General features: G+C 38.6%; 1 long non-coding RNA gene across 1 annotated transcript; it reads left to right on the top strand.

Annotated features, from left to right (window-relative positions):
- The first annotated feature begins 40796 nt into the window (after positions 1-40796).
- On the top strand, positions 40797-131433 carry LOC112668898 (uncharacterized). Its single transcript, XR_003141934.3, has 4 exons — positions 40797-40925; positions 45049-45289; positions 99266-99370; positions 130639-131433. It is a non-coding gene; the product is annotated as an uncharacterized LOC112668898 (long non-coding RNA).
- Positions 131434-144179: the final 12746 nt, after the last annotated feature.

The raw sequence follows: 144179 nt of genomic DNA, 5'->3' as shown, positions 1-144179 counted from the left end.
AGAAATCAGAAGGAAAATATTGATGCATTTGATTATATTGAAGCCTTAACAGTATGTGTGACAAAGATAACATAAACAATTTAAAAGCAAAACTAGAGTAGCATATATATATATATATATATATATATATATATATATGAAGAGCATATATATCTGAGAAAGAAAACATTTTCAGAATATATAAAGAACTCCAAGGATAAGAAAAAAACTTACTAAAAGATGTGAATCTTACAAACAAATTTCAAAAACTTGGTTTTGAACAAAAAGAGCAAGGTACAGAAGTACAACATGTAATGTTAATTATATAAAATTAAAATAATCCCCCCAAACTTATATATCATTTATGATTCACATATGAATTGAAAGCATAAACACATGGACTTAATAGCTACTCATCTACTTCAGAAGAGTAGTGTTTTGGAGGAAAGGAGCTAGTGGCATAAATCTAGGTAGAGTCACAAGGAATAATTCAACTGAATTCATAAATTTTAATCTGGAAAAGATAAAAGATCTGAAGGAAAAAAATGAAAATTGAAAACTGGCACTGCTTCTGAATTAATGAAATGTTAATATATGGCTACATTTGAAAAGCAACAATACAGAGGCATCTCTCAAATCTTTGATTCTGAAATTTTATCTGAAGCCACATCTTAAAACTAGCCAGGCAACTTGTAACCTACAGGACATGTATTGCTTATTTCCCTTGGCTTAGACCTCTACTTCTGAGAACTATGTCTCAACGTTTCTTTGTTGGGGCTAACCCAGCTTATACAGTTCTCATGAAACCAGGGCAAAAGGTGGGAGTGCCTCTTACTAGTAGTCATGAGTGTGTGAAGCCAGAAAATCTTTATCAATAGTTTTAAAAGACAACTGTATAAATGGCATTGTGGAATTGGACAGTGCACAGTCTGTGCAACTGTACACTATATCATTCTATGAGAGTGATGAAGGGTAAAAGTTGAAAGAGAATGTGCAAGCCTATTATATACCAAACAGGGAAAGCCTGGGATGGGTATAGAGAGCCAAAGAAATTCTCCAGTAGCAAGAAGCAACAGCTAAACAGCTGGAGGTGGGAGTTTGATTTAGAGATCCCAAATACTATTGGATTTCAGCTCTGTCTCTATCTAGTGGCATGGTGCCAAGGTACTGGATCCAGTTACAGGGTCTGGAGTAGGATGAATACCTTTTCCTCCTGGCCCTCCATCCTCTGAGGTGGGAGCAGGGCTGAAATTTTTCCAAGTTTGCTTAGTGATAGGACTTAAAGGATTTAAATCATTCTCGCATGTTCTGGAGGCAGAAGGCAGGTTTCCTTTCTGGTCCTTCCAGCTGACATCCTCTCTGGAACTAGCGATGATGTTTGGAAGACTAGTATTTCTTTCATGACTTTCTCAGAGGTATCATCTAATGTGGACAGAGCCAAATGCTAGCCTGAGGGGTAGAGGCTTTTGTTGGGTAGAGGCAGGTGCAGCAGAGTCTAGTGAAAGATGAAAGTGGAACAAGTGAAGTGGTCATTTGAGTTGGAAAGCTGTGGATTTGCCAACTTAAGCTACCTGAAACAGCTACAGCCGAGGAAGTGATGTGACTGTCTCATTTGGATATGAACTCTTAGCCCTGCTTGTCAGATCCCTTAAATTATCAGTAGAGTGTCCACAGTGCAGTATTCTGGCCATCACCAGTCATTGGTGTGGTCCTCTTTGGGGGTATACAACCAGATGTGCTTTTTTGGTTAGAAATGATTTTATCTTGCTTGGTTATGATGGAAAAGGATTGGCCAGGATAGTTGTTGGGTTGTGATGGGGAAGGTCTGCCTTGAGGATACCCTTTGTCTTTCATTCTCAGGAGAAGCCTTGGGTGGAATCAGTCTCTGAAGAAGTGCATGCAGAATTGTTGACTGCCCCACCAACTCCCCACTCTGGTCAGGCCTAGACCTCTAAGATGATAGAAATGTAGGGAGAACAATCTTAGTCCTGGCTTTAGGCACCAACTGAATGAGTATCTGCTCTTTCTAGATCTTGCTCTTGGTGGTAAGGATCTCCTTTTAATCATTGAGGCTTGAAAGAGAACTAGTGAAGCAATGAGAGTATATCACTACATGACTTATTTCTTGATCCTGACACCAATCAGATTCAGCAGGAACAAGGCATATCCAGAACCTGGAAGCCCTTCTTAGCCCCAGAAGCAAGGGAACCTTTCTGTATTTAGGTCAGAATCCTTCTCCACTTTGACATCATTCTTTGTTTGGTAACATAAACTCCTCCAGACCTCCCTCCAAAGGGAAGTTGTCTTGTCATTGAAGTGATGCTCCTTTCTTCCTCCATTTTGTCTCTTCTACCACCAGGCCTGGCTCACTTAAAAAATTTCACCTTAATTTAGTAACTCCTACTTCTTCTAGCTAGACTTATACCCTTTCACATATTCTCTTTTGGATCCAAATTTCACCCTTACAACATCTACCCACTTTTTATAAGTGTTTTTCTAAATTTTATTGTATGAAAAGGATCCTATTTGTAATTTTTCCCCATCTGTTTTTCTTGTTTCATTTTTCTTTTGTATTGCTTAGCTGCTTGAATACATTACTATCACAGGAATAGCCTTATCCCCTATTAGTAAAACTCCCCACACTGAACCATATGAACTTGCAACCAATCATCCTTTCTTTTCAGGGTAATCTCCTCTTAACCAGGCCCAGGTGTTGAATTCAGAAATAACATTGTCCCACTGCCAGAGAGAGCTGTGACCTATTTCCTCATCCCATTGTTCCAAGGGTTGCCATGTTACCATGGTCCTTTGTGATTCATTGGTTCCTCTAATTATAACTTTATGCTATTCTTATAATAGGCACCAGAGCTCAGGGTAGTTCTCCATATGCCACATCCTGGGTATTTCTTCCATTAGGAACCACTTCACTTCTGTGGAAACACAGATGTGGGGACACACAGATTCCAAAGAGACCTATCCTTTTTTTTCTTTTTTTAAGATTTTATTTATTTGAGAGAGAAAGAGAGAGGGAGAGGGAGAGGGAGAGAGAGAGGGAGAGAGAGAGGGAGAGAGAAAACAAGCAGGACAAGTGGCAGAGGGAGAGTGAGAAGCAGGCTCCCTACTGAGCAGGGGGCCCAATGTGGGGCTTGATCTCAGGACCCTGGAATCACAACCCGAGCTGAAGGCAGATGCATAACCAACTGAGCCACCCAGGTGCTCCAAGGAGGCCTGTTCTAAGTATCCCTGTGTACACCGAGAGAATTTCATGTGTGGGTTTCAAATATGTCCTTCCTGGGATAATTTAAGAGCTAGTATTCAAAATCATTATTCTATTTTTAAAAATATTACTATTTTTCCTACCGGAGGACTTCTTTTCCTCTCCAATGTAAGTCATATTATAACACATTCCTGGTTGTTGGTCTTATAACCAGATTGTATTTTATCCCATTTGATTTCTTGCCAGTTCTCTATAGCTCTGGGTTTGGTTCCAGACAACTCAGCATGTGATCTTTATGAACATGACCCTGAAGTCCTATAGATATCAATCCCTAATGGCTCTTTCACAATTTTGCAGACCAAACAGCCAAAGTACAATTCATTTTAACAATCAGGAGCAGCCTGGGCTACCTGGTTCTCTTACACAAAAAGCCAAACATGTGCCCCGCTCTGAGATTCTCTTTACCTTAGATGTCACCACCATGGGCAGGGGAATCAGATTTCAATTTTAATTCCTCAGCAGAATCAAAGTTCTGCCAAAACCAGAGGAGAAGTTAATAGATTTTTTTTAAAGTATTAATTTCACATCTAATCCGGAATATATTTTTCTATATAAGGTTAAATTCCCCTTTAACCTCCATCCCTTATTCTAGTCCTCCACTAGCTCCCCAGTTTTGATCATCAATTTTTTTACTTTCTGCTGTATAGTTCCAGACTTTCATCTATACATTTTCATACATAAACATATTACCTATAAATAATATCATTCTGCATTTTGCCACTTTTTTCTTGAACTTAATAGCATGTTGTCTTAGTTCGCAAGGGCTGCCATAACAAGTGGGTGGCTTAGACAGCAGAAATTTATTTTCTCACAGTTCTGGAGGCCAGAGATCCAGAGGCATCTGCAGGGTTTTTTTATCCTTTTGAGGCTTCTCCCCTTGCCTTGCAGATGGCTACCTTCTTGCTGTGTCCTCACATGGCCCTTCCTTTGTGCATACATATCCCTGGGGTCTCTGCGTGCCCTAATTCTTATTAGGACACCAGTCAGATTGGATTAGGACCCACCCTAACAGCCTCATTTTAAATGAATCATGTCTTTAAAGTCTCTATCTGCAAATACACTGACATTCTGATGTACGAGGTGTTAAGGCTTCAACATATGAATTTGGGTGGGTGTTAGTGGCACAATTTAACCCTTAACACATACCTTTGCTGATCTTTCCATGTTAGTTTATATAGATTATGTTAGTTATAATGAGATTTAGGTAACAGAAATCACCAAATATTTGTGGCTTAAGAATATAAAAATATATCTCTGTCACCTATTTTTTTTCTCTGTCACCTATTTAAAAAGGAGAGAGATAGTCAAGTGAGGACTGGCTTAGTGTTGCATGAAGTCAGAAATTCAACCTCCTTCCAGCTTGCTGCTCCACCATACATGTCATTCCTTCTCAGTGTTAACTCATGAGGCTTTCCAGATGGCTCCTGGAAAGCCAGGCATTTTGCCTGAATTTGCAGTCAGCTGGAAGGAGGAACCTTAAGAACAAGTCCCTGAAGTATGGACATCATTTGCACTTATGCACCATTGGCTAGAAGTCAGTCACATTACATATAAAACTGCATGTGAGATGGGAAATATCTTGTAGGTGAGATGGCCACATTTCCAGGTAAGATTGAGGAGTTCTACTACTGATAAAGAAGGTAAGAACAGTCAGTATGGGAACACTACTAATAAAATATATCTTTTTTAAATAAAATATATCTTTAAAAAATTTTGAATAGGGGGTGGTTTCAGGGATCCCTTCTTTTTTTTTTAAGATTTTATTTATTTATTAATGATAGATACAGAGAGGCAGATACATAGGCAGAGGGAGAAGCAGGTTCCATGCAGGAACCCAATGTGGGACTCGATCCCAGGACTCCGGGATCACGCCCCGAGCCAAAGGCAGACACCCAACCACTGAGGCACCCAGGCATCTCTCAGGGATCCCTTCTTGAGAAGAAAATAGTAGTTGGAGCACAGAAGAGGGGAATGAATTCCTAGTATTTATTGTGAATTCCAGTAATTTCTGGCCACTTTTGATTTTATACTGTATCAGAAATCTCCCATTTGCCCTTCTAAATTTACTCTGTCCTTCTCACTCCTCACTCAGCCTGGGGAGGGTGCCTGTATGAATTGTACATGAGATTCTTTATTTTCTGGCTTTCATTTGGGTTGACCTAAAAGAAGTCCTAACAAAATCAAAGAGATGGTGGAGAGTGAGGTCAGGGATTTTTGGCTCTTGGATCCTTCCTGTTTGGTGGCCTCAGGCTGTCTGTGTCCCATGAATCAAGATCACCACACTTTTCAAGGCTGCCTTTTATACATAGTTCTTCCCTCCCCCTCCCCTCCAGTGTCCCCCACCCCTACACCAGCCCTTTGCCCCTTTAGGCCTGTGAGTGGAATATGCTCTTCTGTTGTTTCTAGTTTGAGGTGCTTGTTCTCCAGAATCCCAACACCAACTTCAGTGTGTGTTGTGTGAGATTTCTACCTCATTCTTGTCATCCATTGGGCAACTTGTTTCACCTCTATGGGTTTCAGATTGTTCACTTTCAAAGTAAGAAACTGTCTAGACCAGGAGTTCTCAAACTTAGGTGAGCACCAAGATCACCTGGAAGACATGTTAAAACACAGATGGATTGTACCTCCAAAAGTATCTGAGTCATTTGGTCTAGGGTAGGGTCAAGAATTTGTATTTCTTACCAGTTCCCCTGTAATACTGCTGCTGCTGGTGGTATAAGGACCTTACTTTGTGGAACAGTGGTCTAGAAGATGATCTTTAAGACTCAACTTGTGTCATTATTCAGTGACTTAATATCAACATGCCATTTTGGCACAGCTCCATTTTATTGTTCTTGTGGATGAAATAATCCTACTGGTGGTCTATTGGAAGAATCCTTCTGGTAATAGTTACCACAGATATTGGACTATGGCCATCTAAATAAAATGGGCATCATGTGGAATTATTCAGTGAATAATAGAAACCAGGTCAAGGGTCCATACTTGAAGAAATAGTTGTTCAATTCCAGGTCTGGTTTTAAAGCACATGTTCAAGGGTTTCCTATGTATGTAGTTCCTCAGTAGATTTCAATATGCAAGAATTTTCTTTTGTCTCTCATTCTTACATTTGTGTTGCCTCTGAATTCTATTGTTGGTCAAAAGAATCAGAGATTAGAAGAATATGCTTCCTAAACATTTATTTTGTTAAACTTTGTTAGACTATTGGAGCCTTTATAAGACAATGTGTCTTCATTTGTAGGTGAAAAGTTAGGAGAAGGTTTTAGGAATAGGATCCAGAAGAGAAAAGGAACAATGAAATATAATTGTAGTTTCTCTCTTTCTCACTGGTAATTCAGTGGAATGAAATAGGAAGAAATATTTTGGGATTATAAGTGTATAAGGAGGAGATTAATAAATATGGAGCAGACACATAATAAACACAGTTATTTTTTCCTCCACAGTACTGATCAGCACAAAGGATGTTCAACAACATAAGCTGTATATGTTTAACACATGTTTATACATCCATAGAAAGTACATAGATAATTGATATACACATATACACATACATATGTTGTCTAACTGGCAGTCTACTCTTTTAGAATTTTGTGTAAACAAATCCAAAAAGCTCATGTAATTCAGCTGATGAGAATTGTTGCAGTGTCCATTCATGATTCATTCTACCTTATATTAAGATTTATGTAGGTGCCAGTAATGTTTATGGCTAGGATATGCTAAATAAATGATCTTGGAGATGGTAATGCACCTAAGAGCAGCCTGCACAGGGCAGGTTACTTAGTAGCCAAGTGGCTACATTATGGGCCAGTATATATTGTTTATAGAAGTCATGAGGAGGTAAGCAAAAAGAAAATGTCAAAAGCCACAGGTAGACCAGGCATAGGAGGTGATGGTCAAGGTAGCATGAGAGAGAGTTGAAAAGTAGCTGTTTCCTCAACAGTTGATGCAACCCTTACTATAACATTTTTCTCACCTGACACTCTTCATCATGGCTGGATCCCATGTGGGTTGACTTCTGTCCTGGATTGGCTGCACCTGACAATTAAACATGTCTTAGAGCAGCCCGGATGGCTCAGGAGTTTAGCGCTGCCTTCCGCCCAGGGTGTGATCCTGAAGACTCAGGATCGAGTCCCACGTTGGGCTCCCTGCATGGAGCCTGCTTCTCCCCCTGCCTGTGTCTCTGCTTCTCTCTCTCTCTCTCTCTCTCTCTGTGTGTCTCTCATGAATAAATAAATAAAATCTTAAAAAAAAAAAACATGTTTTAGCCATATGCTAGAGTCAGGCTATAGACCAAGATCTGTATCTACTTTTTCTTTTCTGCTCGACAACTCCTATTAATGTTTCCAGTATATATTAGGCAGTTAATAGGTGTTAAAGAGAGGCAATCTTTTATTTTGCTTTAATTTACAGTTGCTACAACTTGTCACACACATTGAGTTATATTGTGCAGCTTTTCAATAATGATGTGATTCTTAGTAAGCTGTGTGTTTCGGGTCTGCTGGAGATGTTTGCAAGCTATTCAATCCATGGGCGTTACATCAAACCACTGCCAATCTGAGCTCCTTAATGTGAATTTCCTATTGATAATGAGCTCATTGCCAGCAGCTTAGACTTTTTCCAGTCTTTAACTGCCTGGCTAGTTATTTATATCTTACCTATTGGTCATGGGAAGAAACAAAAAAGACACAAATAAGAGGGATGGAAGCAGTCACATGATGGACTGTGTCTTGATTTCTATATTCCAGAGTCTGCAATTTTGGAAACCAAGTAGACAAGCCTGTATTTTATTAAATGAGACTGAATCCTACATGACAAGTTTTAATAACTCAGACTCAAAATACCTCTAGGTTTGTGGTGAACGAAAGAGATTGGCAGCACTCTGATAGGGAGTAGTGTGTAGAGCTACTATCCTAGTGGTCCAGGAAAAAATATTTGGATGTTATATTCCCTTACTCCTTGCATCCCTTCCTCACTTTCCTTCTGAAGTAGGATTGTAAAAAATTCTACTTTACCAGGAATAATTCTGGATTTGGTTATAAGGAGAGAATAAATTTTAACTCATTTAGAAAAAAAATAGGATTATATTACAGGATATTATTCATTCATTCATTTATTCATTCATTCTTCAGGAAATATGTAGTGGATGTCTACTATGTGCCAGACACTGTTCTAGATGCTAGGGATACATTAGTAATAAAAAGATATAGAAATCCTTGATCTCATAGAACTAATGCTATGCCATGTCATTACCAAAAGGCAGATTTGAGACTGGGCTTCCAGAACCAAGGACTCAGATCCCAACATGTCTGTCTGTGTTTTTGCCTCTACTCATTTAACTATGTTTCTTTATTTTTTCAGACTGGAGTCACTCAAATATTTAGAGACTTGGCTGTAATTACACCCAAGCCTCCCACCTCATGCCTTTGCCATTAGAAAAGTTCCACCCTCTTCCCTCCATTCTTAATGTAAAAAATTCTCTGACTTTCCTGGCTTGGATCACATGACTAAATCACATGCACATTTCCTGACCTACCAACTGTGGCCAGTCAGGCCAGTGGCTTCTATAATTGGCTATCTTCACATCAGTGTTGGATTGGAGGAGAAATAGTTCTTCCAAAGAAGGATGCTATTCCCTGAAGAAAGAAGTAATGCTGGGCAGATAAAGTAATAGTAGTTTATTATGACATCTGTTATGTTACAATATTCTTGTTTTTTTTAAAGATTTTATTTATTTATTAATGAGAGACAGAGACAGAGAGAGAGAGGCAGAGACACAGGCAGAGGGAGAAGCAGACTCCATGCAGGGAGCCCGATGTGGGACTCGATCCCGGGTCTCCAGGATCAGGCCCTGGGCTGAAGGTGGCACTAAAACGCTAAGCCACCCGGGGCCGCCCATTCTTGTTTTTTTTATTAAGGTTATTTGGGACATGATTTATATTCCCAGGTGTATTCCCAAGATTCTTGAGGGCAGATATTATTTTATTCATCTGTGATTTCCTCAACTCAGGTAGCATAAAGCATTGCTAATAATAGTTGCTTAGTAAGTGACTGACAAACTAATAAATGGCCTTGGGTTTTGAAATTCCTCCACCGTCTTGGGACAGATCAAAAATTATAATGGGAACAAATATCTATTGAGCACTTATTCTGTGTCATGTGGTATACTAAGTGCTTAGCAAATATTCAGTCATTTAATTTGTGCTCTAGAAATTAACGTATGCTGTAAAATTGTTATTTCCACATTTTGATGGGAAACTAAAGCTTGGCAAAGAAGTAAATTTTTAAAAGTTACACTCTTCTATGTTAATGTATCTGCCTTGTTTAAAAAAATCAACTGTATAGTATTCCTTAGGTAGTATGTGTTTTGCCATTCCCATAAAAGGACACTTAGGTTATTTTCAGGTTGGAACTGGGACTAGGATTTGAATCTAGGAGTCTGTGACTTTTAAGAATCTGTTCCTAACCAACCTGTTGTAGCTTTCTCGTTTTCTTTGGAAAAGTTCTAACTTTCTTTATTTCAGTCTGACAGGTGCATTTTACTTATTTATTTTTATTTAAATTCAATTAGCCAACATATAGTACTGCCTTAGTTTATATAGAGAGTTCAGTAGTTCATCAGTTGCACATAACACTGAGTGCTCATCATATCATGTGTCCTCCTAAACACCCATCACCCAAATACTACATCCCCCCACCCACTTGCCCTCCAGCAACCACCTCAGTTTGTTTCCCATAGTTAAGGTTTTTCTCACTCTCTGATGACTTCCCATTCAGTTTTCCCTCCCTTCCCCTATGATCCTCTGTGCTGTTTTCTTATATTCCACATATGAGTGAAACCATATAATAATTGTCTTTCTCTGATTGACATATTTCACTCAGCATAATACATTCCAGTTCCGTCCATGTCGACAGAAATGGTAAGTATTCATCCTTTCTGGTAGCTGAGTAATATTCCATTGTAAATATATACTACATCTTTATTCATCTGTCAATGGACATCTGGGCTCTTTCCATAGTTTGGCTATTGTGGACATTGCTACTGTAAACAATGGGGTACAGATGCCCCTTCAGATCAGCATGTTAGTATCTTTAGGGTAAATACCTAGTAGTGCAATTGCTGGGTCATAGTGTAGCTCTATTTTTAACTTCTTGAGGAACTTCCATACTGTTTTCCTGAGAGGCTACTCTGGAAAAACCAGCTTGCATTCCCACCAGCAGTGTAAGAGAGTTCCCCTTTCTCCACATCCTCACCAACATCTGTTGTTTCCTGGCTTGTTAATTTTAGCCATTCTGACTGGTGTGTAACAGGTGCATTTTATTCCATTCTTTATTCCCTATTATTTTAGCACACCACTTAAAAAACTCAAGACATTTCTCTTGTCTTTTACTCTGAAAAAACATGTTGAGGAGTATCCAAGGATGTATTATGAAAAGATGCTCATTGAAGAGTTTTTATAAAAGCAAATAATTAGGGGCAGCCCCGGTGGCTTAGCGGTTTAGTGCCGCCTTCAGCCCGGGGCGTGATCCTGGAGACCCAGGATCAAATCCCATGTCAGGTTCCCTGCATGGAGCCTGCTTCTCCCTCTGCCTCTGTCTCTGCCTCTCTCTCTCTCTGTGTCTCTCATGAATAAATAAATAAATAAATCTTAAACAATAAAAAAAAGCAAATAATTAAAAACAACCTAGTTATCAATGGAGAATGGCAAGACACATACTAAAATTCTCAAGGAATACTATGCAGCTGATCAAAAAGATTAAGGCAGGTCTATTTTTACTACCATAAACAGTTCCATATCTCATTGATCAATGAACAAAACCAAGAAAGATATGTATAATATGATTCAATATCTGGAACAGAAACACTACAAAATATATGTGCTCTAATGTGTATATTCTAGAGACAGGGGTTGGAGAAAGTAGGGCAAACCAGAGATGTTTAGGCATTTTTATAATGTTCTAATTTTTTAACAAAGAAAATATTTTCAAATGTTACTGGTATTTATTTAAAATAGTATAGAAGAACAGACAAGCTTTGTCAAAGTTTTGTTAATGAGCATGTTTACCAGGGAGACATTAGGGCCCGTATTAAGCAGGAATTAATTAAGGCAGATATTGACTGAGTCAGTTTCCCTTCTGAATCAGGTAAACGATCCCAATCTTACATTCTTAAGTTAATATAGCCAATCAAAAGAAGTGAAAGAAAAGGAAGTTTTCCTTTGGCAAACAATACAGATTTGTCATTCATAAGCATATATTCCTCTCCTTGGAGACTTTGTAACCCAACAGAACAGATGAGTGTTATTAGGAAACTCAGAATATTCATTTGTGATATTTTCTCTGGCCAGTGTCCCAGTTTTACCATTTGGACAGACTCATGCTAGAGAGGTGTTTTTTTGTTTTGTTTTGTTTTAAATAAAAAGAAATATATTATTTTAAGAATACATTTGTTATAATTATCAGATGAATTTACTGGTTATGTGGTGGCTTCTCTCTTTGGCTGGGATCTGTCATGTTCTGCAGTGCTTCTGGGAGTTTTTATCTAATTTTTCATCTGCTCCAATTTACATTTCCCAAAGCTTATTTCTCTAATTGATTTTTGGTGTGATTTTTGCACCTCTGTGATTTTTGTACTAGTTTTTCCTGGTGTGCCTGTTAGGGATATTGGCAAAGATGCCTCACAAAGAATTAAATAAAAAACAAACACATTTATTGACTTAGCACAGCCTTTTATCACTTCAGCCCAAATGTCCAGCAGTCCCACTTGGCATTTAGAACCACCTGATGATTCAAAGCCCCTTTGAGGTGAGCTGAAATCATTAAAACAAATATAAAAATCTTTTGGCATTTTCCACCGTGATTTTCTGAACTGCAGTGTACAGTTCCAATTCTCGCTTAAGACCTCAGCTCTAGATGCAATTTTTCCGACAAAATCTAACTTAAAATTGCCTTTGTTTGAGAAGAAGAAGGATGCTGAGGTTGGAAGACTCTTTCTGCACAGCCTCTGTGGTGCCATCTCCAGCTGTGAATTTTTGCAAGTGTTCCACGTTTCTCTTTGCAACACTATCCTTCATTTCATGTTAGCTCTGCTGTGTGAAAATCGAAGCAGGCAAACACCACAGGATTCTAATAAGTTTCTCAGTTTTGCAAGCAGTGTGACTTTTCTTACTGTGGAACAATATAACAAAACGAAACTCCAAACCACAAACACACTTCCAGCAACAAAATCTGTAAAACTATGCAATATAAACTTCAGCTCCAGAAGACTCCAGAACCTAGCCCACTTGAATGCTTCATCTCCTGCTTCTTTATTTTGGAGAAGATTAATGTATTCCTTCTTGTTATTCAGTCTTCCGTGATAAGAAGGCTACTGAGTTTCACGTAGAGAGAATATTTTGGTAGCATATGATGGAAGATTGACTTTACCTGTATGCATGTTCAGAGAAAACAAGGGGCTCCTATCACAAATACAATAAACTGAGGAGCTGAACATAGATATTCACAGAAGGACTTTGAACCCTTTCTTTTTAGGATTCACATGACTTATGGGTTTAGGCAGATGAATCAACAAAATGAAGGTAGAATAAAATATGTTTTATAATGATATATGTGCTTGGAGAGTTTTCCTTCAAAAACAAGACTCATGCAACTATTTTAACTTATAAAAGAGGTAGATTCAATGATCACTGAATTAGCTGAAGTTTTAAAAAAATGCTATTTTTTAATGAATGAAAAGAGATGCAAAAATACCTAATGGATCCAGGTATGTGGATGCTGGGAGTTCATGCAGAATGTATAAAATAGCTAAAAACATACAGACAAGAATATCACAATTGAGAAAAACAATGAACTCATGGTAAGCAATCTCAGCTGGTACTTACATGAAAATGATAGAAATTGATTTTGGGTGGGTGCCTGGGTGACTCAGTTAAGCATCTGCCTTCCGCTCAGGTCATGATCCTGGGGTCCTGGGATCGATTCCGACATTGGTCTCCCTGCTCAGCTGCTTTTCTCTCTCCCTCTCCCCCATTCCTGCTCACGCTCTCTTTCTCTGCTCTCTCTCAAATAAATAAATAAAGTCTTAAAAATTATTTTGGAGATAGAAGTGACTAAAAGAGTTTGCTAAATGTCACCTTCTTTGGGAATTTTTCTTCTCTAATTCTCTACAGTCACAGCATCTTTCAAGCACCTTTGGTGTTTTGCACTTATTTCTTTACTACCTGTATTAGCTCAGGCTGCCATCACAGAATATCGCAGATTGGATGACTTAACCCATAGACCTTTATTTCCCATGGTTCTGAACTAGGAAGACCAAGATCAAGGTGCCAGCTGATTCAGTTCCTGATGAGGCGTCTGCCCTTCTCCTTGCTCATTCTTCTCCAGGATCATTACTCCATGGTCTCCTTATTATTCCTTGAATACTCCAAACCAGTTTTGCCCCAGAGACTTTGCACTTGCTCTTCTCTCTGTCTGGATGCTGTGTCTGGAGCACTGCTTGCTTTCTCATTTTGTTCAAATTTCCATTCAAATGCCATCTCTTCACTCCTCCTTGATCATTCTGTCTCTTCATTCTTCTATTATTCTCTTGCTCTTTTCCCTAATTTATTTTTTTCTGTATAGTGTAGATCACATTCTGATAATTATTACTTATTAATACATGTATTGTTTATTTCTCCTATTAGGATGTCAGCTCCATGAAGGTGGGGTTTTTGTACTATTCAGCACAGTATTCTCAGAATTTAGGACAGTATGTGGCACTGTTGTATGAAAGAAAGGAAGCAGGAAAGAGAAAGGAAGGAAGAATGAAAGGAGGAAAGAAAGAGAAAGGAATGAAGAAAGGAAGAAAAAGAAAGAAAAAAGAAAAAAGGGGGATGCCTGGGTGGCTCAGCGGTTGAGCGTTTGCCTTCGGCTCAGGGCATGATCCCGGGGTTTGGGATTGAGTCCCACATTGGGTTCCTTGCAGGGAGCCTGCTTCTCTCTCTGCCTCTGTCTCTGCCTCTTTCTCTCTGTATCTCTCATGAATAAATAAAAATATTTATAACAAAAAAAAAAAGAAAAGAAAAAGAAAGAAGGAAAGGAAAACAGGCAGCTTCCTTAGAATGATCTGATCTGATAAAAGCTTCTGGTTGAAATTATGATAATTTGGTGACTAAGGAAGAGGGAATTTTATGTTAAGAGACTCTTTCTTGGATTTTGTGAAAGACTTGAGAAAATAATCTTTCCCCAAATGGAGTTTCTTGCTACGTAAAATTAGCAGCGTGAATTTAATTGGCAAAGTATTTTGGATGTAATTACATATTTCTTTCAAATAATAAAAGAAAATTCTTTGAACCTTTTGTTCTGTAGTTTGTGTCTTGCCATATATCTCTGCAAAAAGTCCTGTGTTCAGTGGTGATTACTAGGAAGGTTTGGTGGCATGGCATGGTGCTACCACTGCAGAGGGTATGAAGACATCCAAGGAGAGTGCATGTCATCAAGTTTATGATCTGGCTGGGGAGACAAGACTTTCACTTGCAACACCTTAGACTGTGCATGTGCGAATTAAGAATGAAGATGAATCCCATAGTTTAAAAATACTGTAGAGATTTAGAGAAAGTGATGCATGAAGCCCAGAAAGGAAAGGAAGCCTTGTAAAGAAGACAAGATTTGCCCCATTTCATGAAGGAAAGATAAGATTCTGCTGGCACCGAGAACTAGGGAAGATGGACAGCACGATTCAGTTGCAAAGGTGGAAATGCCTGATGTGTCTGAGGGATCAGGAGAGCAAGGAATTCTGTCTTTGGCTGCAGCAACAGAGTGGAAGCAATTGCTTCTCTGTGCCCTTTAGAAATACCACTTTTCATGGTGGACTTTGCCATCTCATTTCCTTTTCAACTTTTGTTGTCAAGTTGGACCTTTTCTTGTCTCAGACACTGTTTGCCCTTGAGCAAAAGCATTGTCGGTAAATCACAGGACCCTCCCTTTTCAACCTGTAGGCTGAGCACTTTCTTGTCTCAGGGATGTGACAATGACCTGCATCATCCATATTTATTTTGGAACTTTAATGCCAGTGGTGGAAAAGATGGAAGATAACAGTTTTCTTAATCCCTGTCTTTAGAGGGGTGGTGTGGGAAACTAGCTCAGCCAGGGATGTCACCCGGCATGGTTTGGGGCAATGGCATGTCTCAAAAATAAAGTTGTAGGGAGCACTGACATTAAGGACATCTCAGGAGCACCTGTCATTCTGTGATTCAGGGCCTCATAAAGGGCTGAAGCCAGCTGGGTAACAGATGCTCCCTGAATTAAAAAATAGTATCTGCTGCCTATTTGCTGTTTCATCTTTTCAAGGAAGTATGGAGAACAATTATTTATTTATTTTAAAAGCAAAATCACTAAGCTTGCAGGCTGTCATCTGGGACCCCAGTTGGGTGATTTAGGAGTAATTTTGGCTTCAGTGATGATGTTGGAACCCATACAGTGGCTTCGAGTCCAGATTTACGGCCGGGATGAGGAGGTTCGTGATACTCTGTTATGTATCCTGATTTCAGCTCTATCTCTTCACCCAGGGAAGGGTTTCTGCTTATTGTGGCATCTTTGTGCTCACAGCTCAATTCCCAGCTGCCTGGGAAGAGAGAGAGTGATGCCCAGGAAAACCTGGCTCCTTTGGGGAGTTCCAGATGTCTCCAAAGAAGGCAGCAGATAGGGATTTGAGAGATCACATGAAAGACATGGTCTCTCCAGCATCTGCACACATCAGGGACAAGTTGGTGGTTGAAAACATCACTTTGTATATTAATCCTGATGTAGGTATGGGGCCTTGCCCTGAGGCAAAAGGAAATGTGAGAAAGATCCAAGAACAGATGGAATTCCTTTTACCTTGACTGTAAAAAGCTATTGCAGAAATCATCGATTTTGAGAGAAAGGTATTTTAATTAAATGAGTGTTTGAGAAGGGGACAGAAGTGAACAGGGAGTTCCATACTAGAGATCATTTTCTCTTTCTCGAATATTTTTCCTTCTCTATTTCTCGTGACACTGTATCACCTCAGTTCACTTCCTGCTTCCACATCCCTGTCTCAGCCTCTGCTTTCTCGTCCGGCCCCCAGGGAACAGGCGCTCCTTAAAGCCCCACTGCGCGGTGCTTCCATCCTCTTCCCATCCTCTGGTTTTCTTCCTTGACTCTCTTACCTTCATCCATAGTCTCAACTGTCATCAGCACATGGATGATCCCTGAACTTCATGATCCCCAATCCTGAGATTCTATCATTTATCCATCAATTTGCAAGTCAAAACTCATGCCTTTTGCTCTCTCCTCATCTTCAGACATGTGTTTACCCTGGCCTGGTGGATATCTCTCCTGGGTGGACTACCTGTAACCATGCCTTTTCATGTCTGTTAACTAATTTCAAGGCTTGTGGTGGGCAGCTCACTGATTCTGTTGCATTGACATGTTTTGCTTGATGGGCAAACTACTTGCTTTTCTTGTTTTTTGAGTTTATAAATTGATTTTGTGGGTTTTTAAAAAAGATTTTATTAATTTTATTTAACAGAGAGAGAGAGAGAGAGAAAAGGGAGAGAGAGATGAGAGCATAGGCAGGGGGAGCGGCAGGTTCCCTGCTGGACAGGGAGCCTGATATGGGGCTCAATCCCAGGACTCCGAGATCATGACTTGAGCTGAAGGCAGATGCTTAACTGACTGAGCCACCCAGATCCTCCTATAAATTGATTTGGAATGTGCATTCCCCAGTTCACCAAAGTCTGCACCAATCCTTGACACTTATCCCTGCCATTTAGCTGCTTTCTGTTACATGACTGTACCTGAAGACATTTGAGCTTGGGACTCCAGCCATAGAGGCATTTTCATTTTTCTTTCTCCCTGTCAGCTTTGTTCTTTCCCTGTCACTCTATCTAAGCAGTAACCAAGCCTGATTTGTACCATCTCCTCAGTGTCCACCAGGCCTGTGCCATCTTTTCCTTTCCTTCTGTACCAGAATATCCACAGAGAATCATAGCTCTGCTCTGCTCACCTGTGATTAATCAGATTGAAAGCTACCTCAGATGGTGGCAGTTCCCTGACCTAACATTCTGAATTGGCTTCACATTCTGACCAAATTAAGTCTGTTTGCTTCATCCTGGCATTAGAAAAAGTACATGGAATTCCCCCTCACTTGTCCCAGCCACTATTGTACCTCTGTTCTGATCTTTCCTGGATAGCTGTGTATGCTGCTATTCTGTCTTTAAGGCAGACAGGAGCATATGGGATCAGAGCAGGCAAAAAGAAGGAATGCAGCAGGCCAGAGACCAAATAGCAGATTCTAGTAAAGTGAGGAATTATTTTCTGGGCTGGACTTGGACCCAGAATTTTCAGATCATCTTATTTTGCAAGAGAAGTCAGGATTCCAGGTATTTATAAGCAATATTCCAAAGTTATGCAGCAAATTTACATAAAATAGTTTTTAAAATATCACATGAGCTGAGCAGACCCCATGAACCCCATTTAGCCAGCAGGTGTCCACTGGCCACGCAGAATCCAGCCATATCTGAAGCATTCATGGATTCTCTCTTGTCCTGTGTCCTACCTTCTTCCTTTGAGACCACAAAACCCTTTGCCTATCTTGTACCAGGCACTTACCTGCTTTGTATGTGGGGGACTGCTTACTATGCCACCTCTTTGAAAACTGAGTCTGTATCTTGCTCAAGTCTATCTCAGCCAGAAATTGGAATAACGTTTTGCATATATTAGGCATGTGTTAGTAGGTACATTTTTAAATGGACTCTATGTAGTGGTAACCTTGCATTATATACTTCTGATAATTAGGACCCAGTAATGGGACAGACTGTACATATTAGGTGATGGAAGTGCATATGAAATTCCTAATCCTTGCCCCCACCCCACCACCAATATTTTGTACTTGTTTTTATTTTGTTTTATTTTATTTTATTATTATGTTATGTTATGTTATTTATTTATTTTTTTGTTCTTGGTTTTTGACACTCCAGGAATGCCCCCTTACTCTAGGTAGGAATGCTACTCAGGAAAATACTTCACATTCATTTTTTTCCCCCACGTCTATTTTTTTCTAGTTCATCTAGATTCTGGTCCTCTGTATCAAGAAAAGCAAGTTTGAAATTTCCCATTGTTAAGCTTTACCATTGTAGAGAGGGCAAAACTTTCTTTCATAGTACAGGTTTCCCCCACTTTTTGAAAGTTTACTATATGTACTTTTGCTTTTATGAATGATCTATGTCAGTACCTGTTTTCACTAATGGAGAGAAATCCAAGAGGATTTTTGCTTATGACAGTGAGGTATGATAGAGGCAAGCAAGAGTTGCTTCGCCGATTCCTCCCCTGGGAACTACACTCAGCATCTCAGCATCAAGCCACCATAGCCTGAGCTGTGTATGTGAGCATCTGTGCTTTATCTGGATTAATTTTGTGCATCTGTTGGCAAGATGTGTCTAACGTATCAGAAAGGCCAACAGAGGTAATTTTTTGGGGTCTGGGAAATGCTCAAAAGTGTTTCCACATAAATGAATGGTAATTGCATCTTTGCTTTACGCCATTTCTGCTTAGGGAAGGTTTTACAGGAATGCTCTACCTTTTGGATAGTGGTGGTGGGGAGGGGAACCTGTATGATTTCCTGTGGGGAAGAAAAAGGTTTAAGGACAGTGTCTTACAAAACAGTCTTAATATATGTTTCTTATTATGGAGTTAGGTTTGGGATCTTTTCTCCCTGTTAGCTTTGGATATTTAATGCACTTTATGATCCCAAAACCCAGAACTGGAGATATTTTGAGGCAAAACTAGTAAGAATCCATTTTCTGCTTCTTTTGCTCTACTTTTCACGAAATGAAAAATGAGAATATAAGGTCAAACTTGAGTGCTTTGTATTAACATTAAGATTCGGTAAAATCTCATGTCTTGTACAGATAAATAAAAGGGAAGGTTTCTGTGGCAAAGGGAAAAAAAAGCAACAGATGAAGGATGCTGTCTCTGCTGGATGAATGACTGCATGCAGCCACTGAACCCCATTTTCTGCAGCCTGCCAAAATTGAGAAATGGAAATGCCACACAAGCCAACGAGCTTACTTGGGCTGTGAAATTCCACATGGTTACCCCAATGAGAAGGCTAACAGCTGAGAGAAACCTGAAAATAATGAATGTGATTGATTACACTTGGGAAACATAACAAGGCTTGTTGAAACTAGTATAAAAATAACATAACATATAACAGTCCCAGAAATAATCACAGTGTCGAACCCAGGTCACATTGTGTGAAATAACTCAGGTATTTCTGATTAATGTGGTCTCCGGGCTGCATTTGCTAGGAAGTCTTGCTGTGTGTATGTGTGTGTGTGTGTATTATGTATGCATGCACGTACTGTGTGTACTTATTAGAGATTCAGTTGTTTTGGTTGGCAAGCAGAGAGCTAGAGTCTGTAACTGATTTATAGAGTATTTCTTTCTCCTAATTGACGCAGCATGGTACAAATCCCATTTTGCGAACGTGGAGGCTTTTGCATAAATATCAAGCACAATGGATCTTTTGGTGAAGGTCAAATTGTGTTTCTTTTACATTTTACAGCCCCACCCCCATCTCCCAGGGTATTTTACAAAGGTCAAATTTTTAACATACAGTTCTTTTTTTCTCCCCCCACTCCCCTAGTTGCCTCCTGCGGAACTAGGCTATTTTGCTTCAAGAGGATTAGCTGTAGACTTATTTCAATGTACAGTTTTGTTCCAAGTATCCCTAGTCCTGTTACTTTCATTGTGTAAAGCCAGAATAACCAGGTATCAGAAACTTTGAGGTTTTTCTGGGAATCTAGGTAGTGAAAACAAACATTCTTTTTAGGGTACAGGGAAAATGAACTCTAACAGTCTTTTGCTGTTAGGTTATACCACTTGAGGTAAATTCACAGTACTGGTAGAGTTACAAGGAAACGTGAGAACAAGTGGTGCTGTTTAAAACATCAGCTCAGACCAGTATACCTTCATTTGCCAGAGCAAATCACACAGCTGATTCCAGCACCCATGAGGCTGGGAAATATGTCTTGCCACTAGCAGGAAGAAAAACATAGTCACATGACAAAGGGAATGGACACAGGGAGGGGCAAATAATTGTGGCCAATCATTCTATCTACCAAAAAGAGAAATAAAGTAATGATATCAAGAAGGAGAAGTAATGCAAGGGAAGCAACAGTCTTCAATGAAATAGTGGCACCATTTATAATCAGTCTTGGATATTGAGAGTGTTTGAAAAGGTCTTTTTATAGATGAGATTGTGGATATCAAAAGAAGTTATGGCTAACTTTTGGAGAACAGGGTTTCCAGTGCACGCATCTATATGTGGAGAGCTGCTTCTCAGGTTGAACAGTGGGATGTAGTCCTAGAGTTGCCCTTTCTGTCTTTGGAAAATGGAAGACTGAGGTTGTTCTTCTGACCATCACATCTGCTATTGCAGAAGGCAGAGGCTCAGCATCAAGCATGCAACCAGCTCTTAGAAATGTGCTCACGCCATCTGGATGCTCATTTGATGCAGTTTTCACCCTTCAAGGTTGCTTTTGTAATCATTTTAGCTCTTATTTGCAAAATGATGTTGGAATTATAAGGAGGATTACATCATGGGCACCCACATCCTTCACGGATGTTCGGGTTATCTATTACTGTGTAACAAATTACCCCAAAATGTATTGTGAAAAACAGCTATTTATTATGCGCATGGATTCTGTGGGCCAGAAATTTAGATGGGAACACAAGGACAGTTTGCTTCCATTCCATGGTGTCTGGTACCTCAGATGGAAGATTCCAGAATAGGATGATTGGCAGCTGCGGGCTCAAATCATCTGAAAGTTGTCACTCCCAGGCTGGATTGTTGATGATGGCTATTGGCTGAGACATTAGCCCTTGAGAGCATTGGCTGGAATATCTACACATTCCATCTCCATGTAATCTGGACATTCATTCCACATCGTGGTTGGATGTCCAGGGCGAGTGTCCCAAGTCAGAGAGCCAGGGGGAAGCCATATTGCTTTTGTAAACCTACCCTCCAAAGTTGACTTGTATGGTGTCACTTCCATAGCATTCTTCACCAAAAGATCCATTGTGCTTGATATTTATGCAAATTTCAAGGGGAGTGGAATAGATTTGAACTCTTGATGTCAAAATAATGGAAGAATCCAGATATACATGTAGCTGTTTTTAAACAATATAGTTTGCCACAGTCTTACTGTCTGAACACAATAATACAAATCCCTTCCACATACTTATCTTTCCCTCAAAGGGCAGGGTAAGGTAGGAAGGGTACCCTTCCTTTGAATTTCCCTGAAGTTTCACCTGCTTCTGGCATCAGACTCAGTCTGAGGGTCAGGGTTGGGCAGGGCATGATGCTGGAGTAGCAGTCTTGGACCATGTTTACTTTAGATCCATATCCAGGGAGCTTCACTGAGGTTCTTGCATTGATTAGTCAGCATTTGGGGAGACACAGCTAGCCTGTACAAAATCAAGAGTGGCAATCTGTCAAAATTCAACACAGATTCCATGTGAGCTCAAGATCCAGACTCCTTCAGCAGAGAACAGGAGTAAAAACTCGGCACAGGGCAGAAACCAGCCAGGGGCAGGACTCATATGTTAGGAGATAGTTAGAGAGGCTTAGGTCATATGTTTTCATGGTTGCCCCAGGGATGTAGTAGAGCACTGGGCCTGTCAGATGCATGAGTGGTACAGAATGTTTTCTGAAGCGAAGACAGATCTGGCTGGGAATGCTCGTGACCAACTGCTTATGGGATAGAGGACAAGGCCCGAGCAAACAGGGCTGATGATCCACTTATATTACTATCAATGATAATTCTATTCTGCTATGTGGGCCTTTAAATAGGTCTGCTGGCTGTGTCATTACTCCAGTCTTTTAATAGAAATTATTAGGTGAAAGTATATCTCTAAAAGGCATTTAAGTATTTCTCCGACTCAGGCCCCCCAACAATAAAGATACTACTTCCCCTTCAAATAGAATACTCTGCTATCAATTTTTCTTGATCCCAACAACCTCTCCTAACATATTGGTAATTAAATATTCTCCAAATCAAAGCATCTCAGTGTTGGTAGGGACCTCAGTGATCATTGAGCTCAACAAAAGGATTGATCATAAAAGCTGCAGCGTTGTTCCTCAAGAAAACATGAGGGTTTACAGGTCTGTGTGCAGATACAAGATTTAGGATGATTTAAAAAATATACTTCAATCCCATTATATTTCTTATATCTGGAGGAAGGCCAGCTGCTTTCTCCTTCCCTTTTGGTATGTCCCATCAGCCTGGGAGTGGCTGGGAATCAAGAGAGGCAAAGCCACATTAGCCTTGGTGAGGTCAAAAGCACATCATTAGGCAAAATCACAATATAGTTATACTTTTTCTTTGGTCTTTAAGCCACCTGGTTCTATTCTTTGTTCTGTTCCGTACTGACCTATTTCAGGAACCCTAGACACTCAGACTTTTATTTCATCAAGATTCAACCCTCTTGTCACACAGACAAGAGAATGTCATTATTCTTGACTGTCATTAGCAGTATTTATACTTGAAAGTTCACAAACGGGGTAATGCGTAAGAATCTGGCATATCTGTTAATGATGCAATTATAGGCAACAGGAGGAAAATAGTTTGCAGTGTCTTTCTGCTCTTCCTCAAATTGTAATCTATAGGTAACTGGTACTAGATTATAGTGCTCTGATTGTAGTGTTTGCTTTTCCATGTTTTTCCTTCTCTGCATCCCAACCCCCGCTTTTTTTGTCTTTTTTTTGGGGGGGGGGCTATTGGGAAGGGAAAAAGATATTACAGTTTTCTGATACTATTTTTTATTAGCTCTTATGAAGCTTTGAAAATATTTTCATTAAAAAGATTACAGGAATAGCAGTATGATTCTCAATCCATGAATGCAAGTAGACAAGAAATATCACATCTCCTTCCTTTCAATCAACACAATACTCATCTTCTTGGCTGGCAGGAAATTTAGTCTTATCCTTCATGAGACTCTTCCTCTCCCTAGGGTCATGTTAAAGCTTCAAGATCTTAGGTGGTGCCAACCCATTGGGAGATTTCATCCTCTTGAATGTTTTGTCCCTGTTCTCATGGTCCCCTAAGGTCTTGTGGCTCTGCCACCCTTCCATTTTGTGGACAGAGGAATTTTGACAATGCTGTGAACCTCAAAGCTTGGGATATGGTCTTCCTGGGAGCATCAGAGATATATCTCTGAGGCTTAGCTGTATTCTGCCACATATCAAGAGGATTACTCTTCCCCACTGCTCAGGAGACCCTCCTCTGAGTCCATCTCACTCTTGCTTTTCCTTTCTCATTGGACTTGAAATCACCTCCTCCTTAGACTTTTGAAACCAAAAGCCAAGGAAGGAAGTGTGTCACAAAATCTCTTCTTTCCAAGTGACTACATTCTTCTTCCTGCTTGACTTTGGAAAGGGAAAGGGGACAAGGCAAGAGGAGATAAAGTACTAATATATTTTTAAAAATTAATGACTCCAGGGGGCACCTGGGTGGCTCAGCGGTTGAGTGCCTGCCTTTGGCTCAGGTCGTGATCCTGGGGTCCTGGGACTGAGTCTCACATCAGGCTCCCTGTAGGGAGCCTGCTTTTCTCCCTATGCCTATGTTTCTGCCTCTCTCTGTGTGTCTCTCATGAATAAAAAATAAAATCTTTTAAAAAAAATAATGACTCCAAAGAAGAATCTAAGAATTGCTCTGTCAAGAGTGTCCTTCCTACCATCAACTCAGACAATGACAAAGTTGTCCTCCATGATAGCAAGAACATTTTGTCTGAGATCTGCTGTAGCCATGTCTTCTTGAGGCCAAAGGAAATGTTTGCATGTATAGATTTGCATCTATAGGGAATTTCACGACTGCCTCTATCATAGAAGGGAGGTAGGATGAGGGTAGATGGACATTTTCAATTGCCTCGTACTAACCTATGGTTGCTAGAGCTGGACAGTTGCCTGAAAAGGTAGTTTTACTTTATTTTATTTAGATCTTCATGGCTGGTCAAATTCTACTCCTTTTGGCTTAGCTCACTTTCTTTCTTTTAGAGAAGAAAATTATAGTCTTGGGATGCCTGGGTGGCTCAGTGGTTGAGGTTCTACCTTTGATTCAAGGTGTGATCCCTGAGTCCCAGGATTGAGTCCTACATGGGGCTTCCTGCATGGAACCTGCTTCCCCCGCCCTGCTTATGTCTCTGCCCCCCTCTCTCTCTGTGTCTTTCATGACTAAATAAATAAGTAAGTCTTTTTTAAAAAAAGAAATCATAGTCTTATTTTGCTTCCATGGGAAATAGATGTATAACATTATCTTATAACTCCTCTCTCTCTCTCTCTCTCTCTCTCTCTATATATATATATATAAAATTTAAGCTTCCATTTAAATATAATCTTACATTTGTATATATATAAATTTTTAAATTAAATGTTTTATATATAAATATAATAAATAAATATAATAAATATAATATTTTACATATACAAAATTTAATCTTGCTCTTAAATATAATCTTAAATTATAATTTTTAATCTTAAATATATAATTTAGTCTTCTATTATATATTATATATTACTTCTATAATAGGATTTACTTATAAATAAGCATATAATTATTTATAAACTTCTATATAAAAATTTTAAAATCGTATACAATTTTGTAGGCTCAATAACATTTCTCAGATAGATTTCTCAAGGTGGCTTCTCAAGAACAGCATTATCTCTTTCCATTCCACTTTCTAGTGCAAAGAGAGGCTGTATGGTACAATGATCTGAGCCAATCTGCCCAGGTTTTAATCCTCACTCTGCCACTTGCTAGCTCTGTGGTTTTGAATAATTTGCTCAGTCTCTGTGCTTCAAATTTCTTTTCTACAAAATGGAAACCACAATAATAATCCCTATCCCATTGGGAAGTGGTGATGGTAGACTGAGTTCATGCACACATCATACTTAAAATGGTGCCTGGCACATTTAGGAGGTGATAACTACTATTATTTGAATATATCTATTGTTTGATTTATATTTTAAAATATATAAATTTAAAAAATAAAATAAAATATATAAATATAACACAATGCTGGGGAAAATGTATAAATAATTTTTAAATTTTCACTCTTCTGCTGAAAACAAACCTCAAGGATCTCTCCCATACCCAGCATACAAAGTCCTCAGTCATGATTAGGATACTCAGAGCACTCCAGGGCCTCAGGCCAGGCTCCTGCTCATCTCCACCTCCTCAACCCTAGCTTCAACTCCATGTACACTCAGCTTGTGTTTGCCATTCCTGAAACACATCACATATGTGATATCTTCCTGCCTTTCTGAAATGCTATCTCTCTGTAGGACTGTACTTCTCACCTGCCTATTGAAGTTTTTTCATTTTTTAAGGATATATATAGCAATTCCTTTGTTAAATCTTCTGCTTCCCCCATGTCAGAGGTAATCACTATTATCTTTAGCCCTGGTAATACTGCACTGAACAAGCAGAAATCCAAAGTTGTGTTTTGACACTTATTTCCTCTATCTTGTTTTATAATTAGTTGTCTATTTGTCCTTCTCATTCAGTTGGAGGCCACAAAGTCATTTTTCTATTGCAGTTTTCCCACTATTTTAGTACGGGAATTTTCCTTTTTTTTTTTTTTTCTTTTTTTTTAATTTTTATTTATTTATGATAGTCACAGAGAGAGAGAGAGAGAGAGGCAGAGACACAGGCAGAGGGAGAAGCAGGCTCCATGCACCGGGAGCCTGACGTGGGATTCAAATCCGGGTCTCCAGGATCGCGCCCTGGGCCAAAGGCAGGCGCTAAACCACTGCGCCACCCAGGGATCCCATAGTACGGGAATTTTCAAACAGAGAGAGAGGTCAAAGGGATAGAATGCAACCCACAAACCTTTTATTCAACATATGTTATCATGTGGTCATATTTACTGTATTGACATTTATTTCCACTGATCCATTTAAATGTAAATGTCAGATGTCATGACCCTTTACCCCTAACTACAGCACACAGCTCTCAAAAACAAGGACAAATGCTCTCATAACCAGCATGCCAGATAACACGTAAGAAAGTCAATGGTGATTCTCTAATGTCACTTAATACACAGTCCACTTCAGTTGCCCCAATGGAGAGAAGACTGTGTCTTCATTCCTATTTATATCATAATGGAGAATACCATTTTCTGTTGATCTGAACAATCCAAGTACTGCTGATGTCACTAGGAATCATTTTCTTGCAGAAAGTAGCTGCTTCTATTATACTTTGAGACTTGTTTCTCCAGGCCTTCTTAGCCTTGGCTTTGATCCTCCCTCTTTCTGTTTCTCTCTCTCTGTTTCTGTCTTTCTCTGTAACAATCTGGTGCTATGGAAATGAGACTAAATGGTTTCATTTAGAATTGGGGATTTTAGGAAGACTGCATTGCATTTTCGTTCTACTGGCATAGCAATCCAATTCACTTTTCAGAAAGTTCTAGTGTTTTTGTAAAGTAATATTCCTAAAACAGTACAATCAACTCTAATCTGGGGATTGGTTATTCAGCCTGTGGATTATACAGAGATTTTTCTTCTCTTGTTTTCTCCTGTCTGCCTCCAGGCCATTTCACTGCCTGGAGAATTTTCATGACAGTGTAAATCAAAGGAAAGGAAACAGTGGGTATGCATTCCTTAAAAAGCAATTCTAGTTGAAGAGTCTCAGGGCCAGTTGGGTTTGTGGATTATGACTGTATTTTGCTTTCCAGAATTTCCTTGCTGCCAGTAGTAAGAATAATTAAGAGTTACTTTTCATCAGTAAAGTGCATTAAGGAATTTGAAGGATTTATATTAATTAGAAGAAATGATTTTGATAAGAACTGCCAATCAGGAGCTGATATTGTCACTAAGGGAATGAAATGGAGTCTGTCATAACTCATAGATTCCCTTTATATTTGATGTGTCCAAAGCTAAATCCAATTCTTTAGTTAGGATTATAATTCATTTCTCTGCCACTATTTTGCTTTTTCATTTTCACAATTTTTTTTTTTTTTTTTTTTTTTATTTTTTTTTTATTTATTTTTTTTTTTTTTCATTTTCACAATTTTGTGATTTTGTATGAAGTGCTTTAAGCAGAATATCCAAAATATATTAGAATTATTGAAAACATGTATCTACCCAGGTCACATACTGAAAATGGGTATTTTTTCTTGTGTTGTATTATTTGTGAAAGCAAAGCTTGCAATCAAGCTTCTATATCACAGAATCATTGACTCTAAAACTCTTGTCTTAGTTTACTAAAACATAGACCCTGAAATAAAAAGTACCAAAGTGCTTTGAGATCAGTTTAGAGTCAGATAGTCCATCCCAGAGAAATACAGTCATTGTTGATGATTATTCAGCTTAGAAAAGCAAAATGAAGGGCTAAAATGACAGGCAAGGGAAATGGGAGTGGAAAGCAGCATGAAAAATAAAGCCAAGATTTATTTCATCAAAGTATAGATGCTAAATATGCATGCATCAATGGATGTATGCTTTATCGTAATAATCTGTTTTATTTTCTTTAGCACTCTTTTCAAGACAGGAAAGGTAACATGTCCATCGTCTGTCTTCCCCCCTGGATTGGAAGTTCATGAAGGCGGAGAGTGTCTTTTTTATCATGATGTCCCCAGTGCCTATGGCAAGGGCCTGGCTCATAGCATGTGTTCACCAAGTGTCTATTGAATAAACGGATTCCTGAATCTTGTGTAGCTAGATTTTTTTTTTTTTAAATCTTAGCTCAATGACTCTTAAATGAGTCTATGTTAGATTAGTTAAGGTAGTTCTTAAATACAACTCAGTTTTTGTTATTGCTATTTGAAACTTACATTATTTTCCCTATTTCAGAGGTAATTTAGCAAGATGTTATTATGTTCAAAGCTCCCAGAGTTAGGTACAAAATAGAAAGCAGGCATCTGAGAACACAGCCCAAGATTCCTTTTTTTTTTTTTAAAGTTATTTATTTGAGAGAGAGAGAGAGGGAGAGAGAGAGAGAGAGAGAGAGAGAGAAAGCATGCATAAGCAGCAGGGGGAAGGGCAGAAGGAGAGGGAGAAGCAGACTCCCTGAAGAGCAGGGAGCCCTATGCGAGGCTTGATCCCAGGATTCTGGGATCATGACCTGAGCTGAAGTCAGATGCTTAACCAACCAAGTGAGCCACCCAAGTGTCCCCCAAGGTTCTTTGTAGATGAAAACTGCCCATGAATATCTCTGTCATACCAAACTTTGAAAGAAAGAGTTGAAGCTCAAGACAGAGGCATTTCTGCCCAAGTGTATGCTTTGAATTACTCTGAGTCATGATATTATCTGTGTCTGCCATGTAGGAAGAGGGGGTAAGAAGTTGAGCATCTCCTGAACCATGGAACAGTGAGAAGTTCTTTCGTTTTTCCCTAATTGGACCATAATGGGGCTTAATTATTGTGTCTATGGCACTTATTCTATCGGCACAGCCCTTGTGCTGTGATCGTATTTTAAAGCAGGCTGCTGAAAAAACAGTAATGATCTTTGGATCATCCAAGTGATAGATTCTCCCTACCTATAGTTCTCATTATTAGAAAACAGCTGGGGAACTTGCAATGTGTCTGAGGCTGAAGGAGGTGTATTTCAAGCACTACATTATGGAGCACTGTTGTCTTTTCTCTGTTCCGTGAGCCATCATAATATATTTTTTAATTCACAAGAAAAAGGAAGTCGAGATTGTTTCTTCTAAGCCCTGTGTTAAGGACTCAAAACAAGTGTATTAAGCTTTGAATGGTAGTTATAAAAACAAAATATTTCATATGAGTTTTGCTTTGAGTTTCTTCTTACAAGAATGCGGTTGGCCCTTCAAAAAAAAATCTGTTTTCACCTAGGGAAACATTCAGCTTCTTTGACAGGGGCTAGTGATTTCTGGGGTCTCCCTCATCTTTGTTCATTTTAGGAGCTTCTTTATTCTTTCAGCAACGAACTATTTTGGGCTCTCACTGGTGAAACTTGACCTTGCAAATGACAGAAATGAACTTGGTTCATTGGTTTTCTCAGTCTCTCAATCTCCTAGCTGAGGTCTTATTTTGAACCTAAAGGAACATCAAATTGCTCTAACTCCAGTGATGTATGGTCCTGTGGATGCCACTGGTCACAGGATCAATGAGGTCAACAGAAGAGGTATGGCTCCCCAGTGTTGACTTTTTTTTTTTTTTTACATTAAGCCCAAGTAGTTCTTTAGAGATAAAAAGTCCCCTCCTAGATCTCCAGAGCCAAGGAAGCTCCAACAGAGAAAACTGGCATCTTGAGAAGGTATTCTCCTCCTGACCCCCAATTATATGATCTTCCTTTCTTCTCTGTTTCACTAAAACAGCACATCCCTTTAGATCTGAGTCTTTCAGGCTCTGAGATTTTGAATTAGGAAGAGAGTATACCATGCGGGCTTCACAGTCCTTTCTTCTAAGAAACATCCAGCTTCCTCTGAAAGCAGGGAGGCAGTATGTGGGCACTGTGGTTTACCTTCCTTTCCTCCATCAAAGAAGATTCCTTTGTGTGTGTCTGCCTGGATGCACATATATCAGACAGGGGCTTGCTGTCTAGTTCCATGGAGGCTAGGCTGATGATGTCTTGGTTTCATAAAGAAAAGAAGGGCTCAGGTTTCTAATTCCACTCAGAGCCTTGATCAATGAATGTTTCAGATAGATAAGTTTTAAGGATGATGAAAGAGAGTGGTCTAGTTTCATTCTTCTGCATGTGGATGTCCAATTTTCCCAGCACCATTTATTGAAGAGACTGTCTTTCTTCCAATGGATAGTCTTTCCTCCTTTATCGAATATTAGTTGCCCATAAAGTTCAGGGTCCACTTCTGGATTCTCTATTCTGTTCCACTGATCTATGTGTCTGTTTTTGTGCCAGTACCACACTGTCTTGATGACCACAGCTTTGTAGTACAACCTGAAATCTGGCATTGTGATGCCCCCAGATATGGTTTTCTTTTTTAAAATTCCCCTGGCTATTCGGGGTCTTTTCTGATTCCACACAAATCTTAAAATAATTTGTTCTAACTCTCTGAAGAAAGTCCATGGTATTTTGATAGGGATTGCATTAAACGTGTATATTGCCCTGGGTAACATTGACATTTTCACAATATTAATTCTGCCAATCCATGAGCATGGAATATTTTTCCATCTCTTTGTGTCTTCCTCAATTTCTTTCAGAAGTGTTCTATAGTTTTGAGGGTATAGATCCTTTACATCTTTGGTTAGGTTTATTCCTAGGTATCTTATGCTTTTGGGTGCAATTGTAAATGGGATTGACTCCTTAATTTCTCTTTCTTCAGTCTCATTGTTAGTGTATAGAAATGCCACTGACTTCTGGGCATTGATTTTGTATCCTGCTACGCTACCGAATTGCTGTATGAGTTCTAGCAATCTTGGGGTGGAGACTTTTGGGTTTTCTATGTAGAGTATCATGTCATCGGCGAAGAGGGAGAGTTTGACTTCTTCTTTGCCAATTTGAATGCCTTTAATGTCTTTTTGTTGTCTGATTGCTGAGGCTAGGACTTCCAGTACTATGTTGAACAGCAGTGGTGAGAGTGGACATCCCTGTCTTGTTCCTGATCTTAGGGGAAAGGCTCCTAGTGCTTCCCCATTGAGAATGATATTTGCTGTGGGCTTTTCATAGATGGCTTTTAAGATGTCGAGGAATGTTCCCTCTATCCCTACACTCTGAAGAGTTTTGATCAGGAATGGATGCTGTATTTTGTCAAATGCTTTCTCTGCATCCAATGAGAGGATCATATGGTTCTTGGTTTTTCTCTTGCTGATATGATGAATCACATTGATTGTTTATGTTCTCATTCATTTGGGGAATATAAATAATAGTGAAAGGGAATATAAGGGAAGGGAGAAGAAATGTGTGGGAAATATCAGAAAGGGAGACAGAACGTAAAGACTGCTAACTCTGGGAAACGAACTAGGGGTGGTAGAAGGGGAGGAGGGCGGGGGGTGGGAGTGAATGGGTGACGGGCACTGGGTGTTATTCTGTATGTTAGTAAATTGAACACCAATAAAAAATAAATTAAAAAAAAAAAAAAAAAAAAAGGATGACAAACAGGTGCCGATTCCCCCAAGGGTGGGAAGTAGGGGAATGAGAATCAGAACGTCAGCTTCCCTGGCTCTCTTATGCATCTTTTTGGTTTATTTATGCAGCAAGAACTTATCAAGCTCCTCCTCTGTGTCCAGCACTGGGCTGTGGTCCTTGTCAGTTTAGTTAAAGATGTTGAACCCCAAGCCACTCTTATCAGCTATCTTAACCCACCTCCCATCTCCTCCACAAACATCGAGAAAAGTGCTCTGACTTTCCTATCAGAAGCACCTGGGTTTCAATCCTGTTTCTGCCACTTTGGAATATCAAAGATATGGATTGTATTTTTTTCCATATCCTCCTTATCTTTCCCTCTTTGCAATATCTCTTGATGGGAATATAAACCTAGGTGTGCTGCCCATTCCTAGCCGTGCTAGGACCATGATTCTCCTAGCATCTGAGTCTTGGGTAAGGCCTGACAAAAATGGTAGAGCTCATTTATCCACTGGCAATATTGAACGAGACGTTTGTGTAATTCCTGATGCTGAGAGTTGTCTTGTTTCCTGGGTCTTTGAGTGCAAGGAGTTACTAACATCCTGTCAACAGAGCCCCCTTTCTGCTTATTGGCCAAAGTGGTTTCTGTGGCCTACATTCAAAGAAATCTTGGCTAACACACCCTTGGGCCAATTACTTACATCTCTTTTATTCTCAGCTTTTGCATTTCTAAAATGAGGGAAATAACACTACCTGACAGGATGGGGGTGGTGGGTCGCTGAGATGTGATGGCACAGTAAAAAGCGTGGTCCAGCCTCCCGCACATGGGATGCACACAGTAAGTGATAGATACGTTCATGCTTCACGCATTTACTCTCTCTGTGTAGAAGCTCTGCCTGGGGGACCTCCATTCCCAGCCTCTGCAAGTGCATGTGCATCCCTCAGAGGTGACCTGGGGCCTGGATTCATTAGGGAAAAGAGACGCTCAGAAATAGAAAATGTAGCAGCAAGTTGGAATGTCAAAGCAGTGAGGAAATGGAAAGGGAGGGGAGGTGTGACTCAGGAGACTGGAGCTGTCCTCCAGGAGTGAGGGGTGAATATGGTGTGGAGGTGAAGATGCAGCTTATGTTCTTACCTGCTTTCTGTTTTCACTGCCATAAAGGGAATGTTAACCTCCTATTCTTTCGGGTGCATTCCCTGTGCTTCTGCTAGTGGAAAGCTGGCTGCATTTAATTTCTGCTTGAATGATGTCTGTGGACCTGGATATTTTCACTTATCTGAAAAGCACTGGTCTCGTTCTTATTTTTGTTTTTTAAGCAATGGAAATAACATCTTTTCAGCCTTGCTTAAGTGAGATGTGGAATGGCATTCTTGTCTTGATTGTTTTCATTTCCCCTGTCGTTCTAGGCATAGTAAGTGCTAAAACTGCTTTTTTGCCCAGACACAATTTCTAAAGGGGTGCGACCTGGGAACTTATCATTTGCCCATTTGAACTAGTCTACCTGGGTTCAAGTACAGCTTTTACACCAATTAGCTCTGTGACTTTAGGAGAGTAACATAGAGATGAGCACTGGGTGTTATACCATATGTTGGCAAATTGAATTCAAATAAAATATTAAAAAAAGAAGGAAAGTAACATAACTTCCCTCTGCCTTGGTTTTCCTATCTATAAAATGGTTGGTTAAATAGTGTTATGTTGTGGAAATGAAGAGATTAGAAGAACGGTGAGACTTACACCAAGTGCTCAATGAATATACTTGTTAACATTATGTTTGTTGCTACCAAGAGAAATGAACATTGTTTAAACTTAAGAAAAGGAATGGATTGGAAAGATGCTGGGACATTCTCAGAATTTAAGACAGAACTGATCCCTCTGAGTTAAGAAATAGGGAGAGAGCATGGGTGGGGCCAGACCCTCCGCAGCAAGAGTTGTTGGACACTTTGTCTGGGGCTCTGGCATCCAAGTGACACCTGCTCCCACAGGTCTGCCGGGCATTGCCCCTCCCTTCACATATATAACCTCCTAAATACCAAGCCATGAGAAAACTGCTGAAACCCCAGATAGTTATGACAGAGGAAGACCACTTCAGGCCCAGATGTGGGTTTAGCCTTTTTGTTTGTTTTTTTCTGGTTTAGGCTTTTGTAAAAACATGAACTTTGCATCTCTTTTCCTGCTTATCAAAAATGAAATCAGTGTTCATAAAGGGCAAACAGGTTGAGCTATGCAAAGCCCCAGTGCCTTTTAAATCTTTACTCAAGGCACAATCCCCACAGAAAGAAATGATTTTATTAGCCCTGAGATTATGGTAGGAGAATTCAGAAATCTGCAGATTGTCTTTGATCTTGAAGGTATTGACCAAACAGAAAGTTTTCCCATTTTCTCCATGACACTGCTAAGCATTAGTGTCAAAATACCTTTGTTTTATATTGTGTTGTTTTATTTTTTATTTTTTTAAAGATTTTATTTATTTATTCATGAGAGACACACACAGAGAGAGGCAGAGACACAGGCAGAGGAAGAAGCAGGCTACATGCAGGGAGCCCGACGTGGGACTCGATCCCAGGTCTCCAGGATCACGCCCTGGACCAAAGGCAGGCACTGAACCACTGAGCCACCCAGGGATCCCCTGTTTTATTTTTTTAATAACTTATTTTTAAAGATTTTATTTATTTATTCATGAGAGGCACAGAAAGAGAGGCAGAGACATAAGCAGAGGGAGAAGCAGGCTCCCTGTGAGGAACTCAATGTAGGACTCGATCCCAGAACCCCAGGATCATGCCCTGAGCTGAAAGCAGACGTTCAACCACCGAGCCACCCAGGCATCCCTATTGTGTTGTTTTAAACACAGTCTGTACTCTGGGGGTTGGAAATTTGAATGAAGGGGACGGATTTGTAAAAAATGTCCTGAATTGCTTTGGAGTTTATAAATAGTCAAGTATATTCTTTCAATGGGTAGTTAGTTTACAACTCTAATTTAAAATCTTTTGTGGGGGGAGGGGGAATTTTTGAAATAAAGGTCCACTGAAGCAATAGTTTATTAAATATCACAGTAGTGGTCTATTGAGCTAAATGCAATTTTCAAAAGTATAAAAAGGTTCAATCTGGAAGTGATGATGACGATGGTGATGATAGCTAATACTTACTAATGTACTTGTTTGTGCTGTGCTAAGTGCATTACACATACTAATTCATTGACTTCTTTTAACAATAGTAGTTACTATTATTTCTCTAATTTCCAGGTCAAGGAACTGAAGCAAAGAGAGGTGAGTTAACTTATCCAAAACCACACAGCAAGAAAGGGGCAGAAATGGATGTAAGGGTCACTCAAGGTCATGGCCCAGGCTCTTAGCCAGCACATTCCTCAGTAGTCTGTAGGCTGGGGACATCAGGTTGCAAACCAACGAAAGAAAAGGACTCAGAAACAAAATAAACAAACATACGTAGTGCACACCATATGCCAATATATAGCATATATTCACTGTCTTATATGTTCCTTCCAGGAAGCCTTTGATGAAGATAATACTTATTCCATTGAGGGTGTTAAAAGATAAACTGAGGCATATTAACAATTTTAAGAGTTTATTTGAGCAAAAATCTCCTTGAATTGGGCGGCATCCATTCCAATAGATACAAAAAGGGCTATGAGGAGCTATATACAAAATGAAGTTTTATAGGCAGAAGTCAGCAGGAACAAGGAAGTTATACTGGCAAAAAAGGCAGGTTGGTTTTTGCAAAGTTATTTTCCTTTAGGGAATAGTGGGGCCTCTCAGTCAGATGGCCTACCTAGTGCTGATCAGGTGATTTCTGATTGACATGATTCCATTTGTGGTGTGGGGGGTGCCTGAATAGCTCAGTCAGTTAAGCATCTGACTTGATTTTGGCCTAGGTCATGAACTCAGGGTTGTGAGATGGAGCCCCAGGTCAGACTCTGCGCTCAGCTCAGAGTCTACTTGAGATGCTCTCTCTCACTCTTCTCCCTCTGCCCCTCCCCCCCCGCCTTTCCTCCTCCTTCCTACTCTCTCTTGAGATAAACAAAAAGAAAAATAAATCTTAAAAAAAAAAGATTACATTCGTGGGAAAGCTGAAACTGCAATATAGTTAAGGTCCAGTTTGGTGATGTGATGCTTAACACAAGGGAGTCCATTTAGGGCCTCTTGTTTTTAATGAGGGGGTGAATAAGAGTTGCTCAGTGTTATGCAATTGGTGGATGCAGGAAGTAGGTAGGTGCTGCTGTTCAAACCCAGGCTTTAGACTCCGTACCTGTGCTTTCTTTAGAAAAGCATTATCACTCAGTCTTCTAAATAAAATAGATCAAACTCTTTCTTCAACTTCTTTAAATGTCCTCCATATTATTTTCAGAGGTATTATGCATACTGTATCGACATAATAAAAAAAGAAGGCTCTTAGAAGCAGTCTCAGAGGTGTGATCTAGAGACCAAGGCAGGGGCAGAGGATCTGAAATACTAGCTTCTCGTCATAGTTGCAGCCTGAATTTCTGAGAATCATTATTCATAGGTTGTGTATGGAATTAGGTCTACCCATAGGGACTTTTAGCTCCAACCTCTGAACATACAAGTGGAGGCATTTACCATTTCAATAATAAAAGGAATAAAATTGTATCCTGACAAAATCTGCAGTCTAAAAAATGAGTTAAAACATTTCTAAGTAATATAAATTTATCAATTTTATTAAAACAAAACAAAACAAAATAAACAAATAAAACACTAATGCTTATATATGCATAGATGGTTCAGGAATCAAGTTTATGAGCCCTGTAGACTCATAGAGGATTTAGTCTTGAGATACTACCTCAATTCTCCTATCTGGAAAATGGGATCATAATATTAGCTCATTTTATATAACAAAGATGAATGAATGGGATGCAATATTTTTCTACCACGAGAATTAAGTGTAAAGCATTTTGGAACAGACTATTTCTAAAAGTAGCCAAAAGGATTTAAAAAAAATGGTCAAAGTCAGCCATAGAAACAATTACCTAGGGCCCAGAATTTGACATTTTTTCGACCAAGGATATTATAAAACAGAGGCTACCTCAGTCTGAGGGTTTTGCATCTGTTGTTATGACAAAGCCATTTTATGCTCAAAGGTTACATTATAAACACCAAGTTACATTATAAACAGGTGAGACTGAGGTTGGGCTAGCTTCAGGGTTTTCTTGTGAGTGTCTCCAACACTATGAGCAAGGCTTAGAAGTGCTGGCTTGCACCATCAGTGCCTGCAAACATCCTCTTTGATCTCACTTGATAATGTTTTTGTGTGAACTGAGATCCAAGCTCAAATAAAAGAGCATTAAATGTACAAGAGAGATAATGAGTCTCTAAGTTTGCCTTCTCCAAGTTAAGTCAACAAATACTGGGAATTTTACAAAAAGAAAGACTCAGGAAAAGTAGCATAGTTAGTGAAATGCAACAGAAGAGTCAAACAGATTTCAGTTTGTTCATTCTTTTATCTATTAATTCTATTTATGTTTTTCAGTATCACCTATTAAATATCTATCTTACTTATCACATGCTACAAACATCATATATGGTGCTTTATTTACTCTCCACAATTTATGAGGTGAAGAAGGTGAGTAGCATCACCTTAAACATAGGGAAATAGGCTCAAAGAGGGGAAGAAACTCAGCCAGGGTCACACAGCTGTTGTGAGATGGAGTCTGGATTTGTCTGTTGGGGGAGTGCTTCAGTTTCAAAGCCCACACCTATTCTCTGGGGCAAGGCTCAAATTTTCTAGTGTCAGAATTCTCTGAGGGAAGCTTCTTTTTTTGTTTTTTTTTTTCTGGAATTTATTTTTGTAATATATTTTTAATTTAAATTCAATTAATTAACATATAATGTATTATTGGTGTTAGAGGTGGAGGTCAAGGATTCATCAGTCTTATATTATGCCCAGTGCTCATTACATCATGTGCCTTCCTTAATGCCCATCACCCCACCCCTCTTCCCTCCAACAATGCTCAGCTTGTTACCTATGATTAAGAATCTCTTCTGGTTTGTCTCCCTCTCTGATTTCATCTTGTCTTATTTTTTCCTCTTGGGGAAGCTTCTTAGGGACAGATTCTAGGGTACCACCTCTAGATATTTTGATTAGGTTGGTCTAGAGAGGGGCTAGGGATCTCTCTGTGACTGGGATGATGTTCATCCATGAATTATTTTGATAAACACTGCCTATGTGATGTTGTCACTCAATAAATAGTAGTTCCTTTTGGAATGACTTTGAGATCATTCTCATGGTGAGGATGGTATTTTCACCTGAAAACTTAAATAATATAATTGAATTCAATCCCTGTTGGGAAGATGAAAGAAGATATTGTATGGCAAACAGTGTGTCTGACATGTGGAAATTGCTTTGGAAATCATGGTTTTCTTTCCCAGCAGAGCAGAAAGAACCAGAATATTTAACATTAATTGTTTTAAAGAGTGGCCAATTTATGAGGTGAATCAATTGCCTGATCTAAATCAGGGCTACTGGACAGAGAGGAGATACAGGAATGGAATTGGTCTAAGTGAGGAGTGGTGGGTATGGAAGTATAGTTAATCATAGCAGCAGAATTCATTGGAAAATAAAGTAATCTTTATCGCTAAGGTAGCCCAGAGAAAGCTCAGGAAGGTCAACTTCACTACTGGCCATTGTGTTACTGTGGTCAGGTCATTTTTTTCTGAATATCACTTTCTTCAGCTACAGAGCTGAGATCATAAAGGCTTACTCATAATGTTGTGTGAGAATGAAATGAATTAAGGGTACACCAAAAAAGGGGCCCTGGGTGTCTCAGTTGGCTAAGTGTCTGGCTCTTGGTTTCTGCTCAGGTCATGATCTCAGGGTTGTGAGATCAAGCCCTACGTCGGGCTCCACGGTCAGTGGGAAATGTGCCTGAGATTCTTTCTCTCCCTCTCCACCCATGCCTCTGTGTTTGCTCTCTCTCTCTCTCTCTGTCAAATGAATAAATAAATCTTAAAAAAAAAGAGTATATGGAGAAGTCAGCATGAAAGAAGAGTCATCTGGCACATAGTATATGTCAAAATAGAAGCTCTGGACACTACAGTTATATTATGATTAGGAGAGTGATTATTATTTCCATACCATTGAACCTGAAGAATAATACATCCCATCATTTTTTATAGGAAACCCTGAGGCTGGAGGTGTATCAGAACTTTTGGATTTTAGGGATGCCTGGGTGGCTCAGTAGTTGAACGTCTGTCTTTGGTTCAGGTCGTGATCCTGGGGTCCTGGGATCAAGTCCCATATCTTCTCCCTCTGCCTATGTCTCTACCTCTCTCTGTGTGCCTCTCATGAATAAATAAAATATTTTAAAAAAAGAACTTTTGGATTTTAGAAAAGTAATATGGTGCATATATTACCTATCATATAACACATTAGGGACTGGAAAGAACCTTGTAATGACACACACTCATCTTTCTGCAAAGAAATGGATGCATATTCTCACTAAGTGGTAAAAGTAGCCTCATGTCAGGTCAGGTTTTGCCATCAAATGCCCTACAAAAAGCTTTTAGTTTTTTATAGCTTTTTGGATCTCAGAATTGCAGATATGGCATTATGGACCTTTCTAACATTTCCATTAACATTACTCTCCCAGGATACTGCTTCCCAAATCCATAAAGTGGGCACAGCATTTGTAGCAAGTGTAATGTGATGTCTAAATTCAATATATCTTTATAAAACGAGTTGGACAGATTACCAACCAATAGGACTAATTGGAGGGTTAGATTGCACTATTCCTTCTTTATCTTTTTTCCCCAAATTTTAAAAAGTGAAATAAAATATGAGAAAGTTTAGAAATCAGAGGGAAAAAGTTATTCCAGTCATGCAAACATTTTAAAATGCAACTACAATCATTTAATGTGCATTCACTTAGGTTTTATGTATTTTTTTATCTAGATGTAAATATATTGAGCATAAAACACATATTGCTTTAAATGAATTTATCTTCCTACAATATTTTTACAGTGGTCACTTTAAAGTTTGTGCACTATCACATATTACCATACTCATATAATAGTTCCCTTATTGGTGGAAGTTTTCACTCTTACCAAAATGCTCTGATGAACCAACCACATTTGCTCTTAGCCAAATTTGTTATTTCCTAGAATTAGTCTTAGTATGGTGATGTAAAATTTTGATACAGAAGATGTAAATATCTGGCACCAAAACTAGGGAGAGTTAAGAGCCAAGTGTAATGCTGAAGGCCTTTAAATTTACAAAAGGGGGGCGGACAGGAGTCTGGGGGATTATGCCACTGTTAAGTGAGAGAAGAAGCTTATTCAAAGCTAGAGGTGTAAGGAAAAGTGAAATTAGAGAGTTAAGGAGTGAGCAAGGGCCACCCAACAGTGTTGGACAGCATTGCCAGCAGTGTGGCCTCTCTTGAGTCTGTGGATGGACTGCATGTCTTGGTTTGCAGGCACAGAAGCAGAATTGATACTCCTGGAATGTTCCTTTCCTTCAGTATGCCTTTTATTTCTGTTAAGTCATCGCTCAAAGTGGACCTTCTTTTTACCTGACTGTAGTCCAAGTGACCATCTGCTCTCACCTGGACTCCTGCAAAACCATCTTAACCCCTCTCTACCATTCAGCCTAGAGCTTCTCTAATCTATTCCCACACAGCAGCCAAAGGGGCTTCTGAAGTGCAAATTTACTCCTTCATCTCCTGCTTAAAACCCTTCAAGGTCTCCTTAGTGTTCCTAGGATAAAGACAAAAGTACCTGATGTGGATTCAGACTTTTTTTTTTTTTTAAAAGAAATGGAAGGTCTTTTTTTTTTAAAAAAAAAAATTTATTCATAAGAGTCACACACATACACACACACAGAGAGAGAGAGAGAGAGAGAGGCAGAGAGAGAAGCAGGCTCCACGCAGGGAGCCGGATATGGGACTCGATCTTTGTAACTCCGGGATCACGCCCTAAGCTGAAGGCAGACACTCAACCGCTGAGCCACCCAGGTGCCCCCAGACTCTTTTGATTATAAGTAATAAGCAGCCTAATTCAAGCTGACTTCAATTAAAAAAAAAAAAAAAGAAATGTTATTGGATAATTCTATCCAAAATCCAGGCTCAGGACTTTAAAAATTTAATAAAAGATCTGCTTTTTCTCTACACCAGCTTTACTTCCTCCACGTTGATTCTTTTCAAGTGATCTCTCTTTCTTGGCCACAACACAACTGCCAGCAACTCTACTTTATGTACTGTGAGGAGAAACCCTTATCTCAGCAGTCTTTTTTCTTTTTTGAAAGATTTTATTTATTTGAGAGAGAGAGAGAGCAGGTGCAGAGAGGAGAGGGAGAAGCAGGCTCCCTGCTGAGCAGGGGACCCTGGGACACTTAACCGATTGAGCCACCCAGGTGCTCTATTAGGCCAGCACTCTTAACCAGAATCCTTGGATTTGTTCTGATTGGACTGGTGGGTCACGTGTTCTCTCCTGACCCAATTACTGAGGCCAGGGGAACAGGTTCTATTGATTGGCCCGCCAAAGGCTGGATGACATGCTTTACCTAGATTCTGCTTCACAGAAGCCACGTAGATAGAGAGTGGGGGAAGCGCAGATACCTGCGGGAAACCCGGAGCTTTTGCTTTAAGAAGGATGAAAATGAGCTGGGGCAGGTGAGATACAAGTGTCCACTATTACGTATATATAAGACTCTATATTGTCTGTTTTCTACCTATTTCTCCTGCTTTGTCTAGCACAACAGTCCCCCTTGCTTTCTGTAATTCAGACACATGAATTTTTTGTTTTTATCAGATAGCATAACAGACTACCCTCAAACTTAGTGTCTTAAAACCATACTATTTAGCATTTCTCACGAGCCATGGATCAGCTTGGTGGTTCTGCTGATCTGAGTTGGGCTTTGTTAATGCTCTCCTTGCTTATTCTGCTTCTGTGCTTGGGTCATCAGAGGGATAGCTGGTTGAATAGCCCTGGCTGGGGTACCTGGGTGGCTCATACTGCCTTTGCCTCAGGATGTGATCCTGGGGTCCTGGGATCCAGTCTCACATCAGGCTGCCGGTAGGGAGCCTGCTTCTCCCTCTGCCTACATCTCTTCTCCTCTCTCTGTGTCTCTCATAAATAAATAAATAAAATCTTAAAAAAAAAAAAAGAATAGCCCTGGCTGGGATGATACAGGTTTGTTCCATGTGGTCTCTCCTCCTCTAGCAGGTTAGCTCAGGTTTGTTTTCATGATAGACTGACAGTCTGAGAGAGCAAGCAGCAGTGTCCAAGGTATCTTGAGGCCCACCCAACTTGGAACTGCCACTTTCACTACAAGCAACTGCAGAGCCAGCTCAGGATTGGTGTGTGGGTGTGGGTGTGGGTATGGGAGGGTACTATCAAAGGGTGTGGCCACAGGAAGGTGTGGACCCTGGAGCTCTTAACAGTAATCAATCCACCAGTCCTTTTCTAATTCTTCAAATAAATATGCTTTGCTTCTTCCTATTGCACTGTTTTTTTGCACTTGCTTTTCCTTTGGCATAGAATAAATACCCTTTGCCCCACACTTTGATTTCCTCCGTTAATTCCTACTTATCCTCTGTCCTCTCTAACTAGGTCAAACTGCTATGTTGTATGCACTAACATCACAATGGAGCTGTCTCTCAAAGCGGTTATCAAGGTTGGATTTTATATTTATCTGTGTGATTAGGCAATGACTATATGCCCACAGAAGCCTATAAACTCCTAGAGGAGAGGACTGGATTTTCTTTTTCTCTTTCTTTTAAATTTTCTTCTTTTTTTTTTTTTTTTGGCATGTTTTCTTCTTGTCATTTTAGGCTTGGCACATATACTTGGCAAATATTAGGCTATCAAAAATATTTGTCAACCAAATGTGTAATTGAATGAATATTCTGAGAAAGATTGTGCCCTGTAGAGTGCTCTGAAAAGATGATTGCCTGTCCTGCCTCACCAGTCTGTACGGCTCTAGGCCATGTATGTGTTCTTTACCATACTGTGGTAGTGGAGGGGATTGGGTATGTAACTTCCTGAGTGGGAGAAGAGCTGAAAACTTATTCTTGTATTGAGCCAAATAGGAGATGAAATGACAAGTTCAGTTCAAGCCACATATTCCTTGTGGTTCCTGCACATGGAGTTCCTGCAGCACAGTTGGGATGGAAGTAATTTTGTTCACAAATTACAGAAACAATAATCACCTTTCCTCTATGGGCATCGTTGGTTGAGAATTAATGCATGTTCAGGCATATGTTAACTCATTCATTTATTTATTCAACAAATGTTTATTGAAGACCGACTATATTTGAGAACTTTTGAATATAATCATGAATGAACATAGATGCAATGGAGTAAAATGGGGAAAAAAAGTGTTTGCTGAGGAAAACTCAGCATATGAATACACTTGGAATACTGGTAAGGTTCCCCCCCCCCCCTTTTTTAAAGAACAAAGAGAATCTGTTACTGAGATTTCTCAAATATGCTTTCTTTAGATATAAACGATTGAAAAGGAGGTGAATCACAGTGTCAAAATGAAAAAGTAAACCTTTTGCTGAAATATGAAGAAGAATATTGGAACGAGGAGAGGGAGAGAGAAATACGATTCAATGTAAATGATTCCGTCTGCTGCAGTAAAAAAATTTATATGTTTCTTCATTCTTCAAGTACTTCCATATTTCTAAAATGATGACCCTTTCCTTTTGAATAGGCTCAAGCCTTATGTGAAAGCCAGCCACAGAATTATAAGAACTTCCAAAATTTATTGAGGGACTGCAGGAAGATCACTTATTGGGTGAAGAGGAGAGGCAATAAACTTTAGATATTCAGTGGCTCTGTGGGACTGGTGCCAGCTGGGAGAAGGAAACCACTCACCATAGTTAACTCTAAGGAGGCCAAGCAAATTGCAGGGAGGGCTCCAATTCTTCGCCCTTCCCTTTATCCATGCCTTTTGCCATATTATTTTGCAGTTCCATCCCGATATGGGCAGCATAACCTGCCCTGCTCCTTGCCACTGAGGTCAACCATGAAACTTGCTTTGGCCAAAGGGATATTAGCAGCCAATGCCAGCAGAAGAGGCTTGACTTGGGGCCTGGTACATTGGGGCATACCTTTTTTCTTGGACCTCTCCCAACACTATGGAAACAAGTCCAGGCTGGCTTCTTGGTCTCAGGGGAAGGATGAAGGACACATGCAGCAGTGGTGGGCTGGATTGGTTGATTCTAGATTAGATCAGTCAACAGCCAGCCAAACCCAGAAATATAAATGATCCCATTCATAGGCAGCAGATCTGCACAGATGACTCCCGTTGACCCCAGGCGCAAATGCATCTGGAGCATGAGGTTATGGTTGCTATGCAACAACAGCTAACTCATACAGGATATACTTGACCTTCCAGACCTTCACTTGGCTGCTTGACTAAATCTGGAAAGGCAGTATAGGGTTTTGTAGAATATGAAAGAATTTAAATCTAAGTACAAAGATCAGTGTTCTCACTGAATTCAAGGGTTAAATGGTACACTTGAAAAGGAGTGGGCTCCAGAAACCCTGAATTCAGGTTCTAATTTTGCAGTATACTATTGCTGGTTGCACTTTGGATAGATACCTTAACTTCTGTTATGTCAGCCTCCCCTTTCTAAAATGAGGATAAATAACACTTCAGGCATTTTATGATAATTAACTAGCATAACACAGGAAAGATGCATGTGCCTACAGCTACATATATATGTTAGGGGTCAAATTGTAGTCCCCAGAAAGATATAATGGAGTCCCAATGCTAGGTACCTTTGAGTGTGACCTTATTTGAAAATAGGGTTATTGTAAGTATAATCAGGTTAAGACTAGATGGGCCCTAATTCACTAACTGATATCTTTATAAGTAGAGTGGGATTTGGAGACATACACAAGGACATTGGAGTGAGGCACTGGTGGGCCAATGGATGTAAGGACTGCCACTGAGGATTATTGGCAGCCACCAGAAGCTAGGAAGAGGCAAGGAAAGATTCTTCCCTAGAGTCTTCAGAGGGAGTGTAGGCCTGCTTGATATTAGACTCTCCCAGCTCTCAGAACTCTGAATGAATAAATTTCTGTTGTGTTGAGCCACTGGGTTTGTTGTGCTTTGTCATGGCAGCCCTAGGGAACTCATGATATGAGTGTTAGGTGTTGTGCTAAATTATGCATTTTACAAAGAAAGAGTCACCTTGTTTATGAGTATCTGTGAGTCACCTTTGGGGACTTCAGAAATACCAAGGAATAGGATCTTTTTTTTTGGATTCTGAGTTCCTACAGGTGAACTAACTAAGCTTATGGAATCTGAGTATTAATATTAATGTGAACTCAATTGTGCACTCAAAAGAATAAAGCTCAAGGGATTTCTCATTACTTAGTGGAGTAATAGTATGTAAAAATATTTAATAATCACTAGTATTTATCAAGTTCTTAGTACTGTTCTCAGTGTTTTTTTATATATTAACTCATTTAAACATTTCGATAACACTGTGAGGTACTGAATCACTCAGGGTTTAACTGGGACTGACCAGCAAAACCCTATCCTGAATATGTAAAACAGAGGGGGTTACTACACAGGTGATGGAATTGATAGATGTCAAAAAGGGACATTGAAACACCTTAGGTTCATAGCATCAGGAAGCTGCTATCACATCTGGGCTGGAAGAATGATGAGAGGAGGCAGTGTTGCAAGAGGCCAGTGGGGAATGGTCACTGGGTCACAGTCAAGGTTGTAATCCTAGCAGGCTTATCTTTTTTTTTTTTTTTTTTTTTTTTTTTTAGATTTTATTTATTCATGAGAGATACAACAAGAGAAGCAAAGACATAGGCAGAGGGAGAAGCAGACTACCTGCAGGAAGCCTGATGAAGGACTCGATTCCAAGACCCTAGAATCATGACCTGAGCCAAAGGCAGACACTCAACCACTGAGCCACCCAGGCATCACCTTAGCAGGCTAATCCTGAGAGAGCTGGAGCTGTGGAGGAAGAGAAGACATTGCAGAAAGCCTGTCCGAGGAGGAAAGGTGGGGAAAGAGGTTTTCTAGCTTTTTCTTTCCTCTAACCCTCTACTCATTAATGCCACCTACTGGCTGAACCCACTGGGAGTCAGTTGATGTGGGAGCTACGGAGCAGAGCAGGGTATAAAGAGTTCTGGGATCCATTAGGTATTTTTTGAGATAAAAAACGGGAGTAAAGTAACTCGCCTGAGGTCACACAGCTGGAGCTGAGATTTGAACCTAGGCCATTTGGCTCAAGTCTGTGCTCTTGTTCACTGTCCGCAGTGCTGTACTGGATTCAGAAGGAGAATAGAAGCAGGGATGCCAGTGTGGAGGTTGTCATGATTGTCCATAGCTAGACATTCAGGGCCTGGATCAGATTCCTATCAGTGGTAGTGAATAAAATAGATTTCTTTGAGAGATATGACAAACTAGAGAATTACTTGATTAGGAAAATGTGAAAGGACATAGCATTTTGTCATATAAACAGAGAAGAGAGAGACTATTTTTATTACTTATTTATTATTTGTTTTTTGAGAGAGACCATTTATTTGAACTGTAACTGTTCAATTTCAAATCAGAAAATGAGTGAGGCAGCAAGATGGGATTTAAAAAAAAATTCCTACATTCATTATAACAAATTTCACCTCCAGAAAATGATTTGAGGTGTCTCTGGAAGTCTGCATTTTCCTTTTGTGAAACTTCCAAAGTTGTTTCTCTTTTATAGTTTCCTTTTATCATCTGCCTCAAGACACAAGCTGGTTATGTTTTTCTCAATAAATAACAGTGTTCTAAGATATTTTTTTTCTTTGCAACTTGGAACCATGAGCCTAAGATGACAGTAGTAAAATTAGAAGTGTTGTTTTATGCACAATTTACTTTCTAGTCTAGGAGGTACAGAATAAAATAAGGAATAGTTAACTAATCACGCTAGGAAACACTGTTGCATTTTTCTTTCTTTTTTTTAATGATTTGTTAGCTAAGTTTAATTAAGAAAATCAACAAATCTGCTAGAAACTGATAATTACTTGAATAATGGGTGATACAAATCCATTCTAAAAATATAAGCTGTGAAAAAAGGAAAAACCAGCTACAAGAAGCATAAATGTTCTTTCTAATGGACATGGCATATGGGAGAGAGATTGCATATACAGATTAAGTATTTCAATTTATTTCAACTTGACCAAAACAAATGCCAGTCTGCATGACTTAGATAACCCTGAATCCCCTTTTACTTCAGTTACTGCATTTTGCCATTGACTGGAATTATCCAGGTGATTGCATTAAGTGTCTCTGCTTTGCCCGTGCAGATAAACATAGGGTGTGACAGTTTCCATTTCATGCAGGTGAGTGAAAGCAAAACCATACAGGAAATGCCACTTGACAGATCTGAGTTTTCCTTGAGCATTGGAGATTGTACCTTCTCTGTGTCAGTAATGGAATATGTAAAGGACGTGTGGGTCTTTGGTTTCAGTCCATGGGAAATATGTCGGGTACTGATGTCTGTGTGGTTTAAATCATACAACATTGTGAACCTCCCCATCAGCTTAATTTATTCAAGCAGAGCTTGGACAAATATTGGGCAGGACCATCATAAACAAAGGCCTGAAATTCAGGATCCAATTGAACTGATTAGCTGAGGTTCCTTTCAACGTTGTGATTATTTGAATATATAAAATCTCAAAACTTTGTCTTTACAAGCATGATTGAATCTTATGGGGTTAAAACCAGCCTTATTTTCTATGGGAGTGCTTGATAAAGTGATCCCGAAGGAAACAAACATATGCCTATTTGGTTCCACACTATTTCAGTTCCTGTTATGTATATTTGGATGAAGATTCTGGTTAAGGGACTGTTTTACTGACACAAACTGTGGACTTTACCTAAGAGTGCAGAATTTAGACTGCAAGTGCAAATGGATTTCACTGGGAACAGTGGTTCTGAAACTGGAATACCTATAGAGGTTCATAAACATAATTATGGGGGCTACTAAATTATATTCCACATTTTAAAAATGTGGAAGTAAGTTTTAAAAGTAAAAAGAAATTTGAAAATCAAAATATCCAATTGAAAATTCTGTATGTCTGTGATGAATAGATATTATGAAATCCAAGCTTAAATGCAGTCTTGTTGGTGGAGAAACATTTTTTTAATATGGGGTTTATGAGAGAGAAGTGAGAAAATGTGTCTTTAATGCTTATTAGGGTTGGAATTACTGATCTTGTTCAAGCCCTTTGTTTTTCTCAGATAAGATGATTGAGGTCAGAGCTAGAGTGGTTTCCTTTAAAGCCACAGAGATCTGTAGTGGCTTTACTTGTACTAGACATGAAATCTAGAGATTTCTAGGGAAAAAGGCCAGAACTCACATGTGAAGAACTTTCTGAGGGAGAAATAACAAATCTAGGAAGTTCTCTTATCCTTGGTTACATATGAATTTATCCAGGACAATGTACATGCATGAAAATATTTTATCATAAACATTTTCAAAATTATCTCTTCCACTACCATCAAAACTTATTTTCAATAGGGTTACAAAATATAGATGTATTTTGCCCTTAGGGAACCTGTGTATATACCCCTTTAGGTATGGTTACCTTTTATAGATAAAGCTTTGAGTGCATGCAGGTGTCAGAAGCTTCAATGATAGTATAGAGCTAATTAATTTGTTATCATGAATCTGTAAAGACTAAATAGAGTATATGGAAAATAACCTTTAAAGCTCCAAATTGAAGAAGTGGATAATTGAGGTAAAATATCTACATAAAGTGGTTTATAGGAACCATACGGATAAAGATAAACAGAACATTTAGATATACTTAAATATTTTCAGGTACTATGTTTTATCTAATAGAAGACATTATATTAGTCAGGTTCTATATAGGGAAAGATGAATCATACCAAGTATTTCTGATTGAGGCAATTTAATACAGGAACTGGTAATGCAGGTGTTGGAGGTTACAAGTACAAAAAGTGGATGGAGGGTTCCCATGATATGGACACTGTAGTAAACAGTTACCATGGTAGGGAATAAAAAGAAATGGGTCCACCGAATCTGGGGGCTTGGTGCTGTGTGGCTGGTGCTTGAACCTCTGGGGCCTACAGTGTGGCTGATGTGGGCATGGGTGGTCATCTCTTAGAAGACTATTCTATGGCTGGTTCTGGAACTGCCAAAAGAATCTTGAGTCTGAAGCTATAGCAGCCCTCCATTATTGGAGCAAAGCTGACAGGAGCTAGACACAGAAAATAAGTCCTTTCTTCCCCTTTCCCACCTTCTAGGCTCCTTATTGGGTCTCCCATCAGCAGAGCCTACTGGGGAGCCATGAGGCAGGGAAATGTGGGATCTGTGGTTTATCAGAGAGTAGGTTAGATTGGCTGCTGAGAGGAATAAAGAAATAATCTGCACAGATGCCACTCATCCTAAAATATCTCATTATTTTATCTATACTTAGGGAGGAAAAACTGATGGATCACCATATAAAGCTTTAACATCTTAGAATTTTTTATCCCTGTGTTATGGAATGACTTGTGTGTCTTGTGTCTCAAAACTCGTGTGTTGAAGCACTCAGGCTCAGTACCCCAGAATGTGACTACATTTGGAGATAGGGCCTTGAAAGAGGTGATTAAGTTAAATGAGGTCTTTAGAGTGGGTCTTACTCCAATCTAATCAGTGTCCTTGTAAGAGGAGATTAGGACACACAGAAGAAAGACACCAGGGATGGTATTTTGTTATCATTTTTAAATGGTGCTTAAACTCAACACATAAAAGGCCAACAATTCACATACTAGCTGAAGTTGCAACATTATGGACATCTATGAACATCTATGATGAGGGTTACACACATGCAGGCAAGTAGAACAGTAGCCTGGGGACACCTGGGTGGCTCAGTGGTTGAGTGTCATGATCCTGGGATTGTGTCCCGCATCAGGCTCCCTGCAGGGAGCCTGCTGCTCCCTCTGCCTGTGTCCCTGCGTTTCTCTCTGTGTCTCTCATGAATAGGTAAATGAAATCTTAGGAAAACAAACAAACAAACAAACAAACAAACCCAGTAGCCTGGCCACTTGTCAGATGTAGCCCAGTTCCTAAGATCTAAAATGAGAAAAAAATGTACATCTTAGACTTAACACAATGCAGTCATTCCTTTATTCTTTTACCTTTCACGTGTCACAATTCCATATCAGGTCTATTCTGTCTAGAAACTGGTTTTTTTTAAGCACTTAATGTTCAAGGAGTTCTGAACCCATGTGTTTTGGTGAATTTAAGAGCTATATTCTTTATGTGGCCATTGACTCAGAAATCTAAGAGAAAAGGGATAATTCAGTATTGACTTGCAAGTTAAAAGCAACCTGTTAGGTGTAATTTTAACGCGCAAATCAAGAGTCCTCTTACCACAGAAGACTTATCTGCCAGCCAATGGAATCCTTATGGTGCCAAGTCAGTGGGGGTATGGCTAAGGGAAGGAAGACTGCAAAAACCCAAACCATGATTTGACCCAACTTCTATCTGGACAGAAAGGAGACTGGAGTGGGGGGAGTTGCTCAGAACCACACAGCAGAAATTTCTGTTATATTATTTATCTGAAAGTTCAAGCTTTAACATTTAAAATCACTATTGCAAATATAAGATTTTGCCATGTCCATGATATGTATATATGTATGAAAATATATGCTTTCTTTCATTAAATTGCCAATTTTTCATCTCCCTGTCCTTATTTATTTTCTCTAGGGCTCCCAGAAAAAACATGCCATATATATATATATGCAAGTTAACAGAATATTATGGAGCTATCACAGAGAACAATAATCCTTAGACAAGGGATTTCGACTTTTACCAGTTTGAGAACAATCAGTAATTTCCTTCTCTGCAGTCCCACTGGGGTGAAATGTTCCCCTTTACAAATGCTGTCCCCAAACTATAATTAAGCAATTATCTTCTAGTTTCCAGCACTGAATTTTTTCTTTGTCTTCGGGACTCTGTTTGAATGGTATTATTTTAAGATGCATTCAATTCTCTGTCCCAGTGCCCAAAACTCTATCACTCTTTGGCTTCTTCATACATCCTATCCATTAAGTATTGTGTCAGAAGCTTGTGGTTGCAAGTAAAAGAAAATGGGAGTCAAATAGGCTTCAACAGTAGAAGGGATTTATTGGCTCACACTCCCAAAAAGTTTAGAGATGAGGCAGCTCTTAAACATGGTTGCTTATTTTGTGATTCTCTACACCTTGCTTTCCTAAGTTATCTTTCTGATGCCTAATGGTCATGAGATGGCAACCGGGAGACTGTGGTTTTCCATAATTACTGAGCAGATTTTCTGAGTACTATACAGACTGGACTGCCCCAGAGCAAAGATAAATACCTACTTAGCAATAGCCAATATATGGAAACAACCTAAGTGACCATCAATGGATAGATGGATAAAGAAGATGTGGTATATATACACAGTGGAATACGATTTAGCCATGAAAAAGAAGGCCATCTTACAATTTGTAACAACATGGATGGACCTTGTGGACACTATGCTAAGTGAAGTAAACCAGACAGGCAAGGACAAATACCACATAGTATCACTTAGGAAATCTAAAAAAGAAAAACAAAAGTCAAACTCCCAAACAGAGAAGACAAGTAGTTGCCAGAGGTCGGGAAATAAGAAGCTAGGAGAAAGAGTTCAAACTTGTAGCTATAAGATAAATAAGGTCTGAGAATCTCATGTAAAATCTTGTGAAAGGAGGTTAGAGATGCTGTTTTACATAACTGAAATCTGTTAAGAGAGCAGAACTTAAATATTCTCACCAAGAAAAAAAAGAGAGAAGTAGGTGAGGTGATGGATGTGTTAATTAACTAGATGGGAGAAATCCTCCCACAACGTGTATGTGTATGTGTGTGTGTTTGTGTGTGTAAAGTCAAATCACCACAATGTATGTGTTAAATCTCTTACAATTTTATTTGTAAGTTATACCTCAGTAAATCTGAAATTTTTTTAAGAAGGGGAAAAAAGAAAAGGATTTGTTTGGTCTATCTGGTAAATGACTTTTGACAAAGGAGGTGCAATGTCTATGATTGGTTTGACCCATCAGATCCTGCCCTGGAGCTGGGTTTGGTGGAGGAGAATAGATAGATACTGGGGAGCTAAAAACAATACATGCCCTAGGCTCATGCTTATTTTACTTTCCTCTGTATGTTTTTTCTCATACTCTGCAATTTTTGTTTCTGATTTTTTTTCTTGCTGATCCCAAATACTGCCATTTAAGTTTGGTTATTGCTAAATGCCTTGTTTTAACTAAATGTAGGTTCCTTTTCTTCCATAATGTGAGCACACAAAGAATGAGAGAAACCAAAGCAAGTTTTCATTGCCTTCTCATTCATGTTCTTTTCCATGCTCCCTGGACACAGTGGCCAGCAGGAGGAGGTGTAATGGGCATGTCTCAGCAGCCTGCAGCCCCTGAAGGACCTGGTTTGGCCTCATTTCGTCAGGGAAGTTTCAGCAGTTGTGCCAACAGGCTGCAAGTGAAATAGATAAAATCTATTCTATCTATTCTCAGGGTGTCTGGGAGAGAGCCACAGGGTTTGCCAATCTCATAGGACATTCAACTAAAGTCACAATTGTTAACAATGGCCAAGAACCCAGGGGCTACTCTGGGAAAACAAACATAATACAACAATTCTATCAAATAGTATTACCAAGTGCCATTATATTCTTAAATTTTGAATTTAGCATTAGTCCCTACATAAAAACTATAGAAATATAATGATGTTGTAACCCTTTTCTTGTATCTTAATTCTGTCAGGCTTTGAGTAATTGAGGACCCGTCTGGGGACCACACTTTTATAAATATCACATAAGCCATTCAGTGGAGCCAAATAGTTATTTATAATATATTAGCACGCTTAATGTATGCATTGCTATATTTTGTTATAAACATTACTAGCTATGTAGTTCTTTTCAGAATCAAGACTCAGTGAGTCCAAAGATTAACCTCTTATTCATTTAGTGTTTTTTAAAAAAATCCAAATAGAATAGGTATGTAGTTTTGAAATTAAATAATACTGCAAATCTAATAATGATAAAGACCCTCAAATCTTGCCATTCTCACCTCTATCAACTTTCAGATTTTTTTTTGGGGGGGGGGGAGGTGGATATTTACCTCCATATGTAATATAATTATACTGCTACCTTTTGATTCTACTAAGAGAGTTTTGTTTTCTTACCCACATATCCTAACCTTGACTGACACATTCATGTCCTCTGTTCCTATCACACTATTCCTTCCTCCTTGACTCTGCTAATGCAGTATAGTCATGTCATAATGCTGTATTAAATCAATACTGTGCCTCCGTTATTATATCTATGTAAATATTATTCCCAGCTGAGCCAACTTGTGTAATACGATTGCATTTTTTTTTGGTTGTGTTTCAATAATTTCTCCATCTTTCCTGTTGCTTAGTTTAATCTTTCACTGTCATTAAGTCTGTTCTTCTTGCCCCGACCCCAGTCTCTGCCTGATGTATAAAGCTCTTCTCCACACAGCCCTGCACATCAGCAACCTCTTGACTCCATTTTCTCCAGAGAAGTCTGTGCTGAGTCCCAGAACCTCTTGCTCTATCTAGGACTTGTTCCTGAGGCTGGCACATAGCTGTCATCTGGGGACTTTCTTTTTTCAGTGCTGGGATTCCTGAGAGAGCAAAATATTAACATTATCTTGGAAGGTGCAAATTCATTCTATCAAAAACCTGTCTGTGCCACTCTGGTAGTCACTGGAAAGGCTCAAGAGCTAGAAAATGAATATCAAAGGCAGATTTTATCAGAGGGAATAAGGCATATACGGGATTCATCGTTGAAGCAAGCAAAAAAAAAAAGAATTATGTTTTCCATATCATTGTAACTTGATCATTGATATTTAGTGTTTCTGTTGGATTTATGCAAGTATTTTACTCTTTTATTTTTCCTTCCAATTTTTTCTTCTATTTCTTTAGTGCTATCTACCCATCTTTCGGACCACCAACTTTTGTGTCACTTCTGTAATCTATTTGACTTCTGGACTTATGACCTCAAGGTTATCATATAACTTTTGTTCTCCTTCAAACTTTTAAAACTTTGGTTAAGTTAGTAAATCTGAAAATAAATGAAAATGTTGATGAAACAAATGTTCATATTATGCATGCAATTAATATAATTATTTTATATACTATATTGAGTTCCAAATCCTATGTGTTTAATTAAGCACACTATCAACATTCTAATCTTAATTTTAAAAGTTAAAAAGATACATGCTCAGAAACACATACATCCTTATAAAGTTATTCCCTTTTCACCTATTAATGTCAATGTTTATCAAATAACAGATTTGATTTTTACAGTATCACTGGATGCTTACCTGTCCATTAACTGAAATGGTCGTAATGAATTCAGTTCACCTCTAGCCAAACCTACCTGAATATGTATAAAACATACCTGAGCACACAGATATATAGGTAGGGAAAGAGAGATAGCTTGATACATGGCATCTCACTTATGGAGCATTTACTGTGTGCATTGTTCTAACTGCTATATTTGCACTAACATTGTGAATTCTTATTACAGTTTAATGAAATTGGTATTGTTATGGCCTCCATTTTAAAGACAGGAAAATGGATGTAAAAGTGTCCACAGTCACATAGCTAATAAAATGGTAGGGCCAGTATTTTAATCCCTATCTGCCTGACTCATAGCTGGAGTTCTCAGTTACACTACAATACAGAGCATGTGTTAAAACCTGATAGTAACCAACAAGCTATCAATTGGGTCTCATATGAGGAGTGTCAGTTTTCAAGCACTGCATCATAATCTATATATATATGAACACTCTTTTACATGTCATTTGAGAACATATACGCACTTTTCTGTTGGGTATACCTGACAGTGTAATTATTAGACATATAGTAAGGCTACGTTCAGCTTTAGTAAATACCACTAAAGATTTTCCTAAAGTTCCAATTTATACTCCTTCCAATGGTAGCACTTGAAATTTCCAGTTTCTGGTTAATAATTGATATTGTTGGTTTTTCTTATTTTAGGCATTTGGTTGGATTGTCAATGGCATCTCTTTGGAGTTTCAGTTTGTATTTCCCTGATGCCTAATGAAGCTGATACCATTTCATACTTAATGGCCACTTGGATACCTACTTTTTTGAAGTGTCTGTTCTAATCTCTTGTCCATTTCTTTCTTTCTTCCTACTTTCTTTTTAAGTATTTATTTATTTGTTTGAAAGAGAGAGAGTACAAGCAGGGGGAGGGGCAGAGGGAGAGAACCTCAAGGAAATTGGACTCCCTGCTGAGCATGGAACCCAGTGCAACCCCATGACCCATGAGATCATGACTTGAGCTGAAATTATAATCCAGACCCTTAACCAACTGAGCCATAAAGGTGTACCACCTTTGGTCCATTTTTCTATTTGGTTGTCTGGTTGATAATACTTAATGGCTTCATAATAATTTGGGGCCATATTTTTAGGAGCATGGAACAATCCCACTACTGCTGGGCATTTTGCTGTATAGAGTTGTTGCAGCTTATTGAATGTAACTCTAGTTCCACAAAGTTGCATAGGGGAAAAATGCCTCTCCACGTTTCTTCAGAAATTAAAAGCTGTCATAAACAATATATATTTTTGGCAACTGATATTTAACACCTGACCTGTTAGTGGGGCACTTTTTTTTCTATCCCAATTGCCATATGCTCCCAGGTGACAACTCTGAGAATGCTTACCTCTTAGACAAATGCTGACCTGTCACTGCTTGACATATGGTGAGTTGTAGGTAGACCTTTGCTTCCCTATAGGGCATCTGCTACCCACTGATTTCCTGGAGAGGTCAACATGCTTCTGGTCATATGCCTATCTAAGCCATACAACAGTGACACTTCCTTTTCCCTGGGGCAAGAAGCCCAACCCATGTCAGCGCCCCACCAGTTTTTTTACTTGGCATGAATTAGAAAATGACTTTTTAAAAGTAGAGATTTGAGTAGTGTTTTATCATTAAAAGGTGGGAGTAGAAATGGGACATTGATGGTAAATATACATGAGTTGCTCAACCTATGTGAAAGTCAAATTTCTTATTGGCAAAATGGGGATAATTATACAGGAGCCACTTTTCAATGTTGTTGTGAGGTTAGAGATAATATATATAACAGGACCAATCCAGAGAAGTGTTTAGCTGTAAAGAAAGGGCATAAAAGGCCTTGTTTCATGTATCTATTATGTATGCAAACCACATCAAAACTTAGTGGCCTTAATAGGTCTCAGAAGGCCAAAGTCAAGGCCAACTGGCATTTATCTGGAGGCTTGAGGGGAGGAATTCCACTTCTAAGTTCATTCAGGTTGTTAGCAGAAGCCAGTGTTTTGTTGGTTGGAAGAGGGTTGGAAGCTTGCAGGAGGAAGGGGACCACTCATTGCTTATGGAGACAAGTGCCCCCTGTATCTTCAAACCAACAAGAATGCACTGAGTCCTTCTCAGGTTTTAAATCTGTCTTCTTCTTCTGCCACCAACCTGGGGAGCTGGACTTTTATCTTCCAGGTAAAATGAGGGAGTGGAGGCCTGCCACATTTTAGGATGTTCACTGGACTTCCAGTGCCAGTAACTAGATCTCTATGCCTGAGGATTTTTCTGGAACCCCAGAAAGCTGCTGCTCTGCCTGTGTAAAAATAAAGATAGGCTAACAACTTGTCATCAGACACTGATTGAGCACCCTTCAAGCGATGCCTGATGATGGCGTATAAATATCCCCCATACCTCTGAGTGTTAGTTTCTTAGAACTTCTCTAACAAAATACAGAAACGTGTTCTTCCACACTTCTGGAGATCAGAAGTGCAAAACCAAGGTGTTACCAGGACCACGCTCTCTCTAAGACTCTGGCTAGAACCCTTCCTTGCCTCACCCTAGCTTGTACTGTCACCAATGATCATTGGTGTTTCTTAGCTTGGAGCTGTATGAGTCCAGCTCTGTCTCCATCTTCACATGATATTCTTCCCTCTTATCTTCACATCATCTTCTTATAATGGTACCAGTCATATTGGATTCAAGGCCTACCTTATTCCAGGATGACCATATCTTTACTGAACTAATTACATTTGCAATGACCCTATTTACAAATAAGTTTACATTCTGAGGTCCTGGGTGTAAGGACTTCAATATATTTTTTGGGGGGACATAAATCAACACATAACACTTACAGTGAGAAAATTCTTCTGTATGAATTGTACAACATTTCCCACTTTCTCCAGAGGATTAAATTTTGGTTGCCACTGTGGTAACTGGCTCTGTAACACTTTTATTGGCTGCCTTCACTCCCCCTACCATCTCTCTCCTCCTCCCTGATGGTGTTCCCTTTATGTCCTAAAAAAGCTTTCTATACTCAAGTCCTTATCTCAAAAATAACAAAAATAATAAAGATTTTTGAGGGTGGGCTAACCTGTTCAAAACCTACCTTTTGGACTTTAGTGGACAGTGTCCCAAAATTTGGGGTCAAGGGTGACACATTCAAGGCTCTGGAGTTAAATAGAAGCAAAGTCATGCCATAGCTATTTCCATTCTAGATGGGACATAAAAAAGACAGACTCTGTTGGTATACAGGAAGGTATCTTGCCTTCTATAAATCTTGCTGGTACCTTCTTCTTAAATTCTGCTTAGAACCAGAAGATTGCATACCTCCATCAAAGATAATGACAAATAGCTTTGAGCCCTTAATTGTGTTATCTGAGATTTTTACTGTTTATAAAAACAGTCCTGGTAGAGGTTCAACTGTGGTCAATTTAAGGATTATGTCTTTTTCTAGGTTAGTCTCAGGGTTTCTTACACTTTCAGCTTACTTAAGAATTCCTAAACATAAAATTTCCAAAAAACTCCTTGACTCAGTTCCTCCATCAATTTAACTTAGTACTTAATACGCTGTAAGGAGTTGTTGCAAAGCAGGAAAACAGAAGACACATTCTCACTCCTTAAGAAAAAGAAAGGCAACACAATAATTATTAACAAGAATAACCAACACAACATCAAAGATAATAATGGTGTGAAATCAAAGGATGGGGAAAGTTGGTAAAGGGCAAAGTCAGGTTATTTTTATAACTCAGTCTCTTGTGCCTGCCACAGAATTATCCAGGAGTGATCATGAATGCAATGGTCATAAATTTATTTCACATATGAAGAATCATTTGTGACAACCTTGAAACTAAGATCTAGATGAGCAAAGAAATATGTAATCAACCCTTTGACCCCTGTGTGATTATCCTTTCTGATTCCTTTAGCAGCTGAATCCCTGAGAACATGCTCCCCATTTTCTCATTCAGCTCTCTGGCCATGAATGTAATCTTGTGCCTGTAAGGTCATATCTGTCTGGAGTGCAGTGTCTGAGGTCATGCCCCCTGCCTTTATGTAGGTATGTCAGTATCAGCATCAGAGCAGACATGAGAGGCCCACAAGATTTGGTTTCTTTCTTTTTTTAAATTTTATTTAATTTATTTGACAGAGAGAGAGAGAGTGCATGTGAACAGGGGGAGGGGCAGAGGAAGAGGGGAAGCAGGTTTCCTGCTGAGCACAGAGCTAGAAATGACCCCATCCCATGACCCCAGATCATGACCTGAGTGGAAATCAATAGTTACACACCTAGCCGACTGAGCTACCCTCGCACCCCAAGGTTCAGTTTCTGATTAGATATGATGTTTGTATGGTGCCACAGCTTATAGCTCATGCATTTATTATATTAACTATTGTATTCTGCATTGAATTCCAGCAATGGTTCATTTGATATGTATCCTCAGCACTTAGCAGAGTCTTACCCATAGGGAATGCTCAATATATGTTTGTTAAAGAAATTAATTGCTTAGAAATTTCCGAAGATGAGGTCTATGACAGAGCATAAAACCCTAAGGAGTAAGCTTAGAGTTGAATATACACATGAAAGATGAGGGTGATCACCCATGAAAACAAGCCACATAATCAGATGCTAAAAATTCCAAGTATGCATAATGAAGATATGCAAACAGCCCCTAAAGAATGATAGCTTTGTCTAGATCCTTTTTACTGGAGATTGTTTGTAAGCTGATTCTATTCACTTGGTGGGCAAGTGATAGCATTCCTTTAACACATGACCTGGAGAGTAAAGAAATGAGAAAAAGAAAATGGGCTGAACAGGTCTTGGCAAATGTGTATTGCTCAGTAGTGAGGGATGCTCTGTATCAAATGGAGCTCAATTCCTAGTGGAGGTTGCCCTTACTTTAAAAAAATCATCTGTTCTATGAGATATGCATGTACATAACCAATTCTTAGTATCACATTAAACAATCACAGAGCCAATACCATATCATGTGTGGAATGATTGTTATGTCTCTGGCGTGCTCTTCTTATGGGGTGCTTTGTGGTATTACTCAGATAGCAGCACTATATTGCCCAAAGTCAGGAGCCATCCTGGGCATGGGAGGGAGTGCTCTGCTGGACATGGCCACAGACCAAACAGGGAGACCCTGGCTTTTTCCTTAGTCAACACGTAAAGGAGGTGGCCAGCAGTTCACTTGGAGTGTTGGAGACGCAAAGATCACTCTGAAAAAAGAATGCTATATGCTTGCCGATGCAGAAACCAAGGATTATTTTCAATCAGTAAGCAAAGGCCCTGAAATAATACAATAGCCACCATGAGTAGAGCTCCTACTCTGTGCCAAACATTACGTGTGCCCCGTAAGTAAACCTTAGCACAATGCTGTCAAATAGGTGTGCCTGCAGATGAGAGATAAGAAAAAAGATGTGAAATGAGCGCCAGGTCTCAAAATTGTAAGAAGCAGAACAAGACTCAAAACTAGGTTTGTGAGATTCTACAGATCTGAAGTCTTCACAGTACACTGCCCTGTAGTGGCTTCCTATAGAAGAGAGCAGGACAAGGCTTTATTTGCTATGTTAGTGAGGGTTAGCAAGCCTGAAAACAGAAGAAGAATCCAAACCAGACAATTATCATGACAGTTCAGGGTTGTTATCAGGTCCCTAATACAGGAGCAACCTGGACTGGTCTTAGAATTCACTGAATGCTGTCATGCTCACAAATTAATAAGTCTACTTTTATCATCCAGGAATGCATAGATTTAAAGAATCTCTTCCAAGTCTTATCACAGATACTGATCTTGCTCAACACCGGGGATTCAAGATTCTAGTCTTTAAAGTCAGACAAATCTTTCAATGGACAGACACCAATGTAGACTACTGTTAGCACAAGCCTTGTCCCTCCACACACTGAAGTTGCCTTCAACAAATAAAAGTGACTGTCCTCAAAGAACTTCCAGTTTACGAATAACCGACTTAAATTTATGAAAACAGACCAGTCTCCTGACATTTCCACGTGAACTTCTGCAGGTTGTCACACAATGAGATTAAAAGCCTGTAAAATTATAAGGGGCATGCGCTGGACTTCTCCTATTCCATAGAACTTGTCATCTGAGACTGATAGGATGAGATAGAGTCTGCAGAGAAATGTTCAGTAAGATTTATAAAAGGGATTAGCATTTAAGCAAGTAAAAATAGCACCTGTGGTCATGTCAGGGAGACCACAATTTCTAAACATTATTAGGGGTCATTGTTCCATTTCTAGATGTAAATTGCTCCCTAGCTAGAGTAGGAAGAAATTTTGTCCTCCTCCTACAAGGGCAAGATATTACAAGTCTCCCTTCCCTGTCCTCAACCTGGCCTTGACAGGTAGGAGATCTCACTCCATAATTCAGTGTCTGTGAGTAGCACAAAATAGAAAGTGTCTGTAATCAAGCTTGGGGGGAACTGTCTCAAGTTTGAATTTACCAAAGGGGATCTTTAGAAAGGGCAAGAAAGAAAGCAAAGGTATGCAAATAGAGCCAGGAAGGGGGAGATTAAATGTTGCTATTTGAATGTACAAATCTCTTCATGTTTAATAAATACTCACTGATCTAGAAAAGGAAGTTTCAGACAAAATACTTATAAATAGTACCCTGAGCAGCTTGTAGACCGAGCCAGCACTGGGTCTCTGTATTTATACTAGCCCAGGAGCCCATGCTTTGTTTTCTTTTCTTTTCTTTTCTTTTCTTTTCTTTTCTTTTCTTTTCTTTTCTTTTCTTTTCTTTTCTTTTCTTTTCTTAGATTTTATTTATTTATTCGTGAGAGACAGAGAGAGAAAGAGGCAGAGACACAGGCAGAGGGAGGAGCAGGCTCCATGCAGGAAGCCTGACGTGGGATTTGATCCCGGGACTCCAGGATCATGCCCTGGGTGGAAGGCAGGCGCCAAACTGCTGAGCCACCCAGGGATCCCCTTACTTTGTTTTCTGATTCAGTATTTATGCTCTTTTACCTACCCAGTGCCTACTACTGCACCTTTTTGATATTACCAGGTTGAATTTCTTTAGGTAACTATTCTGTACCCACCCCCCCCGCCCCTCATGTAAATCTAAGTACTTCGGGTGAAACTGTCCTATTCCTTGCTTCCCTATCCAACAGTGCCACAAGACTTAGATCCAGCCTCTTGGCATGTTTCACAACTGCTTAATTTTCTGATTTTGATTAGTCACAGATACACACATGACCCAATTGGTCCAAAAAGACTCAGCTGTGAGAATTCTTTTTTTCTTTATTAGAACCATTGTGAAGGAGAAGCTCTCTTCCTGTCAGGGTTGGTTTCGGAGCTGGTAAGAGGTAGATCTGGAGTGATAAGCACTGTACCATCACACAGGAAAGCAGAGTCTAATAATGGAGACAAACTGAGTTTTGATGAGAGTGTTTGAGCTCCTAGATCCTGCTATACCTGAAGTTAGCTATCGCTGCATTTTTTAGGTACTATTCTAATAAGTTATCTTTTATTGTTCAAACCACTGTGGGTTAGACCACTTTCAATGAATAGGTAGGATGCTAATATACTTCTCAAGTCTTTTCTGGAGACTAGAATTTGTCCCTAAACCTCAGCCACCTTGCCAAGGTTCCTGCTGTCAAACCTCTCTGATGAGGATCTCCCTAGATCTTTGACCCTCTTCCTTTATATCAGGAGACATTTTTGACTGTCGTTTTTGATTGGGGTAGGAGGGCACAGTCCAGGGGTGCTATGAAACATCCTACAATACACAGGATAGCCCGAGACAACAAAGAATTATCTAGCCAAATGTTTTTTATTTTATTTTTTTTATTTTTTTATGATAGTCACACACACAGAGAGAGAGGCAAAGACATAGGCAGAGGGAGAAGCAGGCTCCACGAACCAGGAGCCCGACGTGGGATTCGATCCTGGGTCTCTAGGATCGCGCCCTGGGCCAAAGGCAGGCGCTAAACCGCTGCGCCACCCAGGGATCCCCTCTAGCCAAATGTTAATAGTGACTGTGATATAGTGATTTATAATAAGAAATATATATTTTGTCTTCCTTCTGAAAGTTCCTAGTACAGAGCTCTTAGAATTTCCTAATTGTGATGAGAGTGATAAGAGCAAGCAAGTTGTCTTTTGTTATGTTAATAAGCCAACTTTTGGAAAGCCCCTACCTAGGTAGCCTAAAAATGGGGGCTGGTTACCAGTGAAACCATCCATGTGATTAGAAGTTTGCAACTTTCAGCCCCATGTCTGACCTCAAGATCAGGGAGAGGGACTAGTGACCGGGTTCACTCACCAATGGCCAATGATTTGATCAATTGATGTCTACTTGATGAAGCTGCCATAAACCCCCAAAGGTCAGGGTTTGGAGAACTTCCTTTGGAAGATGAGGAAGAGTGTCACCCCAGAAAGCATGGAAGCCCCACACCCCTTCCCACCTACCTTACCTTATGAATGTCTTCCACCTGGTTCTTCCTAGTTTTTTTGTTTTATAACAAATGGGTAATCTTGTAAATAAAGTCTTAAGTTCTATGAGCCACTTTAGCAAAGCAATCAAACCAGAGTAGGGCGTCATGGTAACCTCTGATCTCTGGCCCTTTGCTCTGAAGCACAAGTGACAACCTGAACTTGAAACTAGTGTCTGAAGTGGGGGAGGGGGAATCTTGTAGGAGCAAGAGCTTAACCTGTGGGATTTAATCCTGTCTCTAGATACACAGTGTGAGGATTGAGTTCAGCTTTCAGACAACCAGCAGGTGTCACAGAAATGGCTGGTGTGGGAAAAATTCCTACATCTGGTATCAGAAGTGTCAGAGGTAGTGCTGTAGTATTCAGAATATCATGTGCAATGTAAATGAAAACAATGGTGTGTTTTGTTTTGTTTTTCACAGCTGAGAAACTGCTTTAGATATTATAATCTGCCTGTCTCTCAGGCAGTAGTACTTGCCCCCATTCATTAATTCTTAGCTCAAAATCCATACATTAGGGGTGCTTAATTGATTAAGCGCCTATCTTTGGCCAAGGTCATGATCCCACGGTCCTGGGATGGAGCCCCACGTTGGGCTTCCTATAGACTGCTTCTCCTCTCCCTCTGCTGCTCCCCTGGCTTGTGCTCCTTCTCCCTCTCTCTCTCTCTCTGTCAAATAAATAATAAAATCTTTAAAACAAAAACAAACCAAACCAAAACCATACATTAGGGGCTCTGAGCTGGCCATTGTATAGATGTCAGGAATGCAGCACTGTCAAAGCCCAGTTCTTGCTGCCAAGGAACTTGCGAAAGTATTAGACCACACCAGCCTTGTCCTCTACTTGCCCAGTGAACCTCCCAGAATCTCAGATCCAGCCTGGGACTCTAGGCTTGTGGTGGTGGATATCCCGGACGTGGTCCATTCTGTTGCCTCTTGAATCAGATCATGACAAATAACATCCATCATCCCAAAAAGATATTTTTGGCACAGTAATACATCTCTCATAATGACAGCAGCAAATTATCCCAGATTTTTTTAAATTTATTTATTCACGAGAGACACACAGAGAGAGGCAGAGGGAGAAGCAGGCTCCCTGCCAGGAGCCCCATGTGGGACTTGATCCCAGGACCCCGGGATCATGACCTGAGCCAAAGGCAGACACTTAACCACTGAGCAACCCAGGTGCCCTCTCCCAGATTTTGTATGGTTTAAAAGAATTTCAGCTTTTTTGATCTTTCTTCTGTTTTGTTGTTGTCATTTTGGCTTTCACGGGAGAATCTTTCTCTGGAGAAGCAGCAGACCATAATTAGGTCTTTTTTGTCTCCGTGATGTGGTGAGTAATGGATGTCGGTAGAGCAGAGACCATTTACAAAGATAGAGGAAATAAATGCAAATTTATTGTTCTCTCTAGAGTATTTGTAATACATATTTTTGGAAAACTGCTCGCTAATGTCTGGTAGATAATTCTCTAGGTTTCCCTTTAACCTTATTATGCTGGTAGTGTCTTTCAGAGCTCAGAAATTTGATTCAAAGAACTGGCCCTCTGTGTGAACCAGAGGCTGTGGGAAGAATCACCGCATGGATATGTTTTCCTAGGTGAATCAAATAGAACAGGTTGCTGTGGAAAGCTTTCTTTGTGCTATTTTGAAAACCTGGTCATGTATTTTTAGCCTGCAGAAACTTCTGTGCTGACATGTTGCCTCATGGGGATATGCGGTGGCTGTTAGGAAAAGGGAAGCCCCAGCCCTGTGTTCTGGTCCTGTAACAGCAGGCCGTGCGGGCAGGTGGGGAAAGCCCTTTTGAATTCTAGAGTTAACATGGCCACACGCTCCAGCTTTGCAAAGTTATTTTTTAACATAAAACAAAGGTGCCCTGGGGTCAGCCTGGCTGCAAAGAAAGTGCAAGCTGTTGAGGTAATAAAGGAAGGAAGGCTGTGATCTAATTAAGGCAAGTCAGGGCATTGCCCTTTTAGAGCAGCATGTTTATAATTCATAGCTGGAGGTGCTGGAGGAACCACCCCACCGGGTTTCTTAATTTGTCATCATTAAGTGGCCCTACATCCCATGAAATCAGAGACACTGCTCTGCCTTCCATGATTTCTGCAGAGTTGCAGGGAGGTAGGGACAACGGTCTTCACGGGCTTTTAGCTGGATCATTTGTTACGAGTAGAATTAGGATGCCTTATTGCTTTGATGGTTTCTGTACTCCAAATGGTCCAAATTCAAAATATCTTCCTCATTCCTCTCTTTCCTTTTATTTTGTGTGTATGTACAGCAGATGATTGAAATGGAGTCCAATTTTCTCCTCTTGAGCTGGGAACACTAATGAGGATGTCGAAGTTATAAAACGCACAAATAATGGCTAAAATATATTTCACACTTTCTATATAATAAGCATTAAGTTGTGCATACTATATTCATTATCTAATTTAATCTCAATGAAGAAGATGCAATTATTATTTTAATTTTGTTGATGCAAATGTCATAGGAATTGTGTTTTAGAATAGTGCCGGTATTGTAGAGGATGTCCGATTAGTGTTTGTTGAATAATTCATAAAATAATGGTGTAACTCTGGATAAGAAAGATGAAATAAGTTTTCTTGTCATTTCTTTTTTTTTTTTTTTTTTTTTTTTCAGTGGGGAGAGGGGCAGAGGGAGAAAGAATCGTGAACAGGCTCTATGCCCAGTGCAGAGCCTGACGCAGGGCTCAATCTCACCACCCTGAGATCATGGCCTGAGCTGAAATCAACAGTCGGATGTTTAACTGACCGACTGAGCCACCTAGGTGCCTCTTCTTGTCACTTCTTATGATGGTAGAACACATTGTTGCAGACTGGATAAAATATTGATAGAATAATCTGTTGGAAGTAAGAAACACAAGTCAGTTCTTTTTCAGAGGTCATAAAGAGATAAAGCCCTAAATTGAAAGGGGGCATAGGGACATGAGCCTCAAATTGATGCCTTCTTTCCTCCTTGAGAAAGGTGCCTCCTAGAGTAGGGGAGGAAACCTGAGAGGCTGAGAAGAGCTTTCAGAATATGCATGGGGGGGATCCCTGGGTGGCTCAGTGGTTTAGCGCCTTGCCTTTGGCCCAGGGCATGATCCTGGCATCCCAGGATGGAGTCCCACATCAGGCTTCCTGCATGGAGCCTGCTTCTTTCTCTGCCTCTCTCTCTCTCTCTCCCTCCCCTTCTCTTTCATTAATAAATAAATAAAATCTTAAAAAAAAAAACCAGAATATGCATAGGGCTGAGGTATAACCATGAGGATGCTGAGGGACTACATACTGGATTCTAATCCCAGCTTCACCGCTATCTAGCTGGGCATGTTAGCCATACTGTTTTTTGGGGGGAGGGCAGTTATTAATAAACTTTTATTGACACATCATCTTTTTACACCCTGATGAATTAATACAAAGTGAACATACCATTTAACCACTTTCCAGATCAAGAAACAGAACCCCAGAAACCTTTCTCATGCCTTCTTTTTCCAGGTAACTATTATCCTGACTGCCAATGCTAGAAACAAATTTTGCCTGTTTTTGTTAACTTTATATGAATATCTGGCTTTTTTTCATCAGCTTAGTGTCTAAAGGACTCCTCCATTTTGGTGGATGTGGCCATATTTTATTCATTTTCTATTGTTATGTATCATACTATTTGTAGCTCACCATGGGGTCAGTTTGGATAATTTTCCATATGCACTTGGAATGTGTACTCTACAGTTGTTGGGGGCAGTAGTCTACAGATGGTACTCAGGTCACAGACATCTCACGGGATGTATTCAAACTTTGTTGTGTTGTCCAACTCTTCTGTATCTTTACTGATTTTCATTCCCCCCCTATCGATGACTGATAATTGTGTGCTAAAATCTCATTATGAGGTAGAAGGGACATTTTGAGATAGAAATCGCCTAGTATAATTTTTTAATTTTACAAATTATAAACTGAGGCCAAGAGAAGGAAACAAATGGACTACACACTTACTGAATAAAAACTATGTGCTCAATAGTGATCTAGGCCTTCTACACATATGATCTCATTTAGTCCTCATAAGAACCTTATCAGATAGGTAAATGCCAAGACATTTTACAGTGAGGTTAAAGAACTTGCTGTCTCCAGAGGCTAAAATGGACCACGTTATACCTAAGGTTCAGCACCTTGTCCAGGATTCACAGAAACTTGGACTGATTGCCAGTTGTTCTGTGGGCGTTAATTTAGGCAGCTACTCAGTGTTTCAGGAGTTAGGGCCTTGAGATTAAAAGGAATAAAGGTGAGGGTGTTTTCCCTAGGAAATTCACAAGTAAATGGAAAAACCAACATGTAAGTGCAACAATTCAGCACAAACTCAAGGGAAAGCTTCTTGTGTCCTATAATTGAGTTTGGATTTCATCTAGAAGGCATTGGGAAAAGCATAAAGAATTGTTACCAGGGACGGAGCTGAGCATTAATTTCAGCGGAAGCTTAGTGGCAGCCTGCCCTGTGGTTGTGGCAGTGGGGATTACAATCAGGGTATTGATTCCAAAGGTTTGTAGAAAGTAGTCCCCTGAACAGGTAGGACAATGAGCCTATAGTGGCCAGTGTAGATGTGTCCTCTGGAGAAGCATTTGTTAGAACTGGAAAATCAGTGCAGATTAAAGCAATTCAAATACTACCTTTATAGAATCGCAGCACCCCTAATTTCTCATTCTTCTTGATTGAGGCCATTCTCCTTGCCCGAAGTGGGAAGAGGGGCTTCCTTGAGGTAGAGCAAAGACCCAAGAAACCTTGGAAAAGCATCTGAGCTTAGAGTACATTTGAGCATGAAGAATGGGGTGTGTAAGTGTGTGGGGGTATTTCTCATCCCTGATCACACCCTTTCCCACCAAAATTTCAATTAGTTTGAGAAGCCTGCTTCATGATCCAGATATGGCTGCTAATTCCTGTTTAGTAAGTGCATGACCACCAATGATTCTCATCGCTTCTATGTCAGTGCCTGGTCAACTTGGGGACTGCCTGGATGCCCCTGTGTTACTGCAAGAGAGCATTTCTGAACGGAGTCCAAAGGCAAGCTGGTCACATATGAGCTCCCTTTCATGCTACCTGCAACAGGACTGGGTCCACACCCTCTCTGGCTTTGGAGTGAATCTCCTTTGGGGAGCACTAGACCTTTGTCTAACTTGCATCTGGCACACATTGCTCACAACCCAGAATGCTTTATTTTCCTAGCCTCCACCCAAAATTCGTTTTTTTTAGTTGTCCTTTAAGAGTTGTCTCTTGTTTTAAATTTTCTTTTATTCTAACCCCTCCAAAGAAGGATTTAAAAATTTAAATTTTTTTTCCTTTGTTAAAAACATAATTAAAAATAGTGATTTTGGGGGAGGATTTAAAATGATCACCGTGATCATCAATATTTAGATTTGCTCTGATAGTACAATGCTATTGCTGCTTGGCAAGTGTTTGGTATTATACAAAAATGCCTCAAGTCTATTACATTCTAATACAGTAGCTTTACAGTTTTACAGTCTTACTGTAAAAGCTTTCCTAGCTTTTCCTACAGTTAAGTCCAAATAATAGTAGTTCATCTCTGACTTCTAGACTGATGCACTGTTGAACCCATCAGAGCCATGTTTAGATCCCTTTCCAGCTAGTACATGGAGTTTGTGATAGCTGTGGCCACATCATTTTTCTAGAAAATTACACTTGCTGAAACACTGAACCTATGTCAGTAAATTTGAGGATAAATAGTAACAGAGAGTAGTGGATGACTTTTCAAAAGCAAAGATACATTTCTGGAGGCTTTCTTTGCCTGGGCTTGCAGTGAAGTCTCTCATCTTGGGTAATCATCCCTTGATAACTTATTTTCAGATTTTCAAGATTGTCCCTAAATGATGTTTTGCTCTTGGAATATTTGATATTCAGAATCTCCAAATTGTAGGTCTCATGGTGTGAGCTATGTACCAAGAACTTTAAAAACCCCAAAGTGACCTTTGCCTTTCTTCTTTTACTCTATCTAAGCCCCAAATGTAGTGAAAGAAGTAGCCTATTTTCAGTGACTGGTTATTTTTCTCAGTGAAGGAGGTATTTTACTTTCCAAAATTTGGCTTACCTGATCCACAGAATCCACAACCTAATTTCCCTTTTGGCAGGAGGGTGTCCTGTAGTCTCAAGAAAGAAAAAGGATCCCAGGATGGCAAAGCTGAGATGAGTGCCAAGGTCTAAGAAGTCAAAGGCAGAGCATGTGTGGGTTAGGGGTGGGTGGATAGTTCCCAGACATGAAGGAGGCCGGGACACATATGGGAGTCTGTAACCAGAAGAGAGAAAGCGACAGAGTTCGGAAATGAAAGAGATAGATGGGGAATCGAGGGAAGTGGGATGGGCCAGAATGGCCCGTTTCAGACACCGTGCTATTGCTCAGACCTCTCTTTGCGAACGAAGAACTTATTCTCCCAGCTGCCACTAGCACTGCTCAGAGATGTCCTTCAGCTCTGTTTGGGCAACTCTCTTTCAAATTACTGACCAAGGCAGGAGTGTAAAGGCTCCCTCCACTCACACCAGTCACAACAACTCTCAGGAGCCCTCCCAGTTCCAGAATTCCCACTGGCTTCAGTTGACAGAGCCCTTCACTGGGACGGCATCACACCCCAGCTTCTCCCTCTGGCCAATCCTGTTCCTTCTTTCCCTTCCATAGGTGCTGATTCTGATTATTATTCTGTAATAAACACCCATCATGCTGTCTGTGTCTCAGAGACTGCCTTCTGGGGAACCCATCAGAGGCAGACACCTAAAGCCCCCTTTTGTATCTTTATGAACAGCTTGGACTGAGATATGAGGATGATCAGATAAGTTTAAAACTAAAACAGCAAACCAGAAGCTCAAGGTCTAATGGTATCTCATTCTTATATGGCTAAAATGCTGAACAAGTGAAAAAGGATTGTCTACATGGAAAAAAATCAAGTGTGTGTGGCCTTGGGGACATGCAGACCAAGGCCCCGACCTTTCTGAGTTCAGATCACACCTGACCTCAGAAGAGGTAAGAACTAGACCTCTGGGAGGCAGCCAGTTGAATCTTCAACCTAAGGAGATGAACAGAAATCGATTCAGAGTAAACTGAGGTCTATAATGAGGAATCCATTAGAAGGCGGGAGGCACAAATAGACAAATGAGTGGTCTTTAGACTCCTCCTGGATGCTGGTGTCCACTTGGGCAAGAGCTGATATTTAAAGGAGTGAAAGCAGGAAAAATGCCCGATGTTACCTGAAACCTGGAAATGAAAGAAACTAATCAAAAAGAGTGAGGTCATTAGCACCTGGGATTTCTATAGAAGGAGGAACTGCAGCCACAGATTCTGCTAGAGATTAGACAGATACAGCTGGCATCCTGACAGCTGTGGGAAGAGCCCGGGAGGCCAAGACAGAGGCGGTGTCCTCTGTCACTGCTCCACCTCTCCGCATCTACAGAGCCTAGCTCTCCAGCCTCAAAGCACACAGGGGGAACTGACCAGGTTGTGTTGGCCCATAACTCTTTAGAGCATTTACAACAGTGTTTTAAGGAATGGAATATAATGAGATGGGCACAATATATTTCATTTTGTGGTTCCTTCAGAGCAGATTACAGAGCTCTGGACACTGAATTCGGTGCACTTGCAGATTACTTCTGGGTATTATGTGATCAGGTCCTGTCCTTGCACCCATAACACATTTTTATTTCTCCTTTAAATTCATCTTATTTCTATGGATATGTACAGATATATTCATGATGAATTTAGGATAGGTCAAATGTCTAAAAGTGTTAGTGTTGAAAGCTAGGATGAAGTTTTTTTTTTCTTTAAAGATTTTATGTATTTATTCTTGAGAGATGCAGAGAGAGAGAGGCAGAGACACAGGCAGAGGGAGAAGCAGGCTCCATGCAGGGAGCCCAATGTGGGACTCGATCCCGGGTCTCCAGGATCACACCCTGGGCCAAAGGCAGACGCTCAACCACTGAGCCACCCAGGCATCCCAAGGAGGACGAATTTTACGTAGTAGACTCAAGCTTTTCAGTACATGACATACATCAAATTTTAGGATGTTTTGCCAGCACAAAATTTAAAATGACACCAGCCAAGACAGAAATAACTGTGACACAGTCTACATCTATAGGACAACAGCATCTTGCTGCATCTATAAAAATGTCTATATTATTCAATTTGTCCTCCATTAACTTCAGGCTTTTGTTAAATAGAACTACTTGCTTCCCTGATGTTAGATTTATATTTGGAGGACTGAGTGTCCATGTTGCAGCAGACATACTGTTTTCCTGCTTGACATTCCCCATGCCTCTACCCAACATCACTACAATCATTTGTATACCTAGGAAGTAAAAATAAGATTTTATTTGTTGATCAAAAGTACAGTGTACTGGTGCAACCTCTAACTGAAGTGTTATATGTAGCATTTTTAAAAAGATTTTATTTATTTATTTGTCAGAGAGAGATAGAGAGTGTATAAGCAGAGGGAGAAGCATGCAGAGGGAGAAGCAGACTCCCCAATGAGCAGGGTGCCTGATGTGGGGCTCCATCTCAGGACTTTGAGATCATGATCTGAGCTGAAGGCAGATGCTTTACTGACTGAGCCACCCAGGCGACCCTGTATGTAGTACCTTTTTTTGACCATATTTAATTCTGTAAGACAATCCACAAATGAGTATGAATTTTTTTAAGATTGGATTTAATTATTTTAGAGAAAGAGCAAGAGAGAGAGTATGAGTGGGGGAAGAGGGAGAGGGAGAGAAATCCTCAAGCTGACTCCTCACTAAGCATGGAGCCTGTTGCAGAGCTCTATCCCAAGACCCTGAGATCATAACCTGAGCGGAAACTGAGTTGGACACTTAACTGCCTGAGCCATGCAGGTGCCCCTGAATATGATTCTTAACTGCTTTACCTCTCCTCCTCCCACTGTTCTGATTAGTATTATCTTGCTTGTTTCCACAGATGAAAGAAAGGGACTAGTGGAAAAGAATGAATTTCTGGGCTGTTTTTTTTTTTTTTTTTTTTTTTTTTTTTTTTTTTTAATGGTAGTGTTACATGCTTAGAAGATCGTAGTCTGGTAGTATGTATATATTTTAAAATACCACATAAAAGGCAGTATATATCTGATCAGCCTCTTGTTTTTTTTTGTTTTCCACTGAGTATTTTATACTGGAATGAGATCCACTTTATTTATTTATTTATTTATTTATTATTTATTTATTTATTTATAAATATTTTATTTATTTATTCACAAGAGACACAATGAGAGAGAAGCAGAGACATAGGCAGAGGGAGGAGAAGCAGGCTCCATACTGAGAGCTCGATGTGGGACTTGATCCCTGGACTCCAGGATCACACCCTGAGACAAAGGCAGATGCTCAACCACCCAGGTGTCCCAAGATCGACTTTAATACATGGAGCAGGGCCTTATTAAAAAAGATTAACTTCATGGTACCAGATTTTATAAAGCTATCATGATTTATTTAATCAGATGCCAAATTACGAACATGTAGTTTGTTTCTGTCCTTTGCCACTGCAGACAAAGCTGCAAGGAATGTTTGTATATTGATGTATAGCCTATCAGCTACCTATAAATATAACATCTGAATCTCTCCAAGTTCTGTACAATTCTCCTGGCTCTGAAACACAACATTAGAGGTAAAGAAGGAGAAACCTAGTGGGGGTCAACCTCCCATTCTCATGCCTGTCATTGTAACTTTCACCCCCCCATGTTTATTTTTCATCAGTGCATCACTACTTGAGTATTTCCCCTGACACATCATACTGCTTCACAGTTTCCCACTTGCTGCCAACAGTGTTTTTCTGTATCGAGCATCTAACACATTTCTAACTCATCCTTTTAAAACCTATTCACACATCATCAGTTCTATGCAAGCACCTTCCCTCTGCTTCCAGAATTAATCACCTTATTTGCATGCCCTCTACCATGTACACATTTCTGTTACTGCCCAAATGGCAATTTATTATAATTATGTGTGTACATGTTTGACTTCCCTATTGGACTCTAAGTTCCTGGCGGGTTGGGACTGGAACTTACTTGTTTTCTCATATTTAATGCGAAATAGACTATCTCTGACAGATAGACCCCTTGACTAATGTTTGCTAAATGGCACGGGAGAAAATTCCAAGTGAATTTGGCTGTATTTAAAAGGGAAAAACGTTTGAGGCTCAGAGTCAATGGTTAGTTTTAAATCTTTAGGAGACAATGGGGACCTTTGTGGTAGAAAAGGCCCTTTGGAGAGATGGTGATATCAGCTGTCTTCCTGTCTCCTCTGTGTGAGTTTTGGCATTTTATTTTCTCTGACATTCTTCAGCTTGTTGGTATTGCAATGTTGGAGTTTTGTTAAGCAAATCAGAAAATTTCAAGCTATGAGGAAATAAAGTTGATAGAAGGGACAGCATGGGAACCAAAGTAAAAAATCTTGGGTGAGAAATAAAGGATAACTAAAAAAAAGCTTAAGAACCTTGAAATATTTATGTGTAATGAAGTTTGAAAAGGAACATGTGTCTGAATGAGATTATCCAGGGGGAAATCCTTGTTCCAACTATGCTGAATTACCATTAATCCTATTGGCAGAAATCATTTATATCTGCTCTCAAAGTTTGTGTCAAAGACTAATTTTTAGGTTTTAGTATAATTATTGTCTAAGCTTCCAGCATTTTAAAATAATATTCTGATTTTTTAAAATCATAGATTATAGGAAAATAAATCTTCAACTTAAAAAGAAATTCACTTTCAAATGCCATGTTTGATTTTTTAAAAGTTTATACTATGCAAAATATCAACTTCAAATTAAATAACATTCCTAGTAATTAAGTAGAAATTTCTCCCAAATAAAACATTTTAAAGTCAAAATTATAGTTATTGCTATAGCAACAAACAAGAATTTGTAACCATTATATTAATGAATGAGTCAATGTTTTTGATTTATAACCAGATGGAAAGATAATTTCGTTTAGTATGAGCCCAGTACTTTCTCTCTATATCCCTCTTAAGCTTACTCAAAGCCCTCTTTTAGAGATAATTTACATGGCATTACTGATTTTGAATTTTTGCACATGATGTCAAATTGAAAAAGTACGAAAGAGTAGACAAAGAAGGTAAACTTTTATCACTTCCCTATTTTTTTAAGGAACTCACCTCTACTCCCAGAAAGCAAGCACAGAACATATCTTTAATGTCTTTACTATATATTACTATATTTGCTCATACTTCACAACGGCAACATACTGTATACACATTTCTCTGCTTTTACTTTTTTGCACTTGAGAGTGCAGATGTTTTCCTAATAGGCCAGAGAGCTCTTTATTTCTAAAACTGCATTAGATTCCCCTCATTGGTTCTATTACAATTTATCTTAGTCTTCTATTGATGGACTTTTGGATTGTTTGCAATCTTTTACTTGTAGCAAATATAATGTAAATTCATCACTTGGCATTAATGGGAGTAGGAATGTAATTACTGAGTCAAGGAACATGTAATTTTCAATTCTGATAGATAAAGCAAAATTGCTCCCTGTAGAGGAGATAGCAGATTAATATTCCTCCCAGCCATAAATAAGAGTGCCTATTGTCCATATCATTATCGGTTGGGTGTATCATAAACATTTTTTAGTACCTGAATTGTAAAAACTGTATCTCATTATGCTTTTAATATATAATGCTTTATGAAGAAATCAGGCATTTTCATCCAAACAGAGCCATTTGTGTTCCCTTTTTCATATTATTTATTCGCTATTAAAATAAACATGGCTTTATTGAGAAATAATTTATATGCTATACAATTTTCCCCATTGTAAATGTGTAATTTAATTAAATTATTTTTAAAAAGTTTTTATTTATTTGAGAGAGAGAGAACATAAGCGAGGGTGAGGGCAGAGGGAGAAGCAAACTCCCTGTAGAGCAGGGAGTCCAAGGTGGGGTTCCATCCCATGACTCTGGGATCATGACCTGAGCTGAAGGGAGATGCTTAACCTGTTGAGTCACCCAGGCACCCCTAAGTTCAATGATTTTTTAAAAACTTTGCTGTTATATGAACGTTGTCACATTCTAGCTCTAGAACATTTGTGGTACCTCAAAATGTCTTCTGATTATTTTCAGACCATTTGCAGACACCTGATCTAGGAAATCATTGTGATGCTTTCTTTCTCTTCAAATTTATCTTTTCTGGATATTTCATATAAACGAAATTATATGTAGTCTTTTGGGTCAGACTTTTGTTAAAAATTATAATGTTTTGGGGATTCATCTAAGCTGTAGCATGTATCAGTACTTTGTTCTTTTTATTGCTGAATAATATTACTTTGTATGGATGTACCACTTTTATTTATTCATCATTTGATGGACATTTGGATAGTTTCCTGTTTTGGCTATTTTAAAATAATACTGCTATCAACATTCACTTACAAAGGGTTGTGTGGACATGTTTTCATTTCTCTTGGATGGGTTCCAAGAAGTGAAATTGCTGGGTCATACGGTAAGTCAATGTTTAACTTCATAAGAAACTGTCAAACTGTTTTGCAATGTGGCTTATCATTTTACCTTCCCACTAATAATAAAGAAAGGTTCCAGTTTCTCTACATCTTTGCCTATACTTTGGACTTTTTTTTTCTAATGACAGCCATTCTAGTAGGTGCTAATATCTCAATGTGATTTTAATTGTATTTTAATTAATTTTTATTTCCCAAATGACTAATGAAACTGAATATATTTTCACATATGTATTGCTCATTTGTTTATTTTTTATGTAATATCTATTTAAATATGTGGTCTATTTTTTCTACAAACTTGTCCATTTCATCTCATTTATTTTATTTTATTGGCATAGTTGTTTATAATTATCTTATAATCTCTTAAGCTTCTGTAGCTATGTTAGTGATGTTTCTTCTTTCATTCCTAAATTGGGTAACTTGTATTTTCACTCTTTTTTCCCTCAGTTGGTTCAATTAAAGATTGTCAGTTTTGTTGATCTTTTGAAAGAGAATCAACTTTTAGTTTTATTGCTTTTTTTCCTCTCATTTTTATTTTCATTTCATTGACTTCTGATCTTTGTCATTTCGTTTCTGCTGTTTAGTTTGGATTTAGTTTACTCTTCTTTTACTAGTCATTTAAAGAATAGGTGATTGGTTTGAGAGCTTTTCTCTTTTTTGATATATGCCTTTACAGCTGTAAATCTCTCTCTAAATACTGCCTTAGCTGCATGCCAAAAATTTTGGTATGTTGTGTTTGGTTTTCATTCAATGCAAAATATTTTTGAGTTTACCTTGATTTCTTCTATTACTTGAATTTGGTAGCTTGTGTCCTCCACCCACCCACTTTTTACTGGTTAGTCTGGTTAAGATTTGTCAATTTTGTTGATCTTTTCAAAGAGCTAACTTTTAGTTTTATTTCTTTTCTTTTTTTTCCCTTTTAATTTGAAAGTGTGTTGTTTAATTCTCAAGTATTTGGGTATTTCCCAGATTTCTTTCTGTTTTGATTTCCAAATTAATTCCACTGTGGCTGAAAACACAGTTTGTTTGATTTCAGTCTTTTATTGAGATTTGTTTTATAGCCTACCATGTGGTTTTATCCTGGAAAATGATCCATGTGCACTTGAAAAAACCATGCATTCTGCATTGGTTGGGTGGAATGTTCTACATAAGTTAGCTAATTTGAGTTGGTTGATAGTGTTGTTCAAGTCTTCTGTACCCTTGCTGATTTCTTGTAAAGTGGTTCTATTATTGGTTCCTAGATATTGAAATCTCCAACTATCACTGTTGAATTGCCTACTTCCGTATTTCTCTGTTCATTTATTGACTTATTTTTTAAAGAAAATATTTTTAGGGGCACCTGGGTGACTCAGTGGTTGAGTGTCTGCCTTCGGCTCAGGTCGTGATCCTGGGTCCTGGGATCAAGTTCCCTATTGGGCTTCCTGCAGGGAGCCTGCTTCTCCCTCTGCATGTCTCTGCCACTCTCTCTGTGTGTCTCTTATGAATAAATAAATAAAATTTTTAAAAAAGAAAATATTTTTAGTGTACCATTTTAAATTCTCTTGATTTTTAACGCTATTTAAAACAATTCTCTCAAAGGCTTCTCTAGAAATTATCAAATGCATCTTAATTTATCACAATCTCCTAAAGGTTAGTATTAACTTAATTTTGATAAAATACAGAAACTGCTCCAATGTATCTCTATTATTTCCCTCTTCTTTGTGCTATTATTGTTACATATATTACATGTATTGTTATCAATCGGACAATACAGTATTTGTTGCTTTATAGGATCTTATGTCTTTTAAATAAGTTAAGAGAAGAAATGTGAAAAAAATATGCTTTTAAAGTATTTTATATTTACTTACATTTCTGGTTCTTCATTTCTTCTCGTGTATTTGAGTTTCCATCTGTTTCATTTCAGGTCATGGGATTTCCTTTTAACCTTTTAAATGTTTCTTTCCTCCCTTCCTGAGAGCTTTAAACATATGAGTTAGCTCATCAAGAGCCTCTCATGAGGGATGCCTGGGTGGCTTAGTGGTTGAGCATCTGCTTTTGGCTCAGGGTGTGATCACAGGGTCCTGGGATTGAGTTAAAATTGAGCTCCCTGCAGGGAGCCTGCTTCTCTTTCTGCCTATGTCTCTGCCTCTCACTCTGTGTCTCTCATGAGTAAATAAATAAAATCTTAAAAACAAACAAACAAACAAACAAACAAACAATCCTCTCATGAAGGATAAGGAGACTCTCCCAAGAAGATAGGCCTCTTCTTAACCTGGAAATCAAGCCCTCTCCCTGTATTTAGGGGGAATTTGATTATAACCAAATGAGAGAAAATTTAATTCAAGTATAAGGTTGGAACTTGACAAACAACCTCTGTGTTAGGTTTGGGAATACTAGATTCGATGTAAATCTTTTACACATGCATAATGGGCATATTCATGCTTGCATAACTTGTTTTCAGAAAACAGATAATCCTCTGTGATTGCTGATGATTCTGCACCATTAGGTAAATATGGGGCCAAATTTACTGGCCCAATTGGTCGGTCAGCTTGACAGCTATTATAGTTCAGAATTTCAAACCTATGACTAAATTTCCTGCCCAAACTATATATATTTGGAAATGAAAACTTTGAAAATTATGTCTATGTGAAGGTTTGAACTAAATTATATATTAACCAGGGGGAGACAACATATTCAACAAAGAAAAACGAAAACAAAATCTAATAGTGTGCTCCTTCATTTTTGCATTGTTTTCAATAAAGAAAGCTGAGAATAAAAAGAGGAAAGGACAATTGTCTTGAGAAGACATGGGATTGATTCCATAATAGACTTTACTTTTAAAAAGAGGCATTCTGTCCTAGATTAAGTGGTGGCTCTACTATTACATGACATTATCCATGAATCCCTTGCTTGGTACTCCAATTATTTGAGTACTAACTCTATTATTAATCATTTTGAATATTATCATTACTGTTACCAAGGCATACAAAAGGTTTAAGTTTCAGAAGTTTTATTTTAAATCTTTTGCTCTACATTTTTCTTGGTGACACTTTCTTATTTCTCTGAAATTTATATTCTTCTCTTTTATTTTCTGAGAGATGTCACGAGGTATTTTATTTCTGCTAACTTTTCCATAATGTTGAGAGCTGCAAAGATTTGTGAAGCTGAAATAAATTCCTTCTTAATCATTTTCGACATTTCTTTAATAACATATATATGTAATTTCTCAGTTCTGTTGATTCATTGTGCTTTAGAAATAGTCCTTTAAGGTTAGTGCATGATAGTCTTGTTTTGTGGTAGGAGAAAAGAGTCAGAAGAGTTTGAAAGCTATTTTAAGACAATGGGAGGGGATCCCTGGGTGGCTCAGTGGTTTGGCACCTGCCTTTGGCCCTGGGCGTGATCCTGGAGACGCAGGATTGAGTCCCATGTCAGGCTTCTGCATGGAGCCTGCTTCTTCCTCTGCCTGTGTCTCTGCCTCTCTCTCTCTCTCTCTCTCTGTGTCTGTCATGAATGAATAAATAAAAATCTTTTAAAAAAGACAATGGGAAAAATGTTGTGTGGATGTGAGGTGAGTTTAATACAGGTTTTTCATGCATTCTGCTGTTGCGTGAAGAGGCAGGTCTACCAAAAATGGTGGACCAAGAGTTTTTACTTTTTACTATTTTTACTACTTGTAAACGTTTCTTCAGGAGCCATGGGATTGAAGAGATAGTTTTAGAAGACAGAATGCCTCTTTTTTTCCCTAGGGCTCTGTTGGATTTTGCACTAAGAATTCTTCAGAGTCAAAATAGTGCCATGAGAACCAGTGAATATATAAAGTGGTTCATCTCTATCCATCTCAGCATCACATTCTATCTTATGGTAACATTATTACAGAAGTTAACCTACAGAAGAACTAATTCTATAGGGTACTGCCATGAAATAGGCTACTTAAGAACCCTGATCCCGTGTCCCCATCAAATCTGCATCATTAAACAAAAGATACATTTAGCAGAAAAGATGAAATTGAGTGGACATGATATATTACTTCACAGGACTTAATAGATATTAATTTGTAGTCTGTTCATTTTTTGCTAAGGTAGATATACCTAGAATGGCATTGGTTGGTTGACTTCCTATCTGGAAAAATGTGAGACTATTGATGGGTTTCCCTCCAAAAGAAATATATTTATTCCTTCGACAAGTAGTTATTGACTTTCTATTATGTATATTAAGCACCATGTTAGATGCCTCATCTAAAATAAAATGTTAAATAGTCAAAATCCATTTTCTCATAAAGCTTTATGAAGGAGATAATGAAATAATGATACAAATAAATATGAGTGATATATATATATATATTTGTGCAATGGTATAAAACAAAGACCATTGGTCTGGAGGCTAAGGGAAGATTTCACAGACATCAATGATGTCTGTGGTGGAGGTAACTGATTTAGAAAGGAAAGAGTAAGTGCATTTGTCTCATGGTGGAAGTGAGCATTACTTGTCCCCAGAACCCAAAACAAAGCTCAGATGGCAAAGCAGGAAAAACAAGAAGCAGAAATGTAAGGTATGAGACTGGAAAGGGAAGCAGAGGCCATATCAGGAAGGATATTGAAAGGTAAAAAAGGAGTTTGGTCTTCAGAAGCACTCCCAACCTTAACATTCAGGAAAATAGGTTCAGTTCTGAATTACCAATTAAGTAGGCACATTCTTAGCTCAAGAGATTTTCAATAATTGAGACTCTCTCTCTTGGAGAAGTAATAAAATAAGTGATTTGTGCATTGTTGTATATGACTAAAGAAGTATTCCTAATATCCACAGCAGGAAAAGAAAAAAGAGCACTTTTGTCTTTTAGCGTGGTGCTACGTTATCCATTTCTGAATGCAAAGCTAATTATTTGTCAAATTAAAGCCTATTTTTACCCCTAATATTATGACCACTTGGAAATAATCAATCATGTTGGTTTGCAAGCTCTAATGTTGGAAAATATAATTTTTCATATTCAAAAGGCTTGTAATAAAGGTAGTTTGGTAGGTTTAGAATTAGCTTTAAAAGTAGAAATATAAATAGAGCAAATAATTTGTCTTTTGTTCTTTCCTGCTGTAGTTGTTAGCTAGCATGAATGTGAGAAACATCTGGATGCTTATATTCTAGTAGGTAGAGTGTGATGATGTCCTCTTGGTCACCATAGAAAAGAAAAATTATATAAATGAATCACTTGTTTGTAGATGGGGCAAAAGCAAAGTCAGCTTCTATAGGTGTCTGCATACTCATTAATTGCCTAGACAAGAATGCTAAGTTAAGGGTTATTTTTATTTTCTTCTAATTTTTTTTGACTCAGATAAAGTGGCAAAGAAACTTAAATGTAGATTAAGATCTTGCATCACTGCATAGGAATTTTCCCTGATTGTCTTTGATATATTTTTAAAATCTTTAATGTTAAGGTAAAATTTATCCTTCCTCTCTCCCATTCGGGAAGTTAAGGAGAAGACCCCTTTGCTCCATTCCCCCTCCCACAATGCCACACCTGGAAGACTGACTTCACAGATGAGAGTAGATGAAATGTGAAATCTCAGGCCCCTTTCAGGAAGCCCTTGGTGGTTGTGAGATCCCGTGTTGAATCTAAGTAGGAAAATGAACCAAGTTTCTGTTGCATGAACATCCCTCTTTGAGAGTCTGTGACTGGCCAGAATTTCTCTTGTAATGGACTATGTTCCAGGGGATTTGGTTCTGACCCTTTGAAGGCTTTGATGCATTTCTGGGGTAGTATTTTCATGTGTCCCTTTTGTGGGTCATGTATCTCCTCCAGGAGAGACTAGGGGTACCAGTTCAATGGTGACATGTGACAGAGGCCCATGATGTATCTGGCTGAGCACAATGGAGGTCAGGCCTCATTCTTGCATTCATCACCTGCTTAAACTCCTCTCCACTTTGCCCTTTTAATTACAACACACACATTTTCTTAGTATTTAGGAACTGAGGAGCTTCATTTTCTGTTCTCAAATCCTGTGTACTATGCCCACATATTTGTCATATACAGTAAAAGGCACTGTGCATTCACTTCAAATAAAAAAAAAATATTGAGCACATGTGCCCTCACTCTGACAAGATTTTATACACATTCCCATTCAATGCTCTCAATAGCCCCACAAGGCAATGTTATTATCCTGATTTTAGAAATAAGGAAACTGAGAGAAGTCAGGTGAAATAGTTGGTCAATGACTAGGAAGTAGGAGAATCCTGATTTGAATTCAGGCAGGCCAAGTTCAAGGCCTAAACTCTTAACCACTTGAGAATACTGCCAAGGCGAATAAATTCTCTCTTTTGTATCACCAATTAATACTTTTTTAGCATCTTAGCTTCTACTTAACAAAAAAATAGAAATCATATAGCATAAACTGTCTCAGAAACTCATATCTGGACCTCTTCCAAGCTGGCATGATAAAGCGAAGCCCCTGTTGCTAATTTTTTTTTTTTTTTCATGGAATGAGAGAAGGGCAGAGAAGGAGAGAGTAGTGTTTTAGAAAGGCTAATGAAAGGAATTTTTGAGGTTTAACACCAAATGTTGATGTGATTTGCTCTTCTTCCAGTGCTGGGATATGATATTAAAACAAACTAAGAAGAAAAAGATGGTTCCAGATTTCACACTGAATGGATATAATATGGAGCCATTATGATGGAGGATCTGGGTGGGCTGGGAGGAAACCGGTAGATTGGGATCTGGTCTCCGTTTTGCTCCTCCTCGGGATAGCCTCGAGCAGTTCCAGACCTGCCTCTGTGGCATGCTGTTAGGTGAGGGAACGAAAACCAACGAAGCTGCCAGGGGGTCATGTTTGTACCAGCCCAGCTCTTGAGGCCCCTCTAAACCTATGAGTCTGTGAAATGTAAAAGCAGACAAGAGAGCCATTTGAACCCACTTCTGGGTGAACAAATGAGTATAGGCCAGATCTAGTGAACAAAAGGTAGAGAAGTGTCCCTGTTTTTCACTACAATAAAATTCCTTTTCCAGATGCAGGCATAATTAAAATAAACTTAGTCTAAAAAAATAACATCAATCTTTTTTGCAAAAAGTTTGGGCACAGAAGATCTCTGCCTGATGTAGAGAGAATGACGGGGGCTAGTTGTAGCTCATGAGGAAAGAAACTATGATTGTCGGTGATGTGCCTGCTGCCTGCTCTGAATGTTCCTCCTGTTATCTCCCTAAAGCACTCATCTGTGATTTCAAATATCATTAAGATTTCCATGGTAAATTAGCTTCCAATTATTCCTGGTTTCTGTCTGAGGCCACAGCATTTCAGCTCAAACAGGACTGCCAGCACACTCTGATGGGACAAAATGCAGACAAGCCATTGAAAGTAGCGTGGTTATCTTTGCCTCTCTTAGAAGAAAAAGGCAAAGATGACGGAGGCTGTGTATGTTTATGTGACTCTTCGTGGCCTGTGGCCCAGAGAGCACTGTTCGGTGTTATTCGTGTTTGCATTGAGCATTTCTGGGCTTGAGACTCCCCACTGGGGAAGTCATCTTTTGATCTGATTGGTGTTCAGAGCCCATGCTGTTTTGTGAAGAATGAGGCTCAAGATATCTCAGGCCCACTGTCCTAGCGGGTTTTCTATGGTTTCTTCAAAGTAACTGAATGCAGCTTCATGCCTCCAGCACAAAGAATCATCAATGATCTTAAGCTTGTTTCATGGGTGACAGCAGGAAAACATCACAACACCTTCCTAGGACGGTTGTATTGATCTGCATCATTTTACTCAGGTTTCCTACCATGTTGCAGAACATTTAGAGAGCTGAGCTACAGGAGACCTACTTCCATCAGCGCTCCTTGCTTTCTTATTCAAATAAAAGAAAAAAATCAGTCTAGGGTTGCCCCATGTTGGGCTGGCCCAGATTTTGTGTTTCATCATAATTTTATGCGCTCTAGAGAATGAGTGAATACAAATACACTGTTAACAATGAGGCGTATGGTCACAAGCAAGAAAAGTGAAAGAAAGAAGAAAGATTGGAAGGGAGGAAGAATTAAAGCACTTTGTCAGTATACAATAGAAATGAGTAAGTATGGTTCTCTTATTGTAAACGATTCATAGACCTACACTGACAAGTTTACTGTCAGTGCTTTTTAAGGCCTGGATTTGAAATTTTATATAGAATCTTACACTCTAATTCAATTATTACATTCACAGAGAAAAGTAGAGACATAGGCAGAGGGAGAAGCAGGCTCCCTGCATGGAGCCCGATGCGGACTCGATCCCAGGACCCAGGATCACAGCCTGAGCCAAAGGCAGATGTGCAACCACTGAGCCACCCGGGTGCCCCTACATTCAGTAATAAAAGTGGAATTTGTCATTTTACCACAAACTAATGTCATTATATATACTTTTGGAATATGCACCTGTATATTTAGAATTTGTGATGAGTTAGACAGGGGTTGATCTGCAGTTTTGCTCCTTGTCAGGGGATAAATAGATTCCTTATTCTGTAGATAAGCTTTTGAATATTATTTTTTCCCATTGGCCCAAGATTACTGATAATATTCTGAGGAAATGGATGTGTTTATGTGGGCTGATTTGTAGTGAATGATCCATTTGTCACCATTCTGGGTGATGAGGTGCTGTAAACAATGTGTAGAAAAAGAAAGTGAAATAAAAAAAGAGAAAGGAGTAGAAATGAATCAGCTATTAAGAATTAGTAGATGTATGAAAGCAGTGAAGACTTCTGTTCTCTAAGAATTATTTAGGATTGTGGCTTGCAGTGTTACAGGCTCTGGAGGGAGGAGTGAAAAATATGCACATTTGAGCATTTACTACAGTCAGGCTGCTTTGTATATATTTTCTCATTTATTTCTATATTCTGACTACAAGAAATAGCATTTTCTAAATACTGCTTCATAGAACAAGACAAAAACTGTTATATTATGTAACTTTCTAAGAGTTGTACAATGAGGAAGAAGAGGTAGGATTTGAACTCAGGTCTGTCTGGCTTCAATTCTTTGTTTTTGTGGCAGAAGGTATTTTCCAAAGGCAGTCACAATATTATCTGCCATCTCACTAGCTCTTGTACAATGTGACCTTGCCAATCACCCATCAAAAGATGTTATCTATTTCTTTTTCCCTCAAATCTAAGCTGGCATATGACTCACTTTTAGCTATTAAAATATTACAGAAGTAACACTGCATAGTTTCCAAACCTAGATCAGAAAACGCCCAAAGGCCATGCAGCTTCTGCCTGAGTCTGATGGGACATGTGTTCTGGGGAAAGCCAGTTGCCGTGGTAGACGTATGGCCAGGAGAAGTGCCATGTTGGAAAAGCCACATTAGAGGTGCCTGCCAGTAGTCCTAGCTGAGTCCAGTCTTCCAGCCATCCTTGCCAAGGCACACATTCAGTACGTGAAACCATTTTGGATCCTCCAGACCAACATAACCACCTCCTGAGTGACCCCTGTCAGTATTCCAAGGAACAGAATGGCTAGCCAACCCCTGCCCACATTCCTGACCCACAGAATCATGAGGGATAACAGATTTGACATAGCGTGTTATACAGCCATGATAACTGCAATACCTGATAAGAGTATGGTTGCCCTTTGCCCTAAGGCTAGACCACCAGAAGAAAGACCTGCATCTGAGTGATGGGGAGAATGTTGACAGGCTGATCTGAGGCTAGGTAGAAACTGGTTGAAAGTGATGAAAAGACAGAGTTTTCAGGAGTCTAGGTAGAGAAGGACTTGGGCTGAGAACAAACTGGTAGGAAAACCTAAACTATAAAACAACTATAGATATTGTATCTTTGCAATTGTCCAAATCTTGTCTCTGTTCCCTTCTCCCCTTCAGCGATCTTCTCTACTTCTAGAGTTACACATTTACTTAAGATCAACTCCATCGTTTTTAAAAAAATATTTTATTTATTTATTTATTCATGAGAGACAGAGAGAGAGAGAGGCAGAAACCTAGGCAGAGGGAGAACCAGGCTCCCTCCGGGGAGCCTGATGTGGGGCTCAATCCCAGGACCCTGAGATTATGACCTGAGCTAAAGGCAGATGCTCAACCACTGAACAACCCAGGTGCCCCTCAGGTCCATCATTTTATCCTTTATTTTAAAATACTGCTTACTCACTTATATCTATAGGATATAGCCTAGATTTCTCACTTTGTCAGATCAGACTGTTCAGTCCAATATAAAGGCTGAGAGTAAGGGGTTTGGAATCAGAAAAATGGGGTTAATTAAATTTCTAATGAGAGAACCTTGTTGTCTGTCAATGTTTTTGTGTGGTCTCTTTCTGGATATGCAGCATCTAATATGACCAGGATAATGTTTTCTGGAATGATGTGATTCTTCTATGGCAGGCATCCTTATAGACAGATAACTCATGTTGATGCTTTATAAATTTTCCTGAATTTCTCAGTAAATTCCACTATTGGTCACCCATTCCACAGATAATTTAAGTCTTCTCTGAAATCCCAAACAGTTATCTATATAATTTGCTCAACCAAAAAAGATATCAGGGAGGTATCTGTGTATTAAAGTTGCTAGAGGAAGTGCCCTAAATGATTTAGGGTTATATTTCTCTCCCAAGTTCATGGACAATTGCTGTATCCAAATTACCTGGGAAAGTCCTCAGACCTACACATGCTGTCACATAATTAAGGATGAGAGAAAATTAGTGGAAATATCAGAAAGGGAGACAGAACATGAAAGGCTCCTAACTCTGGGAAACGAACTAGGGGTGGTGGAAGGGGAGGTGGGCGGGGGGTGGGGGTGACTGGGTGACGGGCACTGAGGTGGGCACTTGATGGGTTGAGCACTGGGTGTTATTCTATATGTTGGAAAATTGAACACCAATAAAAAATAAATTATATTAAAAAAAAGGAGGAATCCTGCCAACCCATTATTATAGACTGATGATTGGTAGAGATTTAAAAAACAATTGTAGAGTGTATCAGGGACCCTCTCAACTTTCACAACAGAAAAGTCCGTTTGTGTTCCACTGTATTTGGTAGGTGACCTTGTGGGAAAAGTGGTGGCTACCACAGTGCTAAAGTACTTTGTGACTAAGGTCCGTGACACTATCAAACAGCCAAACATTTGTGGTAAGAAATTATGGAATTATTAGATGCTGGGGCAGAAATGCACAGCTTTGGAGATTATTTGGAGCACACGCTCAAGGTTGACACCATAGATTTCTGAAGGGACCCTATCAGAGAATGTGAACCAAGAAAGTTTGTCTGGACCTTTTGGCTTGCTATTCATCTCACTGCTTTTCCAACCCCCATCATCTATAATTTTAAATGAGCTTTTCATATTTGATTTATTATCCTCAATCATTCTTGAATTTGGCATCTTCTTTTAATTGGCTTAGAGATGACTTTGTCCCATGTTCTATTTTTCTCTCACCACAGGCCAGGTTCTGAGAGGCTGGCATATCATGACATTTGAGAGCTTTGTCTTTGGCCTAGATCCCTTGGGTTTGATCTAGGCCTTGGCTTTTGTTTTACTACCATGGGCAAATTGTTCACCCTCTCTAAGTATCATTTTGTATTGCTGGAAAAGTGGTTTTAATAAATGTACTTGCACAAGGGTTGTTATGGGAGTTAAAAATATTGTATATAATATGCTATAATTAGCCTTTATTGTTGCTCTTGTTTTAAATATATAACTTTGGCCCATTTTCTGTTTTTGGCTTTTCTATTCTAATTCTGCCTTGCCAAATTCAAGGATTCCCAGCCTGTTTCTCTGCTAATTACCAACCCCCCATAGGATAGGTTTAATAAGAATGCTTTCATGCAAATGTACTATTCAATATTTGCTAGACTTTTGGATCTACAGAACAACTTCTCAGAAAAGAAAATGGTGGCAGAAAAGAAAAATTCTACAAAAAACTAAATTGACTTAAAAGAAAATTTGAAGTGGTTTCATCATACATTGAAGACAGGTTGCATGAATTGCTATTCTGTACATATTCTGAGGGCAAGAATCATGTCTGCCTTGTTCATTGCAGTATCCTTAGCACCTGAAACTGTCCCTTATGGGGAGTGTCTTCAGTAAATATTTACTGAGTAAAAGAACAAACTGAACATATGTTAGAAGATTTGTTCCAATATCAGTATCGTCTAAGGAAACAGCTCTAGAAAATCCTATTCATTTTCCCCTTCCTCCTTTATCTCTTTGGTTTTCTTCTTTCTGAGAGCTGGAAACACTGTGAGCTGTTTAAATTGTTTCCTTCAGTTCCCTCTACATTGCTTTCACACTAGGATATCATCAAAACACAGTATCAGTCTTGGGATTCTTTTTTTTTTTTTTTTAAGAACATGAACCATTGGAAAATTTCAGGGGCAATAGAAATTTCAAACTAAAAAGTCGAGTCTTCAGGTTCATGAGGTAGCAGTCCTTTTCAACCAGCAATGGAGAAGCTTGGTCAAAGTTGAGATTGGCAGACATGTTTCTCTGGGCATAAAAAATAGTGTGGCTCTCCACTGGAGACGCCAGGAACAGGTGTGAGACAGTAAACATCGTCGTTTTGAATAGGGACAATAGGCAGAGGGGCCTGTAGAAAAAGAATGCAGGAAACATTTTTGCTGACTATTTTTATACCAAAACAAGAGACCTCTTTGGTCTTGTACAGGAAGTATTCTTAAAAACTCTGTTGCACATATGCCAGTACCTGAAGTATCTTGCCCTGGAGATTTTGAGGAGGATATTCCTCCATCATCACAGAAATACTCAGGATCACAGAGTATCTTATGGGGCAAGTGTTAGGATTCCTTAGTTATGATTTCTTTAAAAAAGAATACAGTCTCTGCATTGTATAGCTTCAATCTACATCCTAGCATCAGCATTTAGACCATGGACATTGGCCTCCCCAGCCTGATCACAAGTGGATGTGATAGGATGTACATCCTCTGTGTCTTGGTGACTGTTGACCAGTGCTATTTACTCTTGTGTCACGGTATTTATGCATCTGCCATAGGTCATCCTGTCCACCTAAGTATCACTGATGACTCCTTTAATAACACAGATTAGGTGACATAATCATTCTGCTAGTGTCTTCTCTTGGGCCCTCACAACTGTCAATGCCATTAAAGGACTCTGCCGGCAACTGGACATGTTGGGATCCTACGGTACATCATCCAATAAATCCCAGACTTATTGGATGTAGCTTTAGGGCAGAAACCACGAGGTTGTTGATTACCTTTAGGTCATTTATGTCTGATTAGTGCTGGTGAAAGTACATGTTTGGGATCCTTAAAGTTTACAAAATGTCTCAGTCTAAACCGAAGTGAATCTGAAACTTTTCTTCTTTGTTATTTCCTCATCTCCTTGGAGTAGTTGGTGCAGTAGTTCCGGAAACCCGAATAGATACCTTTTGCCATGGAACTAGCTGATGGTAGGTCCCGAAGCACAAGGGAAACAGAAAACCTGCCTGAAAGCTGAAGCCCAGAGGCTGAAAGGAAAGCCAGAAAGTCTCCCATTTGGGCATGTCTGGATCCACAGTGTAGCAGATCTGTGGCTGGACTGCTTCTGTTTGCATCTTGACCCCGTCCTTAGTTGTGTGGGTTTTGTAGTATTATTTCATCTGTTTTTACCTCTGATTGCCACATTTGAGGAGAAAATAGCAAATTCATGTTAGATATGTAGTTCACATATGTGTTAGCTGCTAGTAGTATTTTTACTGTTCTCATTACTGCGCCTAGAGGTAAAATCAGGGACTTGATGTTCAGCTTTGACCCCTTTGCTGCTTGGGTGGGGTCCAGCAACCAGCTGCCTTGCCTGGGAAGTTGTTACAAATGCAGAATGGCAGGTCTCATCCTCCTGATTCAAAACCTGCATTTTGACAAGGCCCTCTGAATGATTCAAGTGAACAGTGAAGTCTGGAGAGCCCTGGTCTAGATCAAAGGGCTGCAGGTAGAGCAAGGGAATAGGTGTGGGATATGGGCTCAAGGATTGAAATCAGGGTCCTGAAGGAGACTTCACTGGCTTATTTTCATAGGTTGACAGGAACCGGCAGAAGGGATGATTTGCCCTGGTTTTCCTGCAGGGAGGGGAGCAGGGAAATGAGCGAAGGCAGAGCAAATACTGAGGCCTACAGCTGGGACGTCTGTGCAAGACTCTCACTTATGTTTGCTTAAGAATAAAATGAAAGGCTCTCGGAATTGCAATCCCAGAGTAGGGGACAGACCTCGAAGCCTTCAGGACTCTCCCAGCATGCAGTTTGAGACCTGAACTGATCAGGTGCCAGGAGGAAGGTCATCGTTGATTGTTTCCCCGGCAGCCTTGAGAAAATTTTTTTTTTTTTTTTACTTTGTTTTACATTCTCCAACCTTTTTACTCTGAGCTTCACTGGAGGATTCATGACGAGAAAAGAGATGACGCTGTGCAGAAAAATGATCTTTACCGCTGCAAAATTTATCCCTGCCAGAAACGCAAAATGCTGCAGCACTTAATTAAAGAATATAGAAAGTCACCAAAATATTAACATTAAACCATGGCCTCCGCCTCTCACTTTTTGCTTAAGAATCTCACCAGAGGAGAAATGACAGGAGGGAAGACAATCTGAATCTTTCTTCCCACCCCACCCCCAGTCCTCTGAAGAAAGACATTGTTCAGCAAATTAAACAGGTAAACAGGATTTTAAGAAGAATGTTTAAACTGCTTAATAGAACAAATTGTTTTTTAACACTCTTAAGCAGCTGTTGGAATCATCGATTTGCATACACATAATGAATATGCTAATAGCAAATCTTTCTCTCCTCATCATTAAAAATAGGTTTCCTTTGGGACTTCTAAAAGCTCATTGTTATTCTGGTTGTAGTTACTATATATACTTGGGTGCACTCATTTAAGTATCTTTACAATATATAGGCTTTTGCTAATTGAGGTATGTCTTTCACAATCAAGTAGTTGAGTCTGTGAAATCCTACTGTATGTGAACATGTAGAAACTTGCAAATACAGTTTAGAATCCACTGTCCTGCAAAATAATTTAAGCAGCGCATGAATTTTTCACTAGGCTTCCCATGCTTACCTAGTTTGAGTTTTAATGTTTTGTGCAGAAGGAAATAATACAAGTCCAGATAATTAAAATATTATTGCTTTGGGTCATCATTTCAATTACTACTGATGTTTCTAGACTTTTGGGGCATTATATTTTTAAGTGTCACCCATTTCTTTTGAATCCTGAACCTGTGGGTTTATTAATCTGCATAACTCATTTGCATCAATATGAATGGAAATATTATGTCTGATTTATTCATCACTTAGGCATGTTAATCTGAGTACAGTTGCTTCCTTGAAAATATCAAACAGCATTTATTTTACTTACTTTCTATATGAGGCAGTTTGGACGCTTAAATATAACAAGAGTAAATCTGAGAAGACTCAAGGAAGCAGGAAGTAAGATAGTAATAGGCACCTGGTAAGATAGTTATCTCAGACACTGAGTTTGACTGTAAATTCAAAGTGGCTCAAGGAATTGAAGAAATCATCTTGGATTACATGGTGAAGTCACCATCCATTTTGAATCCCCAATTTAGAGCTTTGGGTAAAAAACCTCATGAGTGATAATAATTTATGTTGTAAGAAATTTGACATGGCCTGATTATGAAAATTCAGTTAGGAACACTACAAAGTGACATGGTGACACGATTCTGAGCTGTGATTGCAACATAGATGCTTGAATAATTAAGGTGAAATCAGGTTTTGGACATAATTCAAAGCAATGATTAAGATATTATCAGGTTAATCATAATTAAATTTTCTGTTGTGTATTTTTTATATATTTATTTATTCATGAGGGACACAGAGAGAGAGGCAGAGACAAAGGCAGAGGGAGAAGTAGGATCAAATCATGTATTTGTCATCCTGAAATACATCTTTTTATAGTGGTTAATAAATAATGAAATGATTTGAAAATATGAAGGAATGAAAAACATTTTAAAACACTAAAATTGCGTTTGACTTCATTAATATTAACATTTTTCCTCAACATTGGTTCACTCTTTACTCAAGCTCCTTGCAATTCTGTTAATGAGCTCTCCTACCTACCCCAACACCTTTTTTGGGTCAAGATTAGAGAAGTTTCCACTGAATTTCATTTTTTCCTTAAACCAGTTAAGTATCTCTTACAGAATATGAGCTCAACATGCTTTCTTTGCATCCTCATCAACTTATACTCTGGAGATTATACCTTTTGTGAACTAATTTTTTTGTGTGACTTTCTTCACAGCTCTCAATTCCCATTTTTTCTGCTTTGTTTTACACCATTGTCCTTATTTAGAAAATAAGTGAGTTTTCAGAATTGTCCTAAATTTCAAGCAATTAGAGGTATTTCAGTAACAAGCGATGCTCTCCTAATTCATCCTTAAGAGCTCCTTCCTTTCCCTTCCTGTTCTCTTCATTTTTCTTGTCTTTCTTCAGTAAACCTATTTACACAGGTATTCTATAATCACATATGGGTTTTAAAATTGAATAGGAAAAACTACCATTTTATAACCTGGGCCAGTCTTGCATATTATTCACCTGTAAATAAATCTTGAAGCTAAGCACAGAGATGAACTTACCAGGTGGACATCAGTGTGGAAGAAGGATATTGGGTGACAAAGGGAAAGATTTCTTGACAACTGGTTGTTCTAGTGGTCTTATGAAAACATAGGTAACATCATTAAATGTTACCTGAGTAAAATTACTTTAGGTATGGCTGATGGCCTAATTTAATAAAGGGATGAGACTTGAAAAATCTATGGGAACGTAGAACAATAAAGTGTACATCTTAAGCAAGCATTTAGTGAAATCATAATTAAATTTTCTGTTAAGTGTCTTTTTTATATATTTATTTATTCATGAGGGACACAGAGAGAGAGGTAGAGACATAGGCAGAGGGAGAAACAGGATCCATGCAGGGAGCCCATTGCGGGACTTGATCCCGGGACTCCAGGATCATGCCCTGAGCCGAAGGCAGATGCTTAACCGCTGAGCCACCCAGGCATCCCTGGGTGCCTTTGAAGCCCAAATCAGAGTATTTAGTAGATCTCAGGGTTTTTTTTCCCTGAAATTATTAACAGAAAAGAATGAAATGTTGCAAAACCAACATAGTGTCAGGTTACTCACCCCTTTAAATATATATGTGGACATGCCCTGTGAATATAAATGCATGTAAACCCCAATGTGGTATTTAAATGTATACTCCTGTCAGAATTATTATGATAACAGTGTCTTTTCTTGCAGCTAAAAATGCAAAATGAAAAGAGGAAAAATAAAATTATCCCCAGCATGCTGACAGTAATAATAAGAGTATTAAGAAGAACAGGAAGACATTTTCAAGAAAACAGCCATGAAGTCTAATCCACCTAGACTTTTATTGAGGATGACATGCCCTTTGTAATCTCCTGTCCTCTATCTCTATCAGCAAAACAGACTTCTACTTCTGCTTCCACCTCTGTGTTGTTTTAGTCAGCCAGAAAATTCTATGACTCCTTTTGACACAACAGATTTTGTCCCCCTATTCCTTCCCTGCAGAGATTATCAACATGGCAAATAATTATGAATCCTAAGGTGAAAACAGAACCTTCACGTAGAGCTGAGCATTTTTTACCCCAGGGGATTATTGATTTGTGCAGTGACTTTTGTCCTTGGTAAATCTCAATTTTCAATGGTGAATGCATTTGTAAGTATAAGCCAAACTCCTGGGGAGGCCTTGCTTCCATTAATACATACTTTATTGGGAAGCTTGTCTTTCTCCATAGGACTTCACTCTAGACATTTGAAATTCCAGATGTAGACAAAATGAGATTTCAAAGAAGTAGGTCTACTAAAATGATGGACTAATGTCAAAGTCAAACTAGCTTTAGATTAGCCTTGCAATTATTTGGATTAAAATTGGAAATCAAATTTTATTATGGATTGTATTTGCAATATTATTATGGAGTATTTGCATAATACTCCAGAACAGTTTCTTCATCTTGTTACTATGGGTATTTGGCGCTGGAATTTTTTTTTTTTTTTTTTTTTTTTTGTGGTGGGGAAGCTATCCTGTGCATCACAGGAAGTTTAACAGCATTCCTAAACTATACTCCCAAGATGTCAATAGCACCTTACCTGCCAGTTGTGACAGCTAATACTCTGTAGAGTGTGCCAGATGTTCCCTGGCAGACAAAATCATACCCTGGTTGAGAACCCTTCTGTAAAATACTCTGTGACTTCTCTTGAAATTCACACAGAAAATTATGGATCCTTACAGCTAAAAATGTTATCCAGGATCCCCTCATTGGGCAAAGTTGTTTTTTTTTCCATTTTTTTCTTACAGATTTTTTTTTCACAAGAAAAATTTATTTATTTATTCACGAGAGACACACAGAGAGAAACAGGCTCCATGCAGGGAGCCCTATGTGGGACTCGATCCCAGGACTCCAGTATCACACCCTGGGCCAAACGCAGCTGCACAACCACTGAGCCACTCAGGTGTCCCCCCATTTTTCCCCAACAGAGTTCAGTTTCCTCATTTCTAAGACATCTAACCGGGGATCCCTGGGTGGCGCAGCGGTTTGGCGCCTGCCTTTGGCGCAGGGTGCGATCCTGGAGACCCGGGATCGAATCCCATGTCGGGCTCCCGGTGCATGGAGCCTGCTTCTCCCCCTGCCTATGTCTCTACCTCTCCCTCTCTCTCTGTGACTATCATAAAAAAAAAAAAAAGAAAAAAAAAAAGACATCTAACTAATCCTCAGTTCTTCTGGCCTAATATGATTGCAGTTTTATTTTCTGATGCTAAAGTCTGGTAGGATGACATGATGGTACTTTCAGGACAACTTCCAAGTGTCCCTCACCATCAGGGCCATGAAATTTTATAGTCATTGTTACCTGCTGGCATCCTTCTACCTACAGCAGCTCAAGTGTGGTTCCCCTTTCTTCTACATTTATTTCTTTTCTTTTTTTAATTAAAGTATAGTTGACATACAGTATTCTATTAGTTTAGTCACACACTGTGGTGATTTGATCTTTTATATATTTCAAGTGATCTTTATAAATGTAGTCACCTCCTGTCACCATAAAAACCTATTACAATATTATTGACTATATTCCCTATGCTATACATTGTATTCCTTAACTTATTTATTTTATAAATGGGAGTTTGTACCTCTTAATCCCCTTCACCTATTTTGCCTGCAACCTAACCCCATCCCCACTCTGCTAAGCAACAGTTTCCTATATCTATGAGACTGTTTTGTTCTGCTTGTTCATTTTTTTCTTTGATTCCACATACAAGTGAAATCATATGGTGTTTGCCTCTCACTGTTTGACTTCTCTTACTTCACATCATAACCTATAGTCCAGCCATGTGTTGCAAATGGCAAGATTTCATTCTTTTTTTATAGCTGAGTAATATTTTGTTGCCTCTGTGTATGTGTATGTGTGTAAATATATATATATATCTTACCCATTCATCTATTCATAGACACTTAGGTTACTTCCATATTCTGGCTATTGTAAATAATGCTGAAATTAAAACAGGAGTGCATATATCTCCTCAATTGGTATTTTTGTTTTCTTTGGATAAATGCCCAGAAGTGGAGTTGCTGGATCTATCTAGTCATTCTATTTTTAATGTTTTGAGAACCTCCGTACTATTTTCCATAAAGGCTTGACCAATTTATATTACCACCTGTACAACTGTACAAGGCTTCCCTTTTCTCTATGTCCTTGCCGACACTTGTGATTTCTTGTCTTTCTCATTTTAGCCATTCTAACAGATGTGACATGATATCTCATTGCGGTTTTTGCATTTCCCTGTTGATTGATGATGTTGAACATATTTTCATGCGCCTCTTGGCCTTTGTATGTCTTACTTAGAAAAATAATTCAAGTTCTCTGCCCATTTTTAAATCAGGTTGTTTAGGGGCACCTGGTTCCCTTAGTCATTAGGTGTTTGACTCTTCTTTTCAGCTCAAATCATGATCTGAGGATTGTGAGGAAGAGCTCCATGTCTGGCTCCGCACTCAGGGAGAGACTGCTGGAGATTCTTCCTCTTCCTCTATCTCTGTCTCCCCCATCTCGCTCTCATCAATCAATCAATCAATCAATCAATCAATCAGGTTATTTGGTTGTGTAAGTTCTTTATATTTTAGATACCAGTCCCTTACTGCATGTGTGATATGCAATATCTTCCCCAATCACTATTTCTCCTTTTCATTTTGTTGATTATTTTCTTCACTGTACAAAAGCTTTAGGTTGATGTGATTTGTTTATTTTAGCTTTTATTGATCTTACCTGAGGAGACTGATCCAAAATATATTGTTAAGACTGATGTCAAAAAAATTATTGCCTATGCTTTCTTATGGGAGTTTTATGGTTTCAGGTCCTGCATTCCAAGTCTTTAATCCATTTTGAATGTGTTTTTGCATATGGTATAAGAGAATGGTCCAGTTTCATTCTTCAGCATGCAGCTGTTCAATTTTCCCAGAACCGTTTATTGAAGAGACTGTCTTCCCCATTGCATACTGTTGCCTCCTTTGTCATAGATGAATTGACCATATATGTATGGATTTATTTCTGAGCTCTTTTATCTATGTATCTATTTTTGTGTCAGTATCATAGCCTTTTGGTTACTACATTTTTTTGTGATATAGTTTGAAACTAAGATATGTAATACCTCTAGCTCTGTTCTTCTTTCTCAAAATCGCTTTAGCTATTAGGGGTCTTTGTAGTTCTATATTAATTTTAGGATTCTTTGTTCTAGTTCTGTGAAAATATGCCATTCATATTTTGATGGAGATTGCACCAAATCTGTAGATTGCTTTGGGTAGTATGGACATTTTAATGATGTAAAATTTTCCAATCCATGGACATGGACTATTTTTCTATTTATAGGCATACCTCATTTTATTGACTTTATCATTTTGCACTTCCCATATAATTGTGTTTTTTAAAAGTTGAAGGTTTGTGGCAAACTCTGTATTGAGTGAGTTCATCAGCACCATTTTCCCAATAGCATTTGCTTCTTTCATGTCTCTGTGTCACATTTTTGTAATTCTTGCAATATTTCAAACTTTTCTTCTTATTGTATTTGTTATGATGGTTTATGATCAGTAATTACAATTTGCTGAAAGCTCAGATGATGGTTAGCATTTTTAGTGGTAAAATATTTTTTAAAGATTTATTAATTTGAGGGAGAGAGGGAGAGGAGGGGGAGAGACAGAGGGAGAGGAACAGAGAGAATCTCAAGCAGACTTCACGCTGAGCATGGAGCTTAATATGGGGCTCAATCCCATGATCCTGAGATCATGACCTGAGCTGAAACCAAGAGTCAGACATTCAACTGACTGAGCCACCCAGGTGCCATGATAAAATATTTTTTATTAAAATAAGTACATTGCTTTTTTAGGCATAATACTACTGTACACTTTATAGATTACACTGTAGTATAAACTTACTTTTAAATGCATTGAGAATGGGAATCCAAAAACTCATTTGACTAGCTTTATTGTGATATTTGCTTTATTGTGGTATCTGGAACCAAATTTGCAATATCTCCAAGGTAAGCCTGTCTTTGTGTCATCTTCAGTTTCTTTAACTACTTCCTTATAGTTTTCAGAGTACAGTCCTTTCACATCCTTGGTTAACTTTATTCCTAGGTATTTTATGCAATTATAAATGGGATTATTTTCTTAATTTCTCTTCCTGATAGCTCATTGTTTGTGCAATAATTATTCAATAATAATTCTGTATATTAATTTTGTATCTGTGTCTTTGCTGAGTTCATTTCTCAGTTCTAATCGTTTCTCTATAGAGTCTTTAGGGTTTTTAATATATAGTATCATGTCTTCTTCAAATAATGACAGCTTTATTTCTTCCTTTCCAATTTGGATGCCTATTCCTTTTTTTCCCCCTAATTTTGTGACTAGGACTTTCAATACTATGGTGGATAAAAGTGGTGAGAATTAGCATTCTTGTCTTTGTTCTTGATCTTCGACAAAAAGCTTTTATTTAGCTTTTGACCATTGAATATGGTGTTAGCTGTGAGTTTGTCATACATGGCCTTTATTATGTTGAGGTACATTCCTTCTATATACACTGTGTTGAGAGTTTTTTTTTTTATCATAAATGGATGTTGAATTTTGTCAAATGCTTTTTCTGCATCTACTGAGATAATCATATGACTTTTATTTTTTATTTTTTTTTGTAAATCTGGTGTATCATATTGATTAATTTATGGATGTTGAAATATCTTTGAATCCCTGGAATAAATTCCACTTGGTCATGGTTAATGACTCTCTTAAAGTATTGTTGAATTTGGTTTGCTAATATTTTTGTTGAGGACTTCTGCATCTATGTTCATCCAGGGTATTGGCCTATAATTTGTGTGTGTGTGAGATTGTGTTCATGCTTGCACATGCATGGTGTTTTTGTCTGGTATTGATATCATTTATGAAAATGCTGTTTTATAAAATGAGTTTGGAAGCTTTCCTTCCTATTCAGTTTCTTGGAATAAGTAGAGGATAGGTACTAACTCTTGGAATGTTTGGAAGAATTTATCTCTGAAAGTTTAACTTGATTTTTGGTAGTTCTTGAATTACTAATTCAATTTCATTACTTGCAATCAGTCTATTTAGGTTTTCTGTTTCTTTGTGATTCAGTTTTAGAATATTGTGTGTTTCTAGTATTTATCTGTTTCATCTAGATTTTTCCATTTGTTAGTGTATAAATATAGGATTCTCTTATGATCCTTGTATTTCTGTGGTTTCAGTTGTATCATTTCCTCTTCCATTTCCAATTTTATTGATTGGGGCCCTCTTTTTTTCTTGATGAGTCTATCTAGAAGTTTATCAATTTTGTTTATCTTCTTAAAGAACTAGCTTTTAGTTTCATTGATCATTTCTACTGTTTTTCATCTCCATTTCATTTATTTCTGCTCTGATCTGTATTATTTCCTTCCTTCTACCAACATAGTTTTTGTTCTTTTTTCTAGTTTCTTTAGGTATAATGTTGGATTGTTTACTTGGAATTTTTCTTGTGTCTTGAGATAGGCTCATATTGCTATGACTTTCCTTATTAGAATTGCTTTTGCTGTGTCCCAGAGATTTTGTGTTTCAATTTTCATTTTTTCAAAGTATTTCTTTTTAAAATTTTCTCTTTGGTTTCTTTGTTAAACCACTGGTAGTCTAGGAATATATAACCTAATCCTCATGTGTTTGTGGCTTTTGTCCAGCTTTCTTCTTGTATTGATTTCTAGTTTCATGCCAGTATGGTCAAAAAAGATCTTAATTTAATTTCAATCTTCTTGAATTTATTGGGACTTGTTTTGTGGCCTAATATGTGACCTGATCTGTCCTGCAGAATGTTCCGTGCACACTTGAAAAGAATGTGTATTCCAAAGTTTTTGGATGAAGTGTTCTCTATATATCTATTAAGTCGATCTGGTCTAATGTGTCACTTAAGGCCAATGTTTCCTTATTGATTTTCTGTCTGGATGATCTCTCCATTAATATAAGTGGAGTGTTAAAGTCCCTTACTATTATTGTATTGCTGTGAATTTCTCCCTTTATGTCTGTATTATTTGCTTTATATATTTAGGTTCTCTCATGTTGGGTACAGAAACATTTATAAATGTTATATCTTCTTTGATTGACCTCTTTATAATTATGCATTGCCCTTCTTTGTCTTTTGTTACAGTCTTTGTTTTAAAGTCTATTTTGTCTGATATGAGTATTGCTGTACCAGCTTTCTTTTCATTTCCATTTGTATGGAATATCTTTCTCCATCGTTTTACTTTCACTGGGTGTGTGTCTTTAGATGTGGAGAGAGTCTCTAGTAGGCAGTATATAGATTTTTTTTTAAACCACTGACCTTTGCTGAAAAATGTGAAATTGTGGTCTTCCTGCTTCATAAAAATTATATTCATTAAGATCCTTTGACCTCATAAAAGACTGATGACTTCAAATCTAGAGGTTTTTTCTTTAATTTGCATACTTCTTTCTATAGTATTGGTTCTGTTGTCTACCTCTTGTTCCTTTAAATTCTTGTGTCTCTCAGCATCTCTTCATCATTCCTTTTTTCAAAATATTGTATTGATTTATTTGTGAGAGAGAAAGAGGGAGAGCATGAGTTGGGCGGGGGGCGCTGCAGAGGAAGAGGGAGAAACAGATTCCCTGCTGAGCAGGAGTCCAGTGTGGGGCTTGACCCCAGGACCCTGAGACCATGACCTGTGCCAAAAGCAGACGCTTAACCAACAGAGCTATCCAGGTGCCTCAACTCTTCCTTCCATCATTCTATTTTTAAAGTAAAAATACCTTTCTCCATTCATTCAGCTTCTTCTTTTCTCTAACTTTGGGCTCTTTCCAAGATTTCAGTCTTTAGTTTTCCATGTATTTTCTCTTCTTTTTGCTTTTTAAACCTCCCCTTGAAGATAAAATAATTTTTGTAGCACAATCTCTTACATCAATGCACATGTCTCTTGGAATTGGGCTTGAGCTACCAAGGCCCAGCACTTTCTTTTTTTTTTCCTGCTAATTGCCATAGGAAAAAAAGTAAACACATGAGAAATTATGATGCATCTGCCTTCCATTCTGATTTTTACTTACCCCAGTCCTCAACTTTAGAATTTTATAACTTGATTATTATTTCATAAAAATAATTTTAATTACTACTTGTTATTGTGGATATATATCATTTTCTGCATTTGTATAATTTTCCATAATTTCTTTTTCCATTGTTCAAAGAATACTGGAATTCACAGACTGGTAGGTAAATGCTTGCTTACTTCTTCATTTTTTGCCCATAGGATTCATTCCTTGAAGAAAAAGCACTGATTCAAAGAGCCTATAGATATTTAATGGCCAATCAGTATTGCTCAGAGGGGATCTCCTTGGCTTCATGCATCAACTGGGTAAGTACTCAATAGGTTCTTATTACGATCCGAGCCCTGTACTCCTTTAGCCACTTCTAGAATCCATTTGTCATTCTATTAAATTAATTTTGCTTAAAGCTTATTTTCATCTGTCATTTTCCTGCTTGGAAGCCTCTTACATACACTCAGGTCTTAGGGCTAAAGCTGAACTCTCTAGATTGCCAGTTAGGCCCTGCCTGGCCCCTTCTACCCAAGAGCAAGTGCATGCATGTGTGCACGCACACAGAGCCCCAGCTTTCTTTTCCGATAGGACTTCCACCACCCTCTAATGTCACCCTTCTACATTTCTTTAGGTTGGTGTCCTATCCTTTTGACACATACTCATTCCTGATTTTATATTTTTGCATTCCCACCCACCCTCTCACCATCCCACCATTCTTTCAAAGAGCTGGAAAGGCATTCTAAGTGTTTTCCTCTTCCAAATGTAACAGTGTATTCCAGTGATTTTCTCCTCAAACCCTAATTAGTCCTGTCTTTGCCAGGTTAACTGGTGGAGCCAATTAATCACCACTTAATGTTATTTTGTCGTTCAAGTATATTAAACTCATTCTAGGTAGGATGGTAATAATTTTCACCTCTCATTCTGAACAGAATGCCGTATACTCTGTTTTATGGCTCATAAACAAATTTAAATTTTTTGAGCATCTACTATGTGTTAGTCACTGTTCTCAGTTCTGGGAATACAATGATAATAAATTAGCTATGGTCTTTATCTTCATCACATGGACAATCTAAGAGTCTACTGTTTTTGCTTTCCAGACCTACCCATTTAAGCACACCCTGAACACCTATATTTTCCTCATAAACTCAATTTTGGACTGCTATCACTGTACCTCGTCTCAAAACTGATTTGTGATAAACTTATTTTACAAATAGACAATAACCTGGGAATTCAGTAATTAAGTAAAGCTCAGATTTATGAAATTTATGAAAGTTAATTCTGCATTATCTGGCCTTTCCAGCATAATAAGTGAAAGTATTCAAAGAGTTGTAAGACTGGTGGAGCTTGATTTCACAGAGAACTTCACAAGGTCAATCCTGGGGCTATCCATAAGGATTATTATATATATATATTAAGATTTTATTTATTTATTCATGAGAGACAGAGAGAGAGAGAGAGAGAGAGAGGCAGAGACACAGGCAGAGGGAGAAGCAGGCTCCATGCAGGGAGCCCGACATGGGACTCAATCCTAGGTCTCCAGGATCAGGCCCTAGGCCAAAGGCAGCACTAAACTGCTGAGCCACCTGGGCTGTCCCAGGATTATTATATTTTAAAGAAAAATATATACAATGTCTTTTTATATTCTAGTTTTCCAGTGTTAAATAAGATTTACTAAATGAGAGTAAACACAGATTATATAAAACCACATAAAGATGAAGGAAATAGATTACAGCTGTGAAGGATTTGTACACTGAGAAGGAAAGACATGCAAATGTGATAACCTTTATTTTTAGCCCCCAAAATATTGTAATGGATTCACTTTGGTTGGTATCTCAGCTCTGAAAAGTCCTTTCATTGAGAAAACTGGAAATCCTCAGCCTTTGATGAGTACTGTTAGATTCTATTTTGCACTGTGAAATATGCAATTTTGTCAAGATCTTAAACTATAACAAAATATCTTGATATTTGAGAAAATATCTTAATGGAGATGTAAGTACTGAGGTTTCCTTGGGTCAGCGATCTCCACTGGTATCAAAATCCCCAAGAACACAAGCAGGAAATGGTGGAAGTGATTAGGGAGATTTTATACTTTAATTTGTAACAAATAATACACAAGGAAAGAAAGGGCAAATCTCCTAAGTAAAGGGATTAGACAAAAATCTAACTAAGGATATAAATGACCTGTATGTTTCCTTTGACTAATCTGGTAAGAAAATAGGAAATAAAGCAAAACAAAGCAAAGAAAAAAACACCTACGCTATAAATAACAGAAGAAAGATAAAGAAACAACAATGATGATTTATTCACAAGTTCCCAGGGACTTAATGTAAAATATTCTTGGGTATAATGAGATGATTTTGATTGTCTTTATTTGTCACAATTTCATTCAAGATGATCTAAGCAAAAATATGAGAATACAATTACTGAATGGTTTTCAGTTTTAACACTTTACATCTAAAATTTTGAATGATATTTTAAACTGGGAAGACAGTTTTAGGGGAGTATTGTTCTTTCTTCTTTGTTTAATTCATTGGAAAGTTATAAAATGATATTTTAGAGACTCATCTCTGAAAATAGAGGCATTATTTAATAATATATATAATAGATAATATAAGTATATTTATATCAATATATATATTTACAAAATTAGATGGGTCTACCATAGTTAGGCATAAGGAAAACTTTTGACTGGTATAGTTTGCTGCATTTCTACTTTTGCTCTCTCTTTATATCACAAAGCCTAGAAAATTCCATGGAGTTCTGTTTTTCAGAAATATATGTACAGCTTTTGTTGTTTTTATACCCCTTGAACATCAGTTTCACTTTATCATTACAGTTCATATGTTTCCAAGACCCATGATACCCCTATTTCCCTGATATAAATCATATATGAATTGGCACTGAGTTGGTCTCAGTGGGTTGTAAGTCCAACATGGTTTCACACATCTATTTATATAGTCATTTTTTTAAAGCTGTGATATAATGTTTTGCTAAAGAGTACATTTGGTTTTCAACCTAATATGATATTTTCTTCAGACCTCAAAATCCTTGTCAATGACTGAAATTGCAAAGAATTGGAATATGGAGGAATTTTCTAAGGATGAAAAGGTCCCAGGTCACAACTCTGGCCTGTGTGAGTCACTGTGGTTGAAAATGCTCAAAATGAGGCTGCATCGCTACCTGGAAACTGTGTGTAGTTAAAGGATGTTTTACTCTTTCTTTTGGAACTAGAGTAAGAAGTTTATTTTATCTTTTTTTAAATCTTAGTTTCAGAGTTTATACTCTTCATTTCATATGATCCTCACCATCCACTTGAGTTCCTTTTGTTTTATTTTTTATTTTTATTTTTTTACTGCCCATAGTATTTGTTTGTTGTTTGTTTATCAAGAATTTATCATTCTAGAGCCTAATGTTCATGTTTCATAGTTCAGGAACACAGGGGACTGACAAACATCCATGGAATTCAACCCAAATAAATTCTATACATTCCCAAGTCACTTTGCACTCTTCAAGATGCCAGCCTTCTTCATCTCCTCAAGATCTTTCATGAATCATAATTGCTGTAGAAATCTGCATATGCCTTCTTCCTTGGTTCAGTCACAACAAACTTATAGAAAGCTGCAGTCCCCAGGGATACGGTGATTGCTCCAACGGTATGAAATCTTGCACATTTGGCCAGAAGGCTTCACATCTGAGGTTTTATCAAAGCATTAGAAGTCATTGCAGTTATTCTCCTCAACATCAAGCTCAAATCCAACATCCTTCCTAACTGATACAACAAGAGTTCTTTTTTTTTTTCCCTAAATTTTATTTCATTTCATCCTCCCTTTCTTCACCAATCCTTACCTCATTTTATCCCCCAGATGGGAACTCACTCAATTATGTGTAACTTATCCTTAAATCTCCATTTATTCTTTAAAAATGTGTAGACTTTAATGAACATCTATGTCTTAAATGTAAACAAATGGTATTACTTACAAATCTCATTTACTTTCCTAATATAGACATTTGTTGATATTTATTTACCACTAATTATAGCTAGGTCATAATTACTGATTTGAAACTTTTGTTTTGGCTTTAGAATCCTCTATTAAAGAAGATTTTTATAGACCATCAAGACAGACAGATGAAAGTAGGGCTGCTTTGGCAAAGGTGTATAGGGGTCTGGCGCCCCCCTCAATCTGCCTGGTCTTTTCTACTCCCTAAAGTGGTCTCTGAAATATCTCTTTTGAATTGAGGGCTCTTTGGAACACAATACAGGAACTCTTGGACTAGATGCTTCTTAAATTATACTCCTACTCTTTTTCCAAGATTTATCCTTCTATGAAAAGCAGTGTATACATAAGCTTATGTGTCATGCCAATTAACCTTTGTGAGAAAGATCTTGTTTTGGTATCTTCAGTGGATCTACTCAGTGCTCCATACACATTTTAAGGGAGTGGGTGGGCAAGGCCCTTATTTCAGTTGACAAGGAGAGACACTGGTATGTAGACAAGCAATTTATACAACAGGCTAGTAGAGTACTTGGAGGATGCATCACTAGGTTACCTCTCCCTGTATATGAAAGCTCCTTCATTCCTTTTTCAAATAAATGAGAATATGGAAAGTTAGCACCTCATGAGATATCACATGGGGTTGCACCCTAATGAAACTTCAGCACTAACACACACACACACACACACACACACACACACACACAATATGACATTTAAGTAAAAATCTTTTAAAAATTAGTTCTACAGTTTCAGCCTCCTTACAGAGAGTATAGTGAAGAGAAATATGAACTCACTTTTCTCCAGGCTATGGGGCCTCTGAGGCCATTTGTGTCTGTACTACATGACCTCAAGCTGAAAGGATTTTGAATTAATATGTCTTCCTTCATGTTTTTTGTTGGTGGTGGTATTTCTTTCTTGTATTTCTCACTAATGTCAGCCTATCATTAGTAGTCAGTCTTTTCCACTTCCTCTTAATTGCCATGTCTAATCTAGTGTGAATTGAGAAAGCCAGATAAGCAAGCCTTTAAAAATTGGCTCCAAACTGTACAATTTTGCCTGAAGGCTCTGGTGCCCCCTGAATAAATTGCACAGCATTTAATGTTTTGATTTTATGGCAGCTCTTTTGGATGCTCAGAGGGTTTTTTGTTTTGTTTTGTTTTGTTTTTCATCTCCTTTCTGGCTCTTGTCTACTTTTCGGACAGTGAAGGTTGCTAGATGAGTGCTAGAGGGACAGAGTCAATGTTCACTGTGTTTGTTTTTGGTAGAAAATACATATTCAGGGATGTTGGAGCTCCCATTATCCTTCTGCTGCACTTGGATTGGGATTAATTTGACTTGAAGAGCCAGATATTTTTTAAGAGTCAGTGAATTATTTTTGGTTTACTGAAATAGTCAAGCTGATTCTGGAATAGGTCCCAAATGTACTCATGGGATGTTTCTTAGATAATCTGTGGTTATAATTGATTGCTTCTCTCATGATAACTAAAAAATTCCAACCGTTAGAAATCTGTCCATACTCATTGGCTCAAAGACTCTCAGTTGAAAACCATGGTGCTATTTTGTTGTTTTGTTAGTAATACCAGTTGTATTAAGTAAAAGTCTTTCAGAGGTTGAATACTTTTTTTAGATGATTTTGTAATGCTGAGAGGTGAATTTACCTATTAGTATTTTTAATACTAATACCTATTAATATTTTAGTTATACTAAGTATTTATTTATATTTTAATACCTATTTAATACCTATTAGTATTTTTTAATAATGGTGATGTCAGTGAAACCCAATAGATGTTTTACTTGTAGGTCTTCTAATCACAAGGATTTGAATTCAATTCAATTTTGGAGAATGTAGTTCAATGTACAGTGTATATCAGAAAGAGGACATATAATAATTCCTGTTCTTTAATGGGGTTTTATCATATTCCTTTAAATAATAGCCTGCCATAGTCTAAAAGAAAAGATGGCTATATGAGTATTCTCAAGTTCCAGCTAAAACACGTTGATGCTAATGTGACATGATCAGTATTGACAATGCCATTCTTTCTTTTTCCTTCCTGACCTGATCAGCAACCACAAGACTCACACAGAGTCTGTGCCCCCCAGCTGCTTTGCCATTGCTTCTTTTCTTCCATTTCCAAATTTATTTATTGTTCTACTTTGCTGTCCAACCCTTACTGATTCTATTTTGAAATGAGACATTGGCATAAAAAGGTAAGAATCTGCTTTTCTCCAATAATTCTTCATAATTCCCACCAGAAAGAAACAAGATGGTGGAATCCCATGTAGTTGTTTAGAAAGGACAAACAAGGTCAGCAAGCTGCTGTGCCTGTGGCAAGAGTCCATGATACATGATTTAAGTAAACAATTGTGGTTGCAAAATAGTATTATGATTCCATATTTGTACAACAACAGTAGTAGGAATAACAGTGCAATGATGCATAGGAATGTTTCTGGAAGAAAAATGACCGTACTACCAAAAGTGCTCTGACTGGGGAAGGGGAACAAAGAGGGAAGGATTTGATGATTTGGCATTGTATCTCTTTCTAAAATGACAATGCACTACATTTGTAATAAAACAATGCCATTTGGGGGATTATTTTATGGAAAAGACTGGAGAAGCTGAGTGATGGATTTCTTTGGGTGCATAAAGGAGGATGACATAGAAAGGACAGGTACTTCTGGCCAGGATCACTGATAGGTGCATACTTTGTCCATGCTGGGAACATCATATTCTATAGGCTTAGCACCGAGACTGTCTAGCTGCTAGTAGTTAAATGATAGAATTGAAGGATAGACTTTCTGTCACCCTCCAAATCACTGAAAATAATTGGACTGACCCTCTGATTGGCCCAGAAGAGGTTCTCACCGAGGTGCTTTGACCCAATTCTCTACAGTCATTTTCTGACAGAGGTTACGTTGCTAGTATTTAATTGGATTGGAGAGATGAAAGGAAAAGCGTTATATATTTAGAACCACGTTGGCATTGGGATGAGCTCCCTCCAGGCATGTGTGGACCTGGGATTAGCCTTAGATTGACCACTAGGACACAATCCAGAGTCATTTTTCAAACATTGCTTTTAAATATCATGGTCTGCAAATGTGATACCAGATAACCAGATATTACAATTACCATTTGAGCCATTTTCACACTTTTGAGTAAAAAAAAAAAGATCTTTCACTCATTTATTTAAGAAAGGAAGAAGAGTCTGTCTGACCCTGTCTGTCTGTATGTGGAGCACAAGAACAGCAAAATCTCTTTATTACAAATGGAAAACACGAACGTGTTTTTTTTGGCTTTAGAGTCAAAGTAAAAGGTCAGCCAGAAAAAATACCCTTTTTAAGTTTTCTTACTGTAAAGAACTAAGTTGTAAGTACATAGGAATTTTCATATAGTAGTGGTAGGAGAGTAAGTAAATGATACAGCTTTCTTGGGAGGGCTCACTGGGAAACACTGATTAGCAATGAAAATTAGCATACATTTTTGTTCTAGTTATTTATAGCTACATTAAAAAACCCTCAAAATTTAGTGGTTAAAAAATTAATTTCCTATGGCTTCTGTGGAGGAACTGGGCTTAGCTGGGTTGTTCTCATTGGGATCTTTCATGTGGTTGCAGTCAGAGGACAGCTAGGGTTGTAGTTACCCAAAAAATCATCTGAACTAGACATCCAGGTTGGCTTTTTCATTCATGGCATGTACAGTACCTCAACTTAAATATCTAGAGCAGATGTGAGTTGACTGGTTTTTCTCTCTCTCTCCTAATATGGCATTTCCAAATGATTAACTTAAGCTTCCTCACAGCATGAGGGTTTCAAGGTAGTCATGTTTCTGACACAGTCAGTGGCTGGCTTCCCCCAGGTGGAAACTGCAAGGCTTCTTATGACCTGGCTTCAGAAATTCAACACAGCTTTCACTGCATTTTGTTGATCAAATAAATTGGTTCTGTTCATTTTCAAGAAGATGGGAAATTAGACTCTACCTGTTGATGTGAGGAGCAGTATGTGAAACCATCTTCAGAGACCATTTAGCACTCCTAGCTATGGTTGGGCAGTCTCATGCTTTTCTAATTGCCCTACAAAAATGAATGCACTTGTAATCAAGAACACATGTATAAAAAGTCACTGTAGCATTGTTTATATTCCTTCCCCCAAATTAACTTAAATACTCATCAATGGGTGGATGTTTAAATAAACTATGGTAAATTTATGTTAATATTAAAAGGAATGTACCAAATCTATGTAAAGTAACATCAATACATATCTGATATATATTATTGAGATAAAAGAAAGAAGTTGCAAAATTATATGCACAGTAAAACTCTATGTAATACTATGTAATTTCCATGAAGTCTATTTTTATAAATATATAGTTGTAGATGTATATTTAAAAGCATAGGCAAATGATCTGGAAGGAGGTATGCCACAAACTGTGATGTTTGGTGATAGAAGGATTGGAGTTTTTCAGGGAGGAGGGGGCATAGATTTAGACTTAAATATGTCAAGTCTCATTTTTTTTCTGAAAGGAAAATTGGTTTTTACTTGACTAAGTAAAAATTAATTAAGAATATACAAAATATATTTGAATGGTGTAAGTACTAAAGCCCACTTATACTCAGTGGCATATGTTGAGGAAAAAGAAACTAATAACTTTCTTTGTAAGAAGTTACTAAAAAACTTAGGTAGATAAATAAAGAGGCAGAAATGAATAATGCCCTCCTTATACAGGTAGACGTGGATTTTCTATAAAGTGATGTGCATTGCTTTGTGAACAGCCAGGTCAATATCTAGTAGAGGACAAGTTAAGACAGAGTCCTTTAAAAATGTTTCCACAGCTTAGATCAAGGAACATCTTTTTCAAAGTTATTGCAACTGCCACAGTGGGAGTGTGAGAGAAATTGACGTCTAATTTTCCTCCAATTTTTCTACCTCTCATTGTGTTTTGTCAGCATCTCTCACTCAAATCCAAACTTTTATTAATGTTTAGAGGACTAATAATTGGCCTAAAATCAAGACTTGATATTGAAGCAAATATAAATGAAAGGTAAAAGGGTTTTGATTCGGCTTTTCCTTTTATCTCACTGCCCTTAGACCTTGCCAGGATATGTATAATGAAATATATTTTCCAAAATTCAGCAGCTCTGACTCAGTCTCTTTCTTCTCATAGTAACCCTGCTTTGGACTCAGGCTATGCCTCTTCCGATCTATTATCCACTCTTCTCTTCCCATAGGCTGATATGTATAGATTGCATCATAGCATTGCCATAGCCTCTGAATTCTGATTGGATTTGGTCAATGTGGAGGCTTAGACCAAGATTAGAAAAGAGAAGGAGAGGTCCAGGCATTAAATCCTTCCACGAAAAATTTCCTTGGGCTGGCTGTGTCCATCAGCTGATGATCACTTCAAGGGCAGTGAAGTGTATTTGGTATTTAATTCCCCCCTCCATTTTTTTCTGTCTTGAGGTGGTAATGACTTGGCTGCTATTGATTCTAGTTACTGCCTTATCCCTTAGTGTTACTCTTCTCTTACACGTTTGTCCTAGCCTCTTATAAATCCTCCACATCTTCCTTCCATGTCTGGTTCTGAGTATGCCATTTGTCTTCTGTTAGGATGACTGCTCTGTGGGGTATGTGTGCGGTGGAGAATACCATTCCCTTTCACCCTCAAAATCTTCATTTTTGTTATTTATCATAATAAAGATATTCAACGTGTACAATTGTATATATAATATATATAATGTATACAAGTTTATATATATATGAACTTGTATATATATTCCTATTGGAGGTCTTTGATGTATTATGGCAGGTGTTGTAGGGAAGAGGAGTAGACCTGGGATAACATTCTAGGTACCTGAAAGTCTGGGAATCTCTGAAGGAGTCTGAAACTTTAACAACTTATTTAGAGTGTTAGAGAACAAGAGATGCCAATATATGTGAAGAAGAATATAAGAATTTAAGACATTGTCCCAAAAAGCAGACATCAACTCATCCTAACTGTTTCTATTGCTAACCTACTAACTGTTTACTATGGGCTGTAAGTTGCTGAGATCTAGGGTAGGTGGAGGGGGCAAAGCCCACTTGAGGAGAGAATGAAGAAGAGTTTGCTGACTGAGTTGATTCAGTCAGAGTTCATCCTCTGAGTTAGCTTTGACACAGGGCATAACCTACCTGTTCTCTACTAAGTCCCATAAAATAAGTTCAACATTGAAGGAAATTATAAGCCAGACCAATCTTTATTTGCACTATGTTTCCGTGGGGTTTTAGAGAGGTAGTACGGAAGTGAGTCAGGCAGTGGGTACCAGTACCTTTTAACCTATTTTTTTAAATGGATAAGAAAACCTTGACTTATGGCATTACTATTTTGTAAATAACACTAGGGAAAGTATGGTATAATTTCCAGCAAAAGCCTACTTCCTTGTTGTAGAAGAAATTCTTCAGAAGCATTAGTACTGGGCTGAAATTATTAATAATAATAATGAATAGCTAGGATTTGTTAAGCATCCTATCATTTAGGATTTTTTCCCTTTCAAGTAATAGAATAGTCAATTAAAGTGGCTTAACAACGGGACATTTAATTTTCTCTTGTACTAAATTGTCTACAGAGAGATGGTTTCAGGGTTGTTAATACAGCAACTCAAATCTGTCAAGTTCCTTGAGTTGGCTTCTCTGTAATTCTCTTAGCTTTACCCTCATGGTAATGGGATGGAGGTCACACCTCATAAAACAATGTCCATGGAAGGAAAAGGGGGCAGTCTTTTTTCTTCCCGACTCTGTTTTTACAAAAAAGGAAAATCCAAGAAACTCCTAGCAGAATCCCCTTAAGTTGCATGAAGTGGGACCAAGTGTTAGGCCCACCCTTAAACCTATCATTGTCAAGAGAATTCCTTTGTTTGAGTGTGAGGGATGGATTCACCTTCTCAAAACACATTGCTGCCCCATAGCAGAGTAACATCCAGTATTTATTAGCAAGAGGGATGGTTTGGGAGTAGGTGGTCAGCATTCTGCCACAAACTTCTTCTAAGAGCCAGACATGCTGACATTTTGCATAGTCTCTCTGATCATGCCCACAAAGCAATAAGGTTTATGTTATTAGCCACATATGAGGAAACTGAGGCACAGAGAGACTACGTAACTCATCCAAGACCACATTGTACTTAGTGGAGTGGAGAATCATTCATTCAGCAGATATTTGTCAAACACCTGCTCTGTGCAATGAGTATGTGAAGAGAAATACTGTTCTCTTCCCTGTTCCTCCCTGTTCTCAAGTTGCTTATGGCAGAGTTGGGGAGTTTTGACCAGCAAAGTAATAATGGCACTGTACATGGTAAGGGCAGCTCATGCAGATGTGTATCAAGTCCACCAATGGCACAAAAAAGTGGGTTATTAGCCCTGCATGAATGGGTCTGGGGAGTTTTCCCAGGAAGCCTGACTCTAGCTGGGTGGATCAACTGAATCTCACACAGAGAGATGGACTAAGGCAGGGAGGGCACTTCAGGCCAAGGGAAAGCATCAGAAAGGTATTGCTCATCACGGAAGGAATGTTCCTTTTCTATTTGTCAAGCTTTCCAATGTTAATTGGAAATTGTGTCTCTAAGGGAATTAGAGCAGATATAAGATGCAATGATCCTAAACCAATTTAGAAATGTACTCCTGCACCTTCAGTGAAATGACTGCTTATAAATTGCATTAAAGGGAACCTTTCTCATCTTCACATCTACAAAGAAATTCAAAGAAGAGGAGATTTTCTTTCCTAGATAGACTCTTTAGACAACTCCAATCTGTTTTCAGAGAACAAAATAATTAGTTGTAAATTCCAAATGGCACAAAATTTTATCATTTCCCCTGGAGACGAGTTCCCTGAAGAGAAAATTTCTGATTTTTTACCCCCAGTTGATTTGAAAGGGACTGGGTGGAATTATGGTTAGGGAAGAGGAGTAAAAGTAAAGGAGAGATGATAATTAATTTAAGAAGAATCAAGAAGACATTTTAAGGACGTCTGGGTGGCTCAGCGGTTTAGCGCTGCCTTTAGCCCAGGGCCTGATCCTGGAGTCCCTGGATCGAGTCCTACATCAGGTTCCCTGCATGAAGCCTGCTTCTCCCTCTGCCTGTCTCTCTCTCTCTCTCTCTCTCTCATGAATAAATAAAATATTTTTTAAAAGGTATTAAAAAAAGAAGACATTTTAGACTAGGATAGCTTCAAGAGCATTAAATATACCTTCTTCATCAGGGCTTAAAAGTTAATTATATTTTGTTCATATGAAGTAATATTCCCCAGTGATGAAAAATTACTAAAACATTTAGTAAAACAGTAAAAAAAAATCACTACAAGGAGTAATAGCTTTTACCCCATTAGCTTTATGTTCTGTAGAGCATTCTGTGTGATAGCCTTTGTTTTCTATATTAGAGTTAATGACTTCTAAAATGATTGTCATATCACTTTGTCCCTCTTTCCAGTCTTTCTTACCATTTTCTTGTCCCTCCTCATCCTGTGGATGCACCAACGCATCTAGTATGTACTGATTGGTAGTTCACACTTGTAAAGTTTGATTTAAACACCAACAACTGAAAGAGTCCAACCAATACAAATAAGAGAAAGGAACAAGTGGTGGTGGTGGCGGGTGGTGGTGGAAAACAGGTCAGGGATTGGATTTCTGGCTGGCATTTTATGTTATAATAAACAAAATGCCATCCAGCTGTAATTACTTGATACACCAGCTTTTTATTTATTTTAAATTTTTGCTCCTTGTTTTTTGGGATAACAGATTTGGAGCTGGCTAGTAAGAATCCACGCCCTCCATCTTTCTTGCCTCTATCCTTACCAGAGCCAAATGAGTGCCCAAATGATTTCCTATAACTAATCATCCCCAGCACTGTCATAGATCTAGATGACATTGACATGCTTTAAATCCAACTGGGAAATGACCAGTCATGAAGGATAGCTTGGAGATGACATAGGGAGCTGTGGTTTTAGTACATCCCAGCTTCATACCTTAGATCCCAATACCTTACATCCCAATTTAACAATGCAAATTATAAGAGAACATTCATAATCTAATAGCAATATAGTTGAAGATCCTGAGAAAATAAATTCTGTTTTCTTCATTGGAAATGACAATAATGTGTAATTTTTTTTAAGTTTTTTAATCAGAGAGCTTTTCATTTGGAAATATAGGAACTATGAGCTGTAGGCATCTTTATACTAGTTTATCCTATCTGTTATGTGAATTGAATAAGGGTGATAGATACCTCTGCAAAACTTGAGTTAATAACCATGACCTTCAATAATGAGTATTATAACCTTTCCTCAATAAATGACTGATGATTTTAGAATGAACAGTCCCATCTCAGGGTTCTCAGGCAGAGTTGGCCTTGGCTGGAAATATAGAAAGAGCTAGCAGTAGAAATGGTTGTGGCAACTCTGTTACTCATACCACATACATCCCTGAGGAATTTAATTCACCCTAAATTAACTAGAGTTTGGGATTAATGATGTGGTGATGATGAATATTCCTTGGAAAGACTGTTTGTTCTGTCACTTCTATCCTGATGACTCAGTTTACCTTTGCTACACTTCATAAGCAATCAGATAGTTTGAAGACAAGACAGCATCCACTTGTATTTAGACACCACAAGAAACCAGATATCTTTAAAAACAAAAACAAAAACAAAAACACATAATCACAGTCTTATGGAGCTGGGATCCCAGTTGCAAAAAAGGCCTAAGGCAAACATTTAGAGACCAAAATAGTACATAATAAATTGCCAAATGTAGACTGTATAGGACTTTTAGAATTCAGAGAAAGGAGAAATTTGTGTAGGCAAAAATTGCTTGAAGAGGGGCGTTGAATTATACTTTTAAAGGTAATGAGAAATTGTAGTAGAAAGTGGAAACTTGGTGAGGGGAAAGGATGATAGTGTTCAGAAATGTGGTGAAAAGTCGTATCTGCTGGAGACTGAGCAAAGCCTCTGAATTCCAGTAGCAAAGTCTCTGAACCCTCACCTCAATACCTCGGAGCATCTCATTTTATTTTATTTAAAATAAATTAAAGATTTTATTTACGTATTCATGAGAGACACAGGGAGAGAGGCAGGGACAGAGGCAGAGGGAGAAGCAGGCTCCCTGGGGGGAGACTGATGAAGGACTTGATCCCAGGATCACAGGATCACGACCTGAGCTAAAGCCAAAGGTTCAACCACTGAGCCACCCAACTGCCCCAGGCCATCCCATTTTATAAGCTGACTCACTCCACTGGTATTCCACGTCTCTGAAGTTGGGACCATTCTTTCTCTTCTTCTGTTACAGAAGATAAACATTCCTGATCCTCTCAAAGGACAACTCTTCCACTGTCCTTTGGGTTCCATTTCTGTCACATTCTTAATGAGTCACTTCCTTAGCTCTACCTTCCTGTCCTCCTCATAAGCAGTATCCCCCACTGTAATGACTTCTACCTATGGGTATTCGAACATGCTTTCCCACCTCCAACTAGTATCAATGACAAAGACACCTGTAGACTACCGCCCTCCTCTACCCACCACCCCCTTTTAGTGCTCCTTCACAGAAAAACTTATTGAGTTAATATTGCCATTGTTCTCTTTTCCTCCCACCCCAGCCTCCTTACCTGACTTCAACTGAGTTCTTTTTTTTCCAGTCTTCTGAAGCTGTTTTTGTGTAGGTCATGATTACCTTTGTATTGCCAAATCCAGGGGGCATTGGCTATCTGGACCTTTCTCAACCTCTCACTGGATTTGGACACAGTTGGCTCTGACTTCGTAACACATTTTGTTTTCTTGGTTTTGATGACACCAGGCACTGGGTTATTTTTTACTCCTCTGACCTCCATATTGACTTTCCTTTTCTGTCTCCATTTTCTTTTCTTTAGGAATGCCCCATAGCAATTATGGGTTCTCTATCCTTCTTGGTCTCTATTCTTAGATGGCCTCATTGAGTCTTATTACTTTAAATGTATATATTCTTTACATCAAGCCTAACCTCTCTCAAATTCCAGATTCATTTATGAACTACCTATTGCATACTTTATTGACTAATAAGCCCTTAAAATTTAACATCACTAAGTCAGAACTTCTGATGGAATTTCTCTTCTCTCATCCCTCTGGTCCTCTCTCTTGGTGTAGAGTACTGTTTATGTTTACTGTACTGTAAATCTGTTTATGTCCTACAGCCCAATAGTCATTCCTCATTACTTACCCATAGGCAATTTCACAAAGTTTCTTTTGCCTCTAACTCCAAAGCATATCTGAAATCCATCCATTTCCCCCTATTTCAAGAGCTATCACACTATTTCAAGCTGTCATTAGCTCTTTCTTCACTTGTTGCAGTAGCCTCCTGACTGGCTTTCATAGGACTCTTCTTTCTCCACAGTTTTTTATGCAACAGTGATCTTTTAAAATGTAAAATAGATCATGCCATGATCTTTTTAAAAATGCTCCAGATGAGTTGTCAATTGTACTCAGATTAAGAGCTGAGCTTCTAACACTGTTCTGGATGTCCCAGACCACTCTCCAACTCCCCATTACTCTCTTCTTGCTTACCATGCTTATAGCCGCAAAGGCCTTCTTTGCCTTAAACACTCCAAGTTATGCCTTCAAATTGGCTGCTGAATATTCCAGACACATGGCTGGCTCCTTCTTATCATGTAGACATCAGCTCATAAGTTACCACCTTGCTGAGACTTTCCCAGGCAACTGATTTTTAATTAGCTCTCGCTTTTTTTCAGTTTCCCCATTAACTAGTTACTGTCTCTCAGATCACTTAAAAAATTTCATCAGACAATAAGTTAAACAAGAAAGAAGGAGATTGACAATGGAATAAACAGAAAAGAGGAGATAAATCTACCACTTGCTTTGGTTTAATTTGTATTATCTATACATAAACAGTATAAGAATTTTGAGGCACAGGGATCCCTGGGTGGCACAGCGGTTTAGCGCCTGCCTTTGGCCCAGGGCGTGATCCTAGAGACCCGGGATCGAATCCCACGTCGGGCTCCCGGTGCAGGGAGCCTGTGTCTCTGCCTCTCTCTCTCTCTCTCTGTGTGACTATCATAAATAAATAAAAAATTAAAAAAAAAAAAAGAATTTTGAGGCACAGATTGGTGACTTCTGAGCTTGGCAGTTACCTTTTGGGAAAAAAAAAAAATAGTGTGCCCAGAAGTCCCAGTCCCTGGTTTCATCAATAAAATTGGTCTGAAGCTATTTATTTAATCTGCTTCCCTCGTTGGAAACAAAACATTGAGGTATCTTAGTGCCTTTTCAAAGGGTCAGAAAATATCTACAACAATCTGTTGGATTATCCATAATTAAAGAGTGAGCCCATTGTAGCATTGGGAATTCCCAAATGTTGCATATTAGGTAAATTGGAAAAATAATGGTTGCAACATCACAAAATGTTTCTCCTCACTTGCTTTAATAAGTGTATTCACAGTTCTTAAAGTTTTTCATGGTCCATTTGGTGAGCTCATAAAGCCTCAATGGCATGAAATGTCTATGGTAGGGTCTCCAGATACAGTTTTGCTTAGTGGTTGAATAAGTTCTTATATGGTTTGTGAATTGATGGAGCTGAGTACCACTTAAATTTATGCATTATATACATCTGGCCTAACCTTTCTCTGGAGTCCCTAGAGTTGAGTTTTATTCTTGATTGTCAGAAACTAAGTTTGGATGTACGTGCACTTATCTGACAGAATTACATGGAGCATGGTCTGGATTGGTCCAGCTAGTCACACAGAAAAGTTAGCTTAACAGATGCTGAGGACTGCTTTTTGTTTCTTCATCCAATGAGGCTTAAGGTGGAAAAGACACCAAGCAAACAGATTGTTCAAGTATGATACTGAAACCATGCTCTGGTTAAAAGATGTACAGTCACCAAGAGATTATTAGAAAATATATCACATTAAGATTTATTTTCAACTACAGTTATTGATTGCAGGATTAAATTGAAAGGGGGAAGATATGAAAAAAATTTAAAAATCCACCAATAAATAAATGATTAAGTCAATCATGGAATATTCCATTCAGAAGTTTCTAGAATTATTAAATTCTGTTACAAGAATATAGAAACATGGAAAAAGCACTCTAAGCATAAACAGCAAAGCAGTATAGCAAACTATTTATTATAGGAGAATATCTTTATGAGAACTCTGCATAGAAAAAGTAAATTGGGAGAAAATGTATTCATATGTGCAGTACATGCTTACATAGCACTTATGTATTAATTAGGCTAGTATAGCCAGTGCTAAGAAATGACCTGCAAAGTGTATGTGGCTTCAACATCACAGCCCAGAGCAGATATTTTTGATTAGAGGAAAGCATCACTCCATATAGTGATCCAGGCTCTGCCGCCACCTAGGACTCTAATTCCTCTCTCGCCATTGCTGCTGAGGAAGACAGAATGAAGAAGGCAACTTGCTTCTGAAGATTCTTAGCCAACTGCATGTCATTGGTGAGAATTAGATGACCCTACTTGGGGTGCAAGAGAGTCTGGAAAATGTCCTTTGCTGGGCAGCTACTTCCCTTATGCCAAGACAAGATTTCACATGAAGGTCAGTAATTTCTGTCAAACTTCGTAAGAGGAATGGAACTAAATCAGAATCGAGCTCTCTGACTCTGAAATCTAGGCTTATACCTACCATGCTGTTTGGAAGCTAAAAACTTAGGAGTTTCCCTACAGATTACAAATGGTTGATAGATGTCGGTGAAGCACCTCTAAGTCATGAACTTTAATACCTTAGGAAGTTGTGTTATCCATTAGAAACTCTGGGTTGGTGTCAATGCCTTCTGAGGTTCCCATTTCCCCCAGCTCTGGAGCAGTCTGCTGTGCCAGTGAGAGCCCAGAAATCCTACCTACAGCCTCCCCACCCAAACGCATAGCTGGAGTTAGGGACAAAGCTGCTGCCTTACAAGTGAAATCACCGTAGATGCAAGGGTCCCAGGTATCATGTGAAGAAGCCATCCTTGAGGGTTGGAATGGATTGAGATGATGAGTGAGTCTGAGCTCCAAAATCTTGCCCAATCTTGTTAGTTGCACTTCTACCTTTCCTGAGGTCTATCGTGCAGACGCACCTTCAGTTCAGCAGGGAGGAACCCACAGTGTATTTGATACTTGATTCCCAAGCATAAGGAGGTTTCACCTTCTTAGACTGAGTATTTGGATTAAGGTTTTTGATTGGTTTATCACCCAGAACATCCTCTAGAATGTTGCTATTGAAGTCATGAGTTTTAAAAGAATAATCTGATAATCAGGGAATAGGTGGTTCTAGAGGATAACATTTTCAAGAATGTCTTCTAGAAAAATAGAATGATGCAGCTATTGCTGCTGATGGTCTTTATTTTGTCATGATTTCTATGCTTAAGGTTTTTGTACACATTATTTTATCTGGTCTTTGGAAGAAATCTACAAAGCAGATGTTATGTTCATCATCATACTCATTATCATCCTATAGATTTAAAAATCTAAATTTGAAGATAGGATGTAATTTGCTCAAGGTCATATACTTAATAAGTAGAGTCTAACTTCAAAGCTCATGCTTTTTTCCTAGATCATTTGTCATTTTAATTTGTCCAGAATCCATCCTCACTTGTCTTCATGTTCCAGTTCCTTTGGGAGTTTACCTGTCTTGCATCTTTTTGGAGTGGAGCTTCTCATTTCCCAGTATGAAAATGAAGGGAGCCAATCATTTCACTCCTTCCTGTTCTCTGCATACTCTGGTGGTAGAATGTGATCTAAGTATGGGCAACTAGATATTGAATCTTGGGTTAGGGAAACAGGAATGAGGAGGGAGCCACTTGAGACTATAAAGTCTGTTATGGCACTCTTATGGCTTTGTAAATCATAGCCCTCTATTACCTCCTAGATTTCTGCTAGTTTCCAGGCCTGTTCTGTCAGATTTTAATAATGTCCTGTGATCCCTCAGGTATCTGTCTGATATACCTTCTCTTGGATAAGCGACCCGGAATTGGGTTCTGGTGCTTTCAATTAAGAATGCTATATTTTATATTTGGATGCTATTTGTTATAAGTAATAGGAATTCCATACTTAAAGTGGCTGAGACAACAAAACAGTGTATTAATTCTCATAAAAAAAAAGGCAGAGAAGATGTCAGGGATTTCTCTAATCCCGGTAGAATGGGCCAATCTGCTATTACCCAAACACTGATTATAAAATTCTTCTCTGACTTTCTTGCTTTCTTGTCCTAAAACTCATGGAAATGATGAGTCATAGTTGGAGTTAGTGTTGATAATTAGAAGTCATAATGTGGAATGTATATCACCTTAATGAGAAGCTGATTTATATTGTTTTTTCTAGTAAAAATATGCCCTGTAAAACCTGAATTACACATTTTTACAGTGTTACTTCACAGGGGGGAAATAGCATTAGGGTTTAGAGTTGGGGATGTTTATTTATGTATGTATGTATGTATGTATGTATGTATGTATGTTATTTTTTTGTGAAGTTGGGGATATTTAAAAGTAGTTTGTGGGCAGCCCGGGTGGCTCAGCAGTTTAGCGCCTCCTTCAGCCCAGGGCCTGATCCTGAAGACCCGGGATCGAGTCCCAGGTCGGGCTCCCTGCATGGAGCCTGCTTCTCCCTCTGCCTGTGTCTCTGCCTCTCTCTCTCTATGTGTCTCTCATGAATAAATAAATAAAATCTTTTAAAAGAAGTTTCGTACTATTGCTTTTGTATAGCACTGAATTATGAAAATTCAGTACAAGAGCATATATTAAAAATGCAGAAAAAGAAAATATATAGTCTTATAGATTCAGTAACATACAACACTAACTTTTTAATTAACCAAATATGTGTAAATGGCCCTCATTTCCCAGATTCTCCCAGCAAGTGGTACATGATGATTGCCTGATCTTTCTCTCTCTCAAGGAACTAAATGTGGCTGATTGCATTCCCTCCTAGGGAGCCTTTTAGTAGAGGGAGGAGTTTTGTTTTTTTTTTTTTTCTCTCTCTCTCTCTCTCTCTTTTTCTTTTGTATTAAGGGCTTCTGGGAAAGAAATACTTTTCTAAATCATATATGTGAAAGTGACTACATTTCTTTCTTCTTTTTTTTTTTTTCCCAAAGAAAAACATAAACCATTCTCTACTTTCTAGACTAAGAGCCAGAAACATAAATACAAAGGTAAGAAATAGAATGTTCTGGTTTGAAAGTCTGTTTAGTTACAGAAAGAAGTTATAGAGGAGTAGGGGAGGGAAAGTAACACCAAGATAAAATGACAATAGAGAAATGTGCAAGTGAGACCTTTCCTCTGATGGTTTTTTCCTCCACAGAAATACACACTGAGAAGGCCAGAGAAGGGAGGTTGCAGAGCAGATGTACACATTCCAAGGGCACAACCACAGCAAACCATACGGATAGACAAGAGACATTCTTTGGAGTAACAATACTGTCTTCACAATTTTCAGGTTATGAATATTTACCTGGGAAATTGTGTTTTATTTTTGAGCCCATACATCTATGTGGGAGCGGAGATAGAGGATTTCATGCTACTCTCTTTGCAGATATTTAGGTGAAATCTGGAGGAACTCATTCTAAAAATTAGGCCCTTTCTTCATCAGTTTCTTGATGTGAGAATTCATCAATGAAGAATTGAATAATGCCTCCAGTTTACCATTGACAAGTTGACAGGTGTTTTTGTAAACAATTGAGGCTAAAATAGGTCCCTAAGTCCTACAAAACAAAATAAAAAATTTGATATTTGAAGACCAGAAGTTCTAGTTAAACCACAAAGAAATTAGTTATAGGCATCTGACAGTGATCTAGGCCAAAGGGTCGGGGAAATAGAATACAACCTAATATTGAGATCCAGTAATCACTTATGTTTGGTTTGTAAAATAAAGCAATTTAACCTTCTTCAATGTGTTTTGCTTAAGATAGGATTAAAATCTGGCAGAGATGTGGTGTAGTGCTGAAGGGTATTCAGTGTCTCAGGAAACTAATGGTACTTAGAAAAAAAATGTAGCCTAAGAAACAAAAATGGGTAATTTATGCAACAATAATGGAAAGCTGCAGACTATTCCCATGTGGGTCTTTCCTTTTCTTATTTTTCTATTATTTATGCTAACAAAGATAATTTTCAGATATGTGACAGAGAATGAATACTTTTACTTTTTTTTTTGTAAAGGAAGCATAAAATACACTGTGTCTTAAGCAACAGAAACCATATTTTATAATAAATACACAGCTCTCTTTGCAATAGAAAATGTCCATCTGCTACCACTGGGTTTGCCTTGCACAAAGCAGCTTTGAAAAAAAACAACGTATCATTAATTTAGACCTGCTGTGGATGTGAATGCTTAGAAGCAATCGGTTCTACTCTAATCGACACAATGGAAAACTATCTTAATTAACGGAAAATGCTCAAAGGAGTGACCAGGGCACTTTCAGCCATAGCACTCATAGGATAAATTGTAATGGGAGATGTTTTAATGGAAACTTTTAGTTGGCCCTGACATTTTCTCCGATTATTAGCATCACTTTTCCCTCTGATTAGCTGTGCTTTCACTTTTATTCCACATTGACCTCTCCTATCCACTTAACCTGATAAAAGTAAAAGAATGTAGAAATCCTAACTTCACAATGACATACCCCAAATGAACAGAATCATTTTAAGAATATATTGTCTAAGAGGCACATGTGATGATTGTTCATTATCAATGAAATGAATAAGATATAACCTCATTTTTGGTACACACTGCTTCCTGGAATGCATCAGAGAATCTGAAAAGGAAAGGCTTAAAGAATTCGATTTACAGATACCCGCAACCCCCCACACACTCCCTGAAAGCTCACAGTACTGTCACTTCACGTTTATGAAAAATCTGTTATACCTTTTTCCAAGAGGGTATACTCTTTGCTTAAAGCCATTTCTGCTTATGAAACTTTTCATAGGAACACTCTACTTTTTTTTTTTTTTTCTTGAGCAAGAGAGAGAGAGAGAGAAAATGCATGCATGCGGGGCAGGGAGGGGGCGTGTTAGAGGGAGGGGGAGAGAGAATCTCAAGCAGAATCTCCACACTGGGCATGGAAACGAAGGGTCCCACATAGGGCTCATCTCATGACCCTGAGATCATGATCTGAGCTGAAATCAAAAGCTGGACAGTCAATCCACTGAGCCACCCAGGCACCCAGAAACACTACTTTCAAAAAGCAGGGGCGATCTGTATTTTGGAAGGAGGATGCTAAAGAGGCTCTCACATACTAGGTATGTGATATATATACATACCTAGTATATTGGGAGAGCAAGACAAGCCTTGCAAGTGGGCACTAGCCTGATGTTATTCCAGAAAAAGTTTGAAAAAGATAATTCACCCAAGTATCTACCTATTGGCTAGGAATTTCTTCTGCTGTTCATCCTTTTGGATTTTGAAATTTTTTTCAGATATATCTTATTACAGCAGACATTCTTTATCAGATCATCTTCCTACTAATAATATTCTACATATGTAATTTTGTCTTTTAAAAATTACTACTTTGAACTTATTTCTACCACAATCCTATAATTTAAGATTACTGTTAACCATTTTACGGTTGAGAAGACTGAAGTGCAGAGTGGCTGCGAACTGCTTCCAGTCCAAAGCCTGATATCAGAGCCCAGAGCTTTTGCTTCTGGTACAGTCGTCTCTCCCTCCACAATTTATGATCAGAGCCTCTGTGAAGGAGACTTGGGATAGGCTCACAGGCTTAGTGAGAGCCAGAGGCAAGAATAGAAGACAGGGGAATGGAAAAAATAAGAGCAACAGAAGTCGAAAGCTGAGGGAGATAACACTTTACTTGCCCTAAGAACCCTCAGCCATCTCTTTGCGCTTGGTGCGGCTCTTGTCCATTCAGGAAAAACTCTGATTTTTTTTTCCCCGTTTTTTCATAGTTGTTGATAATTCTAAGTTGAACTCTTAGCTCTCTATTCCCTAGTATGACCTTGAGCCAGTTGCATAATCTCTTGAAACTCAGTTTCCTCATCAATGAGAATAATGCTAAAAGCTCAGTCCCAGAGTCAACTCAATGAGATAAAGTATATAAGGCAACTCAGTAACATTGGTGCCTGAAACATGGTAATAACAGCTCAATGAATGTTAATTACCATTGATATATAAGAGATGCTTGTCAGTTTCTGACGGCCTAGTGTTTGAATTCCCCTTTATATATATGGCAGCTCATCAATATGCTATTCATAGTGTTGTCTGTCAGGTATTTCTGGATCTTTTTCTGAACACACAGAATTGTATTTCCCTACATCCCACTTTCTCCTGAGTTTGGGTGTGGCCATGTAGCTTGCTTTGGCCACTAAAGTTTAAGCAGGGATGACGTGTCACTTCCAGTTAGAAGCTTTATGTACTGGTATGTGTTTCACCACACTCTCCCTTTGTCATGATGACCTACAGCTTTCCACATAGAGGCTGTCCTGTTAGCCTAGGTCCTTGAGTGAGAATGAGAAGAGGTCTCAGGTGGCAAGATATGAAGGACGACTAAGGGGAAAAAAAAGAAAAGGAAAGAAAAAGAAACAAAAAAAATTTTCATTTAAGCCACTGAGTTTTTTGGGGTGGTTTGTTTAGTAGCATAATTTGGTCTCTCCCATCACCCTACCCTGAGTATTGGCAGAGCCCCATTAACATCCTGGAAATAGAAAGGGATAGATACCTTTGTCACCTCTCTTATAGGCACTTGATCCAAATCAGTACATCCACCTAAGTATATAAATTGGGAGCTAGAAATGCAAAGAAATAGGAATAGTGGTAGTAGCAATGTACATTTCTGGGAAAATTGGTGCTAACAGATACAAGAGCAACATCTGGGGTCTGGGGTCATCGGTAGACATTTTTGTAAATTATTTTGCCTGGTTTTCAGGGACATCAGAAGCAGAGTCCCCACTGGATAAGTCTGTGGTATAACTCTGGCCCCAGTTGGGGTGTGGTCTAGTATCCCTGGTTCCTGACCAATTTCCAACCTTCCTAGTGACTCAACTCTGCACGTAGCTGATATAATTTCAATTCATTCATTTTCTGATTAAATCAGCCAGAATGTAATCCTTGCAAATAAGATTCCTGAGTAACACAATATATAAATTAATTTTAGAATTTTCTTTGTTAATGTGCAGAGTTATTTTAGTATAATTCTGGCAGTTTGAATTAGTTGCTCTGAATGCCGTGCTTATCCATGCCAACAGTATACTTATTTTAGAAATGCCCACCCTTTATTTCAGCAATTTCTTGTCAACATATTAGTTCATGTTTTTTTTAAGATTCTTAATGAATTAAAGTCTACATTTCACTTACAGTTTAAATTATGTTGAAAATCTGATAGTTAAAACCATTTCTTTTACTCTTTCCCTCTGAAGAGTATGAGTTAATTTTCCTGTTTGTCTCTTGATTTAAGTACTGTGTGACTGAAAAAGATTAGTGAGTCTTTGGCTGTTTTAGGTACAGATCACATTGTTCTCTTTATTTTGAACTTGGTTTTACCTAGACATGAAGATGACCTAGAATGGCTCAGAAGGTTCTTTCCAGGTCCATGATTCCTAAGACTATGATTTGGTTACAAGAGTCAGAATTCCCACTGAGGGAGATTCATTCAGTTAGTTGGGTAAGATGATTACTCTTCTAAAGGGTTATTAATCTTGACATGACTTGACAACTAAATTGAACCACAACTTGGGCACTTCAGGATAGGGAAGAGAGAGAGACTCATTACAAGTTCCCAGCAGAGATGTCATTTTACATATTCTGGGTTTCTGTTTGAACTTACTGGGAAAAGATAGGAAGAGCAAATCTATTCCCAGTGGGGGCACCGACACTGTCATTTCCTTGTTGCAGTTCAAATGCCAGAGTAACTCTGATTGCCTCTCTGCCACTCCTTTTCATCTGCGACTCACCAAGTCTAAAAAGGAAAATTAAAAACAACAACAAAGTTTGGAAATACAGGCAGCCCAGAAAGCTAGTCGGCATGCCTCAAAGTAGAGGAGAGATAAATGATTAGTTACCCTGTTCTGAAGCATGTGTTTCTAGAAAGGTGGAGAAGAAAACAGTGAGGGGCAAAGGGGGTGACCCCAGGATCAGGTCTCTTCTATTGAAGGTTTAGACGAGAAAAAGCAAACTCTAGTGAAATGATGAGACTTGGAGCAATAATGTGAGCAGGCTAGATCCCAGAGTGTGAGTTAAGATAACTGCTCTATGTTAAAGCAAAGGCTCTTAATTTCCAAAATAACTAGTCAATGTGTTTTTACAATGTTCTAACTCATGGGAAGGAAGGAAAAAACCCCACAGTGACCAATACATGTGATGTAAATGTAGAAATGTAAGGTTGATAGAAGACTTAGATGTTGTAGGTCACAATTTCCAGAAGCCAACTTTTAAGATCTGATTACTTGTCTAACTTTACTACCGTATTTGTTCTGCACATAAAAAGGAGCTGGGCTGGAAGTCAGCAGATCTCCTTGAAGATTCAGGTGATGTGAAAATGTCCCCAGATTTTTTTTTTGGGGGGGGCGGGTGGAAAGGACTCTCCCCCTACTTTAGAGACAGATGAAAGCCTGAAGGCATCCAGTGACTTTCCCAAGGTCACACAGCGTTTTCAGCATGGGATCTGGAGTAATACTCAGGCTTTGCTGATGAGACCCTGATGTCTTGGGATTGTCTTCATTCACATTGATCCCTTGTTGGAGACAATGAGTGCTCTTCAGCTAGCTATTGAGATTCAGTGTCAGGTCCACAGCTCTGCCTAAGAAAATGTGGGACAGCCAGTCAGACTCACTTTAAAAAACAGATAAACCTTTATGAAGTGTCCTAAAGTTCATTCTTATCCCAACAGTTTATAAGGGGAACTTGAGAGATGAAGCATCCTGGAGGGTTATATGCTGCCTCTGGACCCAGCTCCTCTTGGATTTAGGTTCCAATTCTGCCCCTCACTCTGTATGCCATTTTGGGAGTGTTAATGTCCCTAACCCTCAGTTTCCTGATGGTAAGATGGAGATAATTATGGTATCTGACTCATCTGGTTGTTGGAAGGATTTATTCATGCAAATGAGGAATATGCAAAGTCTGAAATCAGAGTTTAATAAACAGCAGGTTAAAGAAGAGCCAGGCATTAAAAACTAAAGGGTATGGATACATATTAAGAGAAAAGAAAGAGGACATTTATCTTAATACTTATTAAACTTTATTTTTGTCTTAATATTCACTGATATCTATTTTATGCCCTCCTCCACTGCTGAAATGCTTTTTCCCCCAAATATGCTTACCTTGGCTACTCTCCTTGTAGACATCAATTATATACACAACCCAAGAACAGAAACTTTGGGAGACTCTTTTTTTTTTTTTTTTTTTTTTTAAATTTGGAGAAGTTTGCCCCTGGGAAGGGCAGCAGGAAAATGTACCCAGAGATTAGCAAGTGGTGCTTAGACCCACGGGGACCCAGCACAGCTAAGAGAAGAAAGGCACTGACTACAGTTATAGAACTGGAATTAGTCTTAGTGGTCATCCTGTTGACTCATTCATTTTAAAGAAGGGGAAGAAGGGAAGTCCAGAGAGGTTGCTCATGTCCATGAAGTCTTGTAGTACTTTCACTTACAGCACATCACTCTTAACTTTTCACTCTTCTATTTATCTTCCTTATTTCAGCTTCATTTTGCATCCTTTTGAATGCTTCCCATGGTAGATTGGTACAAGCATTTGGAGCTTCTACATAAATTGGTTCCTACCTTTGGATCTCTTGGGATTTTTGTAGGACCCTGCAAGGGTGACTGTAGTCCAGGTATTCCAGATAAATGAACCTTTTGCTGGCAGCCACTGCCTCATTCCTGTACCTAAAGTTAGCAAAGATTCTCCACTAGGGAGTGGAGTCTGGCCTGTGTCCATGACTATGAATCTCCTTCTTGGCCGCCTCTTACCTTCATCCTATCTCTTGACAATTTCTGAGAGATAAGTTAACAAGGACAGGACCTGGAATTAGGTGAAGAGGTTTCTCTTCCAAACAGGAAGCATGTTATCACTGGAAGACTTTTCCAACCAATAGGGAAATGTGTTTATAGGAGGGGCAAACTCCAGCTAACATGCACCCATGAGGCAGAGACTGGGACCACCACATCCCTTATGCTCACACTAGGGACTGATATGTTTGGAGGTGAGAACTTTGACCTTTCTCTGTAAGGCCTTAAAGCTACAGTGAAAAAAGACCCCAAGAACAAGCTCTGCCAGATGGGTATAAGCTTCAAAAGGCTAAACCATTTTTGTACCCCATAGCACATAGTGTTTGTGGAATGGCAACAGTTCCTCTTTGGTGGTGGCAGGGTTTCTATGTGAGCTGTGCCTTAGACTAGTGACTCTCAAGTTTAACATCATCAGAGTCACCAGAGGACTTGTAAAACACAGACTGCTGGGCCCATATTAAGAGGTACCTGGGTATTTGTGTTTCTAACAAGCTCACAGGGGTTGCTGATGCTGGTGGACTGGAAACCACACCTGAAGAACCATTGCTGTAGGAGAAAGAGGCCCATGTTTCCTGAACTTTCAGCCTTATTTGTTGCCCCAGCCACACCTTTCTTTTATCTTCAGCTGCTCAGACCTTTTTTTCCAGTGCATAGGAGCTTTCAGATTCTCTTTGCATGCTCAGACACAAATATTCAAAATTTTACTCCTCTCCAAACACTTATTCTACAATGGGGCATTTCCGACTAGCCAGTCTGCACCTTAGAATTGCAGGTACACATTGGATGTCCAGAACTCTCCCCAGTAATTCTGTGCATACATTAATGTGCCCCATGCACACTAGACTTCTGTTTTATGTAACTGAAGAAGACAGACATTTATTGCAGGTTGGCTTCTCAAGGGAAAAGGGGTATGTTAAGAGGAGTGGCCTTTTCTCTCTTCTCCAGCTGTCTCCTGAGCCTAGGTTTTAAGAAGGCTAATTATTCAGGGCCTTTTCTGGCCAAAGCAACCTTGATAAAGAAAAGAAAAGAAAAGATGGAGGCATCACAATTCTGGACTTCAAGTTATATTGCAAAGCTGTAGTGATCAGAACAGTAAGGTACTGGCACAAAAACAGACACATAGAACAAAAGGACAGATAGAAAACCCAGAAACAGACTCACAACTATATGGTCAATTAATCTGCAACAAAGCAGGAAAAAATATCTGATGGCAAAAAGAGAGTCTCTTCAACAAATGGTGTTGGGAAAACTGGATAGTCACACACAGAAGAATGAAACTAGACCACTTTCTTATACCAAACATAAAAATAAATTCTAAATGTGAAACATGAAACCATAAAAATGGTTTACACAGGCAGTAACCTCTTTGACATTGGCCATAGCAACTTCTTTCTAGATATGTTTCCTGAGACAAGGGAAACAAAAATAAATTGTTAGGACTTCATCAAAAAAAAAAAAAAAGGCTTTTGCACAGTAAAGGAAACAATGAAATTGAAAGGCAACCTACAGAATGGGAGAAGATATTTGCAAATGACCTGATAAAGGATTAGTATCCAAAATATATAAAGAGCTTATAAAACTCAACACCCCCAAAATCAATAATCCAATTAAAAAATGGGGAGAAGACGTGAATAGACCTTTTCCATAGAAGACATCCAGGTGGCCAACAGACACATGAAAAGATGCTCAATATCATTGATCATTAGGGAAATACAAATCAAAACTATGATGAGATACCACCTCACACTTGTCAGAATGGCTAAAATCAACAACACAAGAAACAAGTGTTAGAGAAGATGTGGAGAAAGGGGAAGGCTCTTACACTGTTGGTGGGAATGCAAGCTGGTGCAGCCACTCAAGAACAGTATGAAACTTCCTCAAAACGTTAAAAATAGAACGACCTTCCCATCAAGCATTGCACTACTAGATATTTACCCAGAGGATACGAAATACTGATTCAAGGGACATATGCACTCTGATATTTATAACAATGAATACAATAACCAAATTATGGAAACAGCTCAAGTGTCCATCGACTGATGAAGGAATAAAGCAGATGTGATACACATACATGCACACACACACACATGCACAGGAATTTACTCAGCCATAAAAAAGAATGAAAAAAGAATGAAATCTTGCCATCTGCAATGATGTGGATGGAGCTGGAGCATTATGCTATGTCAAGTCAGTCAGAGACAAATACCATTTGATTTCACTCGTATGTGGAATTTAAGAAACAAAACAAATGAGCAAAGAGGGAAAAAAAGAGAGAGAAGCAAGCCAGGAAATGGACTATTAACTATAGAGAACAAACCAGAGGGGAGGAGGATGGGGGAAATAGGTGAGGGGGATTCAAGAGTGCGCTTGTTGTGATGAGCACCAGGTATTGTATGGAAGTGTTGAATCACTATATAGTACACCTGAAACTAATATAGCAGTGTGTCAACTAAATGGAATTTACATACAAACTTAAAAAAGAAGGCAAAAGAACTGTTCAATAGAAATATTTGTGGCATCCTAGGCACAAACAGACTTGTTCTGGGGCTGGGGCAAATGGGGTGGGTCTTTCATACACTGATACATCTTAGGCATTGATTAAGGGCTCTTAAAGGGGGCAAATGAATTTTGAGGTGCTTCAGGCTCTCCCTTCCAGTAGCCTGAGAGTAGTCCTAAAGACACCTGTTGGCCCTTGGTATGTAAAACACACCAAAGGGAGGAGGTACATGCACAGACAAGGTCAAAAGCCATCCTGGGAATCTAGGGAGACCTTTAGCAGCAAGTAGAGAAAGCCGGTTGGCAGGGGGGCGGGGGGGCTGAGAATCCTCAAGGACGTATGTTTATTTGACTTTGATGACAACTCATCTCACTTGCGGGGGAAACTGTTTTCATGTGTGTCTCTGAGGTGGAGGGGCTTGTCTGGCCTAGACTATCCTAAGAAGCTCTTTTCCTGTGACTCTTAGTGGTATGGGATGCCTGGGCTCATTTGCTAAGCCTGAGATTCTTAGTGAAGGCTGCCAACACAAAGCTCCTTCAGGCTGAGGTTAGCAGCTAAGCATTTAAATCATCTGGCTGTGTTGCCGGATTCCTTCTCAGGCAGGGTGCCCAAGGGTGGCATATTTTCTGGGACAGCCTGCCAGCTTCTTCTCATGCTTACTTTCCATTATCCAGGGTGGCCAGGTGCCCCCCTAGAGCTGCGGGCTGGGAATCAGATGCAACCACAGTCATGAATTTTGTAGCATCATTTGCATGTTTAACCTTCCTCTGCTTCTCTTATTCTCAGACAGATGCAGGCAAAGCCATTTCTGTAGAAGTTTCTATGCTGCTGAACAAGGCTGGGATGGTGATGAAATAAATAATCATCAGGACTGTTTGAGTCTTATCCCCTCTCTAGGTCTCTTTTAAGAAGGGCATTCTGAGCTATAGTGTTACAAAGATACTTTATCAGTAAATATATCATGGATTTTTATTTCACCCCTGGCCTCAAGACCATATTGTGTCTTATCTTCCGCATCCATACAGAAGTACTAACGTTGCACATTTCTCTTCTGTGGAAACAATACTGGTAATGGAATCAGGAGATTTGGCCTTCAGTTGTGGCCTCCCACTTACAATCTAGCTGAGCCCCCCTGTGACATAGGCTAAGATTGGTTTTGCTTACTCAGTATGGTCATTGTGAGGGTCAGGTGCAGACAAATCTACTTGTGAGACTATTGAGAGCAATCCAAAGAAAGAATTTATAGGATAGAAAATACCACATGCTCATCGATTATATTGGGCCATTGTGATCAATAGCAGCACTCCAACTAAAAGGGATTACTCTCTGCTCTAGGTTATTTCTGTATCTAGATAGACCTGGGATCAAATCCAGGCGATTCCCCTTACAAGCTACTCAATTCTATGAAATGAGTTGGAGCCCTCTGAATCTTTGTTTTGATAAATTTGCCTTTTAGGATGTGGTGAAGATTATAGCTAACATATATACAGAAGGCTTCCTGCCACCCAATCAATGATAGTTTATTTTATTTTATTTTTAATTTTTTTTTTTTTTTTTTTTTGCCTATTGCCAACTCCGAAGGAAATCTTTGGTACTATATAGGGCAAATTCTTATCTGGCAGCGAGTACTATTGCTAAGACATGAAATTCAATTATGGAATCTCTATCCTTGGCTCAAATAACGGTGATTCCATAAAAAGGTGCTGAGTTTCCCTGAGGAGGGAAAAGTGCTTCAGAGGCAAACCATCACTGATTCTTAAACACTGAAGTCTCTGTTTTTTGATGAATAGGGTCCTATTTCCAGGTTACCTGTTTTTTTTTTTTTCCCCCACCTTGGCTTAGTCCTTATCTCCCTCCAGAGCTGCCTGCTCCTACCCTAGTGACATTAATAACACAAATTTTGTAGCCATATCTGCAATAAAAAGGACACAATGTCATCTCTCCTGTGAGCCCTTCCCTTAGTGACAACCATGCATGGGGCTCCTTCTTCCATAACTCACTTTGCAGTTACTGCCTGTCACTCAAGAAATTAGTATCTGTAACTCAGGTAGCACCTAATCATTATTCTCTCTAATTGTCTAAAACACACAGCACAGTACTGTAAATATATGCATACATCTTGAGTTTTCTTTCTTTCTTTTGTGTCTTAACTCTCCAGGTACATTCTGAGCGCTTTCTGGATGGGCCATGACTTCCTGCCTCACAGAGTTAAAGTGGATCTGGCAACCCAGTGGGGAGCACACAGTAGGCATTTTGTATGAATTTTTTGTCTGATGGGAAGAGAGCAGTGATTTCTATGGTGAATATCTGCTCATTTCATGCTATGGGCTGCTGCTTGATTTGAGTTTTCCCAGGAGATCAATTAATTACTTTGCTCCATTGAATACTTTTTAAGGATTCTTACAGATGTGTGATAAATGCCCGTATCTCAGGAGAACAGGGGGCATTCATATATTAAAATACTTGTTTTGAGAGATACCGGACACAAAAGAGCACATACAATATTACTTCATTTAAGAGTGCCTCGGTGACTCAGTTAAGAGTCTACCTTCAGCTCACTCAGGTCATCCCGGAGTCCTGGGGTCGAGCCCCACATTGGGCTCCCTGTGTAGCAGGGAGTCTGCTTCTCCCTCTGCCTTTGCCCCTCCTCCCCAAACATGCTCTTTCTCACTCTCTCTCTCAAATAAATAAATAAAATCTGTAAAAAAACATTACTACATTTAATAAGGGCCCTAAATAAGGAAAAATCACACCTTTACCCCTATCCTGGAAGATGAATTGACTGACAAAATATGGGAGGAGATTTGTGGGATTCTGTGATAATTTTGTATCTAGGTCTGGAGGATGGTTAGAGAAGTGTGTTCAACTTTGTGAAAATTCATGCATCTGAGTACTTACAAGCTGTGGGCTTTTGTTCCTGTATATTATTTATTAATAAAAGAAAAAAATCTCATTTGTGTTCTCTTGTTTATTTTGGTAGAACAAGAGTAAAAGCAATGTCAGTTTGGGTTCAAATAGTGATGATGTTATTATGACCTCCACTAAATGCCATCTGCTCCACATACCTTGGAAAAGAGAAATTTTGCTTGTGTAGGATGTCTCTCAGACTTAAAAATAAGGTTTATAGAGAAATGAAAGTCAGCTGGTGGACAACCTGCAGTTTGTCTTGCCTAGACACAGAAGCAGAAGTGGCAGGGGACTGTTCTCGATCATCGATTAGGAGCACAGCCATCCTTGGGTCAGACAGCTAGGTCCCAGCTTAGGTCTGCAAGGGCTTGGCTGTCTCATTGGGCTCACAGATGAACAGCTTTTATGGAGAATATTGGTGAGGCATTTGCACATTCACCCACATATGCAAACTTCATGGTTTATTAAGGGAGACGAAATATGTACTTGTGGCCTAATTTTTCTTAGAGGAAAGAAATCTTAATTTATACAGAAAATTAAGCTTAACAGTCTAACAGCATATTTTTTCTAGACACATTTCTTTTGGTGAATAACAAGTCATTTATAATGTTTCTTCTCTTTTTGGAACAGTTTGCATACAAGCTCTTGTAACACTATTTTCTATTGCTTATCTGCCAATTCTTTCCTGGAGGAGAGAAGTATTGAATGCCATGATAAAACACATTTTGCACCCACATGACCAGGCTCCAGTATCAGGGTTTTTCCAATTTCACTCTGGCCCACCTGGGATGGTGTTTTTCAGCTATGCATCAGAACCACCTGTGTTACTTATTAAAGAAGTTTGAATTTCTGGGCCCCAGCCCACATGATGAATCTCTAGTGGGCAGGTGCCAAGATGCTACATTTTGAAATAAGCTCTCCTATTGATTCTTTTTTTTTTTTTTTAAGATTTCATTTATTTATTTGAGAGAGAGAGAGATAGAGCAAGTGAGAGAGAGAACACACACACACGCACAACACGCACAAGTAGGGGAGGGGCAGAGGAGAAGAAGGCTCCCTGCTCACACACCTGACTTGATCCTAGGATCCTGAGATCATGACCTGAGCCAAAGGTAGATAGTTAACTGATTGAGCCACCAGCACCCCTCTCCTGTTGATCCTTAAGCACACTGAAATCTGAAAACCTTTGGTTCACTAACTACTGGCAGATGTCGAACACTACTGGTAGATGTCTCTAGGGGGTGAGGGGATGTTGTCCCAGGAAGCTTCCCAAGAATCTCTTGGAAAGAACTTGTGTTGGGAACATAAATTCAAATTAATATTAGAGAGCCATTAGCTTTAGGTGGGAAATATGTGCAAAATATCCATTGTCTTGTGTTTCCGAGCAGAGTGAAACAAGAAATTCTTTGTGCATAGACAGAGACTTTGCCTTTTTAGTGTTTGCACTTCTGTCCTTCTATATTGGCAGGAATTCTGACTTTTACATTCCCTTTGAATCAGACAATTGTCCTTTTCTGTGCATTTCTTTTACCACAGCAGGCTATTTCTAAAAGAACAGTGTTGCCTTTCTTCTTGTGGATTGTTTTCTTTTTTCTCAAAAGATTTGAAAGTTTTCTCCCCTCTGAGTTTTGCTCAGATGACTTTATTACAAGGACACATCACTAAAAGTACATCTAGTGTACACTAGTTAAGGGGGTGGGGACTTTGTTGGAAAGTAGCTAGAAATAAACAAGGGAAAAAGATTATCTCTGGTATAAATAAGTATTTCTTGGAAAGGGCTGCAAAGAATAGCCCAAAGCAAACTGGTTGGTTTCTTCCATTCCCAGAATAAGCATAGGTATTGGAATTAGAAGCAGCAAGAACATCAGAATATTATCTCATGATTTCACTATTTTAAGTCTGAATTTTGTAATCTGAGAAGCCCTGAGGGAAGAAAGGTGTTCACCTTTTCTTTGATGGATTAAAAAATGGCAGATTTGTAAATGAAATAAGGGAGATGTCAGATGTGAAAAAGAATTTCTAAGAACTATAAACTTGGGAGTTTGGGTCCTCCATGGAAGTTTCCTGGTATGGCCACCTGCAATCCAACTGCATGGAAGTATTAAAAGCAAATATAAGTATGAACTAGTCTAGAGATGCCAACAGGCATCAAGGAAGGTTAAGTATAATCTAACAGTTTTGATATATGATTTTGAAAATTTCCAAAAACTAGAATGTCAACTAGGGGCAATATCTGAAGATACTTTCAAATTATGGTAACTGAGGGGTAGGAGGTGCATGCTACTGGCATCTAGTGGACAGAGGCCAGGGATGCTGCTGAATATCCTATGTATAGGACATTCCCTCTACCCTCTAACAAAGAATTATCTGTCCTCAAATGTCAAATGGTCAAGGCTGCCTGTGAAAGCAGGGCAAAGTTCAGTGAAGATTATGTGTGGAGGAACATTCCCTGAAGTACAGTGGCTCAGAAAGCTGTTTCATTGATCTTTATAAGTCCCTACATCGGGGGAAGTATCAAGCCTGCAACCTGAATGAAAGATTTGTGTTAACATGATGAAAAGAAGAGAGAATCCACAATTTATATTTTTGTTTCCATTGTCTTGAAATGGAAAGCATTCTCTGACTGAACAGAGGAAAACTAAAATCAAAATAAAGCATAGTGTGGCTGAAGAAATATGACAAGTGAGTAAAAGAAGATTCAGTAAATTTAAAAGAATTCAAGCATCTGAGAAAAGAACCAAGCCTCTAACAAAACTTATAAATGCTAACAAAACTTAGAAATGTGATTTCTGAGTCTCAGCATCATTGTCAATAACCTCTGAGGGCTCATAAATAAGTTCCAGAAAAACGGAGACAGTCAAATAATTCCATTATTCTCACAAAGGCTAGCTTCTGGTTGATATAAACTGGCAATCTTGACATTTACAACCATGCAACATTCTGAAATAGATCATTAAATTGTTTATGTATGTTTAGAAAAGGCAAGGATCCATAGCCACCTGTGTATTTCATTAAAAGGAAGATAGCTCAAGCTATCTTTAGTTCCTTTATAGATACCTTTATGAGGATGGTAGATCCAAGGAGCTCTCCAACTACAATTGTTCTTGAGGTCCGGAAAGCATTCAGTGGCATCACTTGTAGCTGGTTTTGTGGACTTATGTTCACCCATCTGGAGATCTCTAGTGGACTTCCACAGGATTCAACACTTGGTACTAGTTTTTTGTTTTTTTTTTCCCAAAGGCTAAATGAGATGATGCAAAGCAAGGAAGAATGACACATATATTGATTCTAATAAAAATTCTACTTTTTGCCCCAACAAATTGGAATGATGATTCCAAAATCTCCAAAAAGAATTTTAGGAGTGATGAATACACGGTCTTTAATTTTCCTAAGATAGTTAAACATGGATGTAAAAATAAGGAAGATTTGGTTTACTAGCAGTTTCTGAAGAACATCAGTGGTTGAAATGGACCACAGCCTGAACAATATGAGGTAACTAAATGATAGAAACTAACAAAACAGACTGCTTAGTGAGAGATCACGAAAGTGATTATTTATGCTAATGAGGCCATGTAGAATATCTATTATGTTCTAGTATGATTTTTAAGGGGAATATTATGATTGAGCTAGTGTTTAAAATGGGGAGGAAAATGATGTTGAGATGGTTTAGAAACTGTGTCCTAGGAGAAATATTTGAAGAAGACAGAGAAGACAAAAAACGTACAGCAGGATTGGTAAATGGCTTCCATAAGATTTTGGAGAAGTTATTACATAAGAAAAGTTGTTCCCTACTAATAAAGATGAAGGTGTAGAAATTATAAGATTTTGGGGCCCTATAGAAAACACTATCCAACTATTGAAATGACACTGGAGAAAATTCTGTCTACCTGAGAGCACTGCAGGACCCTGAAGGTATTAGAGCATGGATTTTGAAGAAGGGATGGGAAGTTAGATTATATCAGAAGGTCACATACATGGATGTTTACCAGTATCACCTGGGAGCTATTTTTTTAAACATGCCAATGTCAGGAATCCATACCAGAGGATTTAATGGGATAGATGTTTGGAAGGGTTTAAAAATCTAGATTTTTAAAATAGAAAGTTATGCAGATGATTCAGATGTGAAGTCAAATTTAAGAATCACGAGGCCTCTTTAGTTTCGTGATTCTAAGTGAAGATAAGATCATATGGGGAAGGTCAAAGTCCCAACAGCACCTGTGTGAACTTGCACTTGCTTTCTATCTCATTAGATTTTGTAGACGGTTTATTAAACTCAGGCACCTTGGTGAAATGTTTACACAGATTATCTCACTTAATCGTCACAATAAACAAATGAGGCAGGTCACAGTTAGAATCACACTATACTTGTGGAAGCTGAGGTTCAGAGAATGACATGGTAGCAGAATTGGGATTCAAGCCCAGATTGTCTAAAGGTAAAGTTTGGCCTCTGCACTGATTTGGACTTCTGCCTGCTGAAATGCTATTCTGAAAACAAAAGTGTATTAGATATGGATCCTAGAAAATGCTGGAAAATGCTAAATGAGAGATATACTCTTGTTTTTCCTTCTTCTTGTTTTACCCCCTTTCTCCAACTTATGTCAGTTCTACAGGTACCTCATTCTTCCTTTGACACATTAGTGAAATACATGTTTCTTTCATTCTTAAGATAGGATTCTTTATTTCTTAAAATGTCAAAAGTTTCCTGGATCTTTGATTTTGTTTTCAAATCAACACTAGGAATATTTTTTGTGGCTAATTGAGAGCTTCATTTGTCTGTGCAGAATTTACCTGAATGGATTGGAAGGAAAGACACTGTTTCAAGAAATAATTCCAACAAACATGACCACCATGCCTTTGCCCTCACAAGCTCCTACTGCAGGCAACAATGAATAATAAGTTGCGTGTCACATGAATGCAGTTAGGAATATAGACAAAGAACCCCTTAGTCAACCAATAATGTAATATGAAAATTCTTTGTAAAAAAAAATTCCCCATAAATTAAGCACAGAGTGTGTGTCTGTATATCCTTTCTCTGAACTTAGGATAATATATAACCCATATCATCAAGCAATTGCTTAGAGTCATGTTTTTTCAGCTATATCAATTATCTATCATTTACCACCTGCCTATCTGTCCTTTTATCTATCTGTTGATATACCTACCTACCTACCTGCCTACCTAATTTCTTTGGACTTGAATTGATTCATTAAGACAAACTGGGATTCTAATTTCCCCAAACACAACTGCTAAAAAGGTGGATATTCTGGAAGCGTGTACAAACAATGCCTTTGAATAAGCCTTCGTGAACACAGAGGGAAAATTGTCCCACTATTTGTCAGCTCTCAACTCCTCTCATCCCAGGCTCTGAGTTTCTTATAGCTGATGACCTTTGAAACACAAATCACCCAAATCAAATGGTTCCTTCATTCCAAGCACAGGCTGAATGTTTTTGTTTTTTTTAAGCCTTTAAAAAAATACAGTAGATTTAAATAAAATCTCCAGGCAGGCTGTTCAGTTGTGTCTGACCTTTTTGTAAATATGATGAATCGAATTCTAGTGTAAACACTGTGCCCTGGTGAAGTTCTGCAGTGTGGAATGGCAGGTCTCTGGCAGAGGCAGATTGGCTTTACTGAGCTGTTTCAAAAGGAAGAGAAAGGTGAGGGCCAACTGTCAATCCAGGGCAGCCTTGCCAGGGCTTTTTAATAAACCATTATTAGGCTATAGAATTCTTTCCAGGCTTTCAGCTCTGCTCACATTTAACTGATCACACTCGGTCTTTACAGCTGCTTCTCACATAACATCCTCGAGCACTTGCTGGAGACAGTGGAGTTTGAATTTCATCCAGGCATTGGATTTCCATTAAATTAAACAAGGAGCAAAAGGCAGGAGGGGAAAGGTATATTTGATGGAGATTGGGCACACTGATGTATAGGTTCTCTGAGAAATCCTGCTTCTTTCCAGTCACTTAACAAATGTCTGTTGAGCTGTGACTTGGGGAAGAGTAGAGCACAGCCCAGAGGATTGGGGGGCAGGCCTAATGCTGCTGGGAAATGGGAAGGGCAAGTCCTTTCCCTTCTCTGCACATTGTTTAGGAAATTTTTCTGGCTGCCTTGGGCTCCATGACTCTAGTGCAGGGGTTGACAGATTTTTCTCTATAAAGATAGTAAATATATTTGGCTTTGTAGGTCGAGAGACAAAATCAAGATCTTATATAGGTATTTATACAACGAGAGAAAAGAAATGTCCGTAATTTTTATTGAGGTATTTCGAAAATCATTAATAATAATCACATACAATTTTTTTTAATTGCAGATTTTTTAATGAGGAGAATGGAATTCTTTTACCATTTTGTTTTGTTTTGTTAAGGTTGAATAACATTTCACTTAATTAGGATTCAAAGTTAGTATTCCTTATTGTTAGATTGATTATAAATATTCAACTGTAGAAATCATTCTTAGATCATGGGCTACGCAATAACCAGATTTGGCCCATGGGATATAGTGTGTCAATCTCTGTCTAGTGGTGCAAAAAGACCCTTAAAGGAGGTAACACAGGAACTAAGTTAGAAGAAGGCAGAAGACCACCAGATAAGGAAGGATGTCAGGCAGATGGGAAAGCATGGACAAAAGCATGGCAACAATTCGTGGTAAATAACACAGGTCATAGGGCAATGGAACTCAGGAAGGTAAAGGAGATTGGTTCTAGGTGTAAGAAGAGCTCAGGCAAATGTCACACAAGACACAAAATTCATCCTAAAGCCAACCAACTAAAAATAATTTTTGCCTAATTTGATTGAACTTTTCCACCCTTGTCACATTTTCTCTGACTATGGTCATTTTTATGATTATTTGACTATTAGTCATTATCCATGGCAAATTTACTTTTTTAGTAGATTTCTATAGCTTCCAAATTCTATATACCTACTGTCAAAAGTTAGTTAATGAGTTCTGATGGCTGATATTAACAAGTAACCCTAGGGGCTCAGAGTGCTTCTGAATCCTGATTCAATGAAGTAAGGTGGTACCCATGGATTAGTGTAAATGTCAGCATGTCAGCAAGTGATACACATGCAGGAAGATTTTAATGTTGCCTCTGCAGCGAAGTATTATTATATGCTTTATTGATTTTTCATATTATAGAATAGTTTTAGATTTTTATAGGTAAATATTTATATCCAGTTTAATGATTTATGCTGTTGAGATGTCCACAAACAAAATTAAATCTTCCCCAAAAGTGGCCTGAAAATATGTACTCATTATGTATACCTTATGCAAGTTTCACCAGTGGAGCTAAAACAATAATGTTCTACACTAGATGGAACAAATGACTGGTGGTCCAGAAAGACATGTATCCCATCCTGTCTGTGAGTCTGTCATAGCCTGAGTTCTAAAAGGCTTGAGGCAAGGGTTCAAGTACTTTATTAAGGAGATATAGTCTAGGGTGGGAGAGTGAGGTAAAGAGAAAGGCGAAAAATTATTTAGTTTGGAGAAAGTCTGGCTCAGGAAAGTCTATAAGAGACATAAAGGAGGTGAAGCTTATTTACCCATCTCCTCTGTTTCTCATTGGTTCAAATTCATCTCATGGGAAGTTAACTTCCCCATGCTCCTGAATTGCATAATGTGACCCCTTTGGTATCTTCTTGGAATGGCAGCTCTTCTCATCTCCAGAGTGGGGTTTCACATAAGTCCAAAAATGGTGGAGAGCCAGAAACTCCAGGGTTGTTGCCACTTGGGCCAAATGCATGGCAGTAACCCATGGGGAGGGTTAACATTTCCAGAATGAGTGACTGGTCAGCTCCTGGTCATGGTAGCATAGTTTGAGAGGTAGGCAGTCAATGGGGTTTGTATCTTATACAAGGTCTTTAGTCAGATGTCAAGTTACCCTTATGTGGGAACTGCTACTACAAAGAAAAAGATCAATAGGCTAGAGGTGAGATTGAACTGTAACTGAAATCTTTGGTGAAATTTAGATTTCTAGAGAAGTAGTAAATGGCCATTCCTAAAGTACTTAATAACAACATGATACAAAGATAAAGTCTGGCAGGCAAATGCCCGGGACCATTAGTAAACTTGTCTGGCTGGAGTCATCATGGACTTGTTTCCTCAATGTTATTTATTTAGCCCTGTTGGTTGCCTACCCACTTTTCCTTTTGCAGCAGAAACAGAATCACATAAAAGGGCAATTAAAAAAAAATCCCCATGCTCTATCCTTTCTTATTGCCAACTTTTCTTTTTGTAGGCAGATATAATGATCTGTACCTTAGAGGTCTATTGTAAAGATGCAATGAGGTGTTGTATATAAAGCCCTTGTGACAGTGCAATCAATGAATGTCTTCTTTTTCCTTACAGCATACTTATTGACATTCCTTATATTGACAAAAAAGTACTTTTTCTACCATGGCAAAGATTTTGACTTTCTCTAAATGACCATATGTGAGGGTCTTTTTTTTTTTTTTTTTAAAGATTTTTATTTATTTATTCATGAGACAGAGAAAGAGGCAGACAGAGAGACAGACAGAGACACAGGCAGAGGGAGAAGCAAGTTCCATGCAGGGAGCCCTATGCGGGACTCAATCCTGGGACTCCAGGATCACGCCCTGGGCTGAAGGCAGGCTCTAAACTGCTGAGCCACCCAGGGATCCCCAATATGTGAGGGTCTTATAGAAAGATGCTAACTTTACCTGGCTTTGACTACATCCAACAAGCAATAAGCACTTTCTAATCATGAGAGTCTGTGATTTTGTGATCTTTTAAGTTTAACTCTAATAACGGCAAATATTTGATTATCTGAGATCTTTTCATATTTATGTTATAGAATTGTAGGCATAGATAAAGATTAATATCCAGTGTATGAATAATACCTTTTAGGGGTATGTTTACTCATATTATCTGGCTCATTTCTAAAAGCAGAGAACTTTACATAAACTAATATCCTAGAGTTTACAATTAGTTATATTCTTCCATCAAAATTTTATTTTAAGACTTGCACCAGACTGTGTTGACATGGCATAAATAATTTAAGTGAAACATACTTGGCATTTTTTGGATTTTAAGATTCCCTTAGCTTAATCAACCTAGCTGGACTTATTTCATATTGGATGTGACTTTACAGTAAGACTTCACAAACTGATTCCTCAACTTACACTCTGTTTAGCTCTTCCCTTTTATGACTCTGAGAATCTCCCATTACCATTCTCTCTTATGTTCTCCACTTCAACAGAAGAGCCACATTTGGCTAGCTTACTCATTCATCTTTTCACAGATCCTGCCTCTATGTAGGCTAGAACAGGGTGGCTGGTCAGCTGAAGAGTGTAGCTCACCTCAGAAAATGTTGTGAATGATAATGAGCCACTAGTAATGTGCATTTGAAAATAACTTTTATACAAAAGTAATATGTTGTCATTACGGGTCTTTCAGAAGAAGGAAAAATACCCTTGGGACGCCTAGGTGGCTCAGTGGTGGACTTTCTGCCTTTGGCTCGGGTTGCGATACCAAGGTCCTGGGATTCAGTCCTGTATTGGACTCCCTGTGGGGAGCCTGCTTCTCCCTCTGCCTGTGTCTCTGCCTTTCTCTCTCTGTCTCTAGTGAAAAAATAAATACAATTTAAAAAAAAAGAAGGAAAAAACCCACACCAAGGCACCCCACTTGGAGACAGCTATTTTAAACATTTAGTTTTTTTTTCTATCTTCTTGTCTCTTTCTTTCATTCTCTCTCTATCCTCCCTCCTTCCCTCCTTACTTTCTATACCCAAAAATACACAAGGAGTTTTTTGTAGGAATGAGGAAATTTGATCAAATATTTATGCTATCTTATATTCTTTTTTCTTTTTTCATATGTGGATTTCTTTCTAGATATGTTTATTTTCAAAGGTTACATGTGCTCTATCATCACTATGCATTATAACTTATTCTATTTCTTATTTCTCTATTGATGGAGATTCATATTATTTTCTACTTTTTTTCCATTACAAACAATATTGAAGTGAAAATACTGGTAGCACATTGTCTTATGATTATCTCCCTGGCAAGCCTAAGAGAATCTATTGAAAAACTATTAAAAAAAATAAAAATGCTGAGCAAGGTGGTCAGTTACAAAATGAATATATAAAAATCAATAGCTTTCTTAATATACCAGCAGGAACTGGTTAGAAATTTTAATGGAAAAGGAGATACCATTCACAATAGCAACAAAAGCGTAAACTACCTAGGAATAAATAATAAGTTTCTAAGACTTATGTGAACAGAATAACATTCTATATAAAAATATATATATATAGACAAAGAAATGTCTGTTCATGTATTGGGGAAATTACTATTGTAAGAATGTAAATTCTCCTTAATTAAGTCTGTTCTGCCAACCTAATCCTCATGGAAATCCCAATTGTATTTTTATGTAGGTGAGTGCAGGAGAAGACTGAACACAGTGTTTCCACAATCCACCTGTGGAGATTGGATTATGAGAATGAGCTGAGCACACACACCTGTCTCCCATTCCCACTCCAAATTCCTAAAAATGACATGAAACATAGTATTTAAAAACAAATCCATAACAATGATGGAAATCAGAAGGAATCCTTTAGATAGAGGATTGGATTGAAATGGGAAATCTATGGAATACAACATCAACAGAGTGCAGGATCAGTTTCAAGAGAGGTTCAAAGTCAGGAGAGGTAGATAGAGGAGAAGGAAGAGAGGCGCAGGAATGATCCTCAGAATGACTGTGTGGGGTGCCACAGGTGGAGAAGCCAGGAGGCCCAGTGTTATTCCCTCCTCCAAATCTTGTCAAACAGAAGATGGCAGAAATGTATGGTTACTAGTAGAAGTGATAAGTAGGGCCACTTGGGCCTGAGAGAAAGGCCAGTGTCCAGGGTAGCTGCTGACATCTCATGGAGGAGAGGGTCCCAAAGATAAAAAGACAAATGGCAAGTCTTCCCTACCAGGCAGCACATTCTTCTTTCCTCACAATGAACAATGATAAATCCAGTACTCATAGGAAGGCTAATAAAGCATCTCAAAGTCAAGAATGCGGGTACTACCAAGAATCACTAAATAGTTTGGAAAAGCTAACATCATGAAAGAAAGCCAGCACAACCAACAAATGGAAGAATGAACACAAATGTTCAGAATTAATAGAGCACACAGAGAAAGAAACACAAGTTTTAGAATTTTCTCATGAGTCAATTTAACTCTACCTTGTTATTTTAAATACATGTATCATATTCTAAAATGTGCCACACCTTATCTAACCATTATCTTGTTGAAGGCATCGGAATACTACTTCCAATTTTCCATTATTGTAGGTAGTATGCAAAAATGATCCTTGTATAAGCCTCTTCAAACTTGTATGTGAGTATAATAAATAATTTCAGAGAAATGTGAGAAGATACTGTCATCACTAAAACATCAACTAGCTAAATATGTTTCTTTTTTTTTTAAGATTTTATTTATTTATTCATGAGAGACAGACACAGAGAGAGGCAGAGACACAGGCAGAGGGAGAAGCAGATTCCCTGCAGGGAGCCCGACATGGGACTCGGTCCCCGGTCTCCAGGATCAAGCCCAGGGCCTGAAGGAGGCGCTAAACTGCTGAGCCACGGGGGCTTCCCCGCTAAATATGTTTCATAAAGAGGAGACATATCAATTATTCTGATAAAAGACATTTTGTGATAACATTTCTTAAATTGTGATTACTTATTACAGAACAATCCTATACAGCACTGAAAATAATTAAATAGCTTTAAGAAGCATTTACAAATATATATATTTTTCCTTTGTAGGAATTAATGCCATTCTAAACCATACATTTTATTTTAAAATCTTATTTTGATAAAGGCAAGATTCTTGTTATACATACTTCAATATTTTTAAAGGTATGAATATTATGCCCATATTCCATAGAGTAATTCAATAAGGAGCAGAATTTGAGGCCTCATTCACTTGGTCACCTGTGACATAGAATTGATTCAAAACTGTTTTCTGAGGAAAAGCTTGACTGGCCCAGCCTTTGGGCTAATGGGAAAAAAGGAAACTCTCTAAATTACACAATTCTTCCCAAGCAGTTGGTTTGCTTCCTCTCTTCTGAACACTGTGAATTGTGTAGCTGACCTGGTTTTCCTTTTCCCATTGGCTGCCAGCCACATTGTGGGTCACAGGCTCACACTATGCTGTGCATTTTAAATTCCTTTCCTCTTCCTTGTTTATGTCTCTGATGTGTTTTTCTTTTTGATTCTCTTCTCCCTTCACTTTTAATTTTTGCTATCTCTTGTGTAATTTCTTCTTATAAGCCCTTTTCAGTTATTTCTGAAACAAAGTGTGGTAAAGATGAATAAATAGTATAGGCCTTGCCTAAATAAAAAATAATAAACATACAACATACAAGCTCTAAGTTATACTTCTTAATGAGTATTGACACCTTCAAAATATTTATCTTGAGAGACCATAAATTAGTTGCAACCGATGTTATCACAGATGAAAACATCTTTGAAACTTCTCTTTTAGAATTTTACCCAAAGATGTTGGCACAGTGTATAAACATTTTCCATGGTCATAAGACTTTGTGGGTCATTTTGGTTTTTGGAGAAAGCCCAAAGTATTTCATGGGGAAGCCTGCTAACCTGGATGGCTCATTAAGTTGGATAATCAAGTTGGTTCTTTTTATGTGTTTTTTTCTTGTTTTGTTTTGTTTATAAATATAAAATGCAATATAAAGAGATGAGTCTTTTTAAAGAAAATGTAGTTAATAAACTGGCATTAAAAATGTATACCAAAGAATAGCTTTCCATGAGTGCATTGTA

Source organism: Canis lupus, chromosome 23 (assembly GCF_003254725.2).
Source record: "Canis lupus dingo isolate Sandy chromosome 23, ASM325472v2, whole genome shotgun sequence".
Taxonomy (NCBI): domain Eukaryota; kingdom Metazoa; phylum Chordata; class Mammalia; order Carnivora; family Canidae; genus Canis; species Canis lupus.
This window is presented reverse-complemented; position numbering and strand designations above follow the sequence as displayed.